Source organism: Nesoenas mayeri, assembly GCF_963082525.1.
Source record: "Nesoenas mayeri genome assembly, chromosome: 2".
NCBI lineage: Eukaryota > Metazoa > Chordata > Aves > Columbiformes > Columbidae > Nesoenas > Nesoenas mayeri.
Window position 1 is genome coordinate 74,004,828 of NC_137543.1, and position 141,504 is coordinate 74,146,331.

The following is a 141,504-nucleotide window of genomic DNA, read 5'->3' on the forward strand; positions in this document are numbered from 1 at the left end:
GTTCCTAATGAGGCCTCTTAAAAGCTCCTTCTTAAGAGTTTTGTCAAATCCGTGTACTACCTGGTATTCCGTATTTTAGTCAAGTTATCATAAGCTCTGATTACTTGGAAAAAGCTTGTAAGCTATGTTCTGTGAAACAGAGTTGTGTCTTCTTTTTGGGGCTACCATTCTGCTTACTTCATTGTGTAATAAATCTTTTACAAAAGCTGCTAAGAAATAAGGTTGAAAAAATACTACACGTTGTTTCTCAAATTAGCTAACAAACAAGATAACAAATTACAATAAAACCAGACATTAAGAGAACACCCAAATATGCTGTGGTGGCCCCATCAGAGGTTTTCTTCCATTAACAGTGAAGCATGGTATATGAAAACATTGAAAAACAATCAACCTTCAGAAAAAGTCATATGTATGTGACACAAACCATTGATATGTCATCCTGTCAAAGGTGGGTATAGTAAAGAGGTGAAAAGAAAGTCAGGAACAGTGTATGACTTTAATAAGTACTTCTGCCATTTTGGAAGCATAATTTCCAAACAGTTATTTCTCTGTAAAGAAGAACAAAATAAATAGATACTCCAAGAAAAAATAATCTGTAGGAACCATTTCTACATTTGCATTTATTTTCCTTTTCCCCTTTTAGGGGTCATATTAACTTTTACAGCATCTTGAACAACTTGCACAATTATTCAACTTTCTTCTTCCCTCTCTTGCAAGTATACTACCTACATTTGGAAAGTTGCATGTAGACCATGAAACATGGACCCAAATGGTGGATTTGGCACATAGTCTGCTCCTACCCACTGTCTCTCCAGAAGGGATTAAGGCAGCTGACTATGGACCAGGTGCATTTTTCTGGTGATTCCTAGTCACCTGACTTCTGCAGTGCAAACTGGGGAAGGATTAGTATTAGTGTGTGTTCAATTGGTACGTAAGAGATGTGCACAAACTCAGACACCTCTGAAAAACAGACCAAGCTCTGCATTTCCAGCAGGTCAAGCTATGTGACTAGCGGAGATGGTGGCATTCCACCCTCTGTAAGGCTAGCCAGGGGCTATGTTACCCACCCAGATGGAAAAGCTGATTACTGTTGATTTAAGGAATTGATCTTATGGGATCTTAGTAGGAATTAAACAGATGAGGCAAGGGATGACAAATTAATATGGCAAAACAAGGAGAACCATGGAAAGTCCTGAGGTGGAAGGGACCCACAAGAATCATTGAGTCCAACTCCTATATATATATAAAAAACTCCATTTTATATATATATATATGTATATAAAATATATACATATATATTGAAATATAATAATACAATTATATTGAAGCAGGTGAGTGAGCCATTCCACAAGACACTACTCTTAGCTACATTATCAGAAATTTTGACAGCGACATTCTCTTTAGTGGAATTAGTATGAAATTTAGCTATTCTGCAGTAGCACAATGCAATATGTTGGTAGACTGAAGAGAGCAGAAAATGCTGGCAGTTGTTATCTTTCTTTGTTACTAGTTTTTCTAAAGCAACATTTCAGTTCTCGTGACTTGGGAAACAATGTTCATCCATTGTAAATATGATCCATATTGATACAATTTTACAGCTTTTATGTGATGAAAACACTACAATCTAGGAACCAGAGAAGAATTACACCTTCTCTACGAGACAAACCAGTATTTTAGATGTGAAATACCTAAGCAGGTCTGTCCAGGGAAAAGAAAAAAAAGTCAGATTCTGATCAAAGGTATCCTAGGGTAAATGCAGGGTAATTCCACTGAAAGGAAATGGAGTTGCCTTGGGCTATAATTGAAATTAAGATCAGACTAATAAGTATTGGAAAATAAATGCATAAGTTAAGGCAACACTATGAGAATTTTGGTGGAAATCCTCTCCATGGAAACCAGAGCCTCAAACTGCTGCAGAACAGGGATGCGGGCAGGATGCACACTCAGACGCAGGAGAGGTGAAATGTCCCCAACAGCCCAGAATTAGACATAGGTCCCTCTAGACATTTGAGGGAAAATGACATTTAATTAAACATTTTTCAGCCTATGAGTATCAGGTTTAGAAGAGGCTGTTGTCCAGACACCAGAACTCCTTTTGGTAAAGAATTTAGGAAAAGGGTTAATATAAAATATTATGAATGCAGTAAAAGTTACTTTGTTTTTGAAGAAGTGCCATAAGTAAATCTTCTAATAAACAGCAGTGACAAGACCCATGGAATTGCATTTTGCATGGCCAGCCCAATACAGAAATCTGAAGTTCACAGTTCTATTTTTTTGAAATTCTGGATGATTTTAATATGTAATTAGTGAAGGCTGCCTTAGTATTTAGTCTCTCATACTCTCTTCTCCCCACGTGATAATTCATTCATAGAGTAGTAATGTTAGGTCATCTGAAAATAAAATCTGGGCTATGTAATGAACTCAAGAACAAAAGTGTTGAAAATGATATTTTTGAAAGAAGAGTGCAACTGTGGTTTCCGTTCTGTAGCTTTGTAACATGTCTGTGAGTGAGAAATACTGTATTTATGAATAGTTACTATGTGAACCTGGATTTATTGTGCCTTGTGTGTAAAAGCCAATACAGTCTGTGCTGATTAATACTGTTTGATGTTAGAAATAATTACAAAAAGTGAGAATTGTACTTTAGTAGAATATCCACATCTCAAGGCAGACAATGCAGATACTAGAGATGGAGGGAAAAAAGCAACCTTTCAGGAACCATACATTTTTTTTAAAGTTGTAGAGTGCTAGTACAATACTTACATTCATAATAATAATGACAGATTATTAATATATTTTATTACTAATGGTGAAATATTGAAAATATATGGATTTATGAAAGTATTGCTAATATATTATAGTCTGAACAGCATCATAATTATTTAACAGCTATTTTTTCTTGCCTTTATGTAAAGATTCTGTTCATGGTTGTTGTTTCTTGTTGTTGTCTCCCGTAAGGATACCACATTTGATGAGTAGTACTCACTGTGCAGTTGTCTTACAATAGCAGTCTAAACCTTGAGGCATCCGTAAACTTGAATTGCTGAAATACAGGAGCAAATGAGAGATAAGTCTGAGAACTCTGAAGACCAGAATGGTAGGGGCAGATTTAATAACAATGACGACAACAACAACAACAATAACAACAACAACAACAATATCTACATAGCATATTTTTAGGGTGTATGCTCTAGATAGAAAAATAATCAGACTTTAGTGCCTTTTTATTATAATCTGTGAGCTGTCAGGTTCCTTTGAAATCTGTATCCAAAGACTCTTAAACAGACATGTGGGTTTTAATTGGCAGCCTAAATAAATGGAAACAAAACTATTACTATTGTCTGTCTTTGCTACTAATTAAGCTTTTTCCATTTTATTCATGCAGACGCACTGTAAGGGGTCCGACTTCGCCACTTGGGTCACGTCAGTGCCATGCTTTTCAACTTCAGTGATTTTTTCTCAATTTGTTCTTCCAACAAATTACTTTGCAAATGAGAGTGTTTGTGGGAAGATTCCTCCTCAGCAATATAAGTCTGAAAAATGCCTGGCCAAAACAGGGGTCAATGCCCACCCTTGAGTAAAGTTCTGCACGGTCCTGCAGCTGGATCTACCACTGGAACTGGCTGCCCAGCTCCAGCTTTGGTTTGCAGCTCTGGTGCTCTCGGACAGGACAAGACAGGGTCCCGTTTCATCAGCCCTGCCCGGTTGCAGCCGGTGTCCCCAAGGGGACCTACGAGCTGCAGGTACCTTCACTCCCGGCTCCTGTCCCACCCCAGGGAAATCAGGCGAGCACGACCCTTTGGAAACCCCACAGCAGCAGTGTTACGAGCTATAAATGTTTGCCCGATTGGGTCTTAGATGACACCTTGCATAGCAGCACAGACAGTTTAATATGCTGTCTGCACTAATGGTATAACAAGCTTGACGTCTAACAAAAACCTGACAGTAACTGTAAGAAATGTTTCTCATAAGAAATCAAAAGTTCGCCCACACAGAAATGACTATGTTAATACCAGAGGTGTAACTGCAGTGTAGTGTGCTAATTTGCATCTAGGTTGGTGCTCTAATTTGAACGTGTGTTAGTGTGATCCAGCCAGGGACTCCACGACCAGATTTAGCTCAGAGACATCCCCCTGGGCCACCATCTTTTTCCCTGTGAGGCATCATTTTACTCATCTCGTCTCTCTGCCAGAGAGTCCAGCTGCTGCTGCTGAGACCTTGAGCAGAGCTGTTCTCCCAAGAAGGCCCGCTGAGCAGCTGTTGTTCCCAAGGATGTTGGCCAGCATCAGCTTTTTGTCTTGCCGTGGTGGCTGTGGTACAGTACAGCAGCTTCTCCGAAGCACGTTCAGGCCTGACAGGCTGCGAGAACCCTTCCGGGCAAGCAACGGCGTGCCGGAAAATCGGCACACGGTCTCGGCCCAGCAGGCAAGGGCCCAGGGCCGCCACCGGGGGCGCCGGGACGGGGAACCTGGGTCGGAGTTGGCGGGCCTCAGCCGCCCCTCACGCACCGCGCCGGATGCAGCCCGCCTCCCAAGGCACGGATCCCGCGTCTATTGGAGGGCGTGAGCCTCAGGCGCAGCCAATAGGGAGCAGGAAGGCCAGCGTGCGGGCCTCGCCCACCCGTGCGCCCTCCCTCCCTCCCGAGCGGATGACGTCAGCTCACAGAACTCGTCCCGCTTCCTCTCGGCCCCCCCTCCCGATCTCTGATTGGCTGCGCCTCCCAGAGCGCTGTTTTTCGATTGGAGAGCGGGACGGGGGTGGGGCTTGGGGTAGAGCGGGCGCGGGATCCGCAGAGGCGGCCGGCAGCACTGCCCGTGCCCGGTGGGTGTGCGCGCGCGCGGCGGGTGGGCAGGAGAAGCGGGGGGGGCAGTTGCGGGGCCGCCTCTGCCCGTTCCCGCGCGGGTGCCTCGCTCCCCCCGCCCGCCTCCCCGCCGCCCTTCCCTCGCCTCCGCTGCAGGCGCCGAGCGGCGCGCGCCGGGCCCCGGCCGTTGGAGACGGTTGGCGGCCGTTGCGCTCCCTCCCCCTCAGGCACGAGGGCCCTCGCTGCGCTCCCTCGGCCGACCCCCCACGGGCGGCCCGCCCAGCCCCAGCCGATTCCGCAGTGGGGGTGTCCCTTCGCCCCAGTGCGGAGGGGCCAAGGCCGCTGGGGAGCCCTCAAGGCTATAGTCGCGGCTTCTCCTTCCCTGGTGTGGTGGCGGGTTGAGGCGCTCGGAGCTACGCTGGTGAGGGCTCTTGAGCTGACGGGCCCTGCCTGGGCTTCCTGCCGGCCGCACGGTGCCGGCCTGTGCATGCTCTGCGGCGGCGGGAAGGGCGGAGCCGTGCCCGGACAGCTGGCCTGCGGCCCTGCTGTTCTTGCCTACCGGCAGGCTGGCAGTCTCCACATTTTTAATGAGTATATATATTTATGTGTGAATGTAATGATATCCCGCGTGTGGCTTGTCAGGTAGTTACTTACCCCTTGTTTTTCTGACGCTGAACACTTGCATGCCAGAAATCCGGTATTGCTGATGTGTTGATAACCCCTCGACTTTAGACACTTATATGAAAATATGGTGCCTGCAACATCTAGGAACAGTTTTGGCTGTTGCTGAAGGACTGACGGTCACATAGGCATATGGCTGTCTCTTGGGGAAAATAGTTAGACTATGATGACAACTAATACAAATTGGAATAGGAAGAGAATACGATGCAGGAAGATACTTAAGAAGAAAAATCGAACTGAAGTTTTAAACTAGCTACTTCTGTTCACTTATGACCTTCCCTCAGTGGTGTGAAGATGATTACTTCATCTTTAGGAAGTGCTGGTGAACTTGAGATTTTTATATTCTGAATGATGTAAATCTATAGAAATATTTAATGGAAGCAAATTCCTGCTACTAATTTTTTCCTGAACATTGCTTTTACATTTCATAAGATGGTTTTGATTCAACAGTTACAAAAAAGTTATGTGCGCAGTGTGATATTTATTTAGTAAGTTGTTTAGTTGTTGTTTAGAGAAAAGACTGCGACCCTTCATCTTCTGTCCACGTGTCGCTCAACTGTAGCTGGAATATGGTGGGAATTTGCACCTTATTCAGTAAATGCAAGTTAAACTCAAGGTGCAAATGTTGACGATAATTTTTCAGATGAAGTCTTATTTTTGTGTTTTGTTTTTTCTTTTTAATTGACTTCCCAGGTAATGGCACTGAATTTGCATATAGAAGATATTTTGACTTTTCTAAACAGCTCTACAAAGTTGGGCTAAAGTCCAAAAAAAAATCCAAACCAAAATAATTTATCTCCTTGTTGTTTATTATGTTTGTAACTCCTCATGCCATAACCATGTTGTTCTCTCTGTTGTCTAACTGAAAGTAAACAGAGAGGACCTGCCCCTCCATGCCCGGAGTTCCTTCAGATCTGTCTCTCCAGTCCTGTATGTTCATTATACCTGTACCTTAATCTGCACTCTTACATAGTCTGTTGCTGATTCAGAAGAAGATTGCAAGTTGACTTGTTCTCTGTTGAAAGGAGTGCAGAATATATGGACCTCCACTTTGATAGTCTTTGTTTTAAATGTTCCCTGACTGAAACATTCTGGTACACATTCAAGTTTAAAAAAGATAAATTAGGATTTGATATATTTCTATCATATCATATATTAGACATCTGTCCCTTATGGACAGAAGAGAAGATTGGAATTACTGCAAACCCTCTTGAGACAGTGGTAGGTTTCTCATGGTGTTGCTTGTGCCTGTGTCTCTTCTGAAATAATGAATTCTGGACATTACTAGAAATATCTCCGCACATGATACATTGCAGAGAAAGACTTCTTTGAAAATACATCATAAAGATGAGCATATATTTTTAAGTCTAGCAAAATGCTCCTTCCTAGCCAAATGCCATCTTTCCAGTTTCTTTAAGTAAAAATTCACTGAAGGAATTTAATTTCCTCTTTCTAAAACTGAGAAACAAGCATTCCTTTAAACATGCCAGAGCTTTGTTTCTCTAAAATCCAAAATGGAGATATTTTACTATGTTCTAAATAGAATAGGTAGTTTTGAACAGTTGCTATGAATCTGTAAATATTTTTTTAATCTGGAAGTTTACTACATTCAGGTTTATTCATTCAATTTTTACCTCCCTTCAGAGACTTTGCTTGTAGTTTTTATTTATTAGCTTCGTTGTTGCTATCATCACTGTAATAAATTTCATCATTCTGACAGTGATGTATAATCTGTCCTCCTCTGCACTCTGCCCTATTCTGTCAAAGAAGAGGGAAAGCACTGGTGATTTCATGTAACAAGGCCAATTTTTGTTTTGCCATCTGTTACCATTCTTTGCAGTCTACTTACCTCCCCAGGAGACCTCTAGTTAGCCGTAAACTCTCTTTTTTTTGTTTGTTTTATTTTTTTTTCTTCCTTCCTTTCTTTCTTTCAACAAGGAAGAAAAGAGAACCTCAGTCTAAATGGATTTATACCTCAAAGCTGGTTGCTTTTTGAAAATGGTTGTGTCCAGACTAAGTAGCTTACAAGATCTACTGCTCTATTTCTCTCAATGAAAATAATGGGAAAGAAGCGAAAACGAATAGCTGTGAAATGCATTTTATAACAGCAGGTATTTTATGTCTGTTTCAGCGTCGGTGATGGAAACCTCCACCCACAGCACCGTGTACCTGAGCGACTGGCAGAAAAGTTACTTTGCTATTACCTCTGGCACCTGCACACCTGGACAGAAGGCAGATGAGTACCGTGCCAAAATCCTGCGTATTCAGTATGCATGGGCAAACTCCGAGATCTCTCAGGTCTGTGCTGCCCACTTGTTTAAAAAATATGCAGAGAAATATGCTGCAATTATTGACTCTGACAACATAGAGACTGGCTTGAATAACTATGCTGAAAACATTTTGACTTTGGCAAAATGTCAGCAAAATGACAGTGACAAGTGGCAATCTGCCTTGACAACAGAGAATGTATTTGAATTGAAGTGTGTGCAAGAGAGGATGCAGACTGGCAAAAATTTCCAGAGCTCTCAGGTGACACCAACAGATGCCTGTGTACTTGCTGATCAAGGGGTCCGTCCCTCTGCTGCTCCAGGTCTTCCTAAGTTCAGTGTCTTCAGCAGTACTGGAGAGACTGAGCTCTGTGCTGGCTCAGCAAAATGTGCAAATCAAAGACCGGCTCTCATTGGACATCCCTCATCTTTCAAGTCTTCTCAAAGCACTTTGTCTTCTGTGACCAAAACATTGGATACACTTCCTGCCCCTTCAGCCTCCTTAAACGAACAGGTTCGCACAGGTTTCCAGGCAACTCCGCTATTTGGAAGCAAAGAAGCGACAAGTAATTCTCTGAAAATGTCAGGTAACTGTTGTGATGGACAAAATTTATCTCTTTCCAATCAGTCAGCTATACCTGCATGGTCTGCAAGCTCTGGAAAAAGAAAAGCGTTTTATGGTCTGGCTGATGAAGGCAGCACAGTGACTGCTAGCCTTGCTCCATGCCAGGCTTCCACTAGTACTGAAACCAGTAGTTTTTCAGGGAATAGAAACAGAAACGAAGAGAGCAGCATTCCTGGTTTTAGAACTGCAAAAGAACAGCTGTGGGTGGATCAGCAAAAGAAATCTCAAAACCTGCCCCAGCGTGTACCAGTCTCATCATATGGAGGTGTAAAAAAATCGCTGGGCGCAGGCAGATCTCGAGGTCCCTTTGGCAAATTTGTTCCTCCAGTTCCTAAACAAGATGGAAATGAAAATGGAGGAGCACAGTGTAAACCTCATGCAAGAGGGCAGGCAGATCCATTGCTGCCTGTAGATGAACGACTGAAAAACATAGAACCAAAAATGGTTGAACTCATTATGCACGAGATCATGGACCACGGGCCTCCTGTCAACTGGGATGACATTGCTGGAGTTGAATTTGCTAAAGCTACTATAAAAGAAATAGTAGTCTGGCCTATGCTGAGGCCAGACATCTTCACTGGGTTACGTGGTCCTCCTAAGGGAATTCTTCTCTTTGGTCCCCCTGGGACAGGCAAGACTCTCATAGGCAAGTGCATCGCATGCCAGTCTGGAGCAACTTTTTTTAGCATCAGTGCCTCCTCTCTGACTTCCAAATGGGTAGGTGAGGGGGAAAAGATGGTCCGTGCATTGTTCACTGTGGCACGGTGTCAACAACCAGCAGTGATTTTCATTGATGAAATCGATTCTTTGTTGTCTCAGCGTGGAGATGGGGAGCATGAGTCATCGAGAAGAATAAAAACTGAATTTCTGGTCCAGTTAGATGGAGCAACAACCTCCTCTGAAGATCGTATTCTGGTGGTTGGAGCAACAAATCGACCTCAAGAAATCGATGAAGCTGCTCGAAGGAGACTAGTGAAGAGACTGTACATTCCTCTTCCAGAAGCCTCAGCTAGGAAGCAGATTGTCACCCGTCTAATGTCAAAGGAGCACTGCTCTCTAAATGAAGAAGAAATTGAACTCATAGTTAATAAATCAAATGGATTTTCTGGGGCAGACATGACACAGCTCTGTCGGGAAGCTTCTCTGGGCCCTATCCGCAGTCTTCAGTCCATGGACATTGCAACCATCACGCCAGACCAAGTGCGGCCTATTGCTTTTCTGGACTTTGAGAGTGCCTTCAGAACCGTGCGGCCCAGCGTCTCCTCAAAGGACCTAGAGCTGTATGAAACCTGGAACCAGACATTTGGCTGTGGTAGATAATTGCATCCTTACTGTTTCTCAGAAGCATTCCTTTAGCACTGTTGTGTATTAAACCCATGATAATTTTGAGTGTCTGCACTTCTTTTTGTTTCTGTCTTTCAAGTAAATCTTAGGTTATGCAGGCAGTTGTCTAGGCCCTGGCCTGAGGTTTTTCCAGCTGAAAAGACCATGAGAAATTGCTGGTCATGATATGGGAAATTGCTGAACACAAGCTACAGAGTGAGAAGCTGACAAAAATTACAAATAGCTGCTGTAAAAGATGGATACATTTCATTGATTAAGGGGAAGATGGCCAAACCTCACATGTAGTTGAAAGGAGGATTGGGGGGAATCTTGGAAGGCCCACTATGCTGTATCAGTAATACCATGCAAGGCTAAGGGGACCCAGGTAATGTTATCAGAAATAGCAGTTTTGGGTAGGGGTGTAACAAAACTGAGCCTGATGAGGAAAAGTAGTTAGGGGTCCATTGTTTGGGAAGAAACAGGAACGGCAGAAGGAAAGGGTCAAGGTGGATGTGGGAAGAGCATGCATGGAAAAATACAAGTGGGGAATAAAGGAATGGTCTCGTGTAACCAGTGCAGTTGTCAGCCCTGTGCCACATCACTGCAGTCTATTTCAACTTACTATTAAATACTTTTCCTGCTGGATTTTCTGCTTGACCTTGTGTTGTGTGCTGCGTCTGCCTGTGTAGATGTGTGTTATCAGGAGGTCTGGGCATCTGCAGCTGGAGAAAAGACTGTGAGACGAAGGGGCTTGTAGGAGCTGAGGGCCAGCCAACGTGTTTACAACCAGGTGCTGTAGGGATCCTGACTAACATAACTCACTAGCGAACTTCAAGCTGGACTAGCTGGCAAGTAGGAGGAAATCAGCGTCTGTAAAGAACCCAGATATAAGCCAGTGTCAGTGTACAGGGCCTGGGGGTCTGGGCATGGATATTAGGTGAACTTAAATCCTGTGGCAAAGTTTGAAGGCTCCTTGAGTGTGGTGTCCTCATGAAGCTGGAGAGTGTGGGGCCTCTCTCTCTCACTGGTGAGCTTCAGTCCTGTTCAGTGGGGGATGGACTGTGTTGATGAATTTCTGTGAGCACATTTGCTGTGTATTTGGGTGCTGGTAAATGCACTGTTCACTCTATGTCTCTGTGTGTTTATGTGTATCTGCTGTTTTGGATTAGGGTCTCAACCTCACTCCTGACTGGATCTGCAAGCAAAAGCAGCAGCAGCAGCTACATCCATCAAACTAAGATGGGAGAAGCCTCAATCTGAGAGTGAAACCAATTGTTCTGGGAAGAAGAAATCTCATGTTCCAGTATTGACTGGGTTCCTTAAAAAATCTTGATACAACAATGGTAAAATTCATGGCTAGCTTGTACTTGATGTTCTTACCTAAAGTCTGAAAGAACTGCTCCGACTTTTGTTCACATAACCTGTCCTCGTGTGCAGGCTGGACAGAGCTGCCCTAGAATGGGAAACAAATTAAAATCTTTTCTTTGGATTCTTTTGTTAGTGTGGCAGAGCTGGCTGCAGTGCTATCCATGCTTTACTGTCAGTTTCTCTAAGCACTTTTTCTCCTGTTGGGGGAAATGCAGAGCTTAAAAGCTAGTCTTAGATTTTTATAAAAATGCATAAGTACTGATTAGTTAGCATTATTTTAAAGTCATTTGGAACTACAGGGACTTTGAGACTATAGTGAACCTTGAATTCGTAATAATTTGGAAGACTTGGCATGTCTTAGAACTTATCCTAATTTAAACATTAAAAAGTCAGTTCTATATGGGCCGAGGTCAATTGTATGAGGTTTAACAAGGCCAAGTGCTGGGTCCTGCACTTGGGTCACAACAACCGCAACACTACAGGCTCGGGGAAGAGTAGCTGGAAAGCTGCCTGGAGGAAAAGGACATGGGAGTATTGGTTGACAGCCAGATGAATATGAGCCAGCAGTGTGCCCAGGTGGCCAAAAAGGCCAACAGCAACTTGGCTTGTATCAGGAATAGCGTGGCCAGCAGGATTAGAGTAGTGATCATCCCTCTGTACTCAGCACTGGTGAGGCTGCACCTTGAATCCTGTGTTCAGTTTTGGGCCCTCACTGGAACAAAGACATATTGGTGCCGGAGTGTGTCCAGAGAAGGGTGACAAAGCTGGTGAAGGACCTAGAGCACAAACCTTATGAAGAGCAGCTGAGGGAACTGGAGCTGTTCAGCCTGGAGAAAAGGAGGTTCAGGGGAGACCTTTTTGCTCTCTACATCTACCTGAAAGGAGATCGTAGCATGGGAGGTGTTGGTCTCTTCTCCAAAGTAACAAGTGATGAGAGCAAATGGCCTCAAGTTTTGCCAGGGGAGGTTTAGATCGGATATTAGGAAAAGTTTCTTCACAGAAAGGGTTGCCAGGCATTGGAACAGGCTGCCGAGGGAAGTGGTACATTCACCATCCCTGCTGGTGTTTAAAAGACATGTAGATGAGGTTCTCAGGGACATGGTTTAGAGGTGGACTGGACAGTGCTAGGATAAAAGTTGGACTCGATGATCTTAAAGGTCTTTTCCAACCAAAATGATTCTATGATTCTTAGCTTATGTTTTTAGTAAAGTCTGGTATGTATTAAAAATTATTTGCAGAGATGCAGAAGTTTAGATGTTCAAATTTATCTTGCTTTTGAAATAGTGAAAGCAGAATAATTAGATTATCTTTTAGGAATGAATGCGTGATGTGGTCCAAAGTGATTGACTTTTGTACCACTTGGGTAAAGTTTATGAGATTAAATCCGCTCTTACAAGTTTAGTATTGAAGAGCTATAAACATATACTACATAAGATTTTTACTCTCTCCAGATATCTCTCAAACCCTAATGGAAAAATGCTTTTAAAATCTTTTCTCAGGCAAGTGAATGAAAACCCCAGAGAATTTTAATTGTTTAGTAAAACCTAAGGATTGCTCACAGATCATGAAACCCTTATGTATGATTAAATAATTGCCTTATTTATGCTTAGAGTTATTCTGGTATACTATGTGAGCATACTGTGCTCATCTGTGTATCTGGATATTCGTATTTTAATGGAAATGGCTCTGCGGAAAGGACCGGTGAGGATGCACATGGTGATAGAGAATAAAATGCATCCTAAGGTGACAAGGACTGGGAGAGAAATCCTGTACTTCTGTATTTGTCTCCTGCAAAGTGGAACTTGTGAAAGAGATAAAAGGTAAAACCGCAGCACCAGACAGGTGTATTCTTCCTCTTCTTACATTATTCATTTCTTATCACTCTCTTGAATTACATGAGCATGCTTTTGTTTTAGAAAACACATAGAAGTAGTGAAAGGGTACATTAGGTAAAGTTTATTCTTTTTCTCTTTTTTGGTAATGATGCAGATAATATGACTTTTCTTCAGCCGTTTCGCAGTATTCAGGCTTTGCTGCAGGACCCACAGCCAGCAGGACTTCCAATATTAGCCCTGTATGTATTTCATAACCTGCAATAACAGTGCCACCAAACAAGAGATTAGATCACCGGTAACATAATTTCACAAAACATAGAAAATTGCATAGAAGTCGGGCATGATTGTAATTTAAGGGAAATGGTGCAGATAAATCCTCTTTAATGGATCTGTTTGGTGTATGCAGAAACCTGTGTACTTCATTATTTATTCCTTTTGGCTGGCTGAACTTTGTAAGAAAAAACGCAGGACTCTCCTGGTTTTGTGGTTCAGTAGCATTTGGTGCACAATCTCTTAGTTTCCCTTAAATAAAGGTAAGTAATTGCAGTCCTGGAAAAGTGAGGTCTTAATAATCAAGGCAATCCAAATTCTTCATTTTCTCAGCCCATCTTGTATTTGAGTTAGCTAAATTGTCTCAAAGTAGTATGAAATCTCCAGATGAATTTTCATTTATAGAAAAATGTGCAAACACAAGTAGGTAAAAAGCTGATGAAGCAGCAATGATCATCATCTGCTAATGGCAAGCAAATGAAAACTAGGCTGGCCTCTGAGACCATTGTTAAGATTGTCCTATTGAAATAAGACAATTTCTGTTTTTCTAATAGAAATTATGGGACTACTCCCATGCCAACATCCCAGAGAGGGATTTGCCTTGGTGAGCACTTACATTTACTAAGTCTTAGCAGGTGTTTTGTACTGTAGATATACAATGTTTCACTTGTTTTCAAACTCATGAGTGTGCATTCCTTTGAAATTTAAATGAAAGGTTTGGCTTAGGAGAGTTTTGGAAGAAGGCTCATAAGTAGTTTTCATACCTAAAGATACACTCCGGCAGGTTAACCTTTGCTCACAGCCAGGTGCCCACCGAGCCACTCACTCACTCCCCTGTCTCAGTGGGTTGGGGGGAAAAAATAGGATGAGAAAGCTTCTGGGTTGAGATAAAGATGGGGAGAGCACTCACTAGTTACCATTGTGGGCAAAACTGGCATGGCTTGGGAAAATTAACTTACTGTCAATTATTGCTTTTCCTCCCTGCTGTCCCAGACTCGACTTCATGCCCAGCTCTCCTACCCTGATGCCACAGGGGTCAGGCGGGTGGGAAGTTGCAGCCAGTACATGCTGCAGCTTCCACCACCTCATATTTCTCCTCTTCTTTGGTGTGGGCAGTCCATAGACCACAGTTTCTTCAGGAATATCCATCTGCTCCAACGTGGGCTGTCTCATGGGCTACAGTGTTGATATCTGCTCCACCATGGGTCTGTTGGAACCAGCTGTGTTCAGCATGGGACAGCCCCAGGCCTCTTCCCATGGAGGCCATTCCTGCAGATCCCCACTACCATACCCTTCCCACCTCCAACCAACATGGACACCTTCAGCAGAGTAATTCACATAACTGCAGGCCTCAGTGAAGATACTGACATGAAATTCCCAAAGACTAGATTTCTTAGCCTTTTAAATATTTTATTACCTTTATGTTATCTACAGAAAAGCAGTTGTATGGTGCTGCAGCTATAAGCAGGTGCTGTACTGTTAGATCTCAAGGACTTGCTTTTTTCCCATTATGTCAGAAACTTCATGTAATCTTGGCTCATACACATGAAGCCAAAATGGCCTTATCACAAAGTCATGGATTCAGAAACAACTCTAAGAAATCATCAAATTCTTATGCCATGTAGTTCATCCTGACTTGGATGTGTGTGGTTTAAATGGTCCCTCAGATTCCCTAATGGCACCCTAAGCCTGAGAGTTCCCCTCTGTTTCAGTCATGCTAGTTTGGAGACCTAATGGGTGGAGTGGCATCTTGTGTTCTGTCCTACTTCTGAACATATCACACTTCACATATCATTTTGGCTACCACTTTATGCAGCATAATCAAACATCCAGGCTAGAAGTACAGCTGGGCTCTTCTGAGGCTTTTCACCAAAACCATGTGAGAAAAGTTTCCAAGAGCTGAGTCTTTCATTAAATTGTGTCAACAGAAAATTCCAGTTTCAGATGAGTTTTGCTTTTCGAATTGGAATACCACAATCTGAATTCCTCAATGGACTTTGTAAAGTGGAAACACCTGGGCATGAGAAACTAAATGTTGGGTCTGCTAATGTATTCATTTGAAAGATCATCTAGAATCACTGTGTATTTGCAGTCAGGAAAAAAAAAATACTGGTGGCTTTTTTGTTTGTTTGTTTGAATCTCAGATCACAAAATTTCAGGCAGTGGTTTGTTAAAATTCCTACCCAGTTCTTAAAGGTTTTATGTTCTGTACTGTGGGCTCAAATGTAGTGAGAGATAAAATTGCCTAGGTTTCTGCTTTTCAATTTAGAATAGCTTCTGTGTTTTATTTTTTACTCTGTTTACTGATATTAGTAAAACTGTCTTTTGATAACTTTTTACTTACAGCCAGAAGAAAGGATGTCTTTCAGTTGGGATGGTCCTTCCACTTAAACTGGTTACACAGAATCATTTTGATTAATAGGCATCACCAGTTGGAAATATTACTCAGTGGTGATTAAGATTTTACAGATAAATATTCTTATGTTCTGTCATTTACAACTAGTGACTTCTTATTCTTGTAGGTCTGATGTAACCAATGCGATTTCTCACAGGAGCTTTCAGGAAATGGCTTGTACTAATATACTTAATTCGATATTTTGAAGAAGGAGAACTTTAATCTTCATTATTCTTTCACCTATGGGTTATTCTTTTTTTCAAATACGAAAAGAGAAGAAATAAGAAGAGGTGTGAGATATTGACATAGGGATTTTGAATACTCTCAATATATTTTATTCCTTGTGTATCAATTATTTACGCTGCAGAATGGATATAGGTCTATTATAATGAAGACTATGTGATCTACTATAATGAAGAAGATGAAGAATGCTGTAAGTAGCATTACAGAGACTCATAATTTTTCTTAAATTATGGAGAATTTATTTTCAGAGAGGACATGAACTCTGGAAGCTGGTTTCTGCAAGGTATTCTGGTGTCAGCTACCCTAAGAATGCTGTAACTTGGCATCAAGCAAGAAAAAAGGGACAAAACTCAAAAAGAATCAACAGAGAAAATATAATCAATTTCTTTACAACACTTTTCTAAGTAAAGATGCAAATAAACATGTAAACTTTGAAGTTATTTGGGCAGTGCTGGTTAACATCTTCTTCAGTGGCATAGACATTGGGATTGAGTGCACTCTCAGCGAGTTTGCAGATGACACCAAGCTGAGTGGTGCAGTTGACACACCTGAGGGATGGGATGCCAGCCAGAGGGAACTGGAGTAGCTTGAGAAGTTGGCCCATGAAACCTCATGAGGTTCAACAGGGCCAAGGGCAAGGTACTGCATCTGTATCAGGGCAACCTCTGGTGTCAATACAGGCTGGGGCATGAAGGGATTGAGAGCAGCCCTGTGGAGAAGGACTTGGGGTACTGGTGGATGGAAGATTAGACATGAGCCGGCAATGTGCACTCGCAGCCCAGAAGGCAAATCTTTTCTTGGGCTGCATCAAAAGGATCTTGGCCAGCAGACTGAGGGAGGTGATTCTGCCCCCCTACTCCACTCTGGTGAGACCTCACCTGGAGTCTTGTGTCCAGCTCTGGAGCCCTCAGTACAGGAAAGACATGGACCTGTTGGAGAGGGGCCAGAGGAGGCCACCAAGATGGTGAAAGGGATGGAACACCTCTCCTATGAGGACAGGCTGAGAGAGTTGCGGTTGTTCAGCCTGGAGAAGAGAAGGCTCCAGGAAAACCTTATTGAGGCCTTTCAGTACTTAAAAGGGGCTTAGAAGAAAGATGAGGACAGAATTTTTAGCAGAGCCTGTTACAATAGGGCGATGGGTAGTGGTTTTAAACTAAAGGGGGGGAGATTCAGGCTAGACAAGAGGATGAAATTTTTTACAAGTGGTGAAACACTGGCCCAGGTTGCCCAGAGAGGTAGTAGATGCCCCATCCCTGGAGACATTCCAGGCCAGGCTGGATGGGGCTCTGAGCAACACGATCTAGTTGAAGATGTCCCTGCTTATTGCAGGGGGGTTGGACTAGGTGACCTTTGAAAGTCCCTTCCAACCAAAACTATCCTATGATTCTGTAATCTTTTTTCAATATCTGTTGATGGCTTAACATCATATAAGAGCTCATATTTAGCAGTGATAGCATAAAATTAGAAAAAATAAAAACTCCACTTTCAAGAAGGGCACAGAAACTCTGGGTTGATATAGCTACAACCAGAGAAAAGGAAGTAGAAATTAGGTTTGTAGTGACAAGGCAGGAGGTAATAGGTAATTTTTTCTCAGCTTCTGTGATTAGTCTGATATTTTCTGAACATCCTTAGTGATTTTTTTCAACGATTTTAATGATAAATTTTAAGGGTTCAACCATGCTTAATGTGATGCCTTACTGTCATAGGACAGTGAGTATTACAGTTAACTGAAAAAAATTAAATATGCTAATTAAAACATTGTGATATCAGAAGTTGTACCAAAACTAGAGGATTTGCATCAAAAAAGTACAAGAGAACTCAAGATCAAATTTTCAGAAACTTTTGCTGTCATCTGCTAAAATATATATACTAATGCTCTGTCTCTAAATGGCTCAGAAAGGACAGACGTGACCATGCTGGGGGCTGCTCTGTTGTCGTTCCGTTCATGAAAACTCTTTCTCATGTGCTTTTAAAAAAATAGTTATTGTAGTACAACTCCCCATATAGTTATGATTGTATAACCTCCCCCCCAGTGACCCCAGAGTGGGGGTAATTTATACCAGGGAAGGTTAACTTTATCTGAATAACATAATCCTCATGAAAAATTGTATTGTTTAAGAGTCTAATTGCCCCCATAGCAGCAGGAAGGGAGTACCACCTTATTTACATTGATACAGAGGGATGTATAGCCATTGTCTGTAGGTGCGTCCCAATATCCTGGACACATCTGCCTGCAGATGCAGGTGGCAATGGTGCTGCTGCTTCTCTTCATCCACAGGCTGGAGAGGTCTTTCCTACAGTGATGCTTGCAGGAAAAATTGTGTGGTGGGATAATTGAGCCAGTTGAGCTCAAATGTTTTTGCTAAATGTGCTTCTAGGACAGACATAGAAAGACTAAAAGATTCCTTGCTCAATCCAACCTATATAAGGTTTAAAAATTTATGGAAAAAAAGTGTATCCACAACAAATGTCCTGAATTCCTCATAACAGCAGTTTTTTTCAAGGGGAAATAATGCACCTATAGTGTTGATTTGATCTTTTTTATAGCCTACCACCAGATGGAGATCTTTTCCCAAAGAAGTCCACCCAGTTTCTTAAGGAAAGCCCAAGTGTAGTCAAAGTTATGTTGCCTTGTTTGGTCGCTTAAAATCATGCAGTGTTAATGCCTCATTACCGGTACTTTATTAAGGATTATTTTTGGTTCATTGGGTGGACTTGGATTTTTAAGAATTTTTTTGGGGGAGCTGCAGAAATCAGTCAGACATCTCTATAACTCCCTATTTAACAAAGATTGGATTTTTAAAGATTAATTTTACCTTATGTCTCAGGTTGTAATATTACACTGAAGACAGGAAAAGAGGTGAAAATCCCAATACAGTGCATTTATCTTGAAACAGATCATCAGTTTTAGGAATTTTACTAGCAGAGTAAATGAGCAGCTATGAGCAGTCTCCCAGCCAGAAGATCCTGAAAATGCGTTGAAATGTAGATACACAACAGGTAGTTAATAGGAGCTGAGTCCAATTAATTCAAGAATCTCAACTCATTTGAGTTTTGCTTGATAGCAGGTGGCATTTATTGCTCTCCTCATGTTGCCCCACGAATAGAAATCATCAACAGTATGGTAAGAGGGTTGAACACTTGGCACTGCTCTTACCCCAGTGGTGCAGGGACTTTCTGATCCACTTGACAGAAGTCCCAGAAGACAGAACTCCTACGTGCTGGGTAATTAGTTAACTTTCTGGGTGATCCCTTGGCTAATGTTTGACCGAGTTGTCTGGGCAGCATAAGCCGTGCCTGTTTGTGTTTGGCACTGTAGGCATTTTTCGTGACTGAAAAACCACTGGACTGATTTCTCCAGAGAAAGAATTGTCCAGAGTAGCTGAAGACACCAGGCCCTTGAGCGCATTTCAAGCGAAGATCGCTGATGCCATCCATGATCATTGATGAAGTATATTAAATATATATATATTTAGATATAGGTGGCTAATATTGGTCTACCTTCCTGGTTCCTACAGTTTTTCACTTCCCTGCTCTGTGGGTCAGATGCTTTGCAGCCAATTTACATCAATTCCTGGCACTGTTTTTAAAGGAAGCAAGGGGGAACAGCACGGAGTCTCACTTTCTGCCAACAACAGGAAGCGTATGCTCTTTGAGACAGGCAGCTTGTTTCAGCCATGCCTTTTGTTGAACCAACAAATTACTGGACTACAGATTCGGTCTTAAACACGGTAGCATCATTCAACAAATCCTTGGAAAGGCAACAGCACAGAGCAGCAACATGGATGGTCGGGGGGAAAGCTGTGTGCCACCGCAATTCCCTTTTTTGAAAGGAGCATTTTCTTTACAGACCAAACACCTCAGGGAAGAGAGAGGAAATGGCAATAATATCTCTCTCTTGTTCTGTCCTATGGGTCTGAACATGCTGCTGCTGAAATCCTGGTAGGGGTGATGGCTGGAGGAGTCTCCTCTTGGCTTCTGGGATGATGCCATGTAACTTAGCTGTCCTGCCCATTGAACAGAGAGGTGCGCTCTTGGATCCTGAACTTAATTTTTGTGCCTAAAGCAGGCTGAGGTACTCTGTGGTGTCCAGGAATTTATGTAGTTTTTCAAGACCTCCATAAGTCAGTCCCAAATCCCTGTTTCATTTTTTCCTCATACATAGTTAAAATTGTAACCAATATGAGGCTACCTAAAAAACCCTATAACTTCCTTCTCTGAAATATGCATCTTTGCAGGAGCTGTTTCCAGGGCCCCTTTTTGTACGCTGATTGTACATAGCATTTTTACTATTCCTTTTTTTTTTTTCCGTATCACTGCAATAAAACCTTTTAAAAAGCTAACTGCAAAAGCCAGGATTTTTATATCTACCTTAATTCCTCACAGTGTTTTCCTGATGCAGAGGCAGGCTCAGTCAAAAGAAATCAAGAATGAACAAAGTGCATTTTCTGAAGAAATTATTTTTTGTACTTTACTGCCCCCAAATATTTTTTTCTTATTGTGTAAATTTGCTTTCCCCTCTCCACTGCCACCAAACCTCCATATGTTTGTTTCTTGTAAGTACTTCCTTTCTAACTTCATGCTAGCAAATTTGGCAAGGTGTGTTGTGGGGCTGAATATATCCCTGGTGAGGAAATGGGGTGTCTTGAGGTGCCTGGTGAAGACTGAAGGTAGATGCATGTCCCTGGAGTGCTTGTCTGATGGCCAAGGGCCAGGGCTAGGTTGCTGTGCTGTCCCCTCAAGGAGCTGGTGGGCTTCAGCAGCGCACGTCCCAGGCTGAAGAAGCTGAGGTGTGTAGGCTGGGGAAGGTCTCTGCCTGGTGTCTTCTCAGGAGGCAATCGTGATGGGAGAGCTTAGAAAGCAAGAGCCTGCTAGCCTACCTGTGAGAAAGCATTCACACTGCTTTTCTGGAGAAAAACCTCCAAGGATGACCTCAGAAAACACTGAGAAGGATAGACTGTGTAACTTCCCATGCTGGCGTGGCGTGAAGCGGCGAAGGGACGTGACCCTTGGTCCCTGCAGGACTTTTGGAGAGGGTCTACTGTGAGCTGCTGAATGGCACCAGCCTCCTTCTTTTCACTGCCCTGGTGACTTTACCTTGCTTAATATTGGTTCAACATAGAGTCTGAGGAAAAAGTAAGGTATTGATGTAATATCTACAATATGAAATTATGGAAGTGGCCAAAGGCTTAGTAGCAAAAGTAAACAGCACAGTAATATGTGGAAAGGTTGGGTTTTTGAGTCAAATATTTCTCTAATTGCAAAGGAAATTGGGCAAGCAGTTTATTTAGGAGAAGCAGAACCAAAAGGAAAGCTCTCAGCTTTCCTCCTCTGCACATACTGTTTCTCCAGAGAAGCTGTGGTGATCCTGCAAAATTTGACAAAGAGGGTGTAACAAGTCCTTCCCTATTTTCTGGAAATCCCACCCTCTCTCCACAGCTTATCTGAAGTTTCTATTTTGCACATTGGTATTTGTGCAAAGTTTCCAGTGAGCCTTCTCTTTTCTCTTGTAAATTAGCCTGCTAACTAAAGCCATCATGGGCTCCTCTTTCTTTGGAGCATGATATTTTCATGTTGCTATTGTCCTGTTAGTTTTTTGTTTGTTTGTTTATTATTTTTTTCCTGAGATAGTTGGGAGAGTAAAATAGTGATTTTGCGTTGTGTTTTTAAGCCTTAGAAAAACAACCCAATTTGTTTCATCAGTTGGTTACCGTAAAACTGTTAACTGAGCAGCTCATTATGTGTCCATAGGAAAATAAGAGAGAGCCCACAGTACCACAGATCAGACAGAAGGCCCCTGTCCCAGTATTGTTTTCCTTTTTATCTGTGTTTCATTTAAAGATATTTGCAAGGCAAAAGCTGTCTAACTTCCACAACTCATCATGAAAAAGATGATGTATCTTTGTATGTGTGGTCAAAGTACTCTATAAGTTTAGGTAACATAACATGTTTTCAGTAACAAAGTGGGCAGAAAACTGGCAACCGTTGGTTAAAGATATATAAATTGTTGAATATCTTGAATTAGACACAAATAGTACACACATACATAGAGACTCTGATGTAACCTAAAACCTGAATTCTTAGATCTATGGCCTAAGTTAGTGCAAGGGTCAGCAAATATGGATTCCTGAGTTTACTACCCACTGAAGAGGAAGCCTAGTCTGTGGCTAGAGGATAAACAAGTGTTAGAAGACCTGTCTACCAATCCTGATTTTGTCAAAAACTCATTGCATGATCTTGCGTAAGGAATTTAGACTTTTTCTTTCTTTTTTTTTTTTCTTTTTTTTTTTTTTTTTTTTGTGCTACAATTACAATTTCCCTTTCAGGGAAGGGGAAGGATGTATTAGTTTCACAGTAGTACTGCTGTTTACCAGCTTTTCAGAAATTATATCTTGGATTTTAGAAAGTATAGAATAAATTTAAAGGTAATGGGATGAAATGATTTTCGTTTTTAGTTCAGAGTAATTTCCACTTACTATAATCTTACCTCCCTCTTCCAAGTTAATAGAGCTACGCACCTCTTGTATTTGAAACAAAAATGGATATTCTCCATAACTGTGTGTCTGCAGAGACTGGAATATAAGAAAAAGAGACTTTTTAAAACCTTAATGACAATATGTAAGGAATTGTTAAAAGGATTTACACTATGTGATTCTCTGCTTTGTCAGGTATTGAAGAAAAAAGGAAGTATGAATGTATACAGAGAACACCTGCATTGACTGTCTGGATTTGGCAGGTGGGGGAAGTTTTAGTTCACAAATTCATCTTAGATTTAAGCATAATCAAGAGAAGAGGCCAACTGTTCCATGGTATAAAAGGCATGCAACTATTAAGAATGTTTTTCCCCTGAAATACACTGGTTTTGGCTTTTCTTAATTCTGTGGTAATAACCCTTATGGTAGAGAGTAATTTCTTCACTGCTGAACTATATGTGTTAATTTTTCCACCCAATCTTCTACCACCCTTCATTTCCCTTCTGCTCTTCCTATCACTTCTGGTACATTTGCCCCAACCTTCAATGACCAAATTATGATTCAGCTGTCAAGAACTATTTAACAAAACTCAGGGAGATGCCTACAGTTTCCTTCTCCTGGTTTGGGCTTTGGAATTTTGTTGAAAATGCCTAATTTTAGACTTCTTAACATATTATTACCCGCATTTCATTGTCTTCCCAAAACCACTCTTGCTTTTCTTGTGTATTTCTACTCTTTCTGCTCATCAGGACCCAAACTTTGCTTAAAGGTCAGTTAAATGCAGTGTAGTTGCGACTTGGGGAGAAGCAGCATGCTGTACATGCATGAACTGCAGGGTCTTGTTAGTACTGTGTGTTCTTCAGCAGCTTGTTTATTCTCACTTATTCAGGTTTACTCTGATTACTGCAGTAGAAATTCTTCTTTCAGGTGCTATCATAATGTCAGCATTAGACCTTATTAAACTGGTTTGTGTCTCAGCCAGCTTACATTTACAAAGGGACAGTGATGCAGATGTTTCCAAAGCAGAAGTAATCATTCTAATTTGTACCAATATTTAATGAGTCCAAAAAAACCCCTGCATACATATGTGTGTTAAGTGCATTTCCCATGTGCATTTGCTAGACTATGCAAATAGAATACTATATATACTACTAGTCTAGAACTAAGTGACTGGATGTGATGCAAAAATAAAAAGTTAGTGAATGTTTCAGAGTAGGACTTCTGAGGTGAGGAAGTAAACTGTGTATGTGCTGTGCTAAAAAAAAAAAAAAAAAAAAAGGTAAAATTCATATAACAATGAATTTATTAGTGTCCACAAATACATTTTCATCAAGGAGTTGCAGTTTTTGGTGCATCTCATCGATTTGCTGAGCATACTTCTCAGATGCAATGTTTTCCCTGAAACTCAGAAAACTGTAGTAGAACAGACCAGCAGCAGATCACCAAACAGTGACCATGACCTTTTTTGGTGCAAGTTTTGCTTTGGGAAGAGCTTGGAGGTTCTTCTTGGTCGAACCACTGAGCTGGTCATCTCTGGTCATTGTATAAAATCTGCTTTTCATCACATGTGGCAATCTGATCGAGAAATGGTTCATTGTTGTTGCATAGAATAAGAGAAGACAACACTTTAAAACACCGTGTTTTTTGATTTTTGGTCAGCTCACGTGGCACCCACTTATTGAGCTTTTTCTCCTTTCCAATTTGCTTCAAATACCAAACAACTCTAGATTGGTCGATGTTGAGTTCTTTGGTAACTTCTCATGTAGTTGTAAGAGGATCAGCTTCAATGATTGCTCTCCACTGATGGTTGTCAGCTTCCTTGTGGCCTCATCTTCAAGGCTCTCGTCTCCTTTGCAAAACTTCTTGAACCACTGCTGCACTGTACATTCATTAGCAGTTCCTGGGCCAAATGCCTCGCTGATGTTGCGAGTTGTCTCTGCTGCTTTATGACCCATTTTGTTCTCAAAGAAGACAATCACTTGAATTTGCTTTTTGTCTAACATCATTTCCATAGTCTAAAATAAATATGAAATAAACAGCAAGCTATAAGTCAGTAGCAATAAAACATAAAGCAAGAAAAACACATTAAAATGATGTATGACATAACCACATTTATTTTGGAATGTATTCCAATATCACATGGCAAATTTCAACAATGCAAAACCTGCAATTACTTTTGCATCAACCTAATATTTACTCCCTCTTCTTTTTCTCCAATACAACGGAGAATGAACTTATATTCTCACCCCATAGCTACACTCAGGAATCTCCCTAAGGTGATAAAGGTACTTCTTTGTACACTACAACTGTCAGTGAAACAAAACCAAAGTGTTTGAATCTAGATTTGAACCTCCCCTAAGAGCTCTTTGGATCTCTGTTTCGATTTATATGACATATTTAGTCCTTGTCAGTGCTACAGGAGCAGCATAAAGTAAATGTTGTAGCCAAATAGACATTACTGTCCCCTTTGAACCAATATAAAGAGGGATAGAAAAAAGGAAACCCCACCTTTACTTATAGTACTTAACATCGCCATGTTAAACTGCCCCCTAAATATTCGTGTCATTTTTCCATTTCTTTTGGTAAAGTTTTTTGTGCAGTGCTGTCAGGTTCAAAGGCTCTGATGGGCTGGTGAACAACCAGCCCTGGGGCAGGGGGAGGGAGTGGGGCTCGCCTGGGGGTCCTGGCTCTGCTCTTGGTTGTAAGGAGCTTATAAAGGGTGTTAGCCTTCTCATGTCCAGGCTCTATACATTTCAGCTCATGCAAATAGAGGATATATTAGCTCAGGCTCAGTTTTGCTGGTTGTTCATAGGATGACATGAACTTTATGGAACTTAATTTGAAAATCAGAGCCTGCTGAAATTAATCACTAAAATTTCACCTGACTGAACATAGATCAGGGTTTTGCCCCCGAAAGCTTCAGTAGAGACCCGGTAAGTCCTCCCTTCATGGCTTTCCTGAGAAGAAAGCGGAGAGCAACCTCAGGCGAACAGTCGGTTCAAAATTAAAATTTAATCTGTTTGAACACTGAGTGGGAAACAAGAAGTGAAAACTGTCAACTGCGCCCAGATCCATTCAGATCACTCCTAGGGACAGTTTTGATACCAAATTATCCCTGTTATGCAAATTTCCTCACCAACCGGCTGGTTCCCAGTTATGCATGGGGAGAAGCGGCGGCCACATCTGCTTCCCGTTTTGCCGTTTCAGAGACGAGCCATCTGTTTGGCCTCATCCCGAACAGCCTGCTCGCTGCTGATTAACTTCCTCACCCCACCAGCCCCAGGCTCACTGTCTGCTGCAAGGTGTAGATCTCTTTTTCTTTTTCTTTTTTTTTTTTTTACTCTTCTCTAACTGCTTATAAACCAGAACCTCCACTTCTCTCCCAAGGGACAGGAAGGCGTTGGTTTGTGTGATTTGCAGCCGACACCAGCGGCAGCAGCAGAAGCAGCTGCCCTCTATCACTCTCGTGTTTCATATGTGTGGTCAGGACAGATAAAACTGGGAATTTTTCCATGTCCTGGGATGGGCTTTAAAGCATTGAGACCTTAGTTTATATGAAAAAAGAACAAAACATACATACATACATACATATATATATAACTAAAATGTTATAAAGCTAAATGCAGCAAACGTGTTGCTGCAGTTAACAGGGACTGTTCTTTCAGCAAGAGTGGGGTTTCAGCTATGCTTGCTGCATCCTTTTTTTGTTGAAATGTGATGAACTCCTGCCATTTGAAGCCCAGCTTTGGATATCTCACTCCCATCTATCCCATTTTCAGTGAAACTCTGCAAATTTTTGGCCCTCCTGTTTTTTGACTGTCCATCTTTTGGCAATTACAGCAGGACTTCAGAAATGCTGCATTTATGTGGCTGCCAATGACTTTCGTGAGAACTGCACATTCAGCAGCCTTGAAAATTCAAAGAAATGCATCAAAAATTAAAATAGAGAAACTGGAAATACAGACCTCCCGTTAAGACTAAGAGTTCTGTTGCCTTCCACAGGACAGCTCTGATGGATTTTTGTATTTCATTATGCATTCCAACCAGAATTTGTTCTCATGCATCATTTTCCTTCCAGATAAGGCTGACTGTGTTTCATGATGGTAGACACAAACTGGCTGGCCCGTAGGAGGGAAGGATTCCCTGCAACTCTGACTCACTAGTCAGGCAGGAACATTTATTTTCAGAAATCAAACATTTTGGTTTCCCAGTTGCAACATTTTCAGCTTTCAAATTGTTGCTGCTACTGCTGAAACTTGAAGCTTTCAGTGAAAACGTCTTTATTTTTGACCATCTCACAAGCTGACAAAACCAGTGCAATATCCTCAGTCTACTGGCAAAGTCAGGAGCATTTCTGACCCTTTTTCCCCAAATAAGATGTTGAATGACCTTGCCCCAACCTTCAAAAAAATATAAAATTGTTGCATAACCAGATCTGTGTGCTCCAGGTCTGGCTCTGAGTTCTCATTTTGGTATCTGCTAAAAGAATCTTGTATGTTTTAGTGTATTTCTCGATTTTTAAAAACTGACTAGGAAATGTTGGGTGCTGAGTACATCTTAATACTGTTTTGGGTTTTAAATGCTTATGTATGGATTGGGAAGCCTGTTTGGGGACTCGAGGCTGAAAATACTCACCCCTGGTAGTCATGTGTTTGTGTCTTTGCACCTACAACAGTTTCTGATGTAATTTAATGAAACTGTGGGAGCAGAAAAAAGACATAAATGCAATGATTTGAAAAAAATACTTTGAAATGCAATAGATACCCAGAATAGATTTTTAGCTACACAAACTTCCATTTGTGTCTGTGCATGTCTTTACTTAGGTTTAAGGATTTAATAACATTAACTAAGAATATTACTTGGGTCTATTTTTGTGATTACTATTATTTAACAGATTTATTTTGTAGGAGAGTCACCCATTGAAACAGAAATTTGTAGTTTACTTCATTTACTGAGAATTAACTATGGTGGCAAACAAAAGAATTAGGATGTTAAAAGGTTCCTTCTTATAAAAAGCAGTCATAGTTTATGATGAAACCATATCACAGTAACTTAAGGAAAATTTAGATTTTGGGAACCTGTAGAAGAATTGATTGCATATTATTAGAGGTGTTTGGTTGGTTTTTATCTCATTGTGTTCATAATAATACAATTTCACAAATGGAAATATTTCTAAAACTTTATAAGTTGTGCTTTTTCTAAGCAAAACGGTGGTTGTTGTTTGCAATAAATATGTAATGTGAAATGTACTGTGCTGGAATCTGAAGGAAACAGAGACACCTGCAGAGAAATCACCTTTGTTATGGCAAATAGTAGAAATAATTTCTCAGTGTTTTGTTTTGAATTACTATGGCTCTATATGCAGAAGTAATTGTGTTCTGTAATGACTTTTGCTGGCTGGTGGGAGGGAAGGGTAAGAGGAGAGGGCTGGAAAGGAAGAAACCTGCTCAAAGTCAGCAGCAACATGAGTTTTGTGGCTGAGGACACTCCAGATAGGAGGTGGACAACGTAGGACTTGATGTTCAGGTGAAGCTGGCTTAGCAGGGCTGCTTCACTTAGCTGGTGCATGCAGAGTGACAGACACGGTGTGACTGTTTTTGACCACAGAAGATGGTTTGTGAGGGGAGCAAGGATGAACTCACCATGGTGCAGGCTACAGGTGCGGCAGCAGAGGCTGAGGCCGTGCACGATGCTCAGCACTGCCTTGCTGCCCACGGAGCGGTGTCTGCGTTTCTACCATACGTTGCCCACACATATACACAGAGTCACCACCCCACACACAGAGCATCCAGCTCTTCTGCTTTCGTCACCCACTCAGCGGCAAAAATGTTCTGGGGCTTGGGCTTGGGCTTGGGTTTTTTACCATGTTCTCTTGTCTTAAAAGATACATCTCGCTTTGTAGACGTAATTTAATAACATATCCAATTTTTTATGAAATTTGCTTTTTTTTTTTTTTAAATACAATGTTCTCAAAGAAAAATGAAGTTACAATATAAAATCACAGCAAAAACAAAAAGGTGTGTAAATACAACTTGTCTATCAGAAAAGGCAGTGTTTGGGGAAGGGCTGGGAGGTGGTTATTTTTTACTTTTTAAAAACAGATATAAAATTAAAGCAAGTCACCATATTTACTTGTTTTAGGGTTCAGCTAAACCATATCAGGGTATTGCACCGTAGCAAAATAAAAAATAATAATTAAAAAAAGATAAAAAGGGATATTACACTAAATTATAGCTTTATGAGGGCACAGTTTTTTTCAATGTACAGACACACAACATCCTATTTTCCTGCCATCCTTGCATATGTTCATAAATAAAATTATCAAAACACTTGTTTCTGAACAAATTGATTTTGTACAGAAAATAAAAAAACACCTAAAAAAAGCAAACCTAAAAAAGCCCCTTCATGAACAGAGGATGCTGTTTGCTCCTGCCTTTAGACTATGCCCTCTGATACACTGTGTCTTACTATACTTACTTATACTACTGTACTGTTCAATATACAACATCAACATATTCTGTTATAGTATAAATAAGGAAACTCCAGGCCCAGGAAACAAACCTACTGTGACTGACAGTGCATCATCATGTCATATGAACCATTTAAGATATATATACACATACATATGTATATAAAATATTAATGATACACAAACCTACAGATCGAGCATGTGCATGTCGACAAGAAAAGCGACACGGAAACTCATACATGTGCATGTGTGCACAGCATTGCTGCAAAGGCAGTGAACCTACCCAATAATTAGAAATCACATTTAAAAACTAAGTTCAAGGCAGTCTTAAACTCCTCTGGAGCTGTGCTTATTTACACGGTTAATGAATGTGGCTTTATTCATGTTGGATTTTAGTAAAAGCAAAGCAACAAAAGCACCTGAGTAAGCTCCTGTCTCCCTCCCTTTTATAGCTTGGGATGTCTTAAAATGAAGTTAAAATGAAGGGTTAAAAAAAATTACGGCATAGGGTATATAGTGGCCTACATCTAAGCTCAGTAGGAAATTGCTGCAAGAGCAATAAAAGGAGAATGTTTCTGTACAGCTAACATGTGACTACATGCAGGACGTTGCAGCAGAGCTGGGAAATGACTTTGTCCCTTCTTGGTTGGTACCAGTCAAGAGTGGAGAGGTGCAAGAAGAACTGAAGGTATCCTACCAGCTCTGAAAAAATGAACACATTTCAACTTTATTTGAACAGAAAGTAATAAAGTAAACTCATCACCGTAAGCTACCCCCTTGAAGGTCCTCTTCAGGTCATTTCTATACAAAATATTTGTCAGTGCCTCATTGCCAGGTACAGCCTGCCTTGAAGCTGAATGTGTAGCAGCCATGGATGACACAATTTCTCTGGGGCATGAAAGTGGCCAACGATTCCTTGTGGTCACCCTCTGCACAGTGTATTGGGCTGGAAGGTAATGAGCAATATGCCTTTTGAGGCAACTGACCTGTAATGTGGGAATAGAGGGGATCACCTTTGGGCCTCTAGCTTACACTGCTCATTTTTTTTGCAGGGTTGTTGGCCATTCTGTATGTAGTAGCCCACCTAACGTATTTGTGATTTGTTTTCACTGTTGTTGTGTATGTGCAGTGGTCCATGGATGTTCATACATAGCATTCACATCTGGGGACAAAGCTACTACATAGGCATGTGCTTTCAGTGTAAAAACACCTCTGTGCCCATGTGTCATATGAACTGAGTGTCTTTCTTACAGTTGGCATGAAAAGCTAAGACATGAGATTGTAAGAGCATACATTTGTAATTCATTATCTCGTCAGTATCCTTCCTGTAAGTTTGGTGTTGTTGCTCTTGACTTACACCTGCAAAAGTGAAAGCAGAACAAGGAACTCTGCATGCCTGTAATAGTATGTATATATAGGAAATGTATATCAAATATAGCTACACATATCAGGCCAAATTGGCCTAGGTATAAATGTTCACAGTTCCATCAAATCTCTCTTGTAATAAATATATGTGCTTGCATACACTTGTGAATGCAAAACATGTAAGTGTGTGACAAGACTGCTATTCTTGTTGGTTATATGACTGTGTTTGTTGGAGAATATCCACTAATTATACAGAGTGGAAGTATTTATATATTAAGTTAATAAGATGGGTTATTTTTACGAATGTTGCCCAGGAAGTATTGCAGCACCAATGACAGATTTTTATGCAGCTGCAAAAATTTATTTTTTGCCCAATCGTAAAGTATGAGGGAGTTCAGGGAGAAGAATGAACTGTTTGGAAGAGGAAGTTAAGAAGAAGATATTAAAAAAAATAATATCAGCTGTGTTTAGGGTTAAAATCCATTAATCATAGAAGTTTTTATTCTAACTGAAGTTACAGTATCTGCAGCAGAACCTGCCATGGAGTAAGGTCTTGGTGGATTTTACTGCACTTTGCAAAGTGCTGCAGTCTCTGGTCTCTATTCAGCAAAATACCGTTTTTTAAAAACTTAACATTAGTTCCACTGAAGTAAAAGTAACTTAACACACATGGTGAAATTATTTGTTGAATAGGAAGCCGGGGTTCTCAGCACCTTTGAGGGGCTTGGTCCCGCATTAAACAGCAAGTGCCAGTAAAAAGGGAGAAGGCCGCGAATTTTGATCGGCTGGTTTAATTCAGCTCAGTGCTTTAAACATAATTAAAAGTGCAACACTTAAGAATAGAGCCAGAAAATCTACAAGAGGACATCTTCTGTGCAAGTACAATGGGATTGTTTGCATATGCAAGAGAGGGACATTTGGATGTTTTCCAGGCAGTTTAAAAAGATGAAAAATGTGCATAAGGAGACATTCCCCACATGTATTTCTAGCTAGTGCTTATCTCGACTGTACATCATACTTTTCTATATAACTAAAATTTTAAAAAGAAAGAAAAAAAATTAAATACATCATAACTTGTTTATGCAGAGAGAGGAGCGATTTCTTAATGAAAAGTGGGGGTTTATTGGATAGGGAGAGAAAACATTTATTCAAAGAAAAGCCAACAATACCCTTTTTCTATACATTAAATGCAATTCATACTTCACAGAGTGTATTACAAGGGTGTTTCTTATCTCTTTCACATGCCTGCTCGCCTGCCTGGTGACACAAACAAGGCACGCTGTGATGTCAATACCAGCAGCACCCTTGCAGGTGGAAACATTCTACTTTTTACCACCAAAACAACTCAGGACCTTCTGACTGGGGATCCTGTCCCACTCCAACTGTCTGCAAAGTCATCTGGGATGGGGCCTTCCATCTTTAATTGAGGTTGATCTTCCCAAAAGAGTCAAATAATACCAGGAAGCCAAAAAACATACATCTGGTGTAAGAGGCCTGTGCTCAGGGTGTTAAGAAAGGAAGCTTGGCCACTCCTGCCTGTCATGTCCTCCTTTGCGCGGTGCATCCTGCACATGGTTAACAGTTTTGGCAAGGGATGTTTGCAAGAAGCATCAGTGAAGGGAAGGGCTTTCAGCTATGTGACTACAAAAGCTCCTACTTACATTACTAAAGGTTTTTGGTGATCAAACATTTTCAATAAAAACTTCAGTAGTTATTTTAGAAAACTGAGTTACAATGCATGCTACCAAAAGGAAAAATCTCTTCTTGTGGGAGATGATAGCTGAACATCTGATTCTCTTGTTGCTTTTACTGTCCAGCTGACTTGTGCTTTGTTGCTGTCGTGGCTCGTGCAGCTCCAGTAATACAGCTGTTGAGGCCAGATCTGTGCCGGAGGAGTTTTAGCTCATGTGGAAACGATGCTCCCCTCGAGTTATGTGGGAAGAGAATTCGTACCTGTCCTGGCTATGGTAGCCACACATGTTGCATTCGAAAGGATCACGGAACCCGTGGCAGCCCATATGGATCGTATACATCACGTGATCCAAGAAAAGGACTCGACAGTGTTCACACTTGTAAACTTTCACCTGCTCCCCATTGCTGCTGATCACTTTGAAAGCATCCTGGGAATTGTCAGTACCTGCCCTCAAGACATCGTACTGCCTGTTTTCTTCTTTTATAGAGATGCCATTTCTTGCGTGGGGACCTATGTGGTTTGTCAGGTAAATTAAACCACTGCGTTCCTCGTTATTGCTCTCTGTATCTGTTGAGTCTTGGCAGCTGTTGCTGGGTGAGGCATCTCTTTCGGAAGAGACAGATTTGGCTTTGGAAAGCAGCAACAAGTTTTCCACTGCGCTGTCCTGAGCTGTGTGGTTGGAGCGAGCCTGATTGTCCCCGAGGGGTTTGTGGAGCTGATACATGGAGCTGATGACAGGCACAACCTCAGAACCACCTGGTGGTGTCTGGACAAGGGGGCGCAAGGACTCTGCCCCCAGGTAACTGATGGCGTTGTTAATGGCCTGGTCTATAACGTGCGTCTGCATTATCTCATTCTCCTTCTCATAGTTGGTGGTGGCATCATATGGAAGATCAGGCAGACATTTTTCACCTGCAGTGAAGAACAGTCAGGAGTTAGAGGGTTGATTTCTACATAATTAAGGAATGGAATATCATGGATTATTAAAACAGCAATATGGAAGAAAAGAGTTCATCAAATCCACCTCTGAAATTCACCTGAGGTATTCATAGTTCTTCAATATAGCCATTCAGAAAAATTGCTGGTTGGTGTTTGTTTTGTTTTGTTTTGTTTTGTTTTGTTTTGTTTTAACCTGCAAAGTAATTTGAGGTCTTCGGGAAAGCAACTAGATGCAAACATGTTCTGGAAATAATTATATGGGGACTCACAGCATCAAGTGCTTCATCCTCTCTGCTTTCTGACTCGACTCCCTCATCTGCCTCCTACACGGAGCTGAGGCTGCCTTTGTGGTTCGTGAAGACAATGCACCAGCACAGCTGCAGTGAACCTGGCCTTCACGCTTCAGAGCGTGAAGCACATTATCAATATTTATCCCTAAAATATTACAATTTTAGAGAGGAAACTGTATGCTTTAGTTTTAGACCTTCAGTTTCTTACAAATAACCCACATTGGCAATATGGCCCAATGTAGTTTTGGGGAAAAATCAACAAAAACTTAACTTTTCATATTGACACCTCCCACACACACCTTGTTTTTTTAAATAAGCTGTGTTAGACACATTACCAGAAGTTTGTGTCAAAAAGTTATTAACTACAGGAGCAGCCAAGAACCATGGAAAAAATTAAAGTGCATTTGTAGTTGGAATATGTTTTTCCTAGGAGGTAGGGCCTATATATAGCAACATCATTACTTGTTACTTCTGACTTTGATTTGGGATGCCAAAAGTCAGACTGCATTAATGTATCTCTAGCTGGATACCCTTGTACTGAATGCTGAGTTTCACTACAATGTCTCAAAATTCATGGATAGATAAGACTAAGCAAAACATAGAAGGTAAAAATTAGGAGTGAGAGAAACTATTTAGATGCACAGATGCTGATTTTATGAACCTGAACAGTCTTCTCAAACAAGGTAAACTATCAAAGTTATTATCAGGCCCCTAATTAATTTTGTGCAAATGCAAAGTGGTAAAAAATCCCCATAAGTCCCTAGGAACTATCAGTAACACATTGTTTATGGTCCGGGTGGATTTTCTAGATCTGTAGATCTTGGGAAATTCATTGAAAGCCACAATCATCTCTATGAGGTGCTGTCACTATTTCCTAATCAACATGACATTTGCTGGTAGTCCTTGGAAAGTCCTACTTTGTCTAAAAGAACTGCCAACAGGAGCATGAAAAATTTACCAGGAGATCTGCAAATTAATTTATCAACAACCTCCCACCCAGTTTCTACTCAAATCGACTATTCAAAGTCAGTGAAGAGCACAGAATACTTCTAGTATGACATTATTGCAATGATGGGGCTGAAGTGTAGAAAGTCCTGCCGTCTACATTTCCCACAAGATCTGGTTTCATACTAGTTTGTCCATGCTCTGCAAGCAGAGAAAGAAACACTCTTGAGCATTGCGTAAGTTCCTATAGTGGATGTAGGGTACAGACACCTTCCAGCTGTGCTGCCAAAGCTTCTGCTTCCTCTTGTTTCCTTTCTCTATTATTCTGACAATTTGAGCCCCCCTCTACTGCGGTGCATTCTTTTTTCTTCCAGATTTGCCTTTTTTAATGGTGTAGTTTTCAAGCAAAGTTTGTCTTAAGACTGAAAATAGGTGTTTTGAAGGACTTTTGAATTAAATACAGAAAAACTCTCCTAATATGAATATCCCTTGACTCAAGGGGGGAAAAATGAGGCCAAAGTAATTTGTACTCCATAGGCACTGTATACCACTGAAAAGTGGGACCAGTCTTCATTATACACAAAATTTTGGGCATCCAGAAGGCATTATTTTCATAGCTGTTCTTGAGTAGTATTTGCTTTATGTAGCATAACTAGTTGGTAGTTGGACTGAGAGGATCAAGTGCTCATAAGAAAAATCTGTTTCCAAGTAGAATGTCTGAAACAGACACAAACTTGAGGTAGGCAGGTATCATTTCTATATCTGGGCAATGCAGATAATACTTGCACTCATTAAAAATAATAGCTCATTTCTGTGGTTATTAGAGCATAAGTAAATTAAACTGCCAATGGTTTGATGCACTTCAAGGTTTGAACTGCTCAGGATTCTGCAGCAGATATCTAAATAGTAAAACTACACTCAGTGCATATGGACACTTTTCTCCTTTTTTGTCCTTTTCCTTTTCCTTTTTCTTTTCCTTTCCTCCTCTCCCTCTCCCTCTCCCTCCTTTTCTTCTTTTCTTTCTATAGTTTTAACATGATGAATGTTTCAACCTCACCCGCAGTCTTCACTATCAAGTTTGGACAGCCCAGTTTTGCTCTCTATTCTAGTTTGCCAGCTATTCTAGTTTGAAATACAGAGAGATTTTTACAGATAACTGGCTTTATTTGGTGAACAATCTCATTTTTGAAAGGTAATGAATTTAACCTTGAGAAAAATGAGTGAAGAAGCAGTCATTCCTTTATGTGAAGAATGCCATTTGCTCCTTCTCCCTGGAATTCAGCAGAGGGATTGGGATGACACGGCAACCTACCAGAGCAATAAGCTCTCCTGACCAGCTGGCCCAACCTTGTGTTAATCAGGAATGTACCTATTACATGAAGCAGCAGGTGAGGATTGGAAAGGAAAGGATTTGGGGGCATTTTCTTGTCAGAAAATTTCATCCTTTTGAAGGTTAGCAAATTTCCATAAATATCTGCTGTCAGTAGGTTGTCTTCCTACACCGCACCCTGAATAACTGACAGGAAACACTGCCCTCCTAAAAGTCCTATTTAAACTGTCTGCCTGTATTGTTTCTCAGGGAGAAAGAGAGAAAATGAGAATGAAAACTCTAGTCCACACCCACAGATACATCACATGTAGGATACTTCCTAGTACATTTTACATTTTAACAATTCTGGTCTTCCTCAAGCTTTCACAGAATTAGTATTTTGCCTAATGCAATCAGTTACTAGAGTGTCTAAATGAATCAGGTTTGCCTCATATAGTTGATATATTTTTGGTAATTATCTCTACTACGAGTTTCATCCTTTGAAAGCATAAGCATTTCTTATCCTTGAATACCTCCTGAAATTGTTGCCTTTGGACTTGAAGACAATCTCAGACTTCCATTTCAAACCTTGTTGTACCTCCTGACATAGCTGAGATTCCCTTTTCCTTGTCTTAAAAATACTAGCTTTCCTTTCACCCTTCTGTCTTCATTAAAGAAGGTATAGTTGGCATTTCTGTCCCATAAACTGGCCTTTTTTGCCTTGACTTTTGGCTGAAGACCTTCTAATGTATGGTGGTTTTTTTTTTCCAAAGACTTTGGTGTTCTCTGTTTGTCTCCTATGGAATAATTTTATACGGGAATGTGCAGAGAATGATAAAAGACCCTAACTACTTATGAGAATATTCTGTCATCTGATCTTCCATATTTTTATTAAATGAAGACCAACTCTACATAGCTGACAAAACATTGTCTGTGGCTGTCACTGTTACAAAACTGATGTAACCACTACTTCATACAGGCTTAACAAAGAAAGCAATTGTAGGTATAGCCTCCATTTTTATGCGTCTAGCCTCCATATTTTCATTGTTAAGATAAAAACTACTAGGTGCAAATGGGCATGAAGGTTTTGTATCACATAGAATCTATTCAAAGATCTTCTATTTTACGTATTATTCTCAGACCCAGACCTAGGTTTATTTATTTCCAATATCATTTTGGGCTGTAAATGTACACAGAATTTATGAAGGCATGAAGAATATTATCCAGCCTATGCTCAAGTCTTCACAAATGCTTTCACAAACACCAATACACCCAGATCTGGATGTCATCCAAGAAGTTAATAAAATAACCCTGAAAGTGTGGTCAAATGCTTTCCCAACAGGAAACTTCTATCTTCAGGTTCTTAAGGCAACTTCAAGAGCCTGCCCAGATCTTGTAATGATCTGGTTCATAAGAATTAGAAAAGACAGGAAAAAAACTTAAAATTAGTCTCTAGATGTGGAAAATTAATCATACAGAAATGTATGCTGGAGAAGTTTGATGGGTTTTTGTTTGTTTGTTTGTTTGTTTTTTTCTGCCAGCACATAGCTCTATCTGCTTCTATAGAGACATTGCTAAACAAGTAAAATCATAAAGCAAAAGTAAAAACCCTGTGAGATGGATTTTGGGGTTTGTTTTCATTTATTTTTTAGGAGACAGCAAACGTGTAACTCTTACCAACAAATTTCTGAGGCATAGAGCTCTTACGTTTGGCGACGTTACTTGCTAGTCTATCCAGCACGAGGGATCTTTCTGACCCTATCTTGCACAGGTCTTCAGCCATTTCACTCTGGTTAGTTTCCTCTTTTATGGCTGAAATCAAATGACATCAGAATGGTTAGGCATGTTTGTTCCATTTTAATGGAACTATTGTCTTCAGGTTGTTGTTTCACAGCTAATGTCTTTTTTAGCTCCCAACCAGCTGGAAGGAGGAGCTCACCACTGCAGACACAGGATGATTCTGACTCTTGGTAACAATGTCCCTCATGCTGATTAATCTATGAACATGTTCATGTTTCCCACATTTAGGGTACAAAATTGAGATTGCAACTACAAGGCATCTGCCTGTATGTAATGTAATCACTCCACCTTTCTACAACCACTCTCATTTCTGTGGATAAATTACATCCTAACCTTATACTGGACATGAAGCAGTCACCCCCACCCATCCCTCTGCACCTCTTCCAGGGGAACTGCCTGTATGATCACTGCTTCTTTAGCAGGAAAAATGGACAAACTTATCCACTCCAGCAGTGGAAGATGTATTTACAAGCTACACCAGCCCTTTTCCCCTTTTCAATATTGCTACACTTCCTTGATGCAATTTTAGACTTTAAATGTCAATTTAACCTAAGTTGGTAAAGTCATGTCTATAGTGGAGCACTGATTTCCAGTGCTCAAACATGTTTCTCAACTTCAGCTGCTGCTGAGACACTGCAGAATTAGAAAGGAGCTTAGCTGTGAGGGTCTAGGAAAGGGAGACTATTGCACTTTCACTATATTTCACTTCAGTATTTTCCTGCAGAAACAGAAGAGGTGTATGAAAATGCGCTGTCAAAACAATGACTATGAAAAATGTATGGAAAGGTATTTCTGAATTCCAGCATCTAAAGGAAAGGTGATATACAGCACAATTGTTTTTTGTTTTGTTTTGTTTTCCAAGGGGCATCAGAGGCAAGAGAGAAACGGGTTAATTTTACTTTTACCTCCTACCAGGATATAGATATTTTTCCTGAACTTGTGAGTTGCTATTAAAGAGAAAAACAAAAAGATATTTTTTAGACTTCGATTCTGCAAGCTATATCAAATAGGTGCACCACTCTGCTACTTTTTACCTTCTGTGCCTGCTGAGAATTTCTTTAATCACTGTATTTACTGGTTCACAGAACCCATTGCTCTTGGTACCTGGGTGTTTCTCAATTCTTGAGAACACACCATTTGTATGCAATGTTATTTTGGCAATATGCTAATGCCACAAAAGGATGTTTGTGAAAGTCTCATTGTTCCTGAAAGATGTGAGATCAGGATTTGGTGGATAACTGGAAAGAGCAGGTGAAATGTCCAAGAGAGCAACACCCCACAGTACGAAGCAGAAGAGTAGACAACTGGTTCTTAGGTCTCTGCTGCAGCAGTGATGGTGACAGTGGTGGTAACAGTGACAGGGAGTCTCATGGAATAGTGTCCCAGCCCCATAAGACACTTAGACTGTGACCAATGCAAGAATTTGTTCATGAGGATGCAGGATAGTAAAGGGCATTGATGGTATCTAGCCATCATCAAACAAGCACACATGAGCAAGCATCTTGTGCTGGCCAAGGCTTCCAGATGCCACTTCAGGAAGAGACTTACAGAGAATGTTTTAAAGCAGCCCATTCAACAAGGAAACAAAAAATTGAATTTTTGATTAAAAGTTGAAATGATCACAAAGTATCTGTTTAGGATATAACAACATCCAATTTCTAATCGATTCAAGAGAGGGTAAGTTATGTATTCAACTTTCAGACTTTTAATATTGCAACTTTTAAAACTGCCACTAAAAAAAACCCAACCCACTAAACAAACAAAAAAAAACACAAGCAAAACAAAACCAAACCAACCAAGTAAACCCCAACAACAACAATACCACACACACAAAACCCCCACAGATCTGGCCAAATTTAATTACATACTAATTTCCAGCCTTTTCAACTGACACTCCCTGATATTTGCCAACAACACAATTCACTAATTTTCTGTAATTTGGTGTCTGTGAACCAAAAAAGAAGTATCTTTTCAAATGTAAATCCACAAGTGATATATTTTTAAACTTGACCAACTATTTCTGGTTCTATTTTATACAGGCCTGGTAATACTTCAGCACATTTCCACCCAACTTGAATGCAAAACTCCAATTAATATCTCTGAGAGAAGAACTTCACATGGACAGTGAGATTCTAGTGCTCTAAAATAAAAACTTTGCCTTAAAATTCAACAGGTTCCTAATTCCATGCTGAATCTCATTCTCTTAAAGAGAGCAAACAAAAGGTAAAATATAAATACAATCTCTTGTCCCCCTTCTTACTCGTCTTTGCTGGAGCTTTCCCTTACTTAAGTACTTTCCCAATTATATTTGTTAGAATGACAAGCTGATGGATTGCTTTTACCATTTTAGCCCTTTCAATTGACATTTTTTCTATGTTTTAAGCACAAAGTATATTAAAGTGCTGTAAAACACAATCCCAGTGTAGCAGAATGTCAAATTAGATGCCCTAGCAGATTTTTGTACCACATTTTTTGAGTCTGGGGAAAAATAAAGGGCCTGAATTGTGACTCTAATAGCTCTATATCACATCTTGAAATGTTACAAGAACAGTGATAGTGTAACTACTTGCTTTTCTAGGTATAATGTAGAATGCATTAAAAAATCTGAGGATACTCACTCATTCTCAACTGTTTCATTATATGTTTTTATGTTTGAGTTTGAAAGGGAAATAAATAATGTAAACATGGCAAAATGGTATGTTTGCAATGAAGTAGAAGAGATTTTTAGAATGTGAAATACTAGGAAAATGCAGGAAAGCTTTATTTTTAGAAATGTAAGGTATTTATTTATTAACAGAGTACTATTTTAATTTTTTTTTTTACTTTAAGAGTGACTTTTTTCCCAGGATACAAGGTCTAAACCCAGAAGTTACTCCTTTCATTTTTTTTTTTTTTTCTCGTTTGCAAAAGTACTCATATTATATCAAATACAGATTTATATGACACTTTCTGTATATGCACGGAAGAAGTTATTCATCCAAGCATGCATGAATTCCTCAAGTTTTCATCCCACTGAGATATTAGATACTCAGTCCCAAGCTAGTGTAAACTCTCCTGTCATGATTTGCTATAAACACATGTCCATCTCTATAATGGTATTGTTTCTTATCAAAGTTTATGATTCCTTACACTGGTTTCATCTGGACATTTTTGCTTACTAAGACTTCAGTAGTAGTTCGGGTACTCATTCACACAGATTTTCATGTTCTGCTTGCAGGCATTCAAGTCCATGTGCCAGACACTGAAAATTCAAATTCCAAGACAGAATATTTGCTTCTAAATCCTGTCACCTCTTTGAGGAATAAGTATTGCTGCCTACTGTATATTATATTGAGCTTTTCTATTTATACATTCTCCAGCTCCTCAATAAAATTTGAAGGGGCGCTACTCTAACATGTTGTCTGCCAGAAGCTCCTCAACTGCTATCATTATGTGCATATACTTTACATTATTTAATAGCATGTAAAAACAGATTCAGGTTCTGTCCAGATACAAAATATTGAATGAGGCATCACTGCAAATAGATCAGAGACAACCTTCCATTTTTGTCATTTGACAAACCAAATAATATATACTGACAGGATCAAAAAGGTACACAATAAATGTAACTTACTAGATGGGTTTAAACTCCACCACAGAAGAGAATCTTATATTCTCTATCTAAAACTCCACACGAAAGGGGATTTTGTATGGCTATTTACTGTGATCAATCCCACACAGATATTTAGGATCTTTGTTAAGAAAAATCCAAACCCCAATATCTGCTTGCTCTATGTCTGGGCATAGTTTTAGATTTTATATTCTCTGAAAAATGGACTTTACCTTCATCATAAGACCGGTCTCATCTCTCAGAGGAGCACAACAGCTGCTCACCTCTCCCACTTTTCTTTTAAAGAAGAGGCTGGGTAGAATGCTGTCAACAAATTATTAGTCTTTCTAGTCTGTCCCAGTCAAACTGGCTAAATTAAATGCTTCTGGCTTCATGTCCTCTTCCTTGGAAGAGGGAGATCAAAACCAGATGACCCATCCTTGTTAGAGAAGTTGGTCCCAGTGGTCAAGTAAGCCCCTTAAGCTGTGCCTGGGAAGGGCAAGAGATGTGCAATGCAGAAGGTTCTGCAGCCCTACCTAGAACACTGGTATTAAATCTTTATTAAGAATACATCCACAAGAGTATTGTGATACAGGACTCCAAGCAAAAGGGAAAGGTGGAGGGATGAAGTAGCCACACTGTCTTGAGATGGTGAACTGAAATCTTCCAGGTCTTGCAAGTGTTTTGCCATTTGCCTGAGTTCTATTTTGGCTTTTTGTTTGAGCTAAACAAAATAAGACAACAGCTAAATATTTATCAAATATAGAATAAATCCAGATGAAATATCATACATATGGGGGTGGGGGACGGGAAGAGAACTGTGCCTCCACAATGCAAAAGATGCCGCAAATGGTATTACTGTTCCTTTTGCACTCTTTTTTCTGCATACGTGACAGGACAACGTAAATCCCCAAATGGACACGTTTATTACCTGAATAAAGGCTGCTTGAGATATTCATAGTTTGCAGGTAGTTATGACAGCGTTCCTTATGTTCTTCCAAAGAGCTGCGCTGCTTATAGCTGCGACCACAATATCCACACTTATGGGGTTTGCCAACTGGAGAAAACACAGTTCATTGAGCGATTCAGATGGGGTACGCAACAGTGTATTAACAACGATAAGAACAACAGGAAAAAAGCCCACGCCAAAAATAAACTCATGCTATGGTAAACCAAATAAAGATTTTGTTAATTTAAAAACAAACAAACAAAAACCCCCAAACCAAAAACAAACTAATGGAAAATTGTTTGTATGCCTTTACATCAACAGGGCAATTCTGTGGGTGCTGCAAGCTGATTTCAGATGATTCACATCAGATAAGGACCGTGACATTAAATCCTCAAAAACAGCATCTACGCAAGTTAGAAACTGAGACATCTTCAAAGGTCTGGGCGTAGTCGCTTTTGTGCCGAGATCCCCCAGAGACTCCCAGCAGGGGAACTGGTGGTGTAGGTAGAGACACAAGCCCACGGCTGGATGTCAGTTCTGATGTAACCAGAACCAGCACAACCCTTTTAGGACAGTGTTAGATTTCACATGTTTTCCGCTTCTGGAAATTCAAGAGAAATGGCATGACAAAATTCTTCCTGTATTACACCAATCCAGACGTATGTAGTTCCGGGAATTTCGCAGTAACAATATGGTTTCACAGAATTCTGGACCCGAATTTTCTGTCGTAGTATGACAAGACTCACTTTACATGTGATTCCACAATTTTAGATGAAGACACAGCTTAACTTTTGAATTTTATTTACAAATTCTCAAGTGAAAATCAGCCTCAGACATCCAACTTGTTTTATAATGTATTGACGTCAATTTGCCAACTGCAGGAGCTAATCCAAATCTATAGTTTATGCATTGTCTCTTTAGCTATGGAATCCTCAGAGTTTGACAAAAATGCCTATTTGTAATTTCATGTGTCTATATAAAATTATGTTTAAAATTTTGCAGCCATGAAAATCAGTAACAGTAAGGGAGAGGGAGGTGAAATAGTCTTTTAAAGATGTACTTTCCTGAATCAGGCCAGAACAAAGCAGAAACAGGACTTATTTTGGACATCTGAGGCGAACATTAGGGATCTTATTATTTAATGTCTGTGCTAGAATTTCCTTAGTTTTTGCAACACACAAATTTTTGCTTTGAGGTTTCTTGCTACCTAGAATTTGGTTCCAAAGCCAACTTTCTCAAGTTACCAGCGTCAGTTCCAGCAATGTGTTTCGGAGGTCTCCTATCCAAATAACAAATTACATTTCCAGCTTAGCTTGGGAAACTAGATGAGACAACACTCCGCTTTTAAAGGCACTCTAAAAAGGTGCTAAATTGGTTTTGCTTCATAGAAGGTCTGTGACTATGGCTTCTGCCAAACAATGAGAGGTTTGTGGTAATGGAAAAGCACAGCTATTCAAAAATGTTTATTCAGATCTCCATATTACTGTTCAGACAAAAACATGAAGAACTGTGGCAGAGTCCTCTTTTTTGGAAGATTATCATCTTTCTATCCTCCACTCTTACATTCCTTCCCACTCTTTCAAAGTACTTGTAATAACAAGGTACAACAAATAACTGCTGCTAAATGCTGTAGGTGGTATTCACACTGCAGTTGAGAATGACTTACCAAACTGGAGGATTTTGAGATTTCATTATTTAAAACCTAGTGTGTTTAGACCTTATGTTATCTCTATATGCAGATAAATGCCATCCAAACTCTAAAAAAATTCATCAGCTTTAATTCATGTTCATAGTTCCACGAAATGGATTACTTAGAGGAGGCTTGTAAAATGAAATCCTTATACAGAAACTTTTAAACAGCCAAGAAGTACAGGGAAAAAAGAAACAGTTCTTCTGGTGAAGGATCATGAGCATGAGATGAGTTTGGTCATTTCTTTGCTGCTAAAACACCGTGGCTGGCTCACATCATGGTTAACCCCAACATGGGGTGACTGTTCTCCCCAGGGTGAGAAGACCTGTGGGACTTGGTGTCCGCCAATGTCCCCGTCTCCTCAATGGGTGCTGTGAGGAGGACCCCTGGACAGTCCCACGCCTTCACTTACCCGAATGAGTCCTCAGGTGTCCTGTGAGGGCATCCCTGCGACGGCAGGCGTAGTTACAGAGGTGGCACTTGAAGGGCTTTTCACCCGAGTGCAACTTTATGTGGCGCAGAAGGTTGCCCTTCTGTGTAAAGGAAGCTCCACATTGATTGCACTGGAAAGGGCGTTCTCCTATGGGGAGAAGGAGAAAATATGTGAGAACAAAAAAAAAACTTACACGGTGACAAGAGAAAGATTTCAGTGAGAAAGTTGTTTTCTCACTGCTGCTCTGTGACTTCCACCGGCTGCAGGTTTGATATAACATGAGGCTTTCAGACTAAACCTGCCAGTTTCTTAATGCTTCACTGGCTGGGTCAATTTGATCTGAAAATCTAATTTTTTTTTTCTAAATCAGAATGGCACATCACAATGCAAATTCAAACTCATTTAAATAAAGTGACTGCAACATTTTGTGTTGAAGAGCCACTCTTCCTGATCAGCAGTTTTGGAATAAACCAATATCCAATTTTGCATGTTGTGGCATTTGGTGGGGTTTTTAATGTGGCTTTTTTCAAAGGGTCTTTAAAATATGCCACTGAAGCAGCAAAATAAAAAGGAAACTCATTAAAAATGCATTTCAGGATCACAAGTTCATTTCAGCGTTACATTCTTATATTTAAATGAAAGGCACTTCATTATAACAGTTATAATAACTTCTTTTCATTTACATTTTCCCTGTATTTTCCCTTTCAATTTCTTCTCCATTACCTGTCTGTCCCTAAGCAGCCAAATCAGGAAAGAGACAGAGAGAGAGAGTAAAATCACATAAGTTAAGACAGTGCAGAGGAAGCCCTGTACTTCCACGCCAAAGTCCCAACCCTTCTCTAGGTAAGGTATGAACAGAAAGAAGAGCTGCATAAATGGGCTCTGCTGGGCTACAGTTCGGAGGGACACAGGGAAAAACCTGAAGAGACACAGACTTGATTTGTCTAAGCTGGGGCCTGTTATCAAGGAAGCAAATCAACTAGCCTTTGCAGAAGTTAATATGGCTGTTTGCTTTTTAGTGCTGTTTAAAATCAATATGCTCATTTATTCACTTAGTTTGGGGTTTTTGTTTGTTTTTTAAAGATTTATGATAGATGAGGCCTTTTCATAACTCAGTGGGAAATAAAATACTTTTCCAGTATTACGTTATCCATCAGATACGTTATCCATTACATTACCCATCAGATAGGCGTAAAGGAAAATTTAGACATGAAAGTACTCCATCACCAGGAACTGCTCCTGCATGCCCACCTCTCTGTGGCCCTCTAATAAGTCAGACTAGACTTTGAAACTCATTTGCTGAATTCTGTTTCTCTTAGGCATAAATGTAATCTGCTATAGCAGTTATAATGCATCTGCAATATTAGCAACAGCTCAGAGATGAACTGCTCTTCATTTTCATTTTCTTTATATAACAATAATACTGAACTTAAAATTTCAGTGCTGAAGTTCAAATATATATACGAAAAAAAAACAGGTTAAACAATTTATTTCTTCTCTCTCACTTAAGCATCATGTAGTATTTTGCACATCTAGGACCAGCCTATATGTCCATATGTGTGCAGCAAGATAATTTTTGATTTTTGGGTAATGTAGCAGAGCAGCTGAAAAAAAATTAGGCAGCAGCACTGTCCCAACCTAAAAATCTGCAAACTCAACCATCAGGCTGACAGCTTTAGCATTCGGTAAACAGTAAAATGAATCTACTTTATGGCAAGATATTTTCATTGCTCAAATAGCTTCAAGCAGGTCAGCATAGTCCCTGTCAAGCCAAATGAGCTCACTTTCTTCATCCATCAAGTAGCTGTATTTGTCTAACCTATATCTGCAAGTGGTTCATCTAGGGTGACCCACCAAAAAAGCCAGCATTAGCCTGACAGGATTTTGCAAGGTACTTCATAAGCCATGCACAGTAGTTGTTAGGGGAAAAAAATAACAAGTAAGAGTCTGTCTGCTTTAGCTCTTAATCTTTGGGGCAGTTACTCAGTGTGGAAGGTATTTTTCAAATATGGACTGAAACAGTAATGAAGAAGTCAGTTTCTCATGGGAGACACAAATTCAGAAGAAATGGTTAATTCTTACTAAACAGCTTTCCTAGCATTCATTTCCGTTATTTTTACTCAGAGGAGTAGAAGAGGAGGAAATGAGGATTGTAAAAGAACTCCAGGAGTGAAATGCAGAGCAAAGTAAGAATGAAATTTATCTCCAGCCTACAGCTCTCGCAATTACAGGGTGAAATTTTGCACTGGGTGGAGAAGACAGATGGGTGGAGCATTTCAAACAAGACTCCTGAATGACAAATATTTCTACAAAACCTACAGTGGGATCAAACATAAAGGAACCTTCACTCATGTTGGTGTTCTAGGGAAACAACACAAGCACCAAAAGACCCTGAAACTGTGTGTAGCTTGCCTGGCCCTTGGTCATCCATGCTGAAACTACTAGGGTGGGGAATAACCATCCTGTGAGCCCAGCAAAGCTCTCAGCCCTGCTAGGATGGAGGTGGTCACCGATGGAAGGTTACTAGGTATGACACTGTCTCCCAAAAAAGGGGAAGGGACAGGATGGAAAGAAAAAAAATGCATCTTTTGTTTAAACACTCAGCTTTGTGTGTTATTTGCTTGCCAGTTCTGAATAGCATGTCTCTCTGGTGTTGATTTCACTGCATGATGTGTAGCTATGGATGAACATGGGCCCAGGTGCAAAGACTGCAACAGGACCCTGAATTGAATCAACCACCATTGTGGTGATTTGCAAGCCTTAGTGGGTGGGAACGTGGGCCCTGGACTACTTATTCAGTGAAGAATATCTGTCATCTTAATTGAAATCTTTCTAATTTCTTGAACAATATAATGACAAAATCACCTGACACTCAACGAAATGGTTGTCTGTCTTCTCTCTCTTTATTTTTTTTTAATGCTCATTCTTCAATAGGCATTAGTTTTCTAAATAAATTTGAGACAGTCAGACTCAACTAACAAGACGAAAGTGAACTAACTGATGACTTATGTTAAAGGAGTAGATATATATATGTATACCTGTGCACACACACATATATATGCACATGTATTTATAGGCACACAGGCACACACATATGTGCACACTGAGCAAGCAAAGCCTGAATCTATACCCTGAGGTCTTAGCACCAAGTAGCAGGGTGGAGGGGGTTTCTCCTTTCTAGAGCTCCTGTTTCCTCAACACCAAGCAAGACTGGAGAAAAATCAGTGTCCTGAAAGCCTTGGAGAAGGAGACTGAAGAGAGTTAGGCATCTATGAGTGGGATTCGCTCCACAGACAGGAGCAACAGGTAAGGCACTATGTAGCAGTCAGTGCTATATGGCTGCTTGCAGACAGGAGGGGGCAGAAATATCAGGTGCTGCTCTGCATATCTGCACTTGGCAGGTGTATTCATTAAAAGTAATTATGCCTTTTATCGGGTCAGACAGTCATTTTAATTTGGCACTTTAGTGTGCTAGAGTTTTGTTCACTTATCAAATATTTAAGGAAACCTCAGCGCACATGCAGGTTTTTCATGAATTAGCAGCAAAGTAATTCATTTGCAAGTCTTATTCCTTCACCAGGCATGTATTGAAATGGGCTTTGGTGTAGTCAGTTAAATGTCTGCAATAGTATATCCCATTTCTACTTTAATTTTCACAGCACAGCTGAAAGGAAAAGCAGTCACCACCATTTCCCCATGACGTCCCTTTAATTTAAACTACCAGCTCCGAGCCTCTGCTCCCTTGCCAGCCCCTGAAAAACCACCTGAGCTCACCTGAAGAGGCTGCTCAGGAGAGGAGCTGAGGACAAGGCAGGAGGGAAAGCGTCTTCCCATGGAAGGAGTCAGGGGTGCAACTTTACACTCTCTAGTTTTATAAAGTGTGAAAGAAGAAGGTCCTGCTGAGTGAAGTGCAGCTTGTGGGGTGCTTCCACTGTTGGTTTCAACTACATTGCCTGATTTTAATAAAAGGTCCAGTTGGCAAGGGGAGGGCTCTGCAAAGGGTGGAGAAGTATTGGATGGGCAGCCCTTGTGTGATAGTGCCCCAGACACCCTTGGCAGGCACACAAGCCCCTCTGCCAGGTAGGGTGTTTGGGCAGCTGGAGGTTTGTGCCAGGCAAACCAGCAACAGAGGGAACAGGCAGCCCAGCTCGTCCTCCAGAGACTCAGCCCACTGGGTACCAGTCAGTGCATTAAAAACAAAGGCAGCTCTGTCCACCGCCTCCCTAAAATCAGGCACACAGACCGCTCAGCCCTGGTGCAAACCCTGCCTCTGACCCTCAGGGACCCAAAACTGCTCCTCTGAAGCAGAAACAGCATACATCTGTTGAAATGACAGCCTCCTTAAGCAAGTATGAAGACTTCTAGCTCTAAATGCATTTTAAGTTGCAATATTTTATTTTAGCTACTACAGCATCCTCTCTGATCCCATGGGTCTGTTTAAAAGGCCTCATGTCCAACTCATTTTATCAACTTTTAAAGGATCACATTAACATTAAATTAAAAAAGAAAGGAAAAATATCAACCAACAAGCACTTTATTATACCTAGGATGTAGGCTGCAGCCTCTATTCTGAGAACAAGTTGTGACTTTTCCAATAAAGATAACTAACTGCTCCCTGATAGAGGGATTGATCATATTGAATTGAATATACAATGTAACAGTATTGCTAACATCCCCAGCAGTGTTTCTGGACATGGCTAATCCACGGTACACTGACAGATCGCACCCTTCCAGGGCTTGAACAGCCACAGTTACAATGACAGACATTAGCACTGGGAGGGGTGAATGACACCCAGGGTGTTTCATGGATCGTCTCCATTAAACTCTCAAAACGCTTTGCTAATCTCACTCCTTAGTAATTCTGGGGAAATCATTTAGGCGTGACTGGGGGGAGGCAGGTGAAGACAGTGTCTATGTGTTCACTAGCATGACTATTTCAGTGGAATTTAACCATCAGACAGGTCGTTCCTACCTTAAAAAGATTTTAAAATTATCTCTCATTTGAATATTTATGCAAAAATGCCCAGCACTTTATTATTTTCAAAGTAACTTGTGTAGCACAACAGCTCAGTTCTTGTCCTTTGACTACGGATGACCACAGAGTTTAGATTGGAAGCCTAATTTTTAGACAGCTTATAGCAGGTAAGATATGACTCACCCTGGTCTTCTTCATTTGTTTCAGCCTCTTCATTTTTTGCACTCTTTGAGACTATTTAGAATTAGAAAATTGAGGCAAGAAGATTCATAGCACTGTATAATGAAAAGCTATCCCTAGGGAGCACATCTTTACATGACCCTTTTAGTGCCCCAGTGGAAACCCACTGGTCCAGATTTGACCAGTGACAGTACTTTTGTTTACTTCATGAAACATTTGACATAAAATTAACCCCTTTTTTTTACTAAGGCTGCCAGTACAATTCCATTAACATTTATTTTACCAATCACTTTCATAATCATTGATCCGTAACAAGCTTTGTTGCATTGTTGAAAACATTAGAATTGGGTTGATTTCAGGGTTAGTCATATATGGGTTTTTCTTCAGGAATTCTTAGACATTTCTTAGAAATTAAACAAGATTTTTTTCCTTAAAAAAAAAAATAAATCATGTAGCTTTAAACCACACCGCACAATTTCTAGCACAATAGATGGACTTCCACTGAGAAGAAATTTCAGTTCCTGTGCTGTCTGAAATGGCATAACAAAATAACAGAGTTCCAAATGCCCACTGATGCTGCATTATCTTACAAGAGGGAACATGTGCACGATACAGAAAATAAATCTCAGTTCCTAGTATGTGGCCAATTGTTGCCAACTAAAGGAAAAACTATGTCAGGCCTTACCAGTGTGGCTTCGTTTGTGAACCATGAGCACATTGGGACCGATGCAAATTATCCCACAGATATCACATTTTAGCTTTCCGTTAGGAAGTCGAATGCCTCCAACTCCTGACATAGCCTTGCTGCCTGGGCCATTGTGTGAGCCATTCATTTTTTCTCCCGAGGTATCAAGCATTCGTAAATCCTCCGCACATTCTTCCCCATTCATTTCACAGGCACGCCCATTCTCTTCATCACTCTGAGTCTCTATTTTAATATTACCAGCTGAAAAAAACAATACAGGATGCCACTCAGTTTTGTTAGAGAATAAATACAGTGGCAAAGAAACAATCACATCAAAGGAGATAACTTCTAAACAGCATGTACAATATACCTAAATAACAAAAGCTACAAACATGACTACATTTCTATGGGCAATGCAATGCGTTTGTAACACATGGAGCAATGAACAGTGAATATTAGTAACACAAATGCAAAGCATCCAGGGAGCTGGGAACCCAAACAACATTACAAGTCTGTTCCTAGGTCACTTTGAGATTTTCGCATTTGTAATGTTCATTTTGACAGTTCAGGCTAATTGGAATGAAACTTAAAATGAATCGACTTCACATGGTTTTGTCCAAAGCAATTGTGAAACTAGCTCATCAAAGACAATGGATGCAAATGAACTGAAAAGACAACATACTCCAATGGGCAGGAAGATCCTGAGGGTTGTAGTGAATCCAAATATGTGGTTTGCAGTTAGTAAGGGTAAGCAAGGACAATGGAAAAGCAAAGAGTACACATATTGATAAAGAAATCATAGTGGGGAAGAACAGAAGAAAGAATTTAAGAGCAAGAACTATCATTACAGGAAATTATGAGTGATAATTGTGTTTTTAGGACAGCAGGATTAGGATCACTGAGTAAGAGGAGAGGATGTCTACAGCCATGAGCTACTATTAAAAACCAGTCAAATAAACGAAGGTGGGTGGGAGAACCATTTTGATTTGATTGGATAAGTCCGTTGTGTTATAACCCCAGAGGTGACGATTGCGTGCAGCTAGAAGAAGAATTCAGGTATAAATTTAGCATAGCCTCAATACATGTGATAAAATGTAGGTTGGTAAATTTGATCTGATATGAACATAGCAAACCTAAATGTTGCGGAAAAGGGCCAAGATTCAGATCAGTTAGTACCAGTATTCATTCCTCTTCTCTCCACAGGACTGTATAGCATTTTGCGTAGAATAAACCATCTTTACAGTTATTTCTCTCTTTTCTAACCTGATTATTTTGGTTAAAAAAACCCCGTTCTTCATCAGGCTTCATTCCACCCCCAAAAAGAAAGCATTTTTCTTTAGTGGCTAGCTGAGTACACAAGGGGTTTGTTTCACCCAATAAAGACCAGGTCTTTTCCTTTTGTGGAACAGCAGTTTCATGATAGCCTTATTCATAAGTGGTGGTGTAACCATGACATAATTAAGCTATCAGCAATAATTACCTCAAGAAATTAAATAACTTTACATTCATTTGAAATCAAAAAGTTTGACAAACTCTCCTCTGCTACACCCTGCAACCTCCCAGGTGTCCAAGGAGGACTCATAGATGTGACTGGGAAGAATATCTGACTCAAAATCTTACTGGGAAACATGTTAAGTGTAGAAGTGGTCACATTTCTGAACACTTCTTGACTGGACATCTCTTATAAAGTCTACCAATCTAGACATTTTAATGATTTTTCAAATATCACATTTTTAATAGAAATCATATGCAAGACAGAATGAGTGCACATCATAAATACCATTCTTTTCTTTAAAATGCATGCCCTAAAAAGGGGAATAATTTAGAGAAAGAATATGGAAAGAATAATGGTCAATGAGCAAACAGTGATATACAAAGGTGGTATGACTGGCTGAACAGAAGTAATCTACATCATTCTGCAAATTTAGTGGAATGCAACCCCACGCTGCTGTTTTTACCAAGGCAAATGGAAGCAATAGAACTATTTGGCTTAAGTATATGACAGATTTTCCATAATTCACACACTACTTTTTTTTTTTTTCTCTTAATTATAGTAATAATAATTTGAATGTAAACATTTATACAAAACAGTTGCCTGTCAGGGATTTGGAGAAGGCTTTATTTTTATTTATTTATTTTTTTAAAAAAATTTTTGAAGTAGGCTTTATGTTAAGTAAAACAAAATACAAATGAGCAAAGCAAAAAGATGAGACTATTTATCCCTATGGTAGCATATGCAGACAAATATACATTGCTGAGAAGCGAAATGACACAAACAAAAATAATGAAATTAGGAACTAGATGGAAATGCTCTGTAAGCTGAGTGAGCTGAGTTTGCAGTATACTTACGGGAAAAAGATTTGGGAATTATTGCATGAAAGTCCCTAAAGCCGTCTGCCCCATATGCAGCTGCAATAAAGAAGGCAAACAGGATGCTGGTTTGTGGTACTGCTAGCAGTAAATGTAAAAGAAGGTGGCATTATTGCTATAAGAGAAGTAGTAGGAGAAAGACAGAACTGTTATCACAGAAGCAACACAAGCAGTTTAGGATGAAGCAGGAACAGCAGCAGAACAGCTGGCAGGGGAATCCTGACCTGCCCAAAACAATTCGCATTTGCAAAAATGCCCTTTTCTTCCAAAGCATCCAACAAGTTTTGTCATGCTTTCTAAAGGCATAACCTCTCTTGGGTATTCCCCTTGCTTGCAGGTTAACTCCTGCTAGAGTCAAGAGGAACTTTTGCCAAAATGTCTTGAAAGGGTCAGGGGAAGCAGAGCACCTAACCCAGGGAAACTGTGGGCCCCTACAAGTGCAAGCTTCCTCTCAGCATTATTTTTTTTGCCAACGTGCTCTCTTTGTGTACCAGAGATCTCGTCTTCATACACCCTTGTTTCCAGTCACTGCAGTTGTAAAAAATGAAATTGTGCTGTTTTCTTCTCAGGCCTGCTAGTCTTATGCAATGGAAGAAGAGGGAGTTCAATTTTATGTGTACGTTATTGTGTATATTGGCATATTTTTTGTTTGTATTTTTAAAGCTTGTCCTCACAACATATCTACACAAAAGAAGCTGCACAAACACACTATACCCTGCATGTGACAGGTAGCCAAGTACAAATTAACATACCATGGGGCACACTGATACAAGTGGCGATGGAGTTAATTACTCAACATAAGCAATGATAGGGATATCGATCTAGTCAGTTGTCACTAAAGCTCTCCATAGCCGTGCCCCTGGCCTGTCGTAGCTGTGTTGCTCAATGACTGTCCCCACACAGATGCAGTTGAGCACACAGGATGCCCTCACAAGCGCATCCATTCGGCAGCACAGCCTGTGGCAGGGGCTCGGTTCAGGTGCTGAGGTCCCTTTGCCAGTGAGAGCTGATGGACAGTGAGGCTGCCCACCTCGCCCTGGGTCCTCATAGAGATTTGATGGGTCTAATTAACAAACAAAATCTCTTCATGTTCAGAATTAGCGCTTTTTGCAAACCTGTTTTCCAAATGAAAACCAGTGAAAAAAGCTCCATGATGAAGGAGACAAAACAGGAGAGAGAAATCAGTCCAGTACAAATACTAAGGTTTTTTATTAAATTTTAATGATAAATGAGAAAGCAGGCTATACTCTCTACTCCACCCCGGAGACTGAGACTGAAAAACAAAAAAAAAATAACAGTATTTTTCATTTTGAGAGAGGTTCCTGTCCCTCCCTTGCTAATCACGCTTGGGGCACTAATGATGAGACAAATACCTCAGAATCAGGCATTTCAGATGTACTGGTCAAGAACACGCTCAGTATTTGTACAGCTTTCTTAAACAGATACTTGATATAGTCTTTTCAGAAATGATTTCTGTGCACATCCATCTCTATGTGCAGACATTAATTAGCTCTAAAATAATTCATGGTAATAATTTCCGTTCTAACACCATTAAGTTATTACTCATTAATTAGTTTACTTCAGTTTGGTTGGAGATGACCTTAAAAGGCTCTGTATTTTACTCTTTGTACACATTAGTGCAATTCAGGGGAGTTTAATCCAAACCCTTTCTCTTTTGTGCAAGGAGTGTGGGGTGCACCGGTGTCACTGAACTGACAGCTCTGCCCCTCTCCCTTTTTACATACCCCATAGTGTGGAAAATAGATCCCAAAGTAGGGCAATGTGTGGGCTTCTTGTGCTCTCTGATGTTTACTGTGAGTTTCACTGAGGATTTTCTGAAGAGCATTTTAAATTTATGTTACAACGACTGTTCTGTATCCTATGGTTAAAGATTATGCAAGTATTTGGAAAAAAAATGACATGTGAAAAGGATAAGGGTTGATGATGTGATTTATCACTGAAGGGCGGTGTAGCTGGCTTAGCACGAGACTCAGGCTGCGACAGTCAGGAAGGGAGGACGGAGGGTGAGGAGACAGAGTCACATTTCCCTGGCAAGAGTTAAGCAATGTGGAGAGGCAAGGGAGGCATTTTGCAACCAGTGAAAGGGTTGGTAGTGGGGAGAAAGGAGAAACCAAACAGAGCTCCTGGGAAACAGGACGGGGAGGGTGGCTATTAAAGGACAGAGTAATAGGCAGCTAGAAAAAACTGCATATGAAGAATTAGTATTTTCTTTTCAGTCCATTGCCAATTTACCTTCTCTTATAGCTATGGGACTCCCTTCCAGATGTAAAATCTTTTCAGTTTTGTGAGATTTTGGCACTGGTGCAGGTTTAAGTACCTGGGCCAAAATCCCATTTGGAAGGAGGCAATCACCTCCAAAGTCATATTCTTCTCCAGTGGGATTTTGGAAGAAGGAAAAAACGTAAGACCTGGCTATCAAAAGAATTTAGAGAGTAACAGAGAAAGATAAATCACACTGTAGCTTCTGGGGGCATTTTAACAATGGACTTCCTCAACTCCCTTTGATTTTTAATGGGATTTGAACATCTTTAGTACTTTTATCCCAGTAGGTACTTAGCTGCATCTTGTGTCATACACCTGCCTTTAAGAAGTTAGCCTTTAACCTTTATTTGGAAATAACCACGATAATCTGATTTTTGGTGTGTGTGATGTCTTGCTTGTACTTTGTAGCCAACAGCAAAGACACCTCAATTTGAGTTGTTTCAAGTAATTTAAATGTATGTATTTTCTGTTTGAATGGCTCGTTTGTTATTCCAAGACAAGTCAGAAGTATTTTGTTGATGTTAGTTGTTGTTTAAGTGGTAGCTTTTAACTCCAACAAGAGATTTTCATGAAGGCACCATAACTATTCAAGCAGCAGACAGATGAATCTGCAACAATACCTGGCTGATTTGCGCAGTGGCTTAGCACTGTTACAGTGAGGAGGAGAAAACCTTCACCACTACCCTTTCTAACATATACAAAACGTTGCTAAAAAAGCGGAATAAGATGAAAAGAGCCTATCAGGCAAAAAAAAAAAAATTACCTCAATATGTGTCAACAAAACCAGCCAGGATCTCTTACTGTTTACATAAGTGCAAAAACTAGGAAACAGAATATTGCCAGCAATACCACCTGTTATTTCTGATATAAAACATAACAGCTATTCTATTTTGTTACAGTGCACTGAATTCTAGCACTTGGCTATGACCTGAAATCCAAACCTTCCCCCTTTTCTTTTTACGTCATGGTCATTTATTGTGGCATCAGCTCTATTACCACACAAGAGCACTGAGGATGGAGGATGTCGATCTCAGAAATATAAGTCACACAAGCAAGTTGTTTGTCGACAGAATATTTAAGGAGTCGGTATTCACTGACTAGGCTTGAAAACAACAAAATTCAATTCTTGAACCTCAATTATTCTTCCATTAATAGTATCTTTCTCTTATGAGCTTCTGAAGTTATAGGAAGAATCATGTAGATGTAAGAAAGACCAGCAAAAAGTCTGGGCAGAGCAACCATAATTAGTTAAACAATGGCCTCAACCTTTCTTCAGTAAATTTCAGAAGACACAACACAACATAGGTGGGACTGACTCAAACTAACCAGTTAGTTAGCTATAGAGAAAGTGGATCCATTCAAGTACTCGTAATAATGACTGTTTTGCCCTCTCCTTTCTACACATAGCACTGCATTGCCCAGTTAATCAAGCATTTGTGGTGTCTGCATGTGTAAAATGCTGAAAATTAGAGGTGGATAAGAATTGCCTAAAAAGTCAGAACCTACAATGCAATTCAATTGCTATAGACAAAAGGAAACACATCAATAAATAAAAGGGGATGTATGCAGCCCATGTTGCACAAGCTGTTAGGTAGGGCTTCTGTTAAACAGGACCCAGCACTCACTGTGTGACAGGACAGAGACGATTCACACGGTGGGAGGTGAACACCTGAGGATGGCAAGACAGCGCAGCAATGTGGTGCTGGCACCTCATCGTTTTTCTCAAAAGAGCCCAAGTCTTTACCACAGGCTGCAACATGGTGAAGAGAGGGCAACAGACAAAAATGAAGGCTTCTTAATGAGAGGCTCTCAGCTGGCTTTTTAAAGTGAAACGAAAATAACAGAAAGAAGAGTAGCAGCAGGAACCGCCGGGGCACACCTGCAGGTAGAGCAGACTGGTGCCGACGGATAAGGAGATCCTCCCTGCGGGGTCCATGCTGCCCCTCCTTTGACTCCAAGTGCCAATCAGCCCTTGGCAGCCAATTTCTTCCCTACTCTAATTTTGGCTTTTGATCAAATATATATTATTCCAGAAACTCAGGAGTCCCCAGATAAGCTATCTCCCATAGGACAAGTGCTGTGAGGAGCTCCACCCATCTTACAGACGGCGACTGACAGTTCCTCCCACCACTCAGGTCCCCATGGGGAGGTGCCGGTGCCTACGCCTGCTGGCACACTTGTCTCAGCTTTTGCAGCAAAGAGCAGGGATGGGTGCTCACTGCATTGCAAAACCCATCAGTGTGGTTTTCTGGGGGCTGCAACGAGATCAAACCACAGTGAATGCAAACAAGTGAAGAATACAACCACCAAAGGTGCACCTCTCTAGGTGCAAAAAGTCTCTTGCTCCATGGTGCAGACTCCCAGTAATGTCCCATTACGTACCTATGGGAATCTTCCAATGCAGGGGTTGTCAAACTCATTTTCACTGGGGGCCACATCAACCTTCCCATTGCCTTCAAAGGGTCGAATGTAATTTCAGGACTGCATAAATGTATCTACTCCTACATTTATACAGTCCTAAAATTACATTCATTCCTTTGAAGGCAACAGCAAGGCTGATGTGGCCCCCAGTGAAAATGTGTTTGTCACCCCTGCTCTAGTGCATTGGTAAAGATGGACAGGTTAAAGACAGATTCAAGTAATTCCCTTGAAATCTACTTGCACCCTTGAAGCTAGGTGCTTTTCATGTATCTTTCTGATTTTGTATTTCAGCAGGAAACCATCTGTAACCAAGCCAAGGGGCTGATCTAATTCATATTCATTGTCTTTGTTGTGCAACTTGCTGGTACATCTTGTACTGGATTCAAGTTGTTTTTTCAAAGGACTATTAACTACCTGGCTGCTTGAAGTTCATCATCTGAATTACCAGAAAAACAAAGTTTTAAAGGCAAGAGAAAGGGCATTATGAAGAAAAACCATGCTAAACTTATTTCTTAAGTTCCACATGTATGTGTTACCCATGTTTCCTCTATACAAAGGGCATATTTTACTGTTTGCATGACGGAGAAGCTAAGGGAACTGCTGCAGGCTTGCCAGTAACAGACTTTACTGATGCTTTGCTGTTTTGAGAAGTAAGATGGGAAGATTTTCAAACTGGGGGAAAAGTTTGCTGACAAATGATAGCAAGAATAAAGCTTCTCATCCTCAATGCCTTTGCCTCTTCTGCTTCCATCAGATTTTTTTAATATGGGCTTTAAATGATGAAGAAGTAGAAAAAGGGCATTTAGCAAGAATATTTTAAAAAGCAAAGTAACCTCAAGTAACAATACACAACAGTGAGGTAAAAACACTATAATATATTAAAACATTCCTGTCTCACACAAGAACATGGGTGCAGATACATGTGTTAATGTGCCGAGTCTGGCACCTGTGAAGCTGTGTTCTCCAGAAAGGTTATAGGCACAAACATTGTGGCTTATACTCTTACCCACACAGCAACACTTACCCAAGGGAAGTAGAGCCTCAGACTTACAATAATCTAACATTTACAAGGCATCCTCCTTCTCTAATCCTTCCACAAAGTGTGCTTTCGTGAAATTCATGGGTGTTGACCTGTCCTCAACTGAAGCAACAGAATTCTAGCTAATGGCAGCCTAGAAGAATGTGCAAAGAGTGTGAACCTGCAAAGGTTAGTGTTTTGGAGAAGAGTAGCAACTATGTTGAGATTTAACAGGGTTACCAAAGAATCTCTTCACAGATGGGAGAGACAGGCAGGTTCTTGTATGAAGCCATTCTGTCATGGCTGGAAGTTGTCCTCACCCTGCTGCAAACTCAGGGGTTACTGTGGGGATCCCTAGGCAAAGCAAAGGGCTTAACAAATGCAGAAATATGAGTGCAGCACAGCTACATACTTAAGGTGATCAGTTACATACAAATTATATGAACTATAGCTAGAAGGGGAATTTTAAGCTAGCTTGACCAAAAAGAAAACTTTATGAAATCTAAACATGTACAGAGGGTATTGAACAGACCTGTACCAGCTGAAGATAGTCATTAGGCTGCAGAAGAAAGCTATCACTTGGGAGCAATGAAGTATCCTTGGGTGTGTGGTGGGAAGGGAAGGACATAGCTCCTAGGCTCTCTGCAAAGCCAGTGTGGTGTGTGAGGGTGCAGAAGGACAGGTAGGGACAAGAACTGTTCTGTATATTGCTTCAGAGCACCTAAATTTGCCTTGCCCTGGATGCAAAGTTAACCCTTGTAAATCTTCCCCTTTTCATGCTCCAGCTCAGTGAGCTGCTCACACATCTTTAAATTTGTCCATGGCACGGCAAAGAGTGACCCTGGTTCAGGATCGGGCCCTCACAAGTCCACCCATGTGGACATTTAATGTGCCATGCCTTCGCTGTCAGCAAGATGGACACAGGGACTTTAACCAGGGACGTTTTAGCTACTGTGATGATGTCTCGAGAGCTATTTTGCACAAGTGACCATAGTTCCCCAGCTGTCAAAGGGTCAGTAGATCTAAAATTAGACCAAGCAGCTGTGTTTAGGTCTGGGGAGGTGCCTATGGGTGTTGTGCCAAGCCTGTGCACTGTCAGCCTCCTCTTTCAAGAAGAGGGTGGAGCATGAAATTAATAGAAACCCAGGAACACAGCCGTTTCAGCATTTGAGAGGAAATACTTTATGGCAATTTTATCATCCTGCCTACTCAGAAAACAAATTGGCAAGCAAGGTCCTCTGTGTCTCCCTCACTGTAAAAAAAAAAATACCTTCTGTGACTCCCTCAGGGTAAAAAAAAAACCCAAACCAAAACCAACCAACCAAATAAATAAACAATAAACAAAGAAACCCACCAACCCAAAACTGAAAACCAAAACACAACAAAAAAGACCCAGGGATACTGAAAGTTTATTTTAGACTCAAGTATAATAAATCAAATGTCATCATCACTTCGTGAGTGATAAAGTAGATGGTCTCTCTCAGGACTTTGCAACAAAGGTAACCCTGAGGTAACCTGTTCTAGATCTGTTAACCCTCAGTGCTCAGTTATTTTTTCTAGAAGTATCCATCCAAGACTATCAATGTTTTTTTCTTTTTGGGTTGTAGAAATATTGCCAGAAGGTTTTGCAACGTAAACTGCTATTTACCTGATTACAGTGTCCTCAACAGTCAAGTGAAAGGACATCCTAATCTACATCTTCTGGAAAAGAGGCATAAATTGTTCTACACAAATCCTAAAGAAATTGTCTGAATGTGAACATACCAGATAGTTTGTGACAAGAAAATTGACAGGACAGATTTAATTCTCTCTCACTGTGTATTGCAGCCAATGCTTTGCTACAGGGACCTGGATCCTCAGTCCTCAGTACTGAAATGGCAAGAAACCCCAAATGATGCTGGGACACTCTCAAACACTCAGAGATCTGGATCATTCTGGAAGTCTGCAACCTCAGTTCAGTCCACATTTTAAAAATACTACTTGTCTTTCCTCACTTCCTTGGCCATTTTTCATGCCTGCTGTTTCCTTGCTTTTACCTCAGAAAACATAAGCCCTTCTTTCTTTCCCTGAACAAAATCCAAGCTTAACCATTATTAGTGCTATAAGTCATCCCTGAGGTTGATTCCTCTTCTGTGAGGCATCCAACAATTGCAAAGTTGTATACTGTTTCTTTGGGTCATTGAACATAATACTAAGAAAAAACTCTAGATTCCACTAGCTTTTTGCAACAGTTTACTCAAAAAGAAGGAGAGATTATTTAAAAAGCCCACGTTTTCTGAGAAAGATGTGCTGAAAAACAGGACAAAAGTTCAGGCTAAAGAATTATCTGTATGTAAAAGACATTACCTCAGGAACAGCATCTTAGCTGAACTTCCTAGCTCTGCTCTGCAAACACATCTCAGCTGTGATTTGAAACTACTGAATTTAGGAGTCCCTATTCCTGTCCTGAAGGTTGTCTTCAAAATCAGAAAGGAACTGTGCTGCAGAAGGGAACTCCAAGCTGAGGTTTAGTTGAGTTTTTGGAGCAAGTATTATCACGCACTCAGAGGAGAAAGGCTACTATAGCAATCCACTCAGGCGCAGCTTCCTCAAACTCTGAGCAAATCTTCAGCAGTGCTTAAGTCTGGTGAATGTAAAAGAGCATTTTAAAATTATTTTACCACTCTCTTGAATGAGTAATCCAACATTTGAAACTCACTGGAAACACAGTCAAGATCACTATCTTCAAACAGTCACAATCACCATGCTGAGTATCACTATCTTTTATCAAAATGCAACGGTTTTCTTAATGCGGATAGATCAACAAAACATCCAAGCCAATATTGCTGGCAGAACTCCAGGGGAAAAAGGCTTTCAAAATAATAGTTGTTGAATTAAATGGTCTCCAATAGCACCATTCTAGACTAAATTATCATAAGTAGCCCAAAACCAAGTATTATGAACAGGAGAAACCTGCGTAACACAGACCACAGAAATTCTTCCATCAAGGCCTTCGTTTCTGTCTGAGGTATAGAAGAGAATAACCTAAGATGGTTTAACCAGCATTCAAATACTACTCGAATTTCTTTAAACTCTTCCACTCATTTTAATATGCTTACCATTTTTTTAACATTTGTCCATCAAGAAAAGATTTTTACAAAAGCAACTAATGTTTTGGGTTTCTCCAACTTCAGACACTAATGAAAATAGATTATCGGAAAACAGGTTAGCCTGGAAAACACTGATCACAGAGAAATCAGACTGCTATGTCAAGCTCCATATCTGAATTCTGGGTGTCCAGTTACCTCTGAAAATCAGGACCACCCTCTGCTTAGCATACACATTCACCCAGGCATTTACTAGCTCCTTACAAACTCTGTTTGTCATAGTCTGTAAGTTGACTGGTGGAGACGTAGTTAACAAAAAGGACGTGTATTGGCATATCCTGAATTCAAAGCTCAGAGTTGGTTCAGGCATTGCTTGCCAGTCCACAGGAGAGGGAGATTATCAAACTCTTAATCAGCTGCAGCATCCCATGGACTGCAAGCAACTGTGTGGCAGTGGAGATAAACACTGAAGTATTTAGATTATTTCGGAGCTTAAGTCTCTTTTAGTGGTATTCAGATTTTTAAGACAACCTGAGCTTCTCATGGTGGGTGGAGAAACAGAAAACCCACACTGAGAATGCTGTTGAACTTGAGTCCAATCGCAGCAATAGCTGAGAAACATCACAGCTTCCCCCTTGTCCGGCTTAACAGGAAACCTCTATCTACTGTTCCTCTAACTCCTTCCACAAACACACCGAGCAGTCTGGACATATTACCCATTTCCTCCCAATCCAGAGTTGTTTATCTCCCCAGCATCTGTCATGGTCTAGAAGTTTGGAGCAAGTCCTACACTAGTTGTTATAATGTAAATCTAAATCAACCAAGTTGAAAGGTTTCTAGGAGAACCCAGACAAAAAACAAAGGAGAGAGGAAGGGAAGGGCACCTATTAATTAGAGCTACTAGGAAGTAGCTAGAGCAAAGTCCATGGAAGTGAGTCTTCCCAGCTGCCTCATATCTTAAGAAAGATACAGCAACTCCTCATTTTCATTCACGGCATCTTCCAAAGGTTTACTTCACACACTGTCATGGGCACTAAGAATAATTTTTCCTTTGAGGTTTTTTGTTTGTTTGAAAGGGCAATGCTATTAGATGTGCACCATAGAGACCTAGAGGTCTGTTCAGCTTTCATATCTCTAGAGGCAAATTCAGAAACATATCAGGGCTACATCTTCTCTGTAGCAGAAGTATGGTGGGAGACCCTTAGACTACCACACACTGCCATCTCTCCTTTGCATTCAAGGACACAGTGATGATTCAATTTGGGATTATCTTAAACTATGTGGAAAGCCATTATTCCAAGTTCCCGAGCTGGAAACCTTGTGACTTGTCATTTCTCCTCCTTATTTACAAATCTCTCCCATCTTTCCCTCAGCTCCTACTCCTGCCTCTCCACCATGACCTGCTTCTGTACAGTGCCAGAGGTGAAACCAAAGAGCTGTAGTTTTGACACTGCAGTTTGTGTGTGTCATATTGTAACTGGGTTTCCACATCCTCCTCATTCTGTTGTAAAAGCACTTGAAGAGGAAGAAGGGCAAATAATGAAATATAGGAAAGCAGGAAAAGAGGAAGCAGCCAAGAGACAGCAGCCCAACCGAAATGCTAAGAATTATGGAGAAGTGACAGAAAGGGAAGCACAGACCAGGAATTATACTTGGTGGCTTAGCACAATAAATAAATAAATAAATAAATATATATACATACATACATACAAATATATATATCTTAAGCCTTTTCTGCCTCTGCAGAAATCTTCTAGATTACTATTCCTCTCTGACTTTCACCCACTTGACCTGTGTTCTCCTTTCACTCTTCTTTAAGACAGTTACAAAACTGTGCTGCTCTGTGTGCAGCCAGACTGCACCAAACCTGAACCAGCCACCCTCCCGCCCCGCTTCTCTTCGGAACAATCAAGAGGATGGACTCCTCAAATCACTCTCAGAAAGAAAAGAAGGAAATTGAAAATTAAAAAAAGGCCTCAAAATGCCTCTCCTCAGGGCAAGAAGTCTTGATTAGGCAATGGCTTTATGTGCTGAAGGCAGCCAGGAAGGACAGAGTGATGGAAGGGTACAGAAGGAAATTGGCTAAGGCAGAGTAGGGATTGCCTAACTGGGCAAACCTGCCTGGCTGACAGCGGATGGAGCAGACAACTTAGGAAGTCCTTCCACTGAGATCACGCACCATTCTGTCCCGCTCGTTCAGAATGAAACTTGGCCAGAGCAGCAGAAAATGTTTGTAATTCACATGAAGAATTTTCTCTTCTCCATTTGCAGGTAAAAGAGACACAAAGCAGAACATGAACCTCTTTAAGAAGAGTAGGACCCAGCTTTTTACACTCTCCCATTTCTCAAGGACTTTTCATCAAGAATTTGTCTGATAAAAAGCTGAGTAGAAAGTAAAAATTTGAGAAATGACTCTATAAATATCACAACACTAATAGTCTTTATCTAACTGAATTTTGTAGCTTTTCAGGAAGATAGTGGTGAAATCCCACTTGTAAATGAAGACAGGAGTGTTACACAAAGGTGTACTGTGGTATAATTATTTGTTCATCACTGCAGGAAAGTTACCCTGTTGGAAGAGCTTGTTCAAAACCATTTGTGGTTATTCCTCCACAAAGAAGGCTGTCAGGAGGTGATAAGAAATGGGTATTGCTGAGGCTTCACTTTCTTTGAACCACTCTGGCACAGAGAATATCAACAGAGTCAGTTATTTTTCCTAGCATTTATCTGTGAATTGGGAAATATCTTCAGGGCCACTCGATCAGTGTTTAGTTCTTCAGCTAAAGTTAATGTATCTTCGAATGTGTCACACAGAGGAGAGATGACTTTACCTGCCTAGGAAGGAGTTTGCAGCTCCGTCTTGCAAAGAGCAACAGTCCCTGAGATGTTGGGACTGGTGGAGATCTGCACTGCATGTCCCATCCTGCAGCTCTGTCTGCTCTTCCACTTCCCTACAGATGAAGCACCAGCACCTCTAGTTCACAGTGGCATAGTTTATACACTGCATTATTTTTCTAGGGGTGGCAAGGTGACCAAGCTGTGTAATACCCATGTACGTGGGTGTGAGAGGGACTATGACTTGTGAAGGTTTTGCCTAGCTTGTCATGTCCTCCCTATTACAGAGAAGGGCTGGTGTATAGTTAGGGTTTGAGGATCATGACCTTCTTTCTTCTGGCTTTGCTAGTTCTGGTCTGGTTTTAACTTCAGTGAAGGCCCTCTTTATTTAGTTCAGCATTTGCAAAGACAAAACCCAGTTATGCAGCTGCTCAAGAAACAATGCTATGTCAAGTCAAATGAGTATGGTAAGAGAGAACTTAGCTATGGATGCTGTCCACAGCAAATGGACAAAGTTTTTGTATTTGATTTTGGGTGAGAAATACCTAAGCAAAAGAGGCAGAAATACAGTAATTTTCCTGTTAAGCTTGTCATAATGTTACTTACTGTTAAACCAGGACAGCTGGAAAGAGCTAAGCATTGGCCTCTACTGCAATCCTAGACATAAGGAAAGGCATGAGTAGTTTGCTTGGTAAGGAGCGATACCACAAGGGGATTTTTCTGCTGATGTAAACTTGGAAAAAAAGAGAACACTCAATAACAACAGAAATAAGCAATACTTAGTCCAGAACTATTCTCAGTTTCTCATTATTAAAAATAGTAATTATCTTTCAATTATTTGCTTTCTCACAAGCAGTAGTTTTCTGCTTCAGCCTATAGAGAATTAGATAACAAACAACATTTTATGGCCTCAAAGAGGGACAGGTCACTGAATGCAGACTGAGGAAATCAAGGTTTAATTCCTAGCTTTGCCACAAGCTTCCTGTGTGGGCATGGGAAAAGCACTTAATTCATCATGTGCCCATACTTCCCTGTCTCCACTTTTTTCAATTCTTTTCAATTCTACATCTTGGTACCTGCCTCTCAAGTGTCCTAACACATGAGGCAGAAATCTGGACATACACTGGTCTTTCTCCTGGCATGTGTCCCACAGAAGGTGACAAGGAACTGTGGGGTAGACAGCAGCTGTAGCTCAAGAGGCTGCATCACTTAGGTATTTGTGAAAATACTACCCATAATCCGTGAAGTCTACTACAGAATTATACAAAGGTAGAATTATTGTCCAGTGTAATAAACCTCAGTTGCATCTATAAAATATTGGATAACAAGTGCTTGGAGTGCTCAGCCAGCTCTCCTTTATCTGAGATTTCTTAAGGTCAAAAAGTAGATTTTTTCTTCATCAGACTAATGATAAAGAAGTAGGAAAGGAATAATATTTTTTCCTCAGCTGGCCTTTTCCCATGCTACCACTTTGTTCCAAGAGAGCTGTAAAAATCCCAAAGGCAACTACCTCGAGGGGAAAAAAAAAAAAGCAAAAAAAAAAGTGCATAAGCTGTTTAAAATATCCAACCTGGGTTTTAATTTCCCGCCACACTGCAGCCAGCATGGCAGAAGTTATCAGTGGTCTGAGAAAGGAAATGAGAGGGGTTCAGCCTGTACCTTTTTTGTAGGAAATGACTAAATACTGAAAACTGTGTCATCACCATCAGCTTCATAGTGCTTCTCATACATGTTTGGTTATGAGGTGTAAAATCTCACTTCAACAACAAATTGCTAGAGTATATATTTTTTCAAATTCTGTAATGCAAAAGATTTTCAGAAACATCTCAGCAAAAAGAAAAATCTGGACAAGAGTATGGGTTTGACGTCTTGAAATTTGGACTTATATCCCAACTTTATCCTCAGCTGCCCACCCTCCAGGACCAGCCTCACTCACTGCTCTGTCATGGTGGCATCAGGCTGTGATTTCATTCATTGCATTGGCATGACCTGGGACTTCTGCCTGTACAAATCAAGCATGCAGTTGGAAATCAGCCCTTCCCTTTCTACAAAATTCCAAGTGATTCAGTGAATTGCTCCTCTGTGGTAAGATCTAGACGAATTAGAAGTTCCAAAATTAATTATTTCCTCATTGTCAAAATGATCTAATAATTTACTGCCAATATTTATTTTGTTCCCTCATGTACCATCACCAAATCCTTCGTTTATTTATGTTTACCTGGTTTATATTTTTCAAACCCACTTTTTAAGCTAAAGAGACACATCGTTTAAAAGAAAGCTGAGTACTTTGAACGAAACCAATCTCACTGCCTTCTAGAAGAACATGCAAGATATTTTGCTGCAGCTATTAGAAAAACAAATTTGCTCTCTGGTCTCCCGAATGTTGTTCATGGTTTGATTCCACATCCAAATCGATTACAGCCTGTTGTGCCCTGCCTCACACTTACTCCAGCTAGGAATTACAGGGCTTAATTAATCCATCATGTATATATGGCCTTAATTAGATTGTAAGCTCTTTGGGGCATGCTGTCGGTGTTTGTGCAGCGTCTAGAGCAATGGGGCTCTGTTCCTTTTCCAGGAACCCTGTGCCACAACACAAATTCATAGATAAAACAACAAAGCGTTTGGAGAGAAACTGCAGTAGAAACACCCAAAGCTTAATTCAATCTCCTTCCCAGTCTTACATAAACAGCAGGAAATAATATGGACAGAAGACAAACAGTTATCCGCAACAAGAAGACTCGTGATGTGAAAACTGGCATCAGGCATTCAGAGAGTGACCAAAACTTGGCCTCCCATAAAGGCTGATGATCTGTTCAGACTATCAGCATTGGCATTTCCTGCCCTCTCAGCATTTATGGAATATTTGAAAGTGTCTAGCAGTCAAAGTTTCTGTCAAACTTCCTCTCTGCTCCTAGTCTCGTGTCCTAGACAGTTCAAGTGCCTTTTACTTAGAGGAATCTTTTTGTCACTTTTTAAAGCCCAGTTTATGTTCAAAGCACTTTTCAAATATTGCAAAGGAACAGACATTGTGTTGCATTTTTTTTATCAAACACAAAGTATTCTAAGCATAGAAACACCTAAATGTGTGTCCTAGTGTGCTATTACACATTAGGAAACCTTCTTTTTTCCCATGAACTACAAAGTTGCACCTCCTTGTTGCTACCAGGCCAGGGAGTGCATCAGTACTACTCAATTCAGGATGCATAATGCACTCAAATTTCATACTAACACCCAGACACTGTGACTGGATTAAGAGTGAGGCTAATGGAAAGAGTGAGAAATATTTCCCATTAAAATGCAAAGCAACTCTACAGAAGTTGCTATTTCTTACTAACTAAGGTAAACTCTGATGTCTGTGCTGCACTGTGGAGTACAGGATGAGATCAAGAAAGCAAATGAAATCCTGCTAACTCTACCACCTAGGAACATACACGTCTGGAAATACAGTTTGGGCTATAGGGTTCTAAAGGCTGAAACAGTCACAGTCAGGCAAGTTTATCAGAGGCTGTAGCAAGTGTGGAGCAAGTTGGTCTTCAGAAAATTAACCTTTACCTGGTAAGCTGGTCATCAACCAGAGACAAAAATATGGGACTTACAAATGATGCTCTGTTCATTTGGAGGAGAGCATCTCAAAGAAAGTTGCTTCTGCTTTGTCTAACCCAAAAAGATGAAATTGTGCTGGCTGCATATTTCAGAGTACATAAGGCACTCAAATACGAGTAATCCCAGTATCCTCTGAACTCCTAGAAACTGTTAGACATAGGATGGTCACTTAGATCAGAGCCGAGAGCTCTCCTTGCCACCAGGACAAATGAAGCATGGCTCATCCACAGCATCAAATTCCTTTATCTCAAAGGCACCATGAAGTCCCAGCGAAGCTGATGTGAGCCACAGGCTCACGCCTTTGGGGTAATGTGCTTCTCAAGTGTTCGCAGAAGAGAACATTAAAAGTTTCACTTTCTATTGTCATCTTTTTTATCGAATGAATGTGCAGTGGCTGTTAGTAGTGCAGGACCATGGCATGCTGTGGCAAACCTTCCCAGCAAGTCTTGTGAAATGTGTTTCTGCTGATGCAAATGTGCTATTTGCTAGAGCTCCCCATCACTATCTGATGAACTCCCATCCTATGCCTGAATGTGAAAAACATAACCCACAGCCCTGAATGTGTGGATCACTGTGTTCTCAGGAAGTATGCAACTAATATAACTATTTGTGCTCTGTGTCACTGAGGGTAAAAAAGAGGGGTGAAAAAAAACCCCACCATTGCACAGCAAACACCAGTCCTCACACAGGAAGGCCAGGGACTGCATTTTGCTCAACTAGGCTGGCCTTTGTGAGGGGTAACATTTTTGCACTCAGCTGTAGCTCCCTGAGACGTGCATAAAGAGATTCCATGAATATCACTGTCGCTTTCCAGGATGGAAGAGCAGAAGGGTCCATCACTACACCTGTTACAGCGGTTCTTTTAATTGTACTATTGTATTCGTTAACTCAGTTAGCTACTGAAACATCTCTAAGAAAGTTATCGAGTTAGGCATCCATCAGCTTTTAGTGGAAAGATGTATCTCAAATGAGAGATACAAGATATTTTATCTGCATTTTCCGTTAGATTATTTCAATATGTCAGCCACCTATCCCTCTGCTACAAGGAACAACAGATGTCCCCTAAAAAATTTCACTGTGCAATCCTAAATTTGGTATAGGACTGTAAAAGCATCCTCTAGAAAAAAAACATTTCATCAGTGTACCTCTCACTCTACATTACAGACCTTGCCTGAATAACACTGTAAGAAATAAAGTGAATAAACCATCTGAAAGCAGGAAGGAATAGCACTTATGAACTGCAGAGGAGGATCCCAAGAGCTCATGTACGCCTCCACTGCTGAGCCAGCAGCAGCGGGCAGGAGAACCTCTCCAAGGCATCTCTTTGAGCAAGGAACACCAGTGGGAAAGATCAGGAGGGGGTGCATGTCTCTCCTTTCCCTAGTTCCCCTTTTCTTCAGGAACTCCCTGGTGGCCCTTTTAGCACCATGACCCTGACTGCCTTCACAGATACCTCAGCCTAGCAGATCTACACAGACTGCAAAAGCCACAACGGGTACCACTGGGTCTTCCTCAGCTGCTCCCCACTTCCCAAATGGAATTTCCACTTAGGTTTCTTATAAGGATACAGACAAATTAGCAGGAACTAACCTTTTCCTCTTTTAGGTTTGAAAAGAAATATTTTTATGATGTGTTTAGCAGAGAATAAGTTTGATAGGTCTTTTCTTTCCCGCTTAAGAAGAATGAAAAGTTCAGCTTTCAAGATAAATCTTCTTGTACATACATGTTCTATTTTTTAGTTTTTTACACAGATATGCACACAGAGGAATTTAACTTTGCAGGCATATAATTGTATATCCGCTGACAGACATATCTTTGTATGTACACGCATGCATGTGTATTTACACATGTAAAAGAGAGCAAATGGAATAAATGGCTCCTGTTGGCTGGAAAATACATTGCCATTTCAAACTTCAAGGGGAGTATTAAAGAGAAGAAATGACTTACAAAAAGTTTTAGACATGAGAAATATTTTTGCATTGTTTCCCTAAAAACAAGAGCTAAATCATGAATTGTATAAATGAGTGTTTTTCATGGTACACAGAAAAGAGCTTATTAGCAATGGTTACACCATGTAGGAATGTACAGACTCATTAATGTGTAATTACAGAAGAAACAATATCAGACTTCTGTACTCTGTTTTGCAAGAAGCAAAAAAATATAACTTAGCATCACAATAAGTCCATGGTAGGATACCAATTTTACTAGGATTTACTAGCAATATGGTGGTAAGATTAAACAAATGTGTTGCTACAACAGTGGTAATGCCTCATTACCATTATTCCTTCCTCGTTTTTTACATGTGTTGGACTCCAAAGCCACTGAAGTGTTTTGCTAGAACAATTATCATTTCTCATTTTTATTTCTCCTTGCCATTATGTGGACAAATGGGCAGGAAGCTCTACCCCTCCCCAGAAAAGCCAAGTTCCCATTTGACTTCTAGATAAGTTGTTGCAGCTCCACACCTGCAGCAGACGAAGTCCCAGCTGCCACACTTGCCATTAGGGCTTCTCTACACTTCCCTAACACCCACCTCCTCTGCAATGCCCAGCAAACCATGGGAGGTGCCAATCACAAAATAATTTGGATTTGGGGAGGAAAAAGCATGAACCTCTACTTGGAAAGGGAGGTGCCATGTCAATGCTGAAGGGATGTTTTCACATCTTTGTTCATGGCTTCAGCCTGGGGAAACCAGGTGGGTTGCTCTGCTTGGGAGAGACAGAGACATTCACAGCCTGAATTGTGAATACAGCCAGCTGGGAGTCGGCGTAGGGATGGATCAATTTGATGTAGATGTTTCCTTTCCTTTGCAAATCTGGGCACAAAAACTGACCAGCTGGTCTCAGTCCACCCCACAATAAGGCATATCTATTTTTCACAGTGAATTCTATATGTGCCTGTGTTGTTTTCCTCTGAAAATAAATTCTCATATGGAAAGGCTGGAAAGATGTGTTCGAAATCCCGATGCATTGTGAGGGGTGCAGAAATGGCAGTGTTCCCCAGCTGGCAGTCGCCATTTCAAAGCTAACGTAACCATCCTGCTTCAACACCAACCACTGCCACCACTTCCGAGCATTGCAACATATATTCACAGCAGAAAAAAAACAGGCTAAGTAACTCAATTCATATAATATGCTGAGGTGCACAGCACTGTGAATGACAAGGGACTGATCTCCCTCCAAAAAAACCCTGAGCCATCATTAAAAATCAGAACACAAAGCTCTTAGCTTAGACAAAAAAACCAAAACATGAAAACCACCAAAGATTTGGGAAGTTCAAATCCATACTGTGGATGTTGACTGATCACAGCTTCTTACAAATACAGGACGCTTTTAAGTGATGAAATAGGGAGAATGAATATTTCCTCTTCTATTAATTGCAACACAAGCTGAAAGCATCGCCAGCTTTAGTTAAAACCCACCTTACCAGTGCATTAAACATTTCTGTTACATTACTTAATCATCAAGGAGAGCAAAATCATGTGCAGATTCTTTCTGTTATATGAAGGAAGGGTCAGGGAGCAGGCCAGTTCTTATGTCGTTCCATAAAATAAACTAGAAGTTACTGAAAACCCTGGTAAGACCCACTTCCTCAAAAGTAACATTTCCAGGGTAAAAAAACACTGGCTTATGTGAAAGTTCTCCTTACTCTTAGGTCTCTTCTCTTTTTTTTTTTCCCTCTCTTTAAACTCTGATATGTGGCTTGGAAGAGTGGAAGTCAGTTAATTCTGTCACATTTCTCCACTTTTGCTACATTTATTAAACTTCTCAAATGAGATAATTTTGGACTGTCTTTGGGGGAGAAGTGAGCAAAACGGAAGGTGAAAATCAAAAAGCAAAACACGTACCTTGACTATTATTTTGAATAAGCCCTGTTTTGGTTGGAAATTGAAGTAATTCTGTGTTCTCTATGAATTTATTAGTTCAATGCAAAACTTCAATTGGATTCTTAATCTCATTTTTAGGTATGGATTTTGGCATGTTAGGATTGATATCTTATTTACACCAAAGGAGCAGGAGTTACTTCCAAAAATTCCATTTAGTGCCTGTGGTGTTACTGTGGCTAATGGCTGAATGATACATTAGATGCCTTCTTGGGATCTCTTCTTATGCCTATAACTTAGACACCTAAAGGCCTCTGGGAAACATGTCCTTAAACTGCAGTGGATACAAGAACTAGGCAATATTATGAACTTAAAAATGTGCAAAGAAACAACAAAAGAGAAGCACATACCAAATGGGTTACTTTACTAGGAATTACGTTCCCTGCACATGCACCTTTACAACAAGGAATTCACTTACTGGGGAGGGAGAGAGCAGCAGAAGGTGTCTCACATTGCAGGCTGCAGGTCTAACCTGCTCTTGGGCTGCTGCTCTGCTGGCTCCCAGTTCAGGGAGGCAACTAGATGAGGCAGGACAGACTTTCCAACAAGCTGTCTCTGGAGGCCAAAATCCTGAGGTGCTGGCTGCTCCACCATGACAAGTTAGCAGCTTGTTATGGTCACACTTCTTCACCATAAATAACATGCTGAGACTCAGCCTGCACTGGCCACTCTAGCATACCTACCTACTGTACATGCAGCAAAGATTTTCCAGAGAAACTGTCTTTTGAGGCTTCATGAAACCTGACATAGTGGGCTCAATGAGAAAGGTTTGGGGACAAATCTCTGTCCTGCTGCAATGAGTGGTGTTTGGTCCTGGCTTTGGGACCACAGCTCCAAAAAGGAGCTCCCTCCATCCCCCACTCTTTACGATAAAGAACTTGTCCTACAGTGGGGAAACCTGTGGTGGCACAGCCATGTTGCAAACACTTCCCTGCAAATCTCCAGTGTGGGGATGCAGCCACAGTGGCACTGTGTTTGCAAATTTTGCCGTGGGACAGAGCCTGGGGAGCTCGCACCTGAGGGAAGAGCATCGCTGCAGGTCTTCTGCATCCAGAAACTCTCCCCTCCTAGGGAGCCACCATAGCGGGAGTTGAAATTGCAGAAATGTGAGGGGCTGAACAAAATCAAAACTGCAGCTTGTTCTGAAATGGTGCCTCTGTAGAGGCAGATGGTCCCTATGCCGTGCCTCAGTCCAGTGGCCAAGATTTTCACTCAGGGTGCACTCCTGAAGAGCACTTGGGTTGAACGAGAAATTGCCCAAGGGAAAAAGCAAACCTACAAGAAAGAGCAAGCAATAAATAATACAGAATAGAGAGATGGCTGGTGTTGGGAGGTCCATCCAACCTTCCGATGCAGAGCCATTCCCTTAAAATAACCTGAGGTTTAGCAAGCTGCAGTTACAGAGGTTCTCCCCAGCTTAAAATATGCTCTCCTTCTAGCCAGAGCCCTCTGTTTCTGAGTTGTGCTGCAGCCACGGCTGAGATCCTGCTAGATAATTTTAACTCCCCAGCTAGAAAGGGGCTTATCTCTGAGGCACATCTCCTCTGCTCAGATAAAGACAACTTCCTCTAACTGCAGATTAGATCAGCAGGCTCAGTATCTGTACCTAAAAGCCACACAGCTAAACACACTGTGCCTCTCCAGATCAGACAACATTGACTGCTTTCTCAGTGCTGAAGAAACAGAACTTGCACAGCTCCCAGGCTTTCCCGGGCTTTAGCACTGATATTCCCCTCTGAAAACAAAGCCGTACCAAGCAGATGTTCATGAAATTGGCCACAGGTCCACAGGCTATACAGCTTTGGAGAAATAAGGGGGAAAAAAGCATAGCTTCACTACCCACTGCACTGTTGTGTTGCCACACAGTGGCAACAGAAACCATACTTCTGCCAAACAGCCCAGGAGTGGAAAAACTCCCCACAAAACTAAACAGAAATCATTGGAAAAATGCAGCTCTCTTTCAGGATCAGTTCTGTTCTCGAGGATCTGATTTTATCACGCTCCAGTTCTATCGGAGGGTCAAATTTTTACATGCCTGCTTAGACGGTAGCTCTGCCCTGGCTTTTCACGGCTGAGTTAGATGCGCTAACATAGCGCAGCCTTCACTGGTGCTGCGGCAGCTCCCCTTTCCTGGCTGGTTCATCCTCCCTTCGAAAAACTACTTGCCCGTTTGTTTCAAAAATATTCACCCTCCATTGCTTGTACCAAGCATTTTTAAGTTTGATAAAGGAATTTTCCTTCAGTAAGAAGGATGTTTTCCACTGGCCTTGTGAAAATTCGTGCACATTTTTCTAAGTCCTAAGTCAGTACAGTGGGTAAAGCTTGTCACTTGCAGTGTGCCTAATTCCTCAACTTCACAACGGTCCCATGTACCTGGGTCTTCTGCACCTCACTCTAGTACAATGTTTAACACTATGCACATGCAAAACATAGTATTGAAGGCTGGTATATAACAGATACCTCATACGGTGTGTATAAGGGCATTAACAAAATTTGTCACATTCCTTCTCCCACTACAGCACCCCCATCCTCCTCTATACAGATTCCAAGAAGAGTCTTGCACACAAAATGAAAATAATCCTGACAAAAATATCTCCTGCATTCCCCTTAAAAACAGGTTTGTCATACTGGCAGGGTTTCAGAGCACACAATATCCATCCATACTGGGGAGTGGTTCTTTGGGTCTAGAAATACAGGCTTTGAACCAAACAAGAGGGGAGATTCCCAACTTCCCTATTTTTAAAAGTTCCTAAAATATTTTAGTTACAAGTTTTTCAATTCCTTCAGAAGCCTCTTCAGTTGGACTTTCAAGCCCTGTTTCATTGTGGAGGGTTAAATACAATTCTTAAAGCTCCCCAAATCATCTTGAAACAAATTTTCTCTCTTCTCTCAGAGCCAGCAGGGCTACATCGGGTGACACAGCAATTATCAGCAATTATTTACAAAGGCTCGTCATCTTCTAGACACTTTCATGACTGTGAGCAACAGAGATGTCTATCTGAAGCCTGAGCAAGTAAAACACATTACACAGCCTGCCCCCCAAGGTTACTTTAGCTCTCTGAACGACTACCTATTCACATGTGCACACATGCCACGTGTTCACTTTGTTACTCATACACAACACACTGCCTCCGTGGCTACTGAACTCCTACAGAAGGAGTGCACAGAGGTGTTAAGCTCTGGCAGACTTTTCCCCAGCCCCTTTCCCTACCCTACAAAAGCACCAGGGCAGCTGGACCTGTCTCAAGCAACAGGATTGATTTTGCAATCTGGGGTGGGGCACTTCCCTTTTTTAGCTTTTCTCCCTTCTCCCCTTTGCCTGAAGCCTTTCCACACTTCTAACTCTGCCTCCACCCAGCTACATGTGAGTTGCAGCAGACTGATGTAATGGCAAGCTGTTGTGGTTGGCCTGGTGGCCCCTCAGCAAGGCCTGTGTCCGTGTTCTCAAATCGTTGAGTTCCTTTTAAGGAGACAAAGAGCCGAAACATCTCACAGCGAGGACATTTGCATTGCACCAGTGACTATCTAGTCGCTGGTTACCACCTCTGAATGCTCACGGCTCAGAGGGAAGACACCAGGCTGCAAAGGCAATGTCAGGTTCCCAGTGATGCAGGCACCAAGGCTTCTGCTTCAGGAACAGGGTTGTGGGAGAAAGGTAACTTCACTCACGTAACATTTCCCAGTGCAGGAGAAAAATGTCAAAAAGCCCTTTCCCATTAACGGCCCTTGCCATACGAGTGTCCTTTATTTTAGACAAATAGAGAGTTTCTAACTTCATATAAACCTCACCTGTCTTCTATTGATGTCTAGGATCACCTTGATCTGTTATTTTGGGCATCTTCTGTCAGTTGTTCAACAGTTTCAACCAAATTTTGTGAGGTGAGTTCTCACCACCTCTTCTTCTAAGAAATAACAATATCTGTATGCATTACATATTACAGCTGATCTGTGACTATGGTGGTGATAACTTTCTTTCAGTGAGAAACCCTTGACTTCTGTGTTGGAAGTCTAAATGGTCATCTTCAGCATCAGACAGCTACCCATGCAGAAATGGTGAACCCACAAACTTTTTCTGAGGCCAGTAACACTGTGAGATGGCGTTGGCTTTTTTGGCTTTTTGGGGTTTTTTTGTTTTTAACCTGTTGATGGCCAGCTACAGTAAGGGCAGTTACAGATAAAGGAAGGTACTGCTCGTCTTTCTAAGCAAATGCTACCACTGGAGCAAATGGCTTTTTCTGCATGAAGTAGGGTCCAATCTACAGCTCACTGAATCATTAGCTTCCGACACATGGCTTGAATTAGAATACAGTCCCAGGGCAGAAACAGACCTAAATTGCAATCGTCTACCACATACAGGATGTTCAATACTGATTACTCACAAAAGGTGCAAGCAACATTTAACCTGAACCTTGAACGGTGACAGTAAGAATCAGCAGAAGATATTTCAAGTCAACTCCTATGTTATGGGTTAGCATGGGAAATAGGGCTGCCTGTCCAAAACAGGATGCAAAACACTAATTCTTAGTAGAATATAATTTCAGTGGCACGTGTATTTCTAAATAACTTAAATCAAAATTTCCAAAGGCTGTTTAAGAGAGATGGCAAAACAGAGTCTGGTGCCTTAAAGAGTTGTAAGAACCTAGCTCTCTACCTGTCTGAAAACATTCCCTGTGTTTTCTAGGAAAACTAAACATAGAGCAGGTAGATGAGACGAGTAAAAAAATAAATAATAAAAAAAGTTATAGGTGCTAGATCAGCCTGAGAAGGAAATTTGGGGTGGAGGAAAGGACAAGGAAGAAAATATAGTGGACAAAGAAGCAGAAATGAAGTTCAGAGGGGGAAGCTGCTCAATACATAATGGCATTCTGGGAATTACGACATTTAAAACACCGCAAGCTCATCAAGGAAATGAAGAGACATAGCAGTGACCAGAACATGTATTTTAATATGTTTCTGTCTTGCTGTGCTGCTTGGTGTTATTATTAGAAACTGTGGATGACTTTACTTCCACAAATGAGCTTTTCACACCTGCTTATCATTTTTCCATCAGTCAGAAACAACTAATGTCTTGGATACCTCTGCCTGTGGACACAAGTCAAAATATACATTTCATAAACCTCCCTTCTGAAATTTCCACCCTCTCTAGTAATTTTAAGTGAGTCACTCAAAAGCTGAAGGCACCAAATAAAATCTGGCAAGTGAACTGAGTACTTTAACTTCTGAAGTCTGCTACACCTTCACTCTCAGAGCAGGAGAGATGATTCAAATGATTCACTCTATCAGGTCTATAGCACCATGTTCAAGTCTCAGTCTAGGGTTGGAAGAAGTAAGAAAGGAGATATTTGAAAACATGCAGAGGAGCTAGAGCCTATCTTTCTTTTCTAAAAATAGCTTATTTCCCCTAATCTTTGACCTTTAAAATGCTAAATTGATGAAAAATGTAATTAAACTTTTGACTCCAGGGTTAAAGGTTTCATGAGGTTTTACTTCAAATCTGAGTAAGCAGGTGGTCATTTGAACATTTCTGTCTCACAGGCTGATTAAATTAACAGCAGATTTCTCGCCTAATTTTAGTAAGATGACATAAATACTTACATTTTTCTTTGAACAAACCCGCAATTTCCATTGTTACCTCTATAATACTACATGTACAAAAAAGTCCTCCAGAACCTAGTGGTCCTCTTCCATAAAGGTCTGACTTGAATTACCCTTCCTCAGTGCATGCTATATGGACAACTGATCTCTCAGGGCATTGCAGATTAAGTGGAACGCACTGTAAATCATATGTTGAAATACAGCAAAGTGCATAGGGGATCCCCTTTGGAAGAAGGAAGCAGATGGGACATTAGGAAAGTCATATAGAGAAAAAATGTTGCTTGGCTGTATCGGTTCATGTTTATTACCTGTCTGTTATCACAGGCAACAGTCTATCTCCCAGCTATGAGATATGTATAGTATCAGTGGACCTTTACAATAGTCTCCCACTTGTCCATCATTCTTCAAGCTACTCTCTAACATCATCCTTTTTCACTTAAGTTTGGTGATAAAGAGAGATGAGAAACAGATCTTAGGGCTTAGGTGTGACAGTATTGCATTGAACATCAAGCCTGTCTACACTGCTGTGCCAGCTCCTCCATCAAAAGAGGGTGCCCTTCATCTCTAATACATCTATGGGATCATATAGGCCAAATACCGCTCCCAAGTAACTAGTTTATTCCTAACAGATTTTCTTTTGATGATGATCCAGAATGTGCATAGCAATCATATGGCTTCTGATATGTTTGGTGCATGTGTTCAGAGCCTCTTTGTAAAAAAGAAGAGTTATTTTTTTTCAGTATACCGTTTTAAAGAAGTTATTTTAGGGCTAGGAAAAGGAGCAGTAGGAGAGGTGAGAGAGTGTGCAGCTTTACAGAAAAGACAAACATTGGAAGCTCTGGAGTTGATACCTACAACTAAGATCATCCATAAAACAAGTACCGTGAATTGTCTTTGTTTCTGTTAACTATGATAAATGCCTCACTACAAGACATGACCCTTCAGAACGAAAGAGCTAGGGATAGAAAAGGCGCTGTAGAAAAAAATGTTAAAGTCAGAACATGGAAAATCTAATTTATTACTGAGTGCACAAAGTGAAACTAATGAGAACAACAGATGAAGTTTAACATATTTAGGACAAAGATAACATTTTCTCCTTCTTTTATTACAGTAACTTCTAATATGTGTTAATATTGATATATAATTGAACTGTTGGCAGAATCATTACATCATCAGCAAATATAAATTCCATTTTTGCTGGTTCTGTATGATATTTGCAAGGTGCACTAAATTCAATGCAATCAAAAATCCTGTTTGTTTGAATTTGAACAAGGAAATTTTTAAAAAACATTATTATTTTTTAAATCGAGGCTTAAATATTTTGGAAGGTTTAGTTACTGTGGGAGAAAGAGGGCTTAACTTGTTTCACTGAGCTGACAAAGCAGCAGTAAAGGCAAGACTTTATCCAAAGAGCTTTGGACAGAGAAACAAATGTAGGGGATCAGACTATTAAAAAGCATTTTAAAAAATTAATTTGTGCATAAGGTATGTCAATATGCATGTAGGAACTGAACTTTATGCTCACATTTTTGGTAAGAGGTAATCAAGTGGTAAATAAAGTGAAGATGCATGAGATGCAGCATTGCCAACTAGCTAGTGCTGGAGTTGGGAGTGGGGCCTATTCCTATTGCTGACACCATCCTGCTGTGTTACCTTGACTTTGTTAATTTTCCTTCTGTGCCTTCCTTTCCACCCACCATCCTCTATTGGACTTCCTTAGACAATAAATATTTTAAGATACTTTCAATCTTTCTGTAAATAGTCTTCCACCCTGACCCTTGTTCTTGCAATAAGAATGTGAGCAATACTTTTGTTTGTGGATAAATAAACATATTTAAGTAGTCACACCTCTCCTGAAATATTTTTATCATACAGCGAATTGATCACAACATTCTGGGAGTCATTGTGGCATTTTCTGTTTGTGTGTGGTTTGTTTTGTATGGTGGTGTGGGTTTGGTTGTTTGGTTTTTTGTTTGTTTGTTTTTGTTTGTTTGTTTGTTTTGTTTTTTATACCCTACTAGTAAATAAGCATCATGCTCAGGTAATATGATCTAGTATTTTTTAGTGGGATGCATGTGACCTGATGCATGCAGTAGTCAGCCGCATTGTCAGTCCTTGGTGTGGAGTCTGGGATCCTTAAGAAGAATTAGCATTTTGCACGATCATTGCTGGACAACAATTTAAATTAATCCAAGAGATTTTACCAATTGTGAACTTTTCCCTAAAAGAACAAAATTCAGGTGTTTTCTAAAGTTCTCCCAGTTAAAAAAAAAAAGGGTAAATGAAGATTAGATATTGGAATCTGAAACATATTAATACTATGCATGTTCTAATACAGCATTTTTGGAGAAATCTGAACAGAAGACAACATCCAAGATAACATTCAAATTAGTAACAATAATAATAATAAAAATACTTGAGAGCTTACTGAATTTTTATCAAATATGAGTTCAGATAATTTTGACCTGGAACCACATATTTAATTTGATTATCTAAGCAGAATGAAAAATCATCTTTCCTGGTGAGAATTTTGTGCAATTGGTTATGCTTTCGAAAAAAAGATAAATAATAGGATCTTTATAATTTCTCCATGGATTTAAAGGTTTGCTGTCCTTCAAAATGCCTTTCCCAAGGAGAAGGTTGCACAAAACCCAGTAAGCACTGAGTAATCCTGTGCTGAACAAGACGAAAAGGCACAGGACCTGCTTGTTTACCAGCTTGCTATATAGTACTTTAGCATTATTGGCATATCATATTATGTACTAATATTTCTTATCAGAGTGTACTGGTCATCTTACCCAAGACTCTCTCATTCTTAGCACTCTGTTGTCCTCCAGTACTAGTTGAAAGGTCCTCTGGTACAGGCATAGGTTCATCTGCATCGTCAGGGACATCACTAATTGGAGAACTTTCTTTTCCTAGTAGTGAAGAAAGTAGCATCAGTGAGTCATCAGAGTAGCCTCATTTTCAAATAATACCATAAGAGGAACCACAAACCAAATAAAACTTAAAAAACCTAAGCACTGCTAAAAGCATGACATTCTTAGGAGCAAAACGTGCTCAGTGCAGAAAGCACGTCTTTGGAATACAGGGGAATTATATTTGTGAGAAGAATGCAAGGGCCAATGTCTCTTCCAAATTTACTGAAATCTGGGTGCACAGTTATCAGCCTTAACCTTTTGGATATTTGTAACATACATGGATATTTTTCAGCTGCTATACTCAGAAGATCAAGTTTAGCCAACATAGATTACAAAAACAGATTACAGAGGTTATCAAATGGTCATCTTTTGTAAAATCTCTTCTTGACAGCAGATCTGGATTTGCTTCAATGACATAGTGAAGTCTAACCCACAAGTATTGTGGAGCTCTAACAGAACCCAAAATAAGATTTTATTTCCCATGAAAACTTCAAACTACATCTTCAGGAAGCTTCAGTAATACCCACAGATCAACCTTTGGCTGGTCCTTGTGCCTACAAGTAATTAAGTGCCTGTAGCTAATTGGGACTTCCTAAAATATATACAATTAGCAGAGATCCTCACAAAATTACTTCAAAAGGTTTTATGGTCTCATTTGTAAAGAGGAAACAAATCCCCAAACCCCAGTATCTTGTGTGCACAAGGTTTTGTAGAAGAAAACAGTCTGGTGCTCGGTGTGTTATAAGTACTATGGAACTGTTTTAGTGCCAAATGCAATAAAATAATGAAAATAACTCTCTTGCTAAGTGTTGCACTTCCAGAAATGGTGAGGTTTTTTGGCTTAGCTCCCCCTCACAGCATACAAGTCCTGCCCACAGTGCTGTCCCTGTCTTGCAGAGCACCTTTTAAAATGACTTCACACATCTGTAGCAAAAGCATACCTTGGAAACAACTACCAAAAGAATTACCTAAGTGATTAGTTTCATCTACTATTACTAAAAGGCTGGTCTTTGCATTAATAACAAAGAATGGAATAAGCTCAGAGCAGGATTTGAACTCAGTAATGTTCACATAAGACCTTTGTCTCCAAAATGGAGATGTTACCAATTTACACTGATGCCATCTATTAGACATCCCATGGCAATCAGCACATAGCAAGGGCAGTAATTTCATGGCACAAAGGCCTAGCAAATTAGTGTTTTTTCTAATAAGAATTCCCTCATTAACACACAAACATTCATTAATTCTAAATCACTTCTCAGAAAAGGAAAAAAAACCAAACCAAACATATTTAGCTTAAGTGAGAACACTCTGGTTATGCCAGTTATGGATTTGACCTGAAAGAGGAAAACAGTTTCCTCCCAACATCCTGGCTGGAGCAAAGCATTGTGTTTTCCAGCCAGTACTGATCGTGGCATGGGGGCAAATGACAGATAGGTCTAACTCATCTTCCACATTAGCTGCTTTGGGTTGCTTGCACAAATTTAGGTTTAAATGAACAACAGGAGTGGGTGCCTGCGTTTCATAATGATGCGTCTATCAGAGCGTGGAATACTCTCTGAGCTAGAATGGTGCGAGCAGCATCAGGGGAACCATCTAAAACTCCAGCCAGAGGAATAGCAAAGGAGGGTAATGAAGGAACAGTCCTGCGTTGGCAAAGGGACTAACTAGATTATTTCATATGGTAACCCTCATCTCCAGCTTCTGAGGAGTATTCTTAAATGGGAACCCACTGGATGCAAGTGCAAGAGTGAAGGTGGATTGCATAAATGGAAAAGAAGGGCTATGAATTTTACAGCAGAGGAAAGTAAAAGCAGGAAGTAAGTTCAGTAAAACAGTTTTTGCCATTCACTATTTAGCTCCTTATTTAGTTATTTCTGTAGCTTTCTATGTTATTTTTATGGGATGTAAGGATCTAAATAGCTGCCAGCAACTTTCCAATGCAAGTCCTCATCCTGCCATGCTGTGGTATCTTTTACAGTGCATGGGTGAGGAGAGACAGCTGAAATATTTCAGCTTTTTCAACGCTTCCCTGCCCCTCCAATAAAACAAAACCAAAAAATCAGAAGTATAATCATAGGGCAAGAGGCAGTCTGGTCAGAATCAGCTCTCTTAATACTACATGTAGGTTAAGGAAATCCATTAAAAAGTAATAGTAATCAAAAGCCATCTGAATTTTCCAAGGTTCAAGTCGTACTCCCAGTTACAATGGAAACTGATGCTTTGACTTTGCCTAGATGCAGAAGAACACTTAACCTAAAAACCTGAAGGCTCTTTTAGCTACACACCAATATAAATGCATAATATCAGACTTATGACAGATAGCAAGTAAAATCAAAACTTTCTTAGCGTATAATTAGACATCCTACAATAAGCAGGCTAAGTAGGATGCTTTGAAGGTAAGTCAAAGCAGTCTTTCGGAATAGAACCTTGCTAGTAGATCAGAACTTTCACAGTTTATGGTGAAATTTTTGGTTCACTAAACAGCTCTCAATCCTCTGCTTGTTAAATGAATAGCTGTTTGCCCAGGTGGTATGGATCAGACTAGCCTCATGGACTTGGTGGGACAGAAAAGAGATCTGGTATGTTTCCCTCTTTGCAGGAGCCTGCAGTTAAGAAAACTTTGTAAACTTGCCTTTAATGACTCATTTAATACCAGTTGATTTCTTCCTGTTACACATGACCAAGATATCCCTCCATGCAAAAAGGCAGGGTAAAAACAGTGGATTTAAAATAGATACATTTGTTGAGCCCTGTGTCTTGGATTCTGGAGCATATTTGTATTTCATGCCTTAACTACATTTGAATAGTTACACTATGATAAGTTCGCTACTGCATGGTAATCTTACAGATATGCAATCTCACTAACATCCTTTCGCCAATGAATTTAGAAATGGAAATGGGGTGGAGGAAAGAAGGAAAAAGTAATTTCTATCAGGCATGCCCAGAACAATAACTGGTGGAAGGGATGGAGCTAAAAAATTACCTGTTGGAAAGTACTGGGGTAAATTATTAAAATGTCATGTAACAGAGCAAAGTAACATAGATTTATTCCATTCTCATTTTATATTTTTCTCAAAAATAAGAAGTGAAGCAGAAACAATGCAACCTAATCTTGGGGCAGAAGGATGGTTTTGTGTTGGGGGTTTTTCAGTTGATTGGTTGTTATGTTGTTTTGTTTGTTTGTTTGTTTTTCTTTAATTATTATTTTATTTTGGTTCGGTTTTGTTTGATTGATTTTTAAATTTGTATAAAGAGCCACCTGACCTACCAAATCAAAAAGACAAGGCAGCTGTAGAGTTGAAGTTCTGTTTCTGGCTCTTCCACTGATTCATCATTCTGGATGACAGTCAAACCCAATTCACATCCCCTTTTCACTTGCAGAACCTCAAACCTCCAGTGATGGAAAGAGTCGCTCTGGGACGGGAGCCAGGCTCTCAGGTGGGAAATACCACCCCAGGATACATTCATTTCTACCTTCCCAGGACCTAGCAAGAACATCAAATGCAAATCTCTTCTTCCTGCATTTGCAGAGTGTGGCACAGCCTGGTTGGTGCTAGGGAGATCTTTTTATGTTAGATGTGGAAACATTTGTACTGTTTTTTTCACCTTCCTCAACTGTTAGGCCATAGAACCGATTTAAAAAAGAAAAGGCAGGAAAAATACTGCTTGTTAAGTGAGATATTATCTGTGTTTTCTGACTCTCTTGTATGAGTGCCGGATACCGTTTGGTTAAATGTATGTCAGCTCTCTCCTCATTTCAGAACTGCAACTGCTTGCTTCATGAAATACCACTTTCAGGAGAAAAATAAAAAGCGTGAATTCTGCTTTAGTCACACAGTATTTCAGTTCCTCTAGGAGCCAGCCGTGCCTGGATTCCCAGAAGCAGGAATGCCTGTGCACAAACAGGGATTGACTTGCTCACACTAGCTTTATACTCTCTTGGCCTAGCTTGCTCCTGCCACACCTGGGTCAGCTACGGCTGCATAAAGCACATGGCTGTAAAACACTGCTTTTGAGCTGAGAAGACTGTTTCTAGAGAACTATTTTATTTCTGGGTTAAAAAATAATAATCCCAAAGAACATCTCCAAAGTAATTTTATTTTCTAGTATTAAAAAATAAACCAAAACAAAACCAAGCATTCTAGTGAACCAAATCACCTAATTCCATAGGGTCAGAGAATAAGCTACACCTGATGACCATTACTCACAGAGCAGGAGAAATAAATCTGTTTTCCAACTGACAAGACAATCTCACACTCCTGAAACTGTGCAATCCTATAACTGGTTCCCGTTATACAGTAGAGCTCCCTCATAATGCCAGGGGAAAAACTCCTTTCTGGATTTGTCCGCCTATTAGAAAGAAGTAGGTAACATCCCTGTATCTTCAGATCCTCTGCTTTTGAGGTCTACAAAGAGCCTATATCTGTTGAACCTAATCTGACAAACTTCTGTTTCCAGAAGGCTGAGTTCACACACAACTCAGATCATAAATGAAAGTAAATTAGCAAGTTGTTTCTCTGGACAGTTCACAGATCCAGCTAACAACCCGATACAACTCACAGCCTCTGCTCACAGAAAGTACCAGATGCTCAGTAACAGGAACTGTCTACCTCTTGTCAGAGGTAAAATTCCTGTTAAACATATAAACACACACACATATATATATAGATATATGTATCAGTGTAAAAGAACCCTCTATCACTACGGAAGAGTACTATTCTCACCAGCATGATTTGCTAGAAAAGGTAGAAGGCACAGGAAAGTACTACAGTAGCTCAAAACCTAGAAAACTTTCAGAGCTACAAATTATAAACATAGAGATACATATACTATGTATATTTTTACATATACACAAACATTTAAAATGACAAAATTTCTTGCAAATCTTCTCTCTTAAGAGGAGAGACAGACCGTAAAGAAGGCAAAGTGTGTGACCTTCTAATCCACTCCCTCCTTGACTTGAGGCATTTCCTCCCCATGTCAAAAGTTAAAAAATAGTAAAAAATGCATCACTCTAGTAAGAGGTAGCAGATCTGGAGCTCAAATTAATGCCGTTGTATGGAATACCACAAAAATGAGGTGTGGGGATGCAGGGAAGCCGGTGTTGCTGCCGAGGAAGAGGAGGCTGGTGCTCCTGCCCCAGGAGGTCAGGCAAGCAGGAGGGAGTTTCTGCAGCAGGCAGAGGTGCTGGGGCTTTGTCCGAATAAGGGATTAAAACCCCACTGCTGCTTCTGCTAGGGCCATATGTGCTCTGACGACAGCATGTATAGGATGGTTTATTTCATCTGCAAACTGTTTCAGCATGTGACAAAGCACTTATGTGTAAGTATATCTAGTTACAACTTTAAAATAGTTACCTGAGGAGGGGAGAGCAACATGCCTTTACAGGGCTCTCTAGGAAAGATTCTCCTATACTAAATGTATTTGAAAATCTTCTGTTAGCTTGAAGGTTTATTATATTGCTCTTCTTTCAGACAGAAAATGTCTTTGATTTTCAATTTTCAGATGACACTAAAAGTGTCAGGTTCCAATTTTTGAGAAAACATTTTTAGAAAGGAAGGAGAAAGGAAAAAAATATGTATGTATTGTGTTCATACCAGTGACCTAGCCACCCACACTGTACACAGACCTTCATGACCTCCTGTAGCTGGTCTCCAGGTCCTGAGCCAGCAGTGTCCAAGAGCTGCCTCTTAAGAAAGAGCCACACACGCAGGTGAGGAGCAACCTCCGTGACGGGGCTGCCTGGCTCCTGGCTGAACACTAAGAGTGAAAACTGAAAGCCATGAGCCGTTGCAGCTGCCAACATACTAGGGAAACTAGGAAAGAGACTAACTTGTCCTTTTTCAACTGCAGAGGCACAACAGTATGGCTACATATTATCTTGCTAAGACAATTTTTTAAGGAACCAATTTACAAGAAAGTTAAGAATACAAAAAAACCCATAGGAATATCAATGCAGGGTAAGGCTGCAAACCCTATCCATGCCACTACAAGGCAAAATTTAGAAACCTGATTTCTCTGCTGTCTAAATTTTTTTTTTCAAAATATTGTAATCTTCAGCAAAAACAGTTGCAAGTGTAAAACCTCACATCAATCAGTCTTTTTTTGGTTTTAAATGTTTATAAGTAAAACTGAGCACTCTGGAAAAAGTCAAATAACCCTATGTGGTAAATACAGTTTGTTTGCGTTTAATTAGTATTTGCCCCCTCCCACCTGGTGAACTTTCTTTGTTCTCTATTTTGTAACAATCAGAACTTTGCTCCCAAAGAAAGAGTGTAAATGCACACCTGACCACGCTTCAGGGATACACTACCACAGGTTTAATGCAAAATTACATCTATGCTTCAGTATTCCCTTGACTTCTTTATTTACTCAGTTCCTTTTAAAAAAATCCATGCACTGTTGGGCTTGATGTCAAGCGATATCATTAATTATATCTCAATTCCCACTCTGGTTTTAAAAAAGACCCAAAGCAATTTTATTAACAACAAGAAAAATATTGTACTGTGCTAGAAAGATGAGCAGGAATTTAGGATTTTCTTTGTAGAAGTATTTGTTAAGACCTCACCTGAAACCTGGGACATATCTTGAGCCTCATCTGTTTCCATTTTCCTCAAGTTATCTGAGAAGAGAGGAAGAGCCTTAAGTTAATGCAAAATAACATACACATACACACACACAGAAAAAGAAAAAAAAAGCCTCCACACACAGAAAGAGAAAGAAGGGAAAAGAGAAAAAACCCCAAACCCTTTGCTATTTAACTATAAGATTATCTGGGAAGAATAATGTATTTTTCTCTTTATTTCCTCCCTGCATACTTGCTGAAGTATCAGACTGGCACAGACCTTGATCCTTTTAAAAACAGCATTACAAAGATTTATAAAAATATCATTACAAGCACAGGAGGACCAAATTTGTTATTTATTGTTAATTTCCTACTGCATAATAACCCAAAATGCAAACTGACTGCAACAAAATTAAGCAGAAAATTAAATGGCCCTGGGTCATTGTAGGCACAGAATTCATTCTCTTGGTTGATCCATAGTTATGTTCTTTCTAATTTACTGAGCATGCATCGATGAACCTTGAGTCAGCTTGGTGACACGCGTACAATCAGCAATCAAAAAACGAAGCAATTTGCTGAAGAATGTCTCATTTACCCAGGCAGGGCTGCATATCTGAGCAGCAACTGCCACTACCTCCATTAATAATGAATACACCTCCAGCCGCGGCAGATGGGCAGAGCAGCAGCTTCAGGCTTTGGCCCCTTGCTCGCCCAGGCGTCCTTCCTTCAGACCGCACCAGCCCGCTGCTGCACGGGGGAGAAGCACAGCTCCCCAAAATAGCGAAATGAGCCCAGGAGGGAAAGGGAACCCGTGCCTTCCTGTTTTGCTGACAGATGGCTGGCTCCGCAGCGCGGCCAGCGATACCGGGAAGCTCCTGCCCTCTGCTTGCGACACACCATCTTCTGAGGAGCCAGCGACCACAAGCACCAGGGAGGAGCGTGCGGAGGGTTAGTGGGGTAGAAACAAAATTCAGGCTTTCAGTCGGAAGGGGACACCACAGGTCCCAGGGCTTGAGCGCTGGCTGTGGACAGCTGGTGGCCCTTTGGATAATAGATGTGCTGCTGGAGCAGGTGGTCCCAGCACAACCTCGTCCCCACTTGGAAGTATGGCGTGGGCATCTGAGGTAGCCTCAGGTGGGGAGGGGACAAAAAGCCTACAAGATCTTTGTTCAGCCATTGCCACCTCTTTACGTGGTGTGGCTGGCTTCATGTCCCACTAAGCAGAGGAGCTGGCCTTTTGCTGTTCTTTGTAATTGGGATACCTGCCCCATCAACCCTGTTACCTATAATTAAACGAGATGCATTTTCTTGAAGGTTGGAAGCAGAAGAGGCTTAAGTGGCTTACGTTCCTGTAGAAAGGGTTTAAACCTTATCCCAACCTTTTTAGCCCAGCTTCCATAACTGATCTTTTTTTTCCATCCAAAAATATCTTCAGCCTGCTACCCAACAGGCTGCAGTGGGAAAGCATAATAGCTGTGGTCATATTTATTAATTTAATGTTCTATGGTTTCCTCACTTGCTTCTGAATGTCATCTATACATTTGAGATCCAATATACTGCTGCCCCCATTGCAAAAGCTGGCTTCCCTCACCAACTCCATGCTGGACTTGCAAAAAGAAGAGCGCACAGACTGCAGGACTGCAGACAGATGGGTTGGGGAACAGATTTCAGTTCATGCAGTTTGCAAAAACAGAGCATTCTGCCTGTTGCACTCATACTATAGCACTGCTTAATATCCAATAATGCTGTGTCTTGCTTTGTTTTTCTTTTAAACTTTAATTCCAGATGAAACAATTTGTTTAACGTCTATATATAATTCTCAGAAATGATTACAGCCATGCAAATACAGAAAGCCACCTCGCTCAAGAATTTGCATCAGCTCCTATGGGACTGAAAACCTTTCAATAGGTCCATTTTTAATGAAGTAGTCAGTGGGAAATGCAGCTTCTCTTGCAGGAGGGAATACCCTATAATGGTAGCCTGTTCATTTACTGGAAACACAGTGTATTTATGGCAGGTGGTACGGTACAAGTGCTCGGTATAGTCCCTTATTTCTCCTGCAAGCATGACTGAACACAAAGGAAGAAAAACAGAAATGCCCACGCATCTACTACTGCCTTTGAGGGTCACATGGCTGCTATTAATTAGTTGATTACTACACATTTTTCCACAAGGTACAGTCAACCTCAACCAAGCAAAGAAAACATCCTAAGAAAATATCCACCAGAAGGCAGCTGGACTCATGAAGAGCACTTCATTCTGGCTGCACCTGCCTTCTCCCCATCACTAGGGCTTCAGCAGGACTGGAAGTGACAGGAGAAGGAAGGGCTGAAGGAGAAAATATCCTGTTGTATCTGGTAAATACTAATGAAATCCCAGGCATCTTCAGTGTAGGCTCTGTGTCAGCAAAGAATACATGACAGGACAACCCCTTCCTCAATTCTGCAATGACAGCAACGTGATTGTTTTGGCTCTGTGACTGTTAAAAGGTTTTTCATGCTGGACATGAACATAACATGTCTTGGGCTAAATTTTAAGTGCTAAGTGTAGAATTCACCTCTTTGCCTTTGGTACGGTAAATCTATGAACAGGAAATTCTGCCGTGTTTTTCCTCCTTTTCTTCCTCTGCTCTAGAATCAGCAGAAACGTTGTCACTGACTTCCCAGAAAGCAAGAGAGCCATGTGTGCGGATACCAGGATTTCCAGCAAAGTATACACTTGATATCGATTTGTAAATTAAAAGATTTACAAAGATTTGTCTAAAAGAACACTTTTTCAGAAATCTTTATGACACAAGACTCTAAATAACTCTCCATTTTGGCAAGAAAAAGAATTGGTTTGCATTTTTTGATTGTAAGTTGCACCTGCAGAATTAAATTAATCACCAACCATAAGAAGTGTTTATGACTTCACTATCTTCAATGCAGTTGCATCTATTTACTTTCTAAACTAATTTAGGAGTTTGAAGTTGGAAATAAAAAGCTGTGTTTGACAGCTGACCAAAACAATCTTGTTCTCAAACACTGACTATGAGTAGCTCTCATTTATAGCAGGAAAAGAATCAGCAACTAGGTGATAATAGATGTTTCTTCTGTTCAGGAACCCAAGTAGCTCCAAAGTGTGGCCCCTTATTGAAAGGGCTACAATGTTCCCCTCAAAATAGATAAAACTATTTCTTCAAGTCTTCTTGGATACACACCTCTAAGCTGTATATTTTGATCGTCAGACTCCAAATACCAGATTCCCAGGTGAAGCTACCATAACACTTAGGAAAAAGAATGAAATCACAGAATCACAGAATGTTAGGGATTGAAAGGGACCTCAAAAGATCATCTAGTCCAATCCCCCTGTCGGTTGCAGTCTTAAGCTAATTAATAATCAACACACAAAACCTCTGAAAGGTTGTGTTGATTTTGTTTTCAATAGGAAAGCACCCAACTGACCATGCTCACACAAAAAGTTTGGAGTTAAATTAGTCAGAGTTTATCCAGGTTACCATCCCGAGCCTAAAGAAAATTTATAGGTGACTGATTTCCCTCCTTGCAACTCTGTCTACTATGCAAATTGTGCAACATCTTAATATGTCAAAATAAGTCCCATGAATCACTGAGGTACTGCTCCATTTATGTCTGGTGTCAGTTACAACCACAAGTGGATTTGGGACCTTTTGGGATTCCGAGAGTAAATAGGAAGAAGTCATTACAAGGTCAAGTTTTTCTAATGTTTTAGAATACAGCAAATTAATGATTCGCAAGTCTTGGTTTATTATTTCATCTCCTGTTTTACAATGCAAATTCAAAAGTAAACCTCCTTACCAAGAAAATGAATGCTTAGCATTTATACAGTATTTTATCAATTCAAACAAACATGTAAGCACGTCAGCCCTTCTAGAAATTCTCTTAGGATATTAAAATATCGCAGGATTGGGCCATTACTGTAGTTCAATGGAATGACCTAATCCAATGCCAAAGACTAGCTATTTTGTTTTCTTCTTTGTTCCCTAGCTACGTAGTTACTGACTTCTCTGGGCAAACACGTGCTTCACACTCAACACAATGGGATCTCACTTAGGCTGTGGAAATGAAATCGCAAATTTTGACATTTGAGGAGCCCCTTTGGTCTTACAGCAACACACCTAAACCCAGAGCTGGCCTTACATCTACAGATAGCTCTACTTCTGGTGCTGCAAGAAGTACACGAATGTGCAGCACATTGAGCAGCCTGTTTCCTGGCTATTTGTAGGTGTAACCTTGCTGAGCAGACAGAAATGTCCCTGAAGGAATGCTGCTGTCTTGAGTGCACCCCGCAGGGGCAGGTATGCTTTTCCACGAAGACTCAGAGCAGAAAATAAGAGTGTTCATGAAGTCTGGAGGGGAGGAGAAGAAACCTCCTGCAAGAGACCTGGCATTCTGCAGGTGCTTTTGCAAACATAAAAAGAGAGGGGAACACGTGTTCCTCAGCGGTGGCAGCTCTGGGTTAACTGAGATAAAATAAAGAAGCAAAGAGGCAAACCCCAGCCTTGCTTCCACAGCCACTGTGGGGAAAGGGCCGATTTCGCAACCCTCGTTTGTGCGAGCAGCCCCGCGGCAGGAAAAGGGACCACTGGCCCAGGTCACTGGAGCAGCTGGCCCTAACGGAGCACTCCTGTGTGAGCACGTCCTGTCTTTGTGGTCTTTGACATGTCTCATTGGCTCCTCATCACATAGGCTGCAGCTTTAGTGAACTAAAAATCCAAACCAACAACCAAAGACATAAAATGCCAACCCACTTTATGACCTAAATTGAAGCAAAGCTCCTAGAAATGGTCCTAGATTCAACCACCCACGACATACAAAGAGAAGCTTAATAAATAAATTGAGAAAGCAAAACCAGGCTGCAATCTGAAAAACACAGTACAGGTGAATACCAATAGCCTTTAACACACCTGACAAGAGAATCTGCACATTATCAACAGGTTAGGAGTGATAAGTCTCATCACCTACGTGTCATCACTCTTTTTGGTTTTAAATTGGGAGTTGCATCTCCCTGCAGAATGATAACACAGCTGCCTTTCTAATCACAGCAGAGGGTCTCTCTCTAGCAGAGCCATTCCCTTGTATCCACTGAAATCAATGACTTTAAACCAACAACCCAGAGAGGATATGAATAAAGACGGCCCTGTAAAAGTATTTAACATTTAGTTTACTTTTAAAGAAAAGACTTAATATTATTTTTTTCTTAATAGACTTTAAACTTCACATACAAATGTGCTACTTACAACTGAACACACAACAGGAAAGCTGCTAAATGTGGATAAAAGGTACTATGTATTGCACAACCAATGGAAATACTTGAAGGAAATTGCTAGAATCCTACAAACTAGTTTTAATTAAAAACATCCAATATCTCAGCAAGCAGCTGATAATTAGCTTTATTATTGTAATTTAATATGCTAGACTTCACAATCTCTGTGAATGACTCTACTTTAGAAGCATTTTAATTCTATTTTTAATTTCCACCTCATCACACAGCTCAATGTAAATAATAACTAGAAAGATGAGGGGTGGTCCTTCCTGAAAGCTAAAAACTGAGAGTCATAATAAGCCCAGCAGTGTCCTTCCATTTCTGTTTTTAAAAAGAAACCTCCAGGTTTTCAAAAAGACTGCATTTGAAAAGAAAAAGGGTTAAAACAAAATGGATCAATTTGTCTTCCTCTACACCAAATCCATATTCAGCATTTTCTATAAAGTCTAGGGAGATGTTTCGTTTATTCAGTCATTTCTCTATTCCTGCCTAGTGTAAATTCTGGTTAACTACACAAATTGACAATACAATTATGAGCATACAGTCAAATTTCAATGGAGAGCTCCTGTCTGCAAAATGAAGGAAGTTCTGTAATTCAACACACAAGATTAAGAAAAGAACTCTGCTAATAGTGCAGATGCAAAACATTTATATGTCTGGCACATGTAAAATTAATTTCCATGTTAGTGAACAATTGTGAGGGTGTATAAAAAGTTATCTCAAACATCCTACATCATTCTCAGTTCTTTGGGAATTCTTTGTCAAAGCATTGACAAATGATAAAAAGCGCATCTTGTATGTGTTTTCCATAAGCAGTCTTCTTAGAATTCTACTTTGTTTGAGCTATATTCATGTAACAATTCATCATTAAAAGAGATACTTTATTTTTTTTTTTTTTTACTTTGCGTGCAAATTACTGGACTTGATATAATTACAAATATGAGAAAGGTTCTTCCTTCAAGTTTTTGAACTGCAGCCAGAGTCATTATAAATTTTTTCCACAATATGAGAAAAATATGAAGGTAATTTTCCTAATTAAGGACACATTTTATTAACTCATTAAACTCTGTCACCTTTATTCACTAAAAATCAAGCAGAAAAGTGGAATAAATTCACCATGACAAAGCAAATGCTCACATTTCCATCATACAAATAAACTGACCAAAAAAAGGTGAGGTGTGTAAATTAAGGCACTCAATCTAGGAACACAGCATATTCTCAAGTGGCCAAACTGAGCTCTTGAATGTTCTTTCAGGGCTCTCATTTGAGAGAAGGCAAGCAGCAGATGTAAAACTGTACTTTTTATATCTATATATGATTTTAAAAGCATAGGATGTTCTTAGCATAGCATATCTAAATATGAAATAGAGAAAACATAAAAGGATATCTTTATGTCTAGAATCGTTATTGCCCAGTATCCCCAACAATATATCAGTAGTCTATTTGTTCAGATCATAGGAGGTTTTAACAACTCTGCTTCATGATCACCGAAGTGCTTCCTAATTTCCCTGCAAACTGTTCAAGCTGTTACAGATTATTAAAGGACATTACTAGCCTGAATAAACATATTAGAGAGCTGTGTGCTTTTTTTTTCTGTAAATAAACCTAAAAATAACTCCTAAAATTACTATAATTGAAATGAATTAGTAAGTTTCTCCACGCTACATGTTTTAGTTAACTCTACTTTTGCAAATATTTTGGACCCAATCTGCTATAGACATTTCCAGCTTTATATTGTAATTCCTCCACTGTTCTCAGTGAGCTGATACAAGCAGAAAAATGAAGCAACACATTGGAGAATCAGATCTGTCTTAGAGAGCAAGTTTCTCTTTTACTGAGAAAGCTAGAGCAACTGGGATCAGAAGAAATTCAAACCTTTCACGTGAAACACACTTCAAAATAAGCTAAAGAAGTGGACAGTTCCCGTAGCTTACAAAAAGAAAAAGACAATTTCAGCATAACTGCTCTTCAAAAACTGCAGTCTGAATGGCATTTTGAGGGATTTATACAAGAATCAGGAGTTGGCCATGCAGGTCTCAAGCCTATGCTGTCCTATCCCCATGAATTTGCAATGGTCAAAAAAAAGGTAAGAACGGTCATGAATCTTTTTTAGGACTGGGACCTACCTTTGTAGTCACCACACTGCATTGGTAGTGACCTGCTCGGTGCAAAAAAAAAAAAACAACCCACAACAAACACCTGCAATAATCTCTTACTGTCCATCAGTTTAACGCGTGAAGGAAGGTGTGTCTTTAAAAAGGGTGAGGCAGAAGTTGTTGGGCTTCTAATAAAGATACATCACCACATACCCTCTAACATAATTCTACTTAAATTTAGGGAGAAAACAAAACTCTTGTTGACTCCACGTTGTAGGTATATTTATGTACAGATTACAGATATAGGGACAACAAACCACAGTTGACCTTGGAAGCCAGGAGTTTGCCAGCAGAAGTCAGTCTGTTTAGCTGGATAGCCACTTGGGATATAAAACTCCTGCAGCTACTTTGGATGAGTGGAAGGTATTTAAAGTAGCCTCCAGTTTAAAAATTGCCATAAAGCTAACAAGACTAAGACTGTCTATCATGCCTCAGATGGAGTTCATGCTCATGTCTAAATGCTGTTCCCCTCCAGCAGGGGAAAAATGCAATCTTTGGATTACAGAAAAAAAAAAAAATATTAGTGAGGAGTAGGTCTCACCTCTTTTGACTCTTGCATTGAGTTGCAAGCACTTAAAAACACTTCCCAAAGAATCACACTCCGAGAAAAACTGATGAGAGTTCTTACCTTCCACTCCTCAACTGAAATAATATATTCCCAGTATCCTTCTGAAGGTAACTAGCAATGGCATTCAACCCAACGGCGTTTGTCCAGCAGTGCAGCCTCCTCCCCCTTCTCTTTTTGGGGGAAGGATTCTGAGAAGAAAAACATGTTCCTAAACCTTTCTTTCTGTGTGACTTTATACTTCCTAGGAAAGTGGAGTTAGTTGCTTTGGAGGGGAATTCCGAGCAAGTCCACTACAACGCCAGCAGCGTATCCTGCCTTATGCTCATAACAACATGACAACTTTTTCCAAAGATCCCATCATTGCTGCACTACGTTTTACTACTCTGCTATGTTTTCTTTGGTCTAATTCTATTATTTTTAATAATAGTAGAAAGTAATGACTGGTCAAAATATAATCAAGTACATATGTGAATCTTGACTGAAAAACAACAAAATTCACTACAGATCCAGCTCTTCTTGCACATGAAACAGGAGAAAAAAGTCCCACAAGTCTTCGGTGGAAGTTTTTTCTTGACAAAAAGCCACACAATTGGGCTGTGATCCACGACTTTTGATATCCTTTGGACTTTTAAAGAAAACGTTGCCAAAAGTGATCTGCCAGAACAGCATACAATTCATTATGCCCGTGTTTGCTGTTGCTGAAATACGGACTGGACCTGTTTCCATGTTTTCTGCAAGATTGCGGCGTTAGTGTAAGCTCAAATAAAATATATTTGGAAAAGTTTTTGGCTTAATTTTGGAGTTACTAATTTTACTTATGAGAAACAAGTTTTACATTGTTGTGTAACTGTGGATTGATTCTCCACTTAGATTTCTGCATCGCTATGCAGTGGAAGTGGCAAGCAAACCAGGTTTTTGGTAATAAGGTCCACAAGGGAAAGGAAAACTGCTACACTAATGCCAAAACAGAGACTATTGCATTTTTTATTGTACATTGCATATGAAGCAAACGACAAAGGTGTCATTCATACTTATGTAAAAAACCATGCAACCAGAGCATTCCTGGAGTGAGAACTGGCAGCCAGGAGCTGAGTTAGAAAGTCACCGGTGTATGACAAGCTTGTCTCTCTACTGCAACTCCTGAGTATAGAACCTACTGAAAATGCATCACCTCACTTTTCTGACTTGAAGTTAGGTAACCACCCTTAGAAATATTCAGCTGGGATAAAGGATGCACACAAAATCAGCATCTAAGCTTCTCTGGTTACTGGGAACATGAAGGGCAAAGAGAGAAGAGTCCTCTACCCTGTCATTGTGTTGAGCCAGAGAGATTAGTGATCCCTTTTTAGTTACTGGGCTCCATCAGTCTTTCCTGACTGAATTAAGACAGTCAGTAGAATTCCACATGATGCCTCTGCCTTCCCACTGCTTCCCCTGGAAGCTGTACCTGGGACATAGATGACTCTTGCAGGTATCGGTTCATTAGGTTTGAAATCTTGGCTCTTCAGGATGTCCAAGACTGGACTTCCATTGACTTCAGTCTGGCCAGTCAGTAGGTATATCTGCCTTCTCCTTGGCTTTTTATCTTAAATATTTTACTTTATAGTTAGGGATATGATTTTTATATATATATGTGTGTGTGTGTGTATGTATGTATGTATGTATGTATTTTACAGTTGATCAAGCTCTGAGTTCAGGCTATTTTACTAAAAAAAAATAATAATAATATAAAATGAGCACATGAATAGTCACCAATACTAATATATGTGAGAAAATCTTTAAGGTTTGAAGTGAGTCTAGGAGAATAGAAACTTGAACTAAGGAAAGTGCAGAGCTCTGCAGTATTTTGTACACTTCCCTCACACAGTTCTGCTAAGGACAGCTATCATTTTAAGAGTTTTTGGTCTCACACTTGGTCTACTCTTAGTTTGTCATGTCTACATGCAGCAGTTTCAAAGGGTTTGATAAAGCAATACGGCATGTGGTTATTAAAATAAACTTGATAGGGCTTTGCTAAGGATCAAGGTATCTTTTGCAGGGAGGGGGAAGAAAATATATGGCAAACTAAGCAGTATGTGCTGTATTTTTTATTCAGTTTTAAAACAGACATTTATGAGTTAAAAATCAAAACCGAGCATGTCAATATTTGAAAGAAACTTCTTGCACGCTAGTGATGACACCTTTTGGAAAAGGCACATAGTATGAACCACTGTATGCTACCGTTATATTAATCCATGAAGAGAAATACTGGGTGCGTGCATGGTAACATGAACAAATCAATTCTCAGTTTTCTGACTTAGAATTTCCCTCATTAGAGAAGAGAAAGAAAAGTAAACAAAGTTACCTAAGGGCAAAAATTTGGTTTGGAAAATTAAGAAGCAACTACTTTTTCATATAAAAAGCCATCCCATCCTTAATTTTTATATTTCACTAAGGCTCTGAACACCTTAAACCATGCAAGAGAGCAATGCCACAAGCCACTCAGAACATTCCCCTGCTTACTTGATTCAGATTAAGTCTTCCTAAGTCTTTGGAAGAAATTTTAGTACTTATTTCTAAATGCAATGTATTAATATGCTTTTTCTTTACATTTCAATGATCATTTATAATATGTAATAGAGAGTCATACTACTCGGTACTCCAGTCCGCATATGACTAGCAATCGATGTGAGCAGTCAACTGAAGCTAACAGTGCATCTTTTAAAGGATTTCGCCCCTACAATACATTATAGCATCTAATTTTAAAAATAGACTATTAAAGTCTAGCAAAGGGGTTGTTAAGATGCATGGATAAAATATAATCAGGAGTAGATACCTGGTTTGTTTCATTTGGGGTATTTTTTGATGGCTGGACAGTAAATGCATATGGATGTAACCTTAGTAGCATCTAGCTACTGAAAACAAACAAACAAACAAACAAACAAAAAACTAGTCAGGAAGCTCTCATTCTAACTTCTGATCTCCACACAAAGTTATTTCAAAACACTACTTGCACTTAAATGTGTAAGCAGACTCAGTGCAAGGGGAACAAAAAAGGAAAGAAAAGAAGAGAAAAAAAAAAGAAACAACATTATATTCTTCTACAATAATTTACACAGTTTAAGCCATTGGCCATACTGGTCTAAATATTCTTGCACTCCACAAAACATCACTTTTTTGAGATAATTTGCAATCATAAGCTAAAATTTTTTTCTGACATAGTATTACTAGCTTTTAACTAGTTTGGAAGCAGAATGCTTTTCACACCATCTGTCAGCGTTACCATACCTTCTAGACCAAGGCAGAAAAGTAATCCAAGAAGTAATCAGGTTGCTTGAAGCACAAGATTAAAAGTTTCCTTAGAATAGACTGCTGCAGTGGGAAGTCGTTTCTTCATACACACAGTTCCTAACTACACGCATCTTCTTTAATAAGAACTACAGAGCAAACCCGTCCCTTCGCAGAGAGGTTAACTTTGCGGAGCAGGGTGAAAGAAAACCTCCAGCTGTGACAGGCTGTATCGCAAGGAGGAAAACTTCTGGTGACACCGCTATTCGGAAGTCAGCAACTTCTCCTCTAACGCCGTTCCCCTCAAGCGCCCAGGGGCTGTTACTTTTACAAGTTCCTAATGGCTTTTACAACCTCGGCACCTGCCCCCCCCTCCCCCCCCAACCCCGCTCCGCAAATTACAGGCGCGAGGAGTTTGAACTCGGGCTTTGCACGAACCGAAGTGGTGTAGTGGACTCGAGAAGGCGAAAACAGACAGGCCCGCACGCTTCCCTCCCCTTGGAATCAATGGGCACCACTTCTCGGCCAGCTCCTTACGGCTACTAATGTCTGAAATTTTAAGGCAGAGCTCTAAAACGCCTCACACCCAAACTGCGGTGCAATGTTTGCAAATAAAATAATAATAATAAATTAAAAAAAAAAACAACAACAAAAAACACCGGAAACAAACGCGGATGGGACGGGGAGGAGGTGAAGAAAGGGATGGAATGGGACGGGAGGACCTGCCTGTTGGGCTCCGCAGTCTCCCACTTTACGCTCCCGGCAACTTCTCTCGGCAGCGCCAGCTCCGCGCTCCTCACCCCCGCGCCGCAGCCGCTCGGGGCTGACGCCCTCCCCGCCCCCGGGGCTGGGGCAGGTGCCTGCCTGGGACCCCCCGCCCCGCGGTACCTGCTACGCCGGGGCGGGCGGCAGCTGTGGCGGCGCGGAGCCGCTCCATGTGCCAGCGTTGCCCCGCGGGCGGCGGCTCCGCGCCCGGTCCCTCCCCCGTCGCCCCCGCCCTGCACGGCCGCCCGCTCCGCACCCGCGCACGCCGGCGCCCCCCGCCCCGCAGGTGCCGCCCGGGCGGGCAGCGGGGCGGCCGCCGACCCCCTGTCCCCGCGGTGGGGTTTTACCTGGCGAGGTGTTTCACCGCAGGGCCCCGCCGGCTCCGCTGAGCTGGAGCCGCGGGAGAGGGACCGGGCTCCGCGCCGCCCCGCCGGGCGCTCCCGGGTCCGGGCTCATGCGGCGCCGGGACTTGCAGGTCTGTGGGTACGGCAGGCAGCACCTGGACACAGCGGTACGGCGGGATGTCATACGCCGTCAGCTGTAGACATCCACCTGTAACGCCTCGGAGCTGAGGTTAAAGGGGTCAGATCACCCTTCTTTATCTCAACCTGGTCATTCGCATCCTGTGCAAAACCTGTCTCACACTTTTTAAGCGCTTGAATTTAATGCCACAGGATCAAAACTTAAGTAACTTACTTGAAATCGGTGACAGTCAGTCCCTGAAAGCCAAACCTTACACTTCAGTCCAAAGGGCACAGTGAACCTGATGGAAATTACTCATGTGCTTAGGAATTAATTGTATATACATTCTGTGGAGAATCAGGATCTTATTTTTGCTGTGCTTCAGTTCCTCATCTGCAAGATGAGGATAATAATACTTCCTTTCTCACATCCTATCTTTATCTGTGCTCTTATGTTACCAAAAAAAAAAAAAAAAGGCATTAGTTTATGCATGTGAGTAATCTCATCGACTTAAAAGGGACAATTCACAGACAAAAAGTTAAGCAAGCATGTAAGCATTGGAAATATCAGGGTCTCATAAAGCAAGGTCTTCAGAACAGAAATAATCTAGTACTTACTAAAAGTTTATATTTTACAGCAAAATGAGATCTCCAATGGCAAAGTTGGGCTTCTTTTAGAACAGATATAGCAAGACTGTACCTGGGGATTTATTTCAGGCACTGCTTCCCTCAGCGAAGCTCTGCAGACATGGTTGTTCTGTGCTTCACAAGGCAGGATAATAGCTGGGTACACTCAAGATGAATCAGGTGTACATAGTGATTCTCTATTTTTTTATTTTTCTCACTGTGTCTTTACAGAGATGCAGAACCATCTGAAACTTCTAAGCAGACTTTATGGATCTGATACAGTTGACACTTAGAGACAAAATTTCCTGATTTTTATTCCAGAATACCCTCTCATCTTCCAGCAGGTTTACATACAGGGACACAAGAGCATTTGATCAGTAGAATCATACCCTGGCATTTAGAGGAAAGAAAGTGAAAAGAAAAAAAAGGGAAAGAAGAAGAGAAGAGAAAAGAAGAAAAGAAAAGAAAAGAAAAGAAAAGAAAAGAAAAGAAAAGAAAAGAAAAGAAAAGAAAAGAGAAAAGAAAAGAAGAAAAGAAAGAAAAGAAAAAAGAAAAGAAAAGAAAAGAAAAGAAAAGAAAAGAAAAGAAAAGAAAAGAAAAGAAAAGAAAGGAAAAGAAAAAAGAAAAGAAGAGAAAAGAAAAGAAAAGAAAAGAAAAGAAGAGAAAAGAAAAGAAAAGAAGAGAAAAGAAAAGAAGAGAAAAGAAAAGAAAGAGAAAAGATCCCCACAAAAAAGTGGCACCATGCACTTAGCAGTTAGTACCTTTCTCCAGGAAATCCCAAAGAGCTCTGCCTCAGCAAGACTGAGAAGTAAAGGGAGGGAGAGCTTCACCAACCACCCTCTTGAAAAGCAGAAGCTGGTAAACTCAAGGGAACATAGCAACTTTCCACAAATACATGCGTCCAGATATTTTAAAGTAAAAGTAGTGACACTTCACTGAGGAGCGGTGCTTTCAGGAGCTGTGTGTGTCTCTCCTGTGCTCCAGCTACCACAAGGCCTTCAAACCAGAGGCTCTGAGAGTGCACCAGCCTACTTGGGGGATCTGGTTTGGCACCTATTTTTAAAGGTAGATTTCACACTATGCAAGCCATGATTTCTCATTAAACATTTGATAAGAGTTTTTAGGTCAGAAAGAAGTTGCCGAACATGTGTGAGCTGAGCCTGCTGAAGTCAAGTCTTGTGAGATGTTAAGCATCTTCTCCAAGTCGCTGCACTGAGGTTTGTTAACAGCTCATAGGAGCTCTCAGGACTTAGAAGATGCTGTGAAGATCCCTTTACGGCTGATACCCTTGAAAACTACTAGAGGTGTAGTCACGGCAGCACTGAGCTCACTGCTGGCATCCTGCTCTCATGTGCAGCAGGTTTCTTGCTGGGATAGCAGCAATGGGTAGTCTGATCTTCAGGCTCCACTGCTCCAGCGATGCTTACCAAGGCTAGAGTTAGTTCGAGCAGATCTGCTCAGGTATAGTCGCAGATACACACTTAGGCACTTGCCTGAGGAGCCAAATTCTGCAATCCTTTTCTTGCACTATTTCCACTGACATTACTAGGAATTTTGAATGAGATAAAGGGAGTTGTAAAGGACATAAGGTATAGTGAGATATATATCTATATATATTTAAAAAAAACCAAAACAAACAAAAAACAAGTGGCCTTACAGTTGTCTAATTCATTGCCAGCTGAATAATTTCTCAGACTAAATCTGCTAAAGAAACTTTCCCATTGCTATCAGGCTTATTGTGGGAAGTATCTAACAAGGCTGTACAGTGAATGGTGTCTTTCAAATTCATTCTTAAATCCAAATAGTAATTGTTATTGAAGGAGCTACAATGTTTCTACTGGTTTGTATTACTATGTTCCATTTATTGTTTTCCTATAGCAGTCTTATCAGCCCAAATCCTCAAAATGGACATCATGCCACATTTGTGCTGCTTCTGTCCATTATTAGATAGGTGATGATCATTAAATAGAGAAATAGAACAGAAAAGTTTTGTACATTAGAGAATCAACAAAAAAGTTTTAAGCACAGAGCATGCATATTCTCTACAACAGCTGGAGTGCAGCAGGCAGGTGCTCCTTTTGCCTTTCCACCAAAAGATTTATGTTGTAGTCCTAATTCTTCAGAGAATGGCCAGGGCACAGTGTCCAGAGGGTTTGCTTGCAGGATTGTGGACTTGTTGGGTGAGTAGTTCCCATTCAGTTTGGAAAGTGGAAGTTTGATCAAGATGAGGATGGAGAAAATTATCGCCTGAAGCATGATAAATTTCCAGGGGCACAAAAGGGTAATGGATGTTGTCTTGTAGAGCCCAAAATCTCATCTAAATAATTACTTCTATAATAATACTGTAACCAGCTTTGTTTCACAATCCTTACGTACCTAGACCCCCTGCGCCAGGAAACCCCTCACAGTGCCATTTTGCTGCCAGATGGCTCTTCATACTTTGCAGTGTCAGAGGTGCTTAAGAAAATGTCACGGACTTCACAATAAACAGTTGACTGGCAGCTATCTGAATATAATGTAGGAAATACAGATTGCTGTTGCCATTCCACATAATGTCTAACATTTAATAGACCTTCCTTTGTAATTTTTGATCCATTAAATTGTAGTTTCAGATTTTTTAACTCCAGAAAAGTACTCTGTACTTTTTAACAAAGCTCCAATTCTTTTACCTCAAAAGCATCTCAAAGGTCCATGGTTTCCTCTACTGACACATCATGGGAAATACCACCCATGCTACTGACATACAAATACAACGTATCACCACCAAAATCTTCTTTCTTTCCCATAAACCTGTCCATGTCATTTTCCTCTTTGCATTGCTGTGCTGATTCCTCAGCCACTGTTGCAACATGTTTATTACTCACCTCTCTCCCAACTTATCTTGCATCAGCTTCACACTGTCCTTTACTTGATCTCTCCTATCATCCTCATTTCTCATTTACATATAAGTATTGCAGGCAATTGCCTCTAGGCTTTTTTCTATCTAACTTTTCTTCACTAACTGACCTCCCTAAACTCACCTACAAGTCTATTGCTCTCTCCAGTCTGTGTATTTTCTGTTGACTTCTACCATACTACAGTTTTTTAATCACCTGTGTACAATTAGAACGCCACACTTGTTCTTTTCTATACCTCAGCTTCTCAATTCTTTCTTTGTGAGGTTCTTATCTAGAGGCCAGAGAAGCTCTTAATGCCTTATGGACACTACCACAAACAAAAGATAAATAATTGTTGCAATAATGCAAGGAAATGTGGATGACAGCTGAACAGATACACGAGATTCTAATCTGTACGTAGGTGAAAGGAGAGAAAAAATAACAGTTTGTCATCAGTGTCTTTGTCAGCTTCTTTCTGCTTTAGGAATAGTAAATGCAAAGAGAGAGTTTTTGTTTGTTTGTTTGTTTTTAAGGTAGAAGAATATTTTACAGTAAGGGTATGTAATAGGCTTAATATGACTGCTGATATTTTTTGGCATCAAGTACAGGTACATATTGAATGACTTATGACTGACTGACTGAAGTGGAACCACAAAGTTGAATGACATTTGCTATTCAGCAAGAAGCATCCCATGTTTACATGTATTTACAGTTTTAGTGGAATTAAACACTCTGGTTATGGGTGTACACATGCACACACATGCACAAAACACTTGGGAAGAGCTGTACCAAAGGCATAATCAGTCCCACAGACTGTTTCATATCACTGGTTGAAAAGCATTCCTTCTAGAACTTGCTGCTCATATTCACACCTTTACCAAAGCTAAATGCATGCAAAGGACAAATCCAGGAGCTCTTACTTGCATCCAACCTGTTATCTCCTTGCTTTGTTGGCTGATCTCTGGTATTTTCCCTCAGATAGCCCTGGTAACCTGAAGAACCTGTTGATGGAACTGCTGGCCAGTGGGTCTGCCTACAGGACAAGTACAGTGGAGACAGGAACCAGCCACACCACCACTCCATTTCATACACTAGACACACTGTAATTATTGTTAGTTATGTCTAGGTAGTGCACAGGGGTGCTAATTAATAGGTGTCACTTTACCACAAGCTGTTCCAAGGAATTTACTGTCTTCTCAGGGAACGTGAATTGCCAAGCCTATCTAGCAATATGTGACATTCTTGATCCCAGGCTCATTAATCTTGTCAGGGACTTGGTTACATACAGTAATACTGGACACAATTTTCTTCTACAATAAGAAAGTTCTGACTGCAGAAGACTAAGGCAGCAACAGCAGCCTCAGCCAGCATACAGCGATGAGTTGCAGGAACCATACTTCTTGCTTCAAAGACTGACCAGCAGTTACTCTGCAATATAAAAATGTGGCATGTAGGATTTAGTCTAATGTGACTGAAACTAAAATTCTGAATCTCTGTTCTGAAATACCCCCTACGGAAAAAAAGTTTTGCTGCTTCATCCATTTTAAATGATGGGTCTAGTTCATGCTTCTTTCCTGCAGGTAGTTTTATATAGAATATACACAAAATTCAACTTCCAGTTACACCTCTAGACAGCTTCTGAAGACCAATATTTACCCCAGATTTTGAACACTGAGGACAGAAATACTCAGTCAGAGTTACGAATTTAAAATTAATTTATATTTCTATCACTTAAAATACCTCAGAACAGGACCATAATTACTTTTGTACTAACACATAATAAAATTTCAATAACTCTTTTGTCAGACATGAGGGAAAACATGCCAAGTCCAGCACAAGGCAACAAAGATGATAAAGGGACGGGAGCATCTCTCCTATGAGGAAAGGCTGAGAGAGCTGGGAATGTTTGGCCTGGAGAAGAGAAGGCTCAAGGGGGATCTTATGAATATGTCTAAATACTGGAAGGAAGGAAGGAAATGAAGAAGAGGGAGGCAGGCTGTCCTCAGTGGTGCTCACTGATAGGACAAGAGATAACAGGCACAGAAAATTTCACCTGAACACAAGAATGTACTTTTTTTACTGTGAGGGTATTTTAAAACTGGAACCAGTTAACCAGAGAGGTGGAATCAATCTGTAGAGATATTCAAAACCCAGATGGATGTGGTCCTTGATAACTAGCTCTGGCTGACCTAACTTGAGCAGAGGGGTTTGGACAAGATGATCTCAAGAGTCTCTTATTAGAAAAAAACCAAGCATCTGCTTTCCAGAGGTCATCAAATCTTTGTATAAATTTAAAAAGAGAAATGTCCTGTCATGTTAGTTCTTCTGTTACTGATCCCTTTCAAACTTATACTTCAGTTAAGATTTCTCAAGTCATTTTCCTTTTGGAAAAGAGGGCTAGAAGTTTTCTATGTATTAATATATACAAGGGGTTGAACTAAGAGGGATTATCACTCTTCCTTCATGCTATTCATTGCATTTAAGGTTTAAATAATCTTTTTTCTTTCTTTCTTTCTTTCTTTTTTTTTTTTTTTTTTCACACATATTATATCATGGAGGTACTATGGCTGTCTGCAGGGTGACAATCACAGTGGATAGGACCTAATCTGCTCAGGCAGAGATGAAGACGTCCCTTAACCTAGTCAGATACTGATCTATTTCAAGATCCACACTGTTAATCAGGCATTTCTCCACTAACAGAGTTGTGTGAGAGCTGACAATGTTTCTTCTGAGAGATGACTCCCAAAACTTATCCTACCTGAGAAGGTAGCTGGAAAAAGGAAAAACATATAGGTCCACTTTTGTATGGCCTTATTCTGGACTTATTTAGATAAGGAAGACTTTAGGAATTCAGAATGATAGTTGACTGGCAAATGGATAGTTCATCCTCTTCCTCAAATACCCTTATGATTACTCCCTAAAGCTTCATATGGACAGATTAAAAAACTTGAAAGTAGAGATCTGTCTGATTTTCTGGCAAAGGTGAAATTAAACAAGTCTGCTGTCATTTCAATGCTCTCTTCAAAGAAGCAGGAAGCAATGAAAAGTTGTGTTAATGAACCAATTTGTCGCTCATAGACATTTGCTTCTTCATTTTCTTTTAAATCTCTCTTAAAGTCTCTTGCCTGTTTTGGGTGTTGTTTTTGTTTGTTTGTTTTGTTTTGTCTTTGTTTGTTTGTTGTTGGTTTTGGGTTTTGTTTTGTTTTTGTTTTTGTTTGGTTTTTTGTTTGTTTTTTGGGGCGTGGTATTGAGTGGGTTATTTTGTTGGTTGGTTGTATTGTTTTGGTTTTGTGTGTATGTTTTTTTTTTTTTCTTTCGAATCACAAAGCTCTTAGATTCAGAAGTATTTTACACTTGACTTTCAGAAAGAGTATACTACTAGTAATACAGCTGATACTTGAAGGATTACTCCAACTTCTCTGCTTGCAAAAGCCTCAGTAAGAAATCCTGACTTTTCCAAGTTAATTTATTACTAATAATTATTAGTAATGCACAATTGCATTGCATGGTGTTCAACATTCAGTTGTTTTATTTGATTATGTGAATCATAAAATGTTATTTCTGAACTGCCAGAAAGTAGCAAGAATATCCACATTCTAGTGAATCTAGTATTCATGTTATGAGATATTTACTTTCACTGAACATTTCTATTAATAAAATCCAACTCAACTTTAGAATAAATACACTCATTTTGCCCTAGAAAGCAATACTGGTGTCTGTGAGGTCTGCCATCTTCTACAGGCCACACCTTGCTCAAAGGACTGTCTATTGAGATCCCTGAATATAGTTAGTGATGAATTATAACTTCTCATACTTGCCGCACACGTGTCAAATATCTTGAGTCTGCATTTTAAGGGAACTGTACCCCTTATCTTTGTGCCTTCCTATTCCAATGTATTTCAATGTAGCTGAGAGTGTGTATCTCCTCTCTGGATTATCTTATTTATAGTTAATGATGACAGGTATGTGGTCAGAGTGCCGTTGTGGTCAGAGTGCCGTTGTGATCTCTATCACTTGTTGGAAACCTTTTTTGTTGAATAGCAGTTAAAAGTTTCTGTAAGGAATCCAAGGGGGAGCTTTCTTCTATAACAGAGCAATAAAGCAAGCTTTGGAGATAAGTGCTGTAATTTACAAGCAAGAGGCTTGGACAGTGTTCACTGTGCAGTTCTGGGTGAACAATTCAGTGTTCCTGTACCACAGGTCTCTGAAAAATGGCAATATCAACATATCTTTATTTCACAAGGATATTCAGATGATGCTCTAAAAATTTTGAAAATTTCAGGAAGAAAGAAATCCATTATAAAGGCAGGTCTACAGGGCAGATTCAAGCTTCTCTGCCTTCACTTTGAGCTGATGAGATGACAAGCCAGCTGAGAGCCTGTGGTGGGTTAACCTTGGGTGGCTGCCAGGTGTCCACCAAGCTACTCCCTCACTCCTCTCCCTCAGCAGGACAGGGGGAGAAAATATGATGATAAAGCTAACAGGTAAAGATAAGGACACAGACATCACTCACCACCTACCATGATGGGCAAAAAAGACTCTACTTGGGGAAATGCATTTACTTTAGTGCCAACTAATAAGAGAATAGGATAGTAAGGAAATTACAAACAAAACCAAAAACAAAACAATACAAAAACCACCACCCTTCTACCCAGAAGGGTGGCTGCAGACTCTTCTACCTCCTCCCTCATAAGTGGCACAGAGGAATAAGGAATGGGAGTTGTGGTCACTTCATAACACTTCATCTCTGTTGCTCCTTCCTCATCACACTCTTCTCCTGCTGCAGTGAAGGCTCTCTTGCATGGGACACAGTCCTTCATGAATTTCTCCAACATGGATCCTTCCCACAGGCAACAGTCTTTCAGAAATGGACTGGTTCAGTGTGGGTTCCCCATGGGGTCACGTCTTTCCAGAAAGCCTGCTCCTGCATGAGGTCTTCTCCATGGGCTGCAGTTCCTGCCAGCAGCCTGCTCTAGCACAGGCTTTCCATGAGGTGCAGCTTTCTTCAGGGCACATCCACCTGCTGTGGCATAGGGTCCTCCATGGTCCGCAGGGTAGATATTTGCTGCACTGAAGTCCTGCCATGGGATTCAGGGGACAACCTGCTTCACCATGGTCTTCTCCATGGGCATCGGGGACATCTGTTCTCCAATGCCCAGAGGACCTCCCTTTCCTCCTTCTTCACTGGTCTTGGTGTCTACAGGGCTGTTCCTCTCACGTTTACTCACAGCTGCTGCACAGCATTTTCTACCCTTTCTTAAATATGTTATCATAGAGATGCCACCAGCATTGCTGGTGGACTCAGCTTTGGCCAGCAGTAGATCTGTCTTAGGGCTGGATGGAACTGTCTCTGATATACGACAGCTCACAGAAGGCACCCCTGCAACCTCCCCCATATGAAAACCTTGCCACGTAAACCCAGTGAGCTGGAAGACAAATAGCCACATTGATGCTAGCTTGAAGATACCAGCACAGCTGTCTGATGTAGAGTGGCTTTCTCTAGTGGATGCACAGCATAGGTAGGGAACATCCTTTGTCTTTCCTTCATCTGTGCACAGGCATGCCCATTTGGCAAGTGAGAAGCCTTTTACAACCTAGGCTTCTAAAAGCCCATACTTCAGATTATTTTTATTATTTGCATTACCTGAGAACAAGCAGATGCCTCTCAGGGACCAGGACTCCATCATCTGTGGCAGTGTGCAATTTATGACCTATATTTAATCAGAAAATGGATAACAAACAGCTACACACAGCTCAGGGAACACAAAGAAATGGTGAGATATTATCAGGTAAATCAATAGGCCAGAGCTTGAAGCACAACATCATTGTAGTTTTTATCAAATTTCATAGGGATAACAGCTATGAACAGGCTAAAAGGTGAAAATGAAGCAGCCAGGATGGTATGTACAGATACATCCTTCCCCTCTTCACAAGTAACCAGAGAAAGTGCTGATTTTAAAAGAGAATGAGCAGGCTGGGGAGAACAGTCAGGTATTCAAGAGCTTCCCAGTGGTAGCATGTGACGTAAAGAAAATCTTAGACTAAAGGGAGGATGGAGAGCCAGGAGTAGATAGAAACTCCCAAACCATGTACTAAGGCAATGATGTTTCCAGCATTTTGAATGGACATGGACAAGACAGGACAGGATAGGCTTATGCCTGTCATGGGTTAGGGACAGGGCAAGAAGTGACTGAGACACAAGGTGTTTAGAATGTAAACATGAATTTCAGCTATGGGCAGGCTTAGGAAGGGCTCCACCTGGGCAAAGTCACGCAGAAAGGATCCACAGCTTTCAGATATATTCTTTAGAGGAGGAGTCAATGAAGGTGGTTTGAAGGGAGGGCCATATTATTTATTCTGGTCTGAAGCAACAGGTATTATACATTTTTATCATGGAGTTGATAATGTCAAGAACACATATTAACTGTGTAGCTGTCACAGCATCTCTTTGTTTCATGTCTGCCCCTTCCCTGGGTGTGTCCTCCAGAGCGAGCACCTCAGGAGACTCAAAATGGAGATGGGTGATATTAGGGTGAAATTAGCCATAAAGAAAACATTTAAATAAAAATGATTAACCCAGTGTTAGAGCTATTATGGGACAGTAAAGAAATGTCAGAGAAAAAAAATGTGTACAATGACTGCCCCATTATGCTATAATTAGTTTATCTTTGTATAATTTATGGTTAGCTCTATGTCAATGAACTCCATCAAGAAGAAACCTCTGGCCTGCAGTGAGGCTGAAAGAGATGAGCCAGTGATGCCTGGATTGCACAGAATTTTTAAAGATATTCTGGGAACTCAGATGAGTTCCATCTTCAGAAATTAAAAGGAAGCAGCTTCTTCTCGTACAAGTGCATTGGCATTGAGCTAACTATAAGCTAGGCACATAAATATCTTCAGACACATATGCTTAGATTTCCAGTTTTACCTTAGTACAGGTAAATGCTTTTAGGAGGAATTTGGAAGACTTCTCACTACTTATATTATTTAATCAGTCTAGCAGCTCTTGAGAGGCATCAGCTGAGTTTAATGAGAAGTATTATTTATCTCAAGGGAGGTGAACAATTATTTTTTTTTCTGGTCTTCTAACTCCTTCTTCCCTTTAGAGACTAATATTTGACTAGAAAAATAATCATTAAGAGAGTTTATATTGTTAGATGGAAATCTAGCTGAGCCACCTCATTTAATGACACAAACATGCAGCAATATGTATATATTGATGCCTTGAAGTGAATATCAGGATGGTTTGTCCTGCAAGGTAAATATTGATCAACATGTACAGTGTATTTTCCCTTTGGATCAATATGCCTGTTTCTTCTTAAATCAATAAGTACTTATTCTTACATAAAGGAAAATTTTGGCTCATAATTGGATAAAAGTAGACATATAGTAAATGAGAACATTTTTCTTGCTTACCTCCAGGAATTGTGGGGCTTAGGGTTTCAAAAAAAATTCTGACCAAACATGTAGAATGCTGCATATGAGATTCAGAAAATACTATCACTCACATCTGCTGAGCTAATATAATAAACACCCACATATATGACCCAGTTTTATAATCAGAGAACAATGGTGCTTGCTGAACTCAGCTGAAGCAGTCAATATTCCACATACAACTCTCTGCTTTTTTGGTTATTTTAAACTTCTTGGAGTATTTCTTTGTGTTTATGTTTAAACAACTGGTAGAAACATCCAGGGAATCCTGGGACCTGTTTTGTGATTATATATCTTAAGTTCTTCATCCTAACTGTTGTTCAGTTGCAACTGATAGCCTGACTTTGAAATAAGAGAGGAAATGAGAATTTGACCATTATTTCAGAACCTCAGCATTTTCAGAGTCTGGTAATTTTCATATTTTTTCTTCTTTATTCCAAATGCATGCAGAAATCCTTACTACAAAAGATTTCCTGCCACTTTATTGTTCTTGTGATTGCTGCTAGAGGTTACTATTAGTAAAAACAAAACCCAAAACTCACAGATGCACTCCCAAGCTCCATTGCATAAATAAATTCTACACTTCAGTAAGGCAAAATAGTCAGCTGCAAAAGTGTTAGTCTATTCTATAGTTAGTGAAAATTTTGCCTGATAGATCTCAGCCTGAAAATGGTAATATTTAATGGAAAAATGCACAGGGAAAAAAAGTTAAGAATACTATTGCAATATACAAACCGAAACAATCTAAAATAAAACCCTCTTTATTCTGCCAGCTTCTTTTATCATGAGGAATTAGGAAAAGAAATAAATATCAGAAGCATAGCTATGTTTTGCAAATTTAAGAAAAGAAATGCTTTACAGAAATAAAGTAACTTAAGATTATTAACTACATTAATGCAGGGCAAGGAAGAAGATTCATGAACATAGACTTGTAATATATCTTAACAATAAATGCGTAACTGAGTAAAATAATTTAAAAAACCCCAATTTTTGCCCTCTAAAGGACTGTAATTAAGGTTCTAATTTCTCTCCTATCACAGTAAAGTGTAACCAAATCCAGAAGCCGTCTGCTGAGGGAAAACCTTGATTTTCAATTTCCAGTACTACCAGATAAAAACACCTTCCAGTTCACCTGATACATTCATGCTGATACACTGAAATTTGTATTCCCCATGTGAGTTGAGACCTTAATGGATTTTACGTAGTTTTGATTGACTGCTATATGGCAAATTAAAGTACTCTCGTTCGGACTAGTTTGCCATTAGGTTGCCATTTTTTACCAAGACTGGATTTGCAGACTCTCTAAACTAAGGCCAGTGAACAGTGTCACAGTCTTCCTAAATCACTTATTCCACTTCAGGAGAAATAGTCCCCCAAAGTATGTTTTTTCCAGTGGAAGAGCAAAATATAACACACACCTTCCAGCACTTGTCAAGCTCTTTTACACTCCAGATTTCTGAGTGAGACTGTGCAGGACTAAGCAAATTACATGGCCAGTCTCCCACTGGCCAAGGAGGTGGAGAGTGAGTGGAGGGGAAGCTGGTGGCTGCTGCTGCTCCAGAAGCATAGGATGAGAAACCCATATGGCATCTCCCAGGGTGAGTGGGAAAGCATTCAGGGAATCACACTTTCTTTACATGTTCTGAGGCCACCGCAGCAATCATTCACCTCTGTGTACCACTGTTTGAACAAAGCACTGCAAGTCATAAGTGTGTAACATTCCTTATACTGCATGCATAATTTCATTGTTATTAATAAAAAGGGTAAAAAATAACAGATTTCTCCAATTACACTTCACTGTGCAATTCTTGTTCACAATCTGTAAAGGTGTAACAGCTGCAAATTGGCCCAGTACAACCTCTCTGGTCCCAGTAGCACCGCTTTGCCTCCTTCATGTCCTGTGACTTCCCTTCACCACTGCCACAGGTGCAGGAATTTTCCAGTTGTTTTCCTCTAATTCTTTCAGCGTCCCCAGTGACCCCATCTACCCTATCATCCCCTGATCTCCCTCACACCCATTCGCACTCCCTTCATTACATTTCTGTATAACCTATCTCCCCCGTTCCCATGCCAATTCTGCACCAGTCTCTCCCATCCTTGACTTCCCTTGCCTGTCCAGTTACCTCCTACATTTCCCCTTCGTATCTGAACACATTGTGTGTACTGTCTGCATGCACTGATAAGATTTCCTGTATTCCATTTCCACCCTAGAGTGTCTAATCTAGTTTCTGCACCTTTTACTTCACCGAAATTAAAAAAAGCTGAACTTGGTCAGACGAGAGGACCATCTAACCCAATATTTTGTCTTACACAGTGGCCGACACCAGATGCCTGTGAAGTGTTATCAGTATGGGCAAGAATATAGTGATATTCTCCCCACCATCTCCAGCTGTTATGGTCAAAATCTCTAATGATCACTTTCCAGCAAAGTTTCAGAGCTAGAATTTGCTTATTCTTTTCCTTCTTATCCTGTCTGCATCCTTTTACATAATCTCCTTTTTCTTGATGACTTCAAAACCAGTGCTGACTTCTGGTCCTCCTTCTAGCTTCATCACATTTTGGAAGCTTCTCTTCTTCTTTAAGCATTTTTTCTGGGGAGGCTTCTGTGTTCAGTCCCAGACCTCTCTCCCCACCACCATCTCCAAAATAAGAAGATGCAAGGTGCTTTTACAATTGCAGTTTCAGCTAATAATTCCATGTTGATTGTTGATAGACTTATCAACAAGACTTTCCTGTCTGGTTTCTGTCATGTTCTGTCCAAACTGGAATTTCAGCTTTCTCTAACATGTTTTTGTGAATATTTCTCTAAGTCCAAATTCAACACTGCCAAAACCGGTATCGTTCCTCTCCCTCAATTCTGACCATGATCTCCTTCTGAATCATAGTACACCAAACCAGCATCCTGCCTCTTTACTCAGACTGTCACCCAAAAACCTCATCCTCAACTTAGAACTCTCTCATGTTTTTCACATTCAGACTATTTCCAATACTTGAAAACTTCTAAAAAACATTTCTAAAAATGATCCTACTATACATTCAACAGCTACAACTGTTAACACCAAGTTTTCCTCTCCTTGTATCTCGATTGCTGTAATGTTCTTGCTTCTAATCATGAGAAAAACCATCCAGCTGCATTGATATTCATACAGAATATGGCTACAGAGATCATTATGCTTTCCTGACCCTTTGACCAAATTGGATCTTTTCCTAGCTACCACTGTCAGACATTCAGTCTAACACTTTAAAAAGGAAGGAATCTGGGGTCTTCTTGAGTCCTTTCTGGCCAATAATCTCTCATTGCGTATTGAAATGTAAGATCTAGCATTCAGTGAGCCTTTGAGACTTGCCTCCACAACCCAGCAATTTATTTTTCAAACAGGAACCTTTGTTCTTTCTCTCATGCTGCTCGTCACTGAGAACGGCTCCTGATTCCACCCTTCCCTTCTCTGTTTTGAAGTTCTCACCTATGGCCTTGTGGGAAACCAGAATCACTGTTTCTTAAAGTTAAAATCAACAGCCTGCTTTTAATAGTCATGAAAGCACCAAAAGTTATAATGTAGTGGGAAAAGCTTCATGTGGACTACAAGATGGTTGTTTGCAGAATAAACTGTATGGTATTTCCAATCACAAGAGATCAGTATATGGATACTTCCAACAGGATTGATGTAGCCCTGCTTCTCTTGGTAAAACACCTACTATTTCCAACATTTATAGACACACAGACAGCATTTTAAAGGTCCTCAGTAGAGAACAGTGATAAATGCAACAAAAAGGTATTGAATTTGCATTTTTTTCCTTGTAATACATGAATGATTTTCACAACAAAGTGAAATACTAAAGATTTTATACTAGTCTGAAACCAGATTGTATGAACTCCATTTTCATTTTTTTCAATTGGTAATGACACTGTTTAGTAGTGAGATGAAGGATAAAGCCCAAAGCAATCAAGAAAAACATGAATGATGGCAAACACTCTGCTTGTGACACAAGATGAAGCCTCCAGTTTCTTGTCCCAGCATTACAAGAATCACTTCAGGATGATGAGAGAAGCCAGTACTGTCTTGATTAACTGGGTGTGTAGAGGTTTGTTTTTTGGGGGGAGAAGGTTACTTTTCTTGAAGCACACACACAAAACACAAGACAGAGGAAATCGTATCATTACCCACATGAGCCTGTGGTTTGGAAAGACGAGCAGTTGGCTTCCGGCAGCTGCAAGGAATGATGGGGAGTCAGATATGGCCAGGCTGTCACACACTCCATATGCTTTGTCACAACACTTCCCTCCCCCCCTCCCATTTTATTTTTAATGCAGTAACCCTGCTGTACAAGTCTGCCAGAAAAATGAATTACATAGGTGTCCCCTCACTCAGCTATCAAATCCCTCCCTTCCAGCTTACTACATAAAAAGAGGGGCTGTTGCATTCATGAAAAAAAAGAAATGAAAGCAAGGTAAAATCGTTTTCATGCAAGCCCATACTAGAGAATCAGGAAGGTATTCATTTTATTTTGTGTATCTAGACAGTGATTTTAATGTTATGTAAATGCAGCAGGCAATTCCTAATCTATCCTGAAATGTATGTGTCAGAGCTCTTGTGTAGTACAGGTTACTGATGATAAAAACAAGATGTGTTTTTATACAAGGAAGGCGCATGATTACCAGCCTTAGAATCTTTTCTTTCATTACAAATTTAAAATAGGACAAGCCAGTGCAATGGAAACTGAGGAGTACCACCACAGAAAAAGCTAGTGTCTTTTCAGAGTCAAGTTTGACAAGCATTGTTTGCCTCTCTTCTTGAAAGCAGAACAGCTAGACATTGTAGCAGGCTCTTAGACTTTAAAACTGATTAAGTAGAAAAGCTTCTATTAATCCTTAGTGCACCAGTGTTCCTCATTTTTCTTTCTTTTTTTTTTTTTTTTCTTGTGAAAAGGAAACTTATCTTGTCTAAAAAATGTTTCCAAACGCTCCGTCGAGTTGAGGTTGTCATGATAAGGCAATCTTCACATCAGGAGTCTTTTTCAGAGAGGAAGAAGCAGCTCAGATACAGGCAGGGTCCAAGCCTCAGATCCAACTGACGCACAAAAGGTCTTAAACTGACATTCATGTTGCAGTTATATGCTTAGGTATCTTGGTAGAACAATCCAGAGTCTCGAACCAAGGATCATCTGCCACCTCAATCTATCAGCCCCTCAGTTGTGTCTCCCCAGTGACGTCAGCTCCCTGGTTTGACCCCACAAGCCAGCAGTTAAGACCATGCACACTGATTGTGCATCCACAGAAACATCTCTGCCTGAGCAAACTCAGATTTACTTGTGCACTCTGCAGACTAAATCCCTGCAACTCCCATGTACTCTGTGGAACCATGGAAAGCACTCAGCTGCAGGACCTACCTTCTGCCTCTTCACCACTTGCATAAAGCTGTTAGGATGTAATAGGTAAGACAGAGACAGCATTACCTGAATTGTCAATAACTCAGCAGTTCAATCAACTGGGAATGTTCTCTTATGGCAAAGACAGGTTCCTTCCTACAGGCAGATGGGGAACTTGAACCTAGGTCTCCTAGAACTGTAACAAGGACTATCAGATAAAAATTTGTGTGGGGAGAGCAGGAAGCACGTTGAGAGGAGGAACTTGTGCTGTGTGTTGTCAGAAAAAAAAAGCAGACATTGTAGGGTAAAACTAAACTACAAAAGGAGATTTCAGGACTGAGGCTATCAAGTACCAGCTTGCATTTCCCACCAGACTAGTTATATGTGTGACTGATTAAGAGAAGGACCATGAGCTAGACAACATGAACAAGGCTGAGGTGCTTCTCTCCTCACGCACTGACCTGGGTGGATCCTGTTCTAAGAAGTTTAGCAACAGTGCCCAAGTGGTCTGCGGCTTTTGCACTCAAGTGACACTACAGGTCTCCCCTAAAACTAAGGTTGCTTAACCTCTGAGTCAACTTTAGAAAGCCTCCAAAGAGCCCTGATGATTAGCAGAACATGATGGTGTCTTCCTTACTCCTGGGAATTAGGCAGCATGACACAGAGACAATAATATTTGCCCTACCTGACAGCAGTTCAGGGAACTTCTGAATTGTCATTTTAACTAAACACAGCAACATCTTTGTGTTGGAGAGGATTTCCAATGAGGCCAAAGAAGGCTCAGGACCCATATATGGTTCTCAAATCCCATTTCTAACTACATGAAAAATGTGCATTCAATTCCACCATCCTCCAGCATGAGATAAACTGGGAGAAACTACAAAGAAATATCAATATAATAAAGGTTTCACTTGTAAATGATGCCAGTCAAACAGTTATCCTTTTATGAGAATCCAAGGTAATTTTATTTGGTCTAGAGCTTCTACTACCAGGTACAGTATGCAACTATAAGGATAGAAATCTTGATTGAGGTCATATGGGATGGTGAGACTGACCATACAAGACTGGCTAGAACACAAACCAAGTAGAAGCAGAGAAGAACCAAGCCTCAGGAATAAGGATCTGTAGCACAAAATCAAGGAAAGCACCTTAATTTTTGCAAATTGCTTCATTTATCTGGCATGCAGACAAGCCACCAGTTGGGTTTACATACCAGTCCTCAGTCAATTTCACTCGATTCTAAAATTTTTGGGAATTTCATTTTCCAAAGTCTCTTTGCTACCACGAGAAGTAATCATGGACATGTTGAGGCTTGTGTCTTTTGGTTTGTTTGTTTGTTCATTTGTGGTTGTTTGGTGGGCTTTTTGTTTCTTCGGAGTTTTTTGGTTGGTTGGTTGGTTTTTAATCTGTTCTCATAGTGACTGATGCATAGAATTTGAGGTATACATGTGAGACTGCTCTCTTTAGAGCCCTCCAAAATCCACAAATAAAAAAAAAAAATACATGTACATCTTTCAGGGATTTATAATCTTATCCCCAGTAATGTCATATGGTGAAAAATACTGTAGAAAGTTTCTCGAAAAAAAGGACAATTACTTCTTTAATTTCCTTTATTCCTGTGCGTGAATGGAAATGTTCATTTCAGAACAGAATGTGCTTCTCGTTTACAGTCAGCTTGAACCCTTAGCCCACTTCAATCTTCCTTCAAAATCGGGTTTTAACTTATAAACAAGGATTTATGCATCCAGTCTTTACTGAGAAATGCTAAACACATGTACCAGAATTATCCCAAAGAAAAGGTTGTAATGGAAAAGCAGGGGAAACATGTTATCCCTTATATAGGGATGTCTCACAGTGGCTAAGCTGTCCTCGTGAAATTGCATCAACTTTTGAATGGCTAGTATTTCAGACAGCTCTGGGACACAAGGTGGTAACTCCTAAAAATGACAAATGACTCAAATATAAGCCCATGTTTGAAACTGAGTCTCATAAGACAATTTGTATTGTCTCAAACTTGTACAGAAGAGCTAGGGAAGCCATAGATAAGCATGTAGAAGCTGTATTTAGAAAGCAAAATTCTTGGTGAGCATAAATCAGCAAAGGCTTACTAAAATCAGATGGCACTGTGCAAGAAATCTGTAGATCCCATGCTATTACCAGAATTCATACTTCATTAACCTAATTCCTATGTCAAAATTACTGGCTGGTCAAATAGGACTTTACTTGCACAAAAAAAAGCAAATGTTGGATTTACTCATGTTCCATGTTAGTGAACAGACAGCCATCTCTCTTCCTGACCTAAGCAAGAGTTTCAGTCTCAGGATAAGAGAAGAAAACGTGCCAATATCTTGTGCGTAAACAAGCAGGCGCTCTAATGATGCTGATTCTCGTTCAAAAAATAGCAGCAAAAAGGTGATTCAGCTTTTGTGAGACAAAAGACAGGCGTTTTCATTTCATCAGAATGATCATGACTTTTTTATTTTGAGGTCAACACTTAAAATATTTACTCAACATTACATCAACATTCATAATGTTTTAAACAACCTTTATACATGACCAAATAGTATGTAGGCATTTGCAAAATAATTTGTCAACATTGTCTCTGAGGTGTGTTTTAATGAAAATGTGAAATTTCCTAAAACAATGTTTAGATTCAAGCTTTCCAGAGCAGTCAATAAGAAATTTAGCTGAGCAAAAATAGTACATTTGAATTCAAATGAGCTGTAAGTACACTGTATCTGGCAGGAGTATGTAAAAGCTATTTAGTAAAATAAGCAATATTCTATTGAAATATGTTAAAAATTAGCTGTTTGGGGAAGCTAAGGTATCTGGAATTTCATTTATACTGTTATTTTATATGAGCTGTATACCAGGGAAGGCTTAGTTGTGCTGATGGTGTCAATGGAGTTATCAGAAATACAAGCATTTATCTAAGTAATTGCATAGGAGAAAACATTAAGAACTTGGCACATGTTAAAAATGATTCCTAATTAAAATGTTATTTAATAAACAGATGCACTTTATTACTCATGGGCTAAAAAAAAAAATAAAATTAATAAGTGACTGCTAAACAAGTAATTGTAAGGGTAATAAAGCTCTCCATTCTGATTAGGGAAAATATTCATTTCATGACCATCCAGTGATCCATTTTCTACCACAGCTGTCAAAAGAGGCAGTCTGCAACCATTTAGAGATGTACTATTGTTATTGTGTTTATGTAATACTGCTATTACATTTTGTAACAGTAATAATGGTCTCACACTAATTCTTAGGGTAATTATAAATCAGCATCCTTATATTTTAACCGCTCTAGAGTCTTTGTCAGCTCACAGATAAACTCATGCAATTTTGTTACTAGGGTACTGAGGTACACAGGGGATTTATAGCTTTCTGCCCCCTATCAACATCACTCAAAGCAGTCAGCACTCTGAGTTGGATTGTAGTGAGAGTGGTTTCCACCTGCTTCTGCCTCCACTCACTAAAGTCTTGGTCAGAGGGCCCAAAGCTACAAGATGGTGATCACCCATCTTTCTCAGTGCTGGCTGATGTAACTCACCACTCCTGCAGGCACCCTGGCAATATACTCCTACAGTTTGAGAGAACAAAAGTTGTTGAGCGGGGAGGAAATAATGGAAGATTACAGAATAGGTTTAATGCTTGGTAAGCTAACATATTTTCAACCTAATCAGAGATAAGGGAGCTGGTAGGTTACCTTCCTGTCACTAGCTTAAGATCCTGTTTCCCTTCAATTTTCCTTGTTCAGGACAAAACCCCCACAAGTATCTGTGTGGTTTTCCTTTTCAGTTGTTTGAGGCACAGGAGATATGGGTACTACCACAGTGGGAAACTGATCAGGCCTCCAAACCATTTTTTGCCTCTTTTGTCCTATCTAGATTTGGACTTATTCAGTCATTGGGAAGACTAATTTCACTCACAGAAGGAAGAACTTCCCCAGCAATTTTAAAAACAGGTTGCAAGCTATCCATCTTATCTGTCTGCATTGGTGGAAACTGATTTCATAACTGAGATGGCACATAGAAAAGTGCTATCAATTATTCTCTATGTTTCCCTCTCTTTTTTCCAGTAACCTAATCACATCTTGTGATATAACACAGGTGAGCCACATCTCTTCAGCTCCACTGACACCCAACGTTGTTGCTGTACTAATAAAGAGGAATGTCCTTCTCCAAGACAGTGCCGTGGGAATAGGAGGTGTTGTAGTGGGAGGGTATTTTTCTAATGTCATTAGTAAGGTATATATTTACCTTACCTAGTCTACTTGGAGATTATCTGCATTCAGAAGATGTGGGTTGTTTGAAACTAGGTTGCACCTGACGGAATCTCAGGGCAGTGTCTGAATCAAGACAGCAGATACTAACACTTTCTCCGTAGTTAACCTTTATGGTACAGGAGCCCCCAAAGGCCCCTACCAGCACCAGTGTTCAGCTGGTGGCACATCAGAAAATTCACAGCACAGAGGAAGATGGTGCTCTGGTTCTTGCTCCCCCTGTGCGACAAACAGCAAAGGGAAGGATTGAAATTTGTGAGGCAGAAGCCCAGTCAACGCTCTCCTTTGGTATTCACATCTTTGCCTGGCATCAACCAGTGGATTAAGATATAAAGGCTGAACAGTTTTTATCTCACTCAGAAAAAAATGGTGCTTTTTTAAAAAAAAAAAATCACTCACAAGGCTTCATTTCAGCTGAGAACTGTGAGACCTGTGAGTGATCCATACTTTTGGAGAAAGTCAGGTGAACATTCAACGTAAGACAGGATTATCAGGAAGTCACTGTAGGACTTTCATTTAAAAACTAAGAGCTTTTAAAGGGCAGCAGTGCAAACATAATTAAAATTCTGGATATATGTTTTTTGTTGCTGACGGTTTAATTCTGCAGTTCTCAGTTCCTACCAGCTGAGCTAGAAGGAATAAGGGAAAATACAAAAGAAGTCAAAAAAAAAAAAAAAAGGGAGGAGGTAAATCCTTAAAATTTGAAGCCATCTATTGTTATTTCATATAGAAATCATAGTGTATATAAGTTTGGTTCAGAACCTATTTTTCATGTAAGGAAAGTTTGTTTTTCAACTGAACTGCCTTAGAGAACATCATTAGTCCCGCTACCAGACTTAAAAGGGAGATTGTAAGTGTTAAAATCTTTGTTGTGAAGTACAAAAAAAAAGGGAAGAATTTCTTAACTATAAAAGGCAGGAGATGAATTCTCAGAATTAGTAACCTCTTAACCAATGTCCTGATTCCCAGTATTAGATAGTATTTAGGAAATGACTCTAAGACAATATTTATATGAACAACTTTTTTTGCATGCATTTAGGGCCTTACCTGTGTTCCTCTACTGCGTGTGCAGTCAGATCTGCCATTCTGAAAATGTCTCCCAAAGGTCATCAGCATAAGAAGCAAGGGCACTTAACAGTAAGATGCAAGATATATGCTAGCTTGCTACATTTTTAAAAGTTACTTGTAATTTTGCATGCATTTTAAAAGCACTGTATCTTAAAAGCAATTCAAGAAGGGACAACTTAAAAAGGAATGACCTAAATGCACTAGATAATATGGAACAAATTTTGGCAATAAAGCACTCTGAATTTCATCCTGTGGAATGGAGTGGAAAAAACCAAACAAACAAAAAACCAAAAAACAATAGGCTCCAAGATCTTTCTCTTTCTTTTTTTTGCCCCCCCCCCCTCCCTTTTTTTTTCTCCCAAGGAAAAATATTCCATGTGAATACAGTCCCAAGCACTACTTGGGAGAGGATGAGCGCAGATGTTCCATTTCTCACTCCAATGAGAGAAAAGGACACAATTAGTATTCTCCCCTTCACAAGAGGATTGTTTGTTCCTACTTTTTTCTCCATTAAAAACCTGGAAGACTAACTCACCTTCTTTAAGAATTTTTAATTTAACAATTTTTAATTATTGTTTAGAACATACTGTAGTTCACCAGGTAAGACCATAATGAGAAATTTAGATCTTATTTCCAGGAGCATCTTGGAAACTAAAGCAATTATTTCTCTAAATAGCTTTCAGTTCTCAATTGCAAATCAGCAGCAGCTGCTCACTGTTCAATACAATAGATGCTTTGGCCAAAGATCCAAGCTTACACAGCTCAAAAGGGACAAGAGGGGTTCTTTTATTCAGGTCTCCCGCATTCCTATCATTGCGCTCGGCTGGTGTACTTTCATGGGGAAAAGCGTAGGCAGTCAGAGCCCTACTCCTCCACCCCCTTATTGCCGTAGTATTTTCCCCCCTTTTGAAGCACTAGATGTTCCAGATGAGACAGAAATCTCCAATGAACAGGAATTTCTTGTTCTTCAGTCTCTATTCCTAGACCTGATCGTTTCAAACTCACACTCGCTGCTCTAGGAACCAATGGAGGATTCACACATGAAAGCTGCCTCGACTGCAAGGGCTGGACATACTATTAGAGGGCCCTTTCTGTCACACTTACCATCATCACATTAATCTTCCTCAACTAAGGCCTTGGAATACTGCAGATTTTATGTCCAGTAAGATTACAAGAGAAATCATACAAACCCTACAATCATAAGGTGGAAGAATTGTTTCTTTATAACATTATTATCCAAGATGGTGTTTAGTAAAAAAACCACACTATATACATGTAAGGCACTTTAATAGAAGGTTTGCTAGTTTAGCTGATGTGATATTGTAAATTGATATAGTCTATGGAATACAACAATTATTTTCCCTCAGATTCTGCCTGGAAAACAGTCAAGATCATAAGTAATTCTCCAGATTCCCACATGAGTGTTTCTCACATCTAATCACTTCCTTTAATAAGAAACATAAGTAAGAAGATATGTATTTATATCCACATAAACAAAAGTATGGACTTACCCAAGTAAGGGTATATTGCAGTTCCTCCCTGAAAGCAGCTTAAAAACCAGAGAATTTGGGGGATTTAGTAGAACCCACTGTATATTAAATGACATGTAAATTCTACTTACTAGCAATTCAGGAACCATTGCTGATTAATAGGTGCTCTATATGTTACAGATAAAATAGCACTTTGCTCTGGCTATGGGTACATCATCTTATTGCTCTACACAGTAATATCTGATAGCCATAAATTAATTATTTAAAACATTTTTCCAGGAAGTCTGATCTTCAGCAGCTCACTCAGGGCTTACTGGCAATTAGTTAAATAACCACCATAGCAGTTTTGTAGTGAATATTGCCGGTATTAGTGCCTGAAAAGCAGGAAATCCTGGTAGCTGCGTTTGACCAGTAGTGATCACAGGCAGAATTAGACAGCTGAGAAATACAGGATTTTGGGTTTGTTATTTTCACCTCAAAACCAAAGAAAAAAAAAAAAGCAGACTAGATAATTATGTTAGATACCTGAGGATGTTAACATTCACATGGATGTCCACTCAGCATTGCTGGAAACATCAGAATGACTCCTATTAAAATCAAGGGTCATGCAGGAAAAAAGCCTTACTCTAGAGAAACTCCAGGTAACAAGTTCTTCTTTACTGACCAATAAGTTGCAAAACAAATCCTAACAGCTACTAGTTCAGTCCGGAGAAAATAAAGCCTTGATAACAGGACAAACACAGACCAGCAAAGAACACAAGCACAACAATCCAAATCCAGTGTGTACATTGCAGAAAAAATAATCAAAAATGGAAAGAAAAACATCAGGACATAAGGCAGGAGTGGAAGTGACAAAGGAATTCTAACCACTTCATGGCCTGCACTGGAGTTCTTGCAGTATGAACTGTCAATCCTAACAAGAAAATTAATCACTGAACTCAGAAAACTTTTATCAGTTCAGAAAATATTGCCTTTGACTATGGACCTGTATTGACCCGAATGCACTGATTTTTGAAAAGAAGTCACTGATTGTTACCAATGATAAGATACTTGTATCTTCCTTGTTATGACAAAAAAGATGACAAGATGAGACAAGAGGATGACATACTAAACTTGTACTTGGTGACACCCTGAAAAAAAGGATAGGGAAGGAATAGATTCAGGTAATAGTTTCAGCAGTCCTGCCTTTGACCTCAGAAGAAATGATTCATTGGATCACTACCTATGAGAAAGTGTATTAAAGAAGTCCCTGTGGTGCAGATACACATAGCTACAACCCACACATTTGAAACAAAAATGTTATGATGCAGGGGTAAGGCTTGATTAAGCCAAGACAGTCGTGATGACAAATGCTCTGAGCAGGGCAGGCTTTCCCAGTGCAGAAGCAGGCGGCTGTGGAAAAGGAGAGTGGGTGAATTATCTTGTGACGTGTCTCTGTCTCTCTCTGAGGGGTCAGGAAAGACAATGCACGCAAGTACCAGGTGGAAGAGGCAAGTCAGAGCAGTTCAGAATTGGTGACGTTCCCAAGTTCTGTGTCTGCTGAACAGACGGAGCTGCCTGCTGCTTGCTGACCTGTTCTTGGCAGGTAATGGGGTCTCCAGGGTGAAAAGGAACCCATCTCAGCAGATTTTAGAGCAGGTGTTGGCTCAACATCATATTTACATATGGAAATATGCCTGACATGAGCTAGAGAACATCTCTTGGTCTCACATTAAGAACCTGTCCAGACTGCCCAAAAAACACTGTGAAACATCCACAGTGATTGCAGAAGATCTTAAATTTGCTTTTTAAAACCCACCCTGGGAAGTGGTTGGGACAGGATCATTTCCTTGTAAGGAAAGGCACAGGTTGTCCCTTACCCTCAGGGCCACCAATAGCATCCCCTGACTTCCGAAAGGGTAACAGCCAAGGCTGGTAGCTCAGTCCAAGCATGCACAAATGGATCTATAAACTTAAAATTTGTTGCAAACAACACCTACCGTTCTTCAACGTGTAATTCAACGATGGGAAGGGGGACATGGATTCTGCTGGTGAGGGTGTTATTTTGAAAAAGAACTGATGTGAACTCATGTAAAATGAATCTGAGAATGTCAAATTGTCCATGGTTGCCAACAGGCATGCAACACATGTTCTGCAAAGTTCTTGGGTAACAGGAAAAGAGAGGACATTACACTATCATCAGGAAATAGAAGATAATGAAATAGATGCCAAATAAAGAATGCAAGTTGCAGTCTAATAAAATAGTTCCTCTTTTCCACCCTACTTTTCCTTTTTTTCTTTTCTAATTCCAAAACATAGTGTTTTGGCCCATACACCAACTGTTCTTTCATTCATTGGTTTTGAAAGAAAAGTTCACCCAATGAATAGACTAGTCACACATATACTTCTGAAATACAAATGATATACTATGTAAATTTTACCTGTTTGACATCCTAAAGCTATTTAAGATTCCTTGAGCTGTAAGTGGGTATTACCCAACCTAGCAGAGCCTGGTTCACATATAAACTCACAAATGTTCCTCAAATTCTAAGAGAAAACAGCAAAGAAAGGTTTTCCAGCCAAGAAATCCCATGTTCAATTCCTCACTTAGCTTTTCTTCTGTGACCACAAGCATTTTCCCATTGTAAAATTAGGATGATGCACATTCCTTCCTCACAGAAGGAGTTTTATTTAGTTGAGAAAAATAATTTATTTTCAAAAAGCACATGCCAGGTTTAAAGGGTGGCTACAAAGAAGATGAAGACTTTTTTTTTTAACCAGAAGTCACATGGAAAAATGAGGAGCAATGGCTACAAGTTACTCCTGGGAAGATTCTGATTGAACACAAGAGGGAAATTTTTCACAATGAGAACAATCAGCCATTGGAATAATCTTCCCAGGGGAGTGGTGGATTCCCCAACATTGGACACTTTTAAGGTTCAGATGGATAGGGTGCTGGGCCATCTTGGCTAGACTGTGCTTTTTCCCAGAAAGGTTGGACCAGATGATCCTTGTGGTCCATTCCAACCTGGTGTTATATGATTCTATGATCGTATGAAGTTATGTAGAAGTCTTTTTAATCCTTGTTCAGTGGTCGTGGTTAGCCATCACACTTATCAACAACAGGGAGAATAAATTGTGTTTGCCATTCAAAGCTGTGTTAGGTTTCCCCTGTAATTTAATTGTTTAATATGTGTTATTTTAAAAATATATTAACACACCACCCATTTCCTCTCAATGTAGATGCACCATTTGTCTCACCCTCCAAGTCTGAGAGATGCTGAGAGCAGGGACTCCTTTGCACTCAGCCCTTCGAGACAGGAGATCTCAGTGCAAGTAAGAATCAATCATTAGTGCAGGTAGAATCTTCTAGTTAAAAAACAAACAAACCACACCAAACCAAACCAAAAACCCACCACCACAATGAAACTTACTTTGTTAAAAACAAACAAGCAAAACCAACCAAAACCCAAACAACAAGATCCCAAACAAACAAACAAAAAGGGTTTTTTTAAAAAAAGCATTAACTTGAAATTTGTATCTTTCTCCATTACCAGATTTCAACTTGAGGGTAGGAAAGTTCTTTGAATTGGGGAATATTGTCTGGTCATTTATGTAGGTTATGTCAATAATGCCTATTACAAGTGACAGATTAACTTATATGTGGCAAAGCTTTCAGCCATGGGAATTGCCCTATCACATATGGCTACTGGAATATATGACTTTCTTTGCATCATTCCTGGACAACCCATGTGGAGATTTTCATATCACACACTCAGACAGCTCACAAAGGGGAGCTGCAAGCATATTCACAATTTCCTCTAAACTGCGTCTTTCAATCCCACCTTTCCCCCGCAGCTTTGTTCATATAGCTCAAGCTTCTCATTTAAAGCGAACACGCCACTGCACCTCCACACAAGTATTAGTATCTCTTTGCCTTGCACTCCCACTGACAGGTTTGCTGGATGCGATGGCTGAAGCTGACCCATCTCTTTCCAGTTCCTCCCAGTTTCTGGATGCACCAGCTCACTCCCACACGGCCTATTTCTTTCCCCATCTTGGTTTCAGCTCTTCCCACCTTGGCAAGACAGAATAAAGACTTTACTATATTTAGTAAGGCACTCAAACATTTCTCACATAATCTGGGTGGGCAGCAGGTGGGAGAAAAGAACATTGAACATCGCACCCTGCTGGGTAGGGAGCACATTCAGATTTGTCTCAGAAAACATTGGTCTTCCTAACCATCAACAGGTTTACTGTAAATGCTTCAGAGTGGACCCTCTTCTACTTAGCGACTCTTAAACTTGAACCATTATGCATCTCTGAATGGTCTTTTAATTATGAACACAATATTTTATTATCTCCAAAGGGAAAAGGTAGTTATAACAAAAAACTATGCATTGCTCTATATTTGAAGTTGCTTTTAAAAGCATATCTAAGACATAATTTACTGTACATGCCATATAACTAATGTCAGTTCTCACAGTACCACTCAACTACAGACTTTACTGGGAAAACTGGTTTCTTCTCGAGGAACTAATAAAAAAACCCAAACCAACCAAACAAAAAACCCAACCATAAACCAAAAGCTTTTTAATAACAGATTTCAAAATTTAAAACTTTTCATATATTATGCTTTTCCTTTTTCAGCCATTCTCTCCCACTTGCTCCACATTCCAAATATTCACTAGAAGTGGACATTTGGCACATAAATATTTTCTTTGTGCAACAGGAATCCACATATTTTTCTATTTTTAATCACCTTCCCCAAAATTTGTTGGATTCTTTTGTAAATCCTCTGGCTACACTACAGTCTCTGTTGACAGAGCCCTTATGCTAGCACTCCTAAACTCCCTTCCTCAAACACCATATATATTGCCAGAAGAAGGATGGTGGTGGTTCTTTGCAGCAACTTGGGACATATATATGCAGTGCTGTGGTTAGTTTCTCACCCTTAACTAATGCAACAATGCTGGCAAAATTTGGCAGTGATGGCTCTCTCAACCCAAAAGTGTTCCCATTGAAACAGAGTTCTGCACTAACTTCACCGAATCTTTTCCCAGTCTGAGTCCTCCTCTTACCAGTACATACAGACCTTTAATCCCGCTACTTCATACAGACAGCCTTATGTGAAGTGACATTGAGGAACCAAGAGCCCTATCTTGGATTTTGGGAGCACTCAGCTGCTGGTCCTATGTAGCTTGAGACAACAGCCTTGTCTCTGAATGCAACTCTTTTCTTGAGGTAGAAAGAAAAGTCTATCCAGTGACCTGCAGGCCAGAGACAATCAGATACAGACTTTCTCTGAAGCATAGATACAGTACATGAGCACATGGCAGTATCACCTCAATGAGCCATGTGACAAAGACAAGGCAATACAGAGATTATGAAGAGTCATCCTTTAAAATCTAACACTTCAGCTGTTGACTGCAAGAGCGTTCTGGCTTCTCTAGGAACAAATGCAAACCACAAAATAGCACTCTGGTTCAAAAATAAATATTAAAAATTAAAAAAAAAATTAAAAACAACTAGAAACCATGATCAGCTACCCTTTTATAAACTGATCTTATCAGAGTTGAGTCACACCAGCTATAAACTAATCTCCAGGAAACAAACCCCCCCATTACTCCCGCTCTGGAAACTCTTTGTGAGCAACACCTCATTTTTGCCTGTGTAAGTGTCACATAGAGACCATGAGAAACAGTAGGGAAAGCAAAATTCAACAGTGAGGCATCAGCCAAAGCAGCTCAAGAGAGTGAGGTACTTTCTGAACTACCACCATGTTATTCTTCAAACAGATATTTCTCCAAAAAGACAGAATTTCACTGGGTTCTCCATTCAGCTACATCTTATGGTACTGCTTGTGCAGCACAGAGGGAGACACGAGGACCTGCAGTTTATCCCCAGAGAATCCTTGTCTCCGCAGAGATCATCTGAGAATCTGGCAGGAGCTTCTCCCATTCCTACAGGAGCTTTACTGCCTGCTACACTGGATCAATGCTACAAGGCATAGTCTGAAAATACATGCCAGGGAGGTGGGGAGGAAGGATCTTCAGGAGGAAGCAGAGACAGGAGCTTTTTTGAAAGAAGAGAGAATGAAAAGGCCAGGTAGCAGATCACTAGAGGAGAAGACACAGGATATCTTTAGGTCTTTATAAGATAAGAACAATGTGCAGAAGCCTCATGGCTGTAACTAACTGTTTTCAAGGCACAGACGAAAAACAAATCAGGTTTTAGCTGCTGTTTATAGCAGTTTCTGGTAACTAGCAAAATTAAAGGCATTGTAAGAACCACAACAGATTCATGTATTTAAAGAGACAATATTAAAATGTTACAGGATGGGTGAAAAAAAAAAAAAGTAAATTTGCTATAGGAAGAGAAAACTGAGGTCATGATGCAATAAGCTTCATTATAGCCATACATCTGAGGAATTAACTACGGTTCAGATTTGAAAATCAGAGCTTAATACGTTTTCCTCAGAAAAAGTTTTGGAAAGAAGACATTGATGCACTTTCAAATTAACCTTACCCCACTCCCCCCACAAAATAAATTAAGTCACTGTGCTGCAGATTTAACACTAGATTAATATTCCTGTGACTCTCCTGAGCACGTGGAGGAGGGCTACAATTCCCTATTGTCCTGTCTCTTAATAGACCCCATGAAAAACAAATGAAGAGGAGAGTGCATGCGCTGCTAGGTCTGTCTTACAAAGTACCTGAGTGTCAAATACTTCCAATGGAGACTGTCCTCTGGTTATGTATTTCCTATAGTGGATTAGGTGATTATATGCTGTATTATGTGGCTGTGTAATGCCATATAAGTATACAAGTACAATTATATATCATATACATACTCACGGGAAAGTAGGCTTTTTTTATTTTGGATTAAAATCCTGCTCCAATGAATTTGCTGTCCAAGTTCCTTACAACTTCAATTGAGATCTTCTTTTTCTGTAATATTGTGTGGTAATTCTTATTTTTAGCTAGTATAAGTCTTCAGGAATGTGCAATACAGGCAAATTTTAAGTGCTGAGTTCCAAAGTCAGACTTTGGGGGCACATGGAAAGAAAAGTCAATACACAGAGCAGATCTGCCTTTAGTGCTAAGCCTCACTATGTGTGTGAGTTTGGGCAAATATCTGCTTTTTGCCTTAGTTTCCCTAAAACTAATGTTGGGATCCATTGATGAAAAGTATGGTACATAGACCAAGTAGTTGTTAATGCTGTATACTAATTAACCATTCAAGGAACTGTAAGCAAAAAGCATAAAAAGTGACCTAGCTTCTCATCTCTCAGTCGGTTAGACTTGAGGCACTTTGGTAGGCCAATGTAGGAAAGCTTTGGGTTAGATTCACCAGAGCTACTGGGGCATACAAATCCAGCATGTACACACTACTGGTGTCCATTCCACTCAACAGCTGTCTAACCCTGCAGGTACTTTTGTTGTTTTCAGGCAAATCTCTGATCTCCAGTCACACCAGACAGCTGCTAGAGTCCCTATTCCTCTGAGCAGCTAAGCACTTCACTCCTGCCAAGCCATGGTGGGATTTATATTACTTCTAGGTCGCTGGCTCTTAGTACGGTGACTCCTATACAAAAGGAAAAAAAAAAAAGGCAGAAGTAGGATTGTTTTACTCACATAACATAAATTGCTCAGCTAGAATACAGAAAATGCAAGTTTGGTCCCTACTCTGACAGATGCAGAGCACTTTGAATCCACTGCCCCGGCCTGCTGAGGAGACAGTTTCCCTCTGTGTGAGGCACGTATGTTTGCCTAGAGGAAGAATGAGAACAATGTTGTGATTTGGTTGTTGCTCATGGTTTCCATACCTGCCCTGCCTTAGTTTAATTTACAGGAAAGAAAGGTGTTTTTCATGTAAATATTGAACTCTTGAAGAGGGACCATGAGACAGTTTCACCATCCGCTCCCATTCTGAGGGATCTGAAAAGGTTGTATCAATACTAGTTTAACCTGGTTTTGCTTTCAGATTCCTGAAATGTTTCAGCTAAGACAGTTATCTGTAAAAGCATTTTTGGAGTTAGTTATGGCCACATCCTTGTACGCAAAGTGAATCACAGATGCCTCACATGGACACAATATGAGTTTTGAAAAAGCGGCCTAAACAGTTCTACAAACCCAGAAATGTGGAGCCACCATCTCTATAGTGCTGCTGTTCTGGCATTCATTCTACTGACTTTTTTAGTAAAAGACAAGGAGGCCACAGGAGGGCTCCAAAATTACTGAACAGGTATTTAACCTGTTCGGAGGTGGGAAATCAGGAAGCAAGGCACAGGTGACAGAGGACTCCTCAGCACTGACTTCCAATTTGAATTCTCAGCTCAAAACTTCCAGGTACACGGTGTTGCCACAGTGTAAGCCCATGTTACCATATGACATCTCACATTACTGAAGCTGGAGTCAATTTGGTGGGGTGTGGAAGTAACTGGAGATTTGCAGTATGGGTGGTCGTATGCTAGAAGTGCAGTATCATTTCTTCTGGATACAATCACAGTACAATGCTGAATGTTACATCAACTGGGACTGACTTTCCAAATACTAATGACTGCTTAACTGGCATTTCCTTGATTTTTAGTGCATCCACTATTATGATATCTGAACAAAATAAACTCTCAGCATGTTATATTTTGATGGAAACATATTAGTCTCCAATAAGGAAACCTAACAAATACATAGTTATAGACATTTACTGAATTCAGTAGATCTCTGCAGGGACATTATCTCTTTGCTGCTGTGGAAAAAAAGAAAAAAGTAGTCATTGACCTAAGCTGCCAGTTTGCCTTAAAAAGCATGACACAGCAGAAAGAATAATTTTGAACCAGTCTCTGATGGACTTCGCTCCATCTCTAATGGTTCCTCGGGATGACATTCAAAGTTTGATGGATCCTCTTCAAATTCAGATGTTCCTCAACACATTACAAGAGACCAAGCATCTAGAACCAGAGAAGAACAAGCACCTCTCTTATTACCAGTAATCAGATATGTTACTGAAAGTTGTCCGTCATTCCCGACACAGGCCAGTCAGCTTTGGAGAGCGTAGAATCATTTGCTTTCTCAAAAGCCATTTCTGGCCCTATTTTGCTCATGATCAGTACCAAAAGTAATGTATAATTTTTTTCTGCAGAAAAACAGTGACACTTTTTGATTTTTTTTGCCACTGACACACAATTAGTAAATGAGTCAGCATCTTCTTGTAAAACAGTAGTAACTTCAGTGTGCTGAATCACAGTTTCAAAGGTACTCTAAGGTTCTCTTATCTGCACATGCAACACATTTTCTGTTTGCTTCAGCAGGGAGACTATTATTCTGAGGCTGAAAAAAATGGTTTTGTGGTCTCACATCTTATTCTGAGATCAGCATTTAACTGTTTCAGTTCATTGCATCTGTACATTCACATGAGAATTTTAATTCATTTTTCTAAGTGACGGTTAAAATGTTCCTGAGGAAAATGTGCAGCCCACCCATGGGCTAACTCCATGTTGTCACAGGGTTGGTTAATGAGTGCGGGGAGGGAAAGATCATGTTAAAAAAAAAAACAGAACAACCAACTGTGAAAAAGAAGAAACAGAGAAGAAACAGAATACTTAGACTGAAAAAAAAAAAAAAAATAGGAAAGAAATTCTTTGAGTATGAAGCATTGTTTACTCTGGAATGAAATACCCAGTTCTTCACATGTCCTGCTCCTAAAAAGCCTAGCCTCCCACAGGCCACCTTGACCTTCCCCTCCTCCTGCTCTGCCCACATCTCTTGCACACTTAGTGGAGAGAGAGGAGGTGCGCTCAGTAGGTGTCTTTTGAGTGACACATGTCAGCCGCCCTGCGATACTACATGTTGTCTGGTCACCTCCCCTCTGCCATTAGGCTGGGCAGGGGACAGCTTCTCTCTGCTTTCTCTCAGTTCAGGCTCTTTTCTCCATACAGACACGAATTCTTTAGAAAGGCTAGTGGGAACTCAATATACTTGTGACCCCTGCACCCCATCAAGTTTAGCTGAAAGTCACCAACTGGTTCACCTGCCGCCTAAGGTGGTGTACAAGCACAGCCCGATAACCCTTCTGTCCTTCAGAAGGCGGCCAAGAAGAACAAAAGATCAACTATAAACTCTCTGCAGATGAGGAACATGGTAAACTTAGGTACTGGAAAAGTGAGATTAAAGTTCAGAAAATGCGTGAATCTCACATTGGCTAAACCTGCACTTTACAGTCTTTCTCCATTTCTTTGCTTTTCCTGACAAGATAGGAGCAGCATAGCTCTAGAGGAACCAAGAGGAAAAGTGCATAGGCGGTTTTTAATTCCCTCCCTACAAATTGTCCTGTTCCAGATGAAAACAAATCCAGGTTTTTTTCACCGCACGGTGGGACTTCATTATATCACAACTTATCCTTTCTGAGCCAAACCCTCTTTGTTTTGAAACCACTGGCAGAACTGACTTTGCTGGGAACAAGAGGTTCCTACATCCACACTGCCAAGTGAGTTTGGATTTGGGGTTGTGAAGTCATTCTCAATCCCAGGGCTCATTTCCAGACTCATTAAATCAATCCTATGCAATTTTCCCACCAACTTTGTGTGCATAGAAAGAACAAACATGTATTTCCCTATAGAGGTAGAAGTATGCAATCACCCTATTTACTTTTAAGGTATAATAAAGTTTGCACTTTATCATTCATTCTGTAATCCAGTGCTTTTGTATTAAGAATTTTGTTGCTTGTTTTTTACTCAGGGATTACTTTGGTAAAACCTTTCCTTCATATCCTCCAAGGAAACTGGAATAAACGAATGCCAAATGCCCCATTTCCCAATGGGAAACAGCATTCTCAACCATCTGAACACTCGGTGTACCACTGACCAGAAAAGCTGTGCTACAGATAGTATTTATAGCACATTTTATGAGACCAAAAGTTGTCAGTTAAACCACTAGAAACTAATAAATGGGCCTAGTGTCATTTGAGTTGTCAACAGGATATAAGCTGATGTAAGGGGAACACCTACATTTTGTAGGCTTCTTTTGCACGAACAAATGTACAGTTGATAGTCATGCTTGACTTCGTAGGAATGTTTTGAGTAAGGAATATAGTAATTTTCTCCGTTGCAACAGTAATGATCATCAGATCACTAAAAGACATTTGTTATATAGGCATGCCCAATTCTTGAATATGATGGTGCTCAGTAACCTCTATTTTACAGTAAGCATTCTCACATATAGTAGTTTTGTTGAGTGAGAGAGCTAACAATAGGAAAATCACAGTATTGAGAACTGCCTCTGTGCTGCAAAGCGTGAAAGTTAAAACACACAGAAAAGGGGAACATTATTTCATTTCCTAAACAGAAAACCCCTTTGAATTAAATCATATTTTTTCAATGCATTAAAGCCAACAAGTACATTGTCTGAAGTGTTGTGAAATTGCACCTGAATATGTATATATAGGTTCAACAACAGCAAAACCTTTTTTAAATAAAAGAAATCAAATTCTCAACTGATAAGATTCCATTGTTTGCTTCCCCCCATCCCCCTGCCACATCTAATGCTGTGAGAATAACTATTTTAAACATCTTCTTTGAAGAGGTAGGTCAGTGGCAGAGGTTCTTATCGCCCTTCTGTCATAAATACAGAGCACCAAGAAACTCTGGATGAAATGTAAGTCTAACCAAGGACAAAGGCTTGAACACAGGATTTGAATCTGCTAGATTCAGATCAAGTACTCTGAGTGCACAGATATGAATCTATTTCTTTGTTTGGTTCTACTTCTGGTTATAATTAATACTTATCTACATGACAAAAAAATACCAAACTTGATTATAGACCCTTAGGACAAAATACAGTTTAATCAGTTTCTGTAAGTGGAAAAATCTCAAATTTTCACTGACAGAACAGCCTGACACTCTTTGATGTTAAAGTTTTGGAAGTTTAACACAAATATTTAAGTGTACATTCCCTTCCTGGACTTACGAGATGAAGCATAGATGGTATCCTGAAAATGTAAATGACTGTCTGCTCAGAAAACGTGCATCCACTTTTAGACAAAGACAGAGATTTCCCTGAAAAGGGAGGTCACAGAACTTGCCTGTGCACACAGTTATCAAGAAGAAATCTGTGCCACATTCTTTTCGGTTTAGAAAGAGAAGTGTATATGAAAAATATGGTGGAGATTTTTCCAGAAATATATCAGCCTGTCTGAAAGAAGGATGTATTGAGAACGTCAGTAGGCTGCAGGATTTCCAAAGATTTCTACTATCAAAATGTAGAGACGGTTCCAATAAAAGTCCCAGTGAGCCTTTTAGCTATGCTTTTCCTCATTAATCCTCACTTGTTCAGTATATAGAGAGAGAATTCACTACCCTGCTCACTACAAGCTCTGAACCTATATCAAGTTGATCTTAAAAAGAGGTAGTTTGAGAAAACTCATATTTAAAATCTAGGAAGGATAAGTTCATTATCAAGAGCTTATATTCCTAAAATTTAACAAGAACAAACACAAAGAAGAAAGCCAAATCTCGGCAATAAAACAATAAATTTAGATTTCTTCAACACTGAAATTGAGATAATAAAAGAAAACATATACAGTACACTTCATTCTGATACAGAAATGTGCTTCCAGCACACCTGAGGCTTTGCAGTGCAGGTTCTGGCCTTTGGTCAGATGGTGCCAGAGTACCGCTGGGAGGAACAACCGATATGAAGTTAGATCTGCTGGTGTGAGGGAGCTCGTCAGCCACTTTAACAACTCGCAGGGCATGTTTGGAATTGTGGATGGAGATACAGCCCTCCAGCATAGACCAGCCTAACCAAGACAGGTTCAGCCTCACAGCGCCGTAACAGCAGCACGGCCTCCAGTGCAGGTTTGCTCTGGCTGCCCTGGGACTCCAGGCAGATCTGTACAGCCCACGTTGTTTGACGTTTTGCTGACCTGGTTACTGTGGCATTGGGTACTTGAGCTCAGCTGAATCGAGGCAGAGCTAGAGCTGTGATCACGCACAGCACGTCCCAAGTACAGCGCACAGAGGCCACACAGCTCAACTGATTCTGCTAGCAGGAAGAAATCTTTATACAGCACTTCTCTGGCCATGGCCCCTCTTTTGCCAGACAGACAGCTCAACAGAGCTACTTGGCTGGCTCTGCTGCAACTCAGGATTCCTCTGATGTGAAGGGAACTGCTGAGTTTCAGGTTTTCTTTGGCACTCTGGCACAGAGAGATGCAAACCAGCTTGATCCCGTATGATCCCTTCTTGCATCCCATATGAAGGCAAGGTGCTTATCGAAACAGTTTCATGGGAAGCCCTGTCAGTTTAGGTCAGCTGTGAAACTAGGTGGCCCTAGACATTTGTGCTTTGCATAAATATGTAATTTTTTCATAGTCAAATGAGAAAAAAAAAAAAAAAAGAGTTATTGCTAAATAGATATCTTTTTTTTTTTTCTTTTAGATTCCTTTGATTCTCTTTGCTCTAGTATGAAACACAGATGTCCTTATGCTAGTCATCTTGAAACTAGAAATATTATTTACTAGGTACAAATGACTGATATTTAAAACTGCATGCTACTCCTCGCTGTGAACCTAACTGGAATGATTCACTATCTGGGACATTTATCCAAATCTGTAGTCTAGTTTTTGTTTGAAAGCCTCCAGGAAAGAATCAGGATCTCTCAAAAGAAAATACCAGATACCAGAAAGTACTTCCATCCTTAGATGGAGAATTAGGAATACAAACAAAAGGCTAGAATCGCAGAACAAAGGCACCAACACATTTTCCTTGCAATTTAGCAGAGCTTACTGCTCTGACTTGTGCACTCAAATTCCACACACAATCCATGCAGAGAAGTAAAGTGCTCGAGCATGGGACCCCACAAGAATCAGCTGCTGTCTAGAGCACACAGAAAACTGCCAAGGAGGGGAGTGCATCTACAGCCCCAGCTACAAGAGCATGAGGCATTTTTCCTACAAGGAGAAACCTCTCTCCCTGCCTCAAGAATATACCACTTAGTCATGACTTAGGGATCTAAGCCAAGGATCTGTGCAGAACATGAATAGCCTTACTTGTAACTAAATGCTTACAGGAATCTTTCAGAATGCTGAAGTTTTCTTCATCTGTGAGGACTTGAACCTGCTTCTCTGCTGAAAGTGTCCTATTGATCAGACCGTAGGTTAATTTGTATCTAAAGCTGTCTTAGTCCCCTGTTCCATTTTCAATGGACTAGGGAAATACTTCTAGGTCAAAATATGTCTCCCCAACTTGGAAACTGTCTCCAAGCCGAGGAAAAATCTCAATGGCTACTAAACATTAAATGATTAAACATTAATTTACTAGATCCTTTCTTATCAAACTCTAAACCATTGACTTGAGTCCGCACAAGAAACCTATGTGCTTTTAGATATCTACAAACTGAACACTATGATAATTCATTATAATTTCTTCCCTGTAGGATTTTTTTCATAAGACATCTAATAACAGATCACTGAGATATCAAATTGCTTGTAGAAGAGGAAGAAAGTGAATGTAAGTATGAGTGAATTCCCATATAAAAGGGAAGCAGTATGAGAAACAGAACGCAAGGAGAATTTTAGTACATTTTTTATCTTTTCCTTGATTTGGCTACAAAGATGGATTTACTTTAAAAATAACTGAGTTTTCCATGGAAGAACTATCCTAAATAGATATTTATCTACTCTCGAGCACCTAGCTACCAATCCTCTAGTTAGTTTCTTTTTCACCCACTCAATATCAAACCACAGCATGCACTTACACAGCTTGCAGCAGAGTGGCTGCTCCAAGGATTTCACTGCCTGAATTCTGTGACTTCAGTGAGAAACTACCTGGGCAGTCTTCTTTATCAATTGGTAACATAGTATGATATTATACCTTTGGCTCTGATTTTGTTGCAGACATAGTTCAAATACCTGAGCTACCTGCCAGCAAACAGGCCTGTTCCAAGCCCACTGAAGTCAGCAACAGCCTTTCTGTTGGCTACATTGCAATTAAATCCAGTTATAACACAAGTAAATCAGAATATTTAACTGCATGTAAGAATGATAAATAAGGACAAACACCTCTTGAGAAGGCATTTTTATCATAATTTTAAAGTCATGTATTTGGAAGAAGAAGAGGCAAGGCTTTAGGCCACAACAAAGTAAGCCTGCCTTACATCCAAATATTAGTCATCCAGTTTATCTCCACAGTTCTTTTTCCAGCTCCTAACTACAGTGTATGCCTGGAACAAAAGAGTGCTCAGTTGCCAATAGCCTCTGTTTTGATTCATGAAAAAGAATACTTTAAAATAGTAAGGTGATAATCAACCCACCACTCATATCAGCTGGCAGATCTCAGAATAGTAAGCATACAAGTTACTATAGATGTTCATACCAAACAGTTTGATGGTTACTCAGACAGAAGCAGAATTTCTTCCCGTTTTAGTTCCTAGATGTATGATATTAATTTCCTCTATCTCTTGAGGCTAATACCCAAAGTAGAAAACAAAAAAACGCAAACCAGTTCCTGTGTCTAGCTTCATGACATTTCAGACAGCTGACTGAGGTGATTCTGTTTGTTTGTATTTTGATTTGGGAAGTGGCAGGGTGGCACTCTTAAATTGAGTTGTCTCTAGATAATGTGTGGGAGATTTTCAGGTGGTTAGTATTAACCCAACTCTGCACTTGATGGTTATCAATTAACACAGTAGTAACAACGTTTTTCCATAACTTTTCTTATTTTTTCTGCAAACCCATGACCATTTACTTATAAAGTCATGTCAATTTTGGCTTTGCCCTTAGTAGAAATATTTTTTTTTCCTAATACCTCCGTACACCTTTCCTACCTGTTAAAACACCCAGGCACTTGCTTCTCTGCTTTGACAAAGAGATATTTGTGCTCTGCCCCTTAACTCACATGCACTTCTACACTCCTTCCCTTTACCATTGCCCTGCTGTCACCAGCCATTTTATCCTCATCTCCACTTCTTCCTCTGCTCATTGTGTTTTCCAACCACATCTCCCTCTTTCTCAAAGTTGTCAAGGTTCACTGCTTTGGTTGCAATCTTTCCCACACCGTCAGCCTGCTCATTTCCTGCCCTTCCCAATCCTTAATCTTCCCTTATTGCCTCTTCCTTGAGTAGGGAATTTGCAGACAAGTTATTACAATTTGGGGACGAAGGCTATTGCAAATGTGGGTCACAGCTCAATTTTCCACTCCGGGGTTTTTTCCTGGAGCAACTGTATGGGAAGTCTTGTTAGCCTGTCTGTGCTGATAATGTCATGGAGGAAAGTAGCAACAGGTCCTTGTCTCGAGCTTCCCCAGCACTTGAGAAAGATCCTTTCCCTTTGACCCCATTTGGGCCACTTCTCTTCCTCTCCAGCAAAGTCAAATGCCAAAATTCCCATGACTTTGTAGATAGATGGTCATGGGTTTGCAGAACAAAAAAATAGGAAAAGCTATGGAGAAACTTTGCTACTACTAAATTCATTGATAACCGTTGAAAGCAGAGAAAAGGTGATTATCTAGCCATTTGCTAGCCATGTTTGTGTACACATTTACTGGAACAAGCACATTATTGCAATTAACAGAAACCTCTAACGTGATGAAGGTAAATACATGTATAATTGTACATACAATGGGGGCCGGCAACTGCTGCCTCTTTGAAAAATGGCTGTGCTGCCCTGTGCTTCCCTGGCACGACTGCTGTGGAAGGCTCCAGGAAAAACATCGGGATCACAGCCAGAGAAAAAAACTCATACCCATCCTTTATTATATTAGATAGCCTCAGATATAATAAAACATAATTATTAAATCAAACACGCAAACTCATTTACTTAATGACAAGAAAACCAGAATTGAAATGAATTTAACTCAGAGAAAGCCTTAAAGAAAAATCTGTTATAGGATATATATTATACATATATTTATTTATTTATTTATGTAAAGACTAACTTAATATTAACTTCTAAACAACCTTTTCACAGCCTCGTACTTAAAAAAAAAAAAAAAAAGAAAAAAGAAAGAAAAAGAAAAATTAGAGTACAAACTTTTGGACAGCTTGAAGATCTATGCTGCTTGGGACAAAGCCTACTACCCTCTGCTTTCCAGCACCACCACACTGGAGCAAGGACTGGCAGGGACCCACCTGCTTCTCCCAAAACAGCACCTTGGCTTTGCACAGCTGTGCAGGATGAGGCCACCCAGGGCCTGATGGTGGCCATGGCCATCACAGCTGGGCTCAAACTTCTGAGGGGCAGCCCCACTGGGGCAGCAGCACAGGGCAAGCCGGGTGCCTGCAATGGAGACCTGGCATCTGGGCACAGGGGTGGGTGAAAGCCCCAGATGACACTGCTCAGGGTGATTAAGACCCATTTAATGCTCTCGGCATCCTGACATCATTTTACAGGGCCTCCCCCATGGGGATTTGTCACTGCTGCAAAATAGCCACCCCTCGGGCAGCAGGAGAGCCCAGGTGGTCTCACAGTGCCCTGGTTGGGGTACTGCCCTGATTGTGGTGGTGCAATGTCACTGCCATGGCTGTGTGCTTGTCCCAACATCTCCCCAGGACCCAGGGCCCTGCAGGGTGAGTTGTATGGCTGTGGCATAGCAGACAGGCAGGAAGGAGGCTTGCCACCTCTATCTTATCCCACAACCATTGTATTTGTTGTCTTCTTGTAAAGAGGCAAGATGAGAAGCTGTCTGCCCTTCTCCACTGAGTGAGGGGCAACTCTCTTTCTCATAGTTTCCAAATCACAGAATGTTTGGGGTTAGAAGGGACCTCTGGAGGCCATCTAGTCCAACCCACCTGCTAAAGCAGGTTCACCCAGAGCAGATTACACAGGAATGTGTCCAGGTGGGTTATGAATGTCTCCAGAGAAGGAGACTCCACAACCTCTCTGAGCAGCCTGTTCAGTGCTTTGGTACCCTCAGAGTAAAGAAGTTTCTCCTCATGTTTAGACAGAACCTCCTGTGCTTCAGTCTGTGCCCATTGCCCCTCATCCTATCATTGGGCACCACTGACATCCTCTTGACATCCACCCTTGAGATCTTTATATACATGGATAAAATCCCCTCTCAGCCTTCTCTTCTCCAGGCTGAACAGACCCATCTCTCTCAGTCTGCATAAGAAAGATGCTTGAGGCCTCTAATCATCTTTGTAATCTGCCTTTCAGATCAATAATCTACCCAAAACAGTGCACCCTCCTGATGTGCCCCTGGCTGCCCGCAGTGTGCAGTGACAGTCTCTGCCTCACATGGCTCCAAACAAAAAGTATCCTGGATCCATGGCTTTTTACCTTGTTGGATTGTTTTGTGTAGAATATCCTGATATCTTCTGAACACCAAGAGCCCAAAGACCTCAAGCAGAGAGGCAAGACTTTGTGCTCCAAGTGAAATCCTTCGGAGTTTGGTCCTCGCCTTTCACAAGTGAAGGGAATGTCATCTTTTCTGACTAAAAAAGGCAACATCGAACTGATTGCTCTTTCAGCTGAAAGAAAGGAAGAAGGGAAGAAAGAGAGAAAGAGAGAAAGAAAGAGAGAGAGAGAAAGAGAGAAAGAAAAAGAGAGAGAGAGATGGTCTCTGATTATTTTCGGTGGAAATCAGGGTTTTTGTTACCTGCACAGTACACTCCATTACATATTCTCATTAATAAACCAGACTATTACAAGAGTGGTATCCCCCTACTTGTCTGTGTTAATGTTGTGCAATAATTTCCACTCTAGCCCACTCTTCTTGTCACCCACCTAAACGGCTTGCTCACTTTCACCCTTCAGGTTAAAAATTTCCATGACTGGCCTCTGCACGAACCTACAACTATTTGGAAATATGAGGTAAAACCACCTTCTGAGTATAAGGGGAAAGGAAAGCACGATTGTCTGTGTTAAGAAAAAAAAAATCTCACCACTTTTTCACAGCTCTGGGCATGGTGTAAGATATATATTAAAAAAAAACAAAAACAAAACCAAAACCAAAAAACCTTGTGAAAGAACAGACTATTTCCTAAACTCAAAAAACTCAAAGGCTTCTGGGTTGGACCTGACAGCAGCATGCATCTGTGCTTGCCTTAGTAAACAGTAAACATATATAGGGTATAAAATATATACTTTTTACAATATGTCTACTTTTATATATATATTTATACATATATAGTAAAAAGTATCCATAACTGTGCACTGTTCTCCGTACAGATACCATATATGTAATTTTGTAAGGTGCCTATAGAGAATCGCATGTTTGAGAGCAGGTGATGTGGTGCCTTGCAAAGGAACATCTAGAATGTCATGGCCTAACCAAGTTCCCATCCAGCCAGTCCAAGGTATAAAATTATCCAGAAAGTAAAGTTAGGGATATTGATTGAGGGCTTATTGAATTTCATAGTTTTTCATCTACTTACTTTGAAAGTTTTAGGACTAGGATCTCTTAAAGACTGCAGACACTTGTGGGAGAGAGGCCTTGCTGTGTTTGCACGGATGATAAATGTATCTGTCCCAGCTGCTCATCTTCTCGGTTGCCAAGACCCCACTTTCTGAAGCACAGACAAGCCAAGCTCAGTGTTTAGGCAAATAAATATCTACGGGGCAAAATCTCTTCTCTGAGCAAGGGATTTTTAGGCAAGCTAGTATACTTTGGGCAAGCTTCAGAAAGTGAAATAGTTACTTTTAACCTATTACTTGCTTGTTTGTTTTAATTTCCTAAGAAATTCTGTAGAAGAATTTTGCTA

General features: G+C 40.3%; 2 protein-coding genes across 9 annotated transcripts; one reads left to right on the forward strand and one right to left on the reverse strand.

The window, feature by feature from the left end:
* Nucleotides 1-7,508: 7,508 nt before the first annotated feature.
* FIGNL1 (fidgetin like 1) lies at nucleotides 7,509-9,694 on the forward strand (the record flags this gene model as incomplete). Its single annotated transcript, XM_080364272.1, has 1 exon — nucleotides 7,509-9,694. Exon 1 carries the CDS (start codon nucleotides 7,601-7,603, stop codon nucleotides 9,692-9,694), a length of 2,094 nt encoding a protein of 697 aa, XP_080220398.1. The 5' UTR covers nucleotides 7,509-7,600.
* A 21,057-nt stretch (nucleotides 9,695-30,751) lies between these two features.
* IKZF1 (IKAROS family zinc finger 1) lies at nucleotides 30,752-100,202 on the reverse strand. 8 transcript variants are annotated; one of them, XM_080340659.1, is made up of 8 exons: nucleotides 98,914-100,202; nucleotides 86,182-86,235; nucleotides 79,488-79,607; nucleotides 49,593-49,853; nucleotides 43,732-43,899; nucleotides 41,612-41,737; nucleotides 36,969-37,103; nucleotides 30,752-32,720 (listed from the first exon to the last, which is right to left on the reverse strand). In XM_080340659.1, the coding sequence occupies exons 2-8, from the start codon at nucleotides 86,219-86,221 to the stop codon at nucleotides 32,014-32,016; spliced, it is 1,557 nt and encodes a 518-aa protein (XP_080196785.1). In that variant the 5' UTR covers nucleotides 86,222-86,235; nucleotides 98,914-100,202; the 3' UTR covers nucleotides 30,752-32,013. The 8 variants fall into 8 exon arrangements, with proteins under 8 accessions (XP_080196785.1, XP_080196781.1, XP_080196783.1 ...); XM_080340655.1 differs by lacking the exon at nucleotides 98,914-100,202 and adding an exon at nucleotides 98,341-98,526; XM_080340657.1 differs by lacking the exon at nucleotides 98,914-100,202 and adding an exon at nucleotides 98,179-98,526.
* Nucleotides 100,203-141,504: the final 41,302 nt, after the last annotated feature.

Coding starts and splice junctions, on each gene's coding strand:
- IKZF1 (XM_080340655.1), bottom strand. CDS start 98,389: ATGGAGCGGCTCCGCGCCGCCACAGCTGCCGCCCGCCCCGGCGTAGCA. Junction 86,236..98,340: donor CGCCCGCCCCGGCGTAGCAG/GTACCGCGGGGC, acceptor CTCTCTTCTCAG/ATAACTTGAGGAAAATGGAA. Junction 37,104..41,611: donor CTCAAGCAGCCTTTATTCAG/GTAATAAACGTG, acceptor ATTTGATTTCAG/CCATAAAAGAGGAAACTAAC.